The 111,022-nt window shown below is 42.0% G+C and overlaps 1 protein-coding gene and 2 long non-coding RNA genes across 4 annotated transcripts in view; 1 reads left to right on the top strand and 2 right to left on the bottom strand.

The window, feature by feature from the left end:
• Positions 1 to 29,285: 29,285 nt before the first annotated feature.
• Positions 29,286 to 31,849, bottom strand: zgc:162730 (mRNA decay activator protein ZFP36). Its single transcript, XM_021581976.3, has 2 exons — positions 31,740 to 31,849; positions 29,286 to 31,463 (listed from the first exon to the last, which is right to left on the bottom strand). Exons 1-2 carry the CDS (start codon positions 31,770 to 31,772, stop codon positions 30,402 to 30,404), a joined length of 1,095 nt encoding a protein of 364 aa, XP_021437651.1. The 5' UTR covers positions 31,773 to 31,849; the 3' UTR covers positions 29,286 to 30,401.
• A 7,787-nt stretch (positions 31,850 to 39,636) lies between these two features.
• Positions 39,637 to 96,389, bottom strand: LOC118944106 (uncharacterized). Of its 2 annotated transcripts, XR_016491293.1 has the most exons (4): positions 95,897 to 96,389; positions 95,467 to 95,528; positions 40,124 to 40,192; positions 39,637 to 39,961 (listed from the first exon to the last, which is right to left on the bottom strand). It is a non-coding gene; the product is annotated as an uncharacterized LOC118944106 (long non-coding RNA). The 2 variants fall into 2 exon arrangements; XR_005039423.2 differs by lacking the exons at positions 95,467 to 95,528; positions 95,897 to 96,389 and adding an exon at positions 56,071 to 56,334.
• Positions 96,390 to 108,971: 12,582 nt separating this feature from the next.
• LOC149972348 (uncharacterized) overlaps positions 108,972 to 111,022 on the top strand; it is a 9,616-nt gene continuing 7,565 nt past the window's right edge. The window contains exon 1 of the long non-coding RNA XR_016491468.1: positions 108,972 to 109,700. This is a non-coding gene — a long non-coding RNA (uncharacterized LOC149972348). The remainder of the gene's footprint in view (positions 109,701 to 111,022) is intronic.

The following is a 111,022-nucleotide window of genomic DNA, read 5'->3' as shown; positions in this document are numbered from 1 at the left end:
TTTGGGTAACAATTAAATAGCTTACTGTGATTGGTTTCAATTAAAGTGGTAAAAAAAAAGAGCTTCTTAGCAAAGAGCATTTCTCAAGCAAGAATTTTGCCAGGACTTTCTAGGAGTGTCTGAGTGGGGAGGGGAAACTGAAAACTAGGTGTTATTGACAGAGGTTTGAAACTTTCTTTCTTATTGGTCTAATGACTAATTTACGTCCTGGTGATGTCACCAGGCAGGCCAAAACTCCACCCCATCAAAACAGGAAGAAATTTCCGGCGGCCTTTTCAAACAGCTCTTACACTAAAAAGGCATTATCATGATCTTTTAAATTTCGCAGTATTATTCCAACCTCATAGTGTGGAAATATATATAAAACACAGGAAATCACGTTTTGGACTGCGCTGGGCCTTTAAAGGGAAACTCCAGTCAAAACCACATTTTCAGATTTTTTTTCCTTAGTCAACTCTTGATACAGTCCTAAAATGTTTTGCTGTCAATTTTTAACGATATTGAACTTTCAAGAAGCAAAAGTGTCAATGACCACATCACCTTGTCGTGTATTTAAATTGCTATATCATTTACTGTTTATGTTTAAAATGGAGTGGCTAACTGGGTTCTCTCTTCTTTCATCAGAACTTGTCACTGTATTTGGTAACCCAAAGGAAACCTGGTGAACAACTGTGGAGATGAGATGAAGGGCAGTGGCCTGTCATGGAAAAACATCCCAAAAAAGTCAAAATATCAGCAGCAGTGGCGCTTTCTTGTGAAAGCCTTATGTTCCGAATAGGAACGAAGAGGATTAAGGATCTCTACAGATCGGTGTCCCGTCCGCGGGACGGTTGAGCTAACGTAGGCTAATATGATTAGCATGAGGTTATAAGAAACAAACAAAAATCCCAGTACATAGATGTGTGTAGAAAGCTTAAAATTCTTGTTAATCTAACTGCACTGTCCAATTTACTGTAGCTATTACAGTGAAAGAATACCATGCTATTGTTTGAGGAGAGAGCACAATTATGAACTTGAAAATGTATGAATAAACCAATTAGGCACATTTGAGCAGTCTTGATACAACATTTTGAATAGATGTGCAAGAGTTCACTGGATCACTCTAAAACTTTGCACATACGGTGCTGCCATCTAGAGGCCAAAGTCTAAATTGCGCCTGGGCTAGAATAATTCATTATGACCATTCTCTTGCATTTCAAAGGTGATGGTACAAAAAAAATACAAAAAAAAAAGTTATTTTTTTCTTTGTGTTATCTATTACCAGATCTAATGTGTTTTATTCTCCAACATTTGTTTCACATTTCCACAAACGTCAAAGTGTTTCCTTTCAAATGGTATCAATAATAAGCATATCCTTGCTTCAGGGCCTGAGCTACAGGCAGTTAGATTTGGCTATGTCATTTCAGGCGGAAACATTTTTTTTTTTAAAGGGGCGGATCCTTAAGAGGTAAGTATGTTTCTCGTAATGTTCTCGGGCCTGAAAAAAATGGAATGTTGAATCTTTCATTGCAAATCCATATTGCTGAATGATTCCCAAGACTAAGATTGTTACAATGAGTGTGTTCACTGTAACCAAGTAGAGAGAGCACAAATACTTAAGGAATATCATTTCCAAGGAATATCTTGTCAGTATTCTCAGTTATCTGGTTGACATGGTCATTTATCAATATCAGCTGAAGGATCTGGAAAACGGGCCTGTTGATACAGAGAGAAAACGGAAATGTTTTTTCCACAGGACTCGACGATGCTCCACTTTAATAGATAAGTGAGTGAAGCTTCCTGGGTGACGCAAACCTTTTTTTTTTTGCAAACATTTGCAGTTCTGAGAATTTAATGGGACGAAGGGGGTACATGTTGTTGTCAGCAATTACCACTGGGGATACATTAAGTCGTAGTGAATTGAGATCAACCAAATAATGCATTTTTGAGTTAACTTTCCATGTTGTGTTAGTCACGCTCATGTCACTCTCCAATTATTTTAGACAGCCACTTTAGCCAGTGTGTGCAAGCACCGCCGGAAATGGCAGCAAACTCACAGCGAGTGAATTAGATTGACTTAGAACAGCCTCAATTCGTCGGGCCTTGGACTCTACAAGGTGTCAAGTGTTCCAGAGGGACACTGGTCCATGTTGACTCCAATGCATCCCACAGTTGTATCAAGTTGGCGGGATGTCCTTTGGGTGGTGAACCATTCCTGATACACACGGGAAACTGTTGAGCGTGGAAAACTCAGCAGCGTTGAAGTTCTTGACACAAACCGGTGTACCTGGCACCTCCTCATCCCCCGTTCAAAGGCACTTAAATCTTTTGTCTTGCACATTCCCCCTCTGAATGGCCCACATACACAATCCATGTCTCAATTGTGTCAAGGCCTCAAAATCCTTCTTTAACCTGTCTCCTCCTCTTCATCTACGCTGATTAAAGTGGATCCTAGCTTTCACCTGGATTCACCTGGTCAGTCGATGTCAAGGAAAGAGCAGGTGTTCCTAATGTTTTGTACACTCAGTGTAGCGTTCTATTATTGAATGATGTGTATAGCCAAAGGGGGTAGATAGGGTTCAGTGGCTAACCTCTGCTTCAGAGGAGGGTGTTTACTGTAAGATGCAGATTAGGGATAACCAGATCCCTCAGATCCATTCAACGTGGCCGGGAATGGTGTGTGAGCCATTCGTCTTGGGTAACAAATTCATGATTTGAAATATCCTCACATTAGGGTCAACTTTTTCAACCCATGACCTGTGCTGTACTTGAAAACATTCCCAGAACTTACAGGAGTTTACTTTCACCTTGCCCACGTAGTTTGCCCTAAGAGATGCAGCTAGGGATAGGCTTGTGTGTGTGTGTGTGTGTGTGTGTGTGCGTGCGGGTATTCTTGCATGAAAGTGTGTGTGTGTGAGGAGATTACGAGAGCGGGGGCTCACAGGGCAGCTCTGTTCTGAATGGCCACCTTTGTGGTTCTCTCATGCTAGCTCCATTTCCCACAGGCCTCTTAGAGTTTACATCTCTCTGGTGATGGTGGGGTTGGAGCGGGAGCAGTGGGGAAAGCTCAGCTTTTCTTTCTGTTTTTGTGGCTCTGACTCTTCTTACTACATGTGTGGATTTGTCCCATTTCTGCAGGCACTCTGACAAGAGAAAAAAACAAACACATTTTTGTTCCCTAAATGCTTCTAAAAACACGTGTGGGTTTTGCAACACACGTTGTTGTCAGTTAGATTTATCCCTGAGTCAGTTCGAACTCTCCCATACTGCTTTTTCCCAGTTGTGTAAGATATGTCTGTACACAGTAACCTGGATGTATGTGAGGATTTTGTCAACATGCCCGTTTGTAAAAGGGGTGAATTTCTTATTTGGGAGGATGGTACATTTTGTGCCACACTGTTTATATATGAAAAGAGGATAAACCGTTTTGTGAACCTTATCCTCTAGTGTAATTTGTTAGCGTTTACTATAGAGGTGGCCAATGTATTTTGTAAAGCAAGTGGCTGATAGCACAAACTCTGGAAGTTTCCCACTGGGCCCAGACGTCAGTTCAACATCTAGATTTGATTTGAATTTGGTTGAGTTGTCAACTAATGTCAATTCAACGTGAAATCAACCAAACATTTCAGGTGAAAAAAAATTGTAAATTCCCTTACGTTGATGAATTTTTGCAAATCCAGTTTTCCACGTTAATCCGGCGTCATCACAGTACATTTTTTGATTTAAATGATGTGGAAACAACATTGATTCAACCAGTTTTTACCCAGTGGGTTGTTTGGTTAGAATGTGGCTGTTCATTTTTTCAACTCCAATGATAACAAAAGTTAGGGTGGTTCAAGCCTGAGAACATCTGTGAAATCTTGAAGACATTGCCCAGATACTAGACTTAAACTCTTTTCAAATGTTTCATCCTAGTTTACGCACTGCAGCAAATATTTTTATGAATCGACCAAACTCCTTTATCGGGCAATGTTTGTTACCTTGGAGAAATAAAGTGGCAGCAGTTGGATGTGTGGAAGGGTGAATGTGTGTGTGTGTGGACAAATGTGGCTTTAATATTTCAACGTGTAGCCCTTATTTAGAGATGGCAGACCTTTAAAATGGGCTCCTGGGCTTACGGTCCTTACATGGCAATCGGAATGACTTGGACGATGATACATTTATGAACTAATAGATAACAAATGTATATCCATTTGGCAGCAACCTTTCATGGTCATGACAGTATGTGATGATGTATTGTGTCAAAAACAATTGTATCTTTGAGACTTCTCCAGCACAGGGAAACCACCTAGTTCATTGCGAAGCTAGCCTGGGTTGTGTAAGCCAGTGATGTAAGTCTAACACTGCCTAGCAAAGGCAATTATGCTTGGCTGGGCAGACGTATTGTTTGGACAGGAGTGTGTCACTGTATAAACTGAAACATGTCAAAGAGTCATTTAGCACTGAGCGCTCTTGCTGATCCGTCTCCTTAGTAGCAGTCTGGGTCATGATGTTTAGTGAGAAAACAGTGATTTTCCAAAACAGGAGGGGCACTATCGGTGAGGCTCAGTTGTCTACTGCTGCCATTGCAAACCTGACAACAAGTCATGGTTTTAGCTAACCCTACTGTAAAATAACAGACCTACAGTGCCTTCGGGAAGTATTCAGACCCCTTGACTTTTCCCCCCACATTTTGTTACGTTACAGCCTTATTTTAAAATGGATGATATATATATACAGTGCCTTGCGAAAGTATTCGGGCCCCTTGAACTTTGCAACCTTTTGCCACATTTCAGGCTTCAAACATAAAGATATAAAACTGTATTTTTTTGTGAAGAATCAACAAGTGGGACACAATCATGAAGTGGAACGACATTTATTGGATATTTCAAACTTTTTTAACAAATCAAAAACTGAAAAATTGGGCGTGCAAAATTATTCAGCCCCCTTAAGTTAATACTTTGTAACGCCACCTTTTGCTGCGATTACAGCTGTAAGTCGCTTGGGGTATGTCTCTATCAGTTTTGCACATCGAGAGACTGAATTTTTTTCCCCATTCCTCCTTGCAAAACAGCTCGAGCTCAGTGAGGTTGGATGGAGAGCATTTGTGAACAGCAGTTTTCAGTTCTTTCCACAGATTCTCGATTGGATTCAGGTCTGGACTTTGACTTGGCCATTCTAACACCTGGATATGTTTATTTTTGAACCATTCCATTGTAGATTTTGCTTTATGTTTTGGATCATTGTCTTGTTGGAAGACAAATCTCCGTCCCAGTCCCAGGTCTTTTGCAGACTCCATCAGGTTTTCTTCCAGAATGGTCCTGTATTTGGCTCCATCCATCTTCCCATCAATTTTAACCATCTTCCCTGTCCCTGCTGAAGAAAAGCAGGCCCAAACCATGATGCTGCCACCACCATGTTTGACAGTGGGGATGGTGTGTTCAGCTGTGTTGCTTTTACGCCAAACATAACATTTTGCATTGTTGCCAAAAAGTTCAATTTTGGTTTCATCTGACCAGAGCACCTTCTTCCACATGTTTGGTGTGTCTCCCAGGTGGCTTGTGGCAAACTTTAAACAACACTTTTTATGGATATCTTTAAGAAATGGCTTTCTTCTTGCCACTCTTCCATAAAGGCCAGATTTGTGCAATATACGACTGATTGTTGTCCTATGGACAGAGTCTCCCACCTCAGCTGTAGATCTCTGCAGTTCATCCAGAGTGATCATGGGCCTCTTGGCTGCATCTCTGATCAGTCTTCTCCTTGTATGAGCTGAAAGTTTAGAGGGACGGCCAGGTTTTGGTAGATTTGCAGTGGTCTGATACTCCTTCCATTTCAATATTATCGCTTGCACAGTGCTCCTTGGGATGTTTAAAGCTTGGGAAATCTTTTTGTATCCAAATCCGGCTTTAAACTTCTTCACAACAGTATCTCGGACCTGCCTGGTGTGTTCCTTGTTATTCGTGATGCTCTCTGCGCTTTTAACGGACCTCTGAGACTATCACAGTGCAGGTGCATTTATACGGAGACTTGATTACACACAGGTGGATTGTATTTATCATCATTAGTCATTTAGGTCAACATTGGATCATTCAGAGATCCTCACTGAACTTCTGGAGAGAGTTTGCTGCACTGAAAGTAAAGGGGCTGAATAATTTTGCACGCCCAATTTTTCAGTTTTTGATTTGTTAAAAAAGTTTGAAATATCCAATAAATGTCGTTCCACTTCATGATTGTGTCCCACTTGTTGATTCTTCACAAAAAAATACAGTTTTATATCTTTATGTTTGAAGCCTGAAATGTGGCAAAAGGTCGCAAAGTTCAATGGGGCCGAATACTTTCGCAAGGCACTGTATATATATTTTTAATCCAGCCATACACCATAATGACAAAGCGAAAACATGTAAAAAAATAAAAAATAAAAAAAATCTATGGGACTTTAAATTAAGCTCAGGTGCATCCTGTTTCCATTGATCATCCTTGAGATTCAATTGATTGGACATGATTTGGAAAGACACACACCTGTCTATATAAGGTCTCACAGTTGACAGTGCATGTCAGAGCAAAAACCAAGCCATGAGATTGAAAGAATTGTCCGTAGAGCTCAGAGACAGGATTGTGTCGAGGCACAGATCTGGTGATGGGTACCAAAATAATATCTGCAGCATTGAATGTCCCCAAGAACACAGTGGCCTCCAACATTCTTAAATGGAAGAAGTTTGGAACCACCAATACTTTTCCTACAGCCGGCCGCCTGGCCAAACTGAGAAATTGAGGGAGAAGGGCCTTTGTCAGGGAGGTGACCAAGAATATAATGGTCACTCTGACAGAGCTCTAGAGTTCCTCTGTGGAGATGGGAGAACCTTCCAGAAGGACAACCTCCGCAGCACTCCACCAATCAGGCCTTTACGGTAGAGTGGCCAGACGGAAGCCACTCCTCAGTAAAAGACACATGACAGCCCTCTTGGAGTTTGCCAAAAGGCACGTAAAAGACTCTCAGACAATGAGAAACATAATTCTCTGGTCTGATGAAACCAAATATGAACTATTTGGCCTGAATGCCAAGAGTCACGTCTGGAGGAAACCTGGCACCATCCCTACGGGTAAAGCATGGTGGTGGCAGCATCATGCTGTGGGGATGTTTTTCAGCGGCAGGGACTGGGAGACTAGTCAGGATCGAGGCAAAGGTGAACAGAGAAAAGTACAGAGAGATCCTTGATGAACCTGCTCCAGAGTGCTCAAGGCCTCAGACTGGGTCGAAGGTTCACCTTCCAGCAGGACAACGACCTAAAGTACACAGCCAAGACAATGCAGGAGTGGCTTCAGGACAAACCTTTGAATGTCTCCGAGTGGCCCAACCAGTGCCCGGACTCGAATCCGATTGAACATATTTGGAGAGACCTGAAAATAGCCGTGCAGCAACGCTCCCCATCCAACCTGACAGAGCTTGATAGGATCTGCAGAGAAGAATGGTAGAAACTCTCCAAATACAGGTGTGCCAAGCCTGTAGCGTCATACCCAAGAAGACTCAATGCTGTAATCGCTGCCAAAGGTGCTTCAACCAAGTACTGAGTAAAGGGTCTGAATACTTATGTCAATGGGATGTTTAAGATACTTTTTAATACATTTACAAACAATCTAAAAAACAGTTTTTGCTTTGTAATTATGGGGTATTGTGTGTAGTTTGATGAGGAACAAAAACAATTGAATTTCTTTTATGTGTAAAAAGTCAAGAGGTCTGAATACTTTCCGAATGCTCTGTATGTCACAGGTTGTGACAGCGCTTGTGCGTGCGCAACCAGTCTACTATTTACTTTGCAATGTGTTCAATGGGTGTATGCAATGCTGGGTATCCAGGCAACTGTACAAAATATTGAGCGTGATCATGGATATTGATATACTATCATGTCGGTTAACATCTTTCTCTGTTTGTTTGTCCTCCGAAAGAGGATTTACTATCTTTGTCTCGAGTCCCTCACTAAGTATTGCCATTAACCATGTATTCTCATGTATTATTGAACCAGAATGGACAATTCCAATGGAACATCTTTGTAGAGGGAACAGCCTTCAGACATGTGATCATTGTCTCCCCGTACCTAATATAGGACTGTCTGCCCCATGGGACAAACATCTTAATTTAACAAGATCTTTAGTAACTCTTGGAAAAAAGGGAGCCAATAGCTAATTCAATTAGTATTGAGGGATGTCGTCGTGTCGTGGCAAATTTGCCGTGTGACACGCAAGTAGGCCAATACTTAAACTGAGTAATTATGTGTTCGCTAACGATAGACATTTGATAAATATCACATAATCACAGTGCAAGAGGTACAAAGCAGGAGTGCTGAATAACAAGCTGGAAGCTTAACTTGACTGTCCCACATTTTGAACAATAACCTACAATACACAAAACAGCCAGTGATTATCTTTAATAGTTTATGATGTGTACGGTCTATACTAACAATGGTTTTGTCCTGGTGATTTCTGCACTGAGAACCGAGATACCCAAGTCTATTAATTCCAGGTAAATCCCCCTAACACTCCAACCCCTGTGTGTGTGTCGGGAACATTGTTTTTGGGCTACACTGTTTCCTGTAATCACTTCCTTCAAAAGGTTCCCCTCTCACTGCCAGCTAACAGTTCTCTGGCCTCTAAAGTAACCTTGTGCCCATCGGAACACCACTTTGTCCGATGAATATCTGAATCAGAGATGGATAGTCTCATTGACAGTTGGTGGGATTGAGGGGTTTTGAGCAATATCCTGTCCTCTGGCTTGAGCAGCTTAGTAAAGAATATATTCCCACTTAACCATTTGAGTGATTACCCGAAGGGTTATCTTAAAATAATATTTTGTCAGAATAAAGAAGTTGCTACAAGAACGCTCTGCAACATCGTCTCGTGTTGAGGTGACTCATTTGTGAAAAGTGCGTTGCACATCTGTTTCTGTTAGTTTCTATAGAATTACAAATCATATTGTGAAATGGGTAAACCATCCATCGAAGCAAGCCCGTCCTTCGCCCCTTTTCACTCCTTCCTCTGATTATTTTCCTTGTTCCTGCTGGTTCAAAAGGAGGAGCTTGTCTCCCCAGCAGACCAAAGCATGTCTGTTCCCCTGCTGCACCCTACAGCTCTCCCTCCGTCACCCCCGGGCTGTAGAATGCGTCATTCAGCTTCACACCCAACACAACTCCCATCCTCGCCCCCTGCAAGCTCTACTAGACTGCACTTGATTCCCAGAATGGGTATGAGACTGAGAATATGAAAACCCCCAAAAACATGAGGATGCATGTATTGTGGTGTAACAGTGTTATTACACTGAGTGTACAAAGCATTAGGAACACCTGCTCTTTCCATGACATAGACTGACCAGATGAATCCAGGCGAAAGCTAGGATCCATTATTCATGTCATTAGTTAAATCCACTTCAATCAGTGTAGATGAAGAGGATGAAACAGGTTAAAGAAGGATTTTTAAACCTTGAGACACTTGAGACATGGATTGTGTATGTGTGTCATTCAGAGGGTGAACGGTCAGGACAAAACGTTTAAGTGCCTTTGAACGGGATATAGTAGTAGATGCCAGGCGCACATGTTTGTGTCAAGAACTGCAGCGCTCCTGGGTTTTCCACACTCAAAGGTTTACCGTGTGTATCAAAAAATGGTCCACCACCCCAAAGGACATCCAGCCAACTTGACGCAGGTGTGGGAAGCATTGGAGTCAACATGGGCCAGCATCCCTGTGTATAATGCTTTTCGACACCTTGTAGAGCCCAGTGAATTCCCCGACATATTGAGGCTGTTCTGGGGGCAAAAGTGGATGCAACTCAATACTAGGAAGGCGCTCTTAGTTGTTTGTCGACTTTTCTTAAGGTTCTAGGCATCTTGACTGGATGAGGGCAACAACAAAAAAAATAATATCTGTTCAACTCTCTTCACAAACGAGCATCATTGGTCATGTCAGTCTTCTACCTGGCAATAATAGATTTTTCTCACATCTATTGCCCTATGTGTTGCCCAGTCATGTCCTCCAGTATTACCATAGAAAATGAAACGCTTTCACAAAAACAGCTCAATCGTTGTCCCCTGTACTCAGTTCGGCCCACATCAGCAGAGTAACCAAACTCTTCCGTGGACACACAACGGGTAGTAGCAGTTCGACTCGCAATGTCTGGGAGAGGTTGACGTACTGCCAGAACCAATGTTGACGCTGAAAGTGGATCTTGTACTTATCAACACTTGGCAACCCTCACGGTCTCCATGTAAACTTGTTTTACTTTCCTAAGGCTAATGTGGAAGATTGTATCTGTCTGTCTGAATGGCCGCAGGGCAATAGCATTCCAAAATGTGTTACCGTTGTCTTTCTGTTATTTTAACAGGTTGAAACATCGAAACCGTTTCTTTGCAGACACTTTTTTGCCTGAAACTATTTCCCAATATTTTTTTTATTTTATATAACCTTTATTTAACGAGGCAAGTCAGTTTAGAACAAATTCAATGACGGCCTACCCCGACCAAACCCTAACGACACTGGGCCAACCGTGCGCCGCCCTATGGGACTCCCAATCATGTCCGGTTGTGATACAGCCCAGGATCGAACCAGGGTCTTTAGTGACGCCTCTAGCACTAAGATGCAGACCTCTGCGCCACCCGGTGGCCCAAGATTTCCCAAGATTTAATGCCTTGAACCGAGAAGCTCAGGGGCAAAAAGCGCTAACTCAAGAGGAAATCCCATAAAGTTGTCAGAGACTCCAGTCACCCAAGTCATAGACTGTTTTCTCGGCTACCGCACGGCAAGTGGTACCGGAGCGCCAAGTCTAGGACCAAAAGGCTCCTCAACAGCTTCTACCCCCAAGCTATAAGACTGCTGAACATTTAATTAAATGGCCACTGGACTATTTACATGAACCCCCCCCCCATTTGTTTTGTACACTGCTGCTACTCTCTGTTTATTATCTATGCATAGTCACGTCACCCCTAACTACATGTACATATTACCTCAACTAACCTGTCCCCCTGCACACTGACTAGGTACCGGTACCCAATAGCCTCGTTATTGTGTTACTTTTTATTATTTTAAATTTTTTACTTTAGTTTATTTGGTCAATATTTTCTTAACTCTTCATGAACTGCACTGTTGGTTAAGGGCTTGCAAGTAAGCATTTCACGGTAAGGTCTACACTCATTGTATTCATCGCATGTGACAAATAAAGTTTGATTTGATTTGAAGTAAAAAGCCCAGACTTGATTATTACATTATACTGAGAATAAGCTATATCTTAGTTCAACATTTACGACAAAAACCACAGCTTATTGAGCAAATCATAAACAGCACGTCAGCATGAGTATCAGTTCCCCTTTTATGGTCGTCAGTAACTACCAGCCGTAGGTTAATCAAGTCTGAAGTTGTCAACAAACACTCACTAAGCTCCGAAGGCTGCATATTTTGGACCCTATTCCAGTCTGACCGGCAGCTCTGCCAATAAGGTAATATGTAGACCTTCAGCGACTATGAATGGTCCTAATAGGCTTTTCAGTAGACTCTATCATAAAGCCCAACTGAGGGAGAAAAGTGGGGGTTACGTTGTGAGTGCACAGGTGTCCCATTCCCCAGGAGGATAAGAGTTGCTGGGAGTTGGTGCTCAACTTTTGAAGTGGCCGCTGATACTCTGAGACTAGGCTAGGCAAATAATAAGCCTTGAAGACGGCAATTTAGTCTCAGGCCACTTTCAAAACACACAAGGGCAGTTATTCTTCCACGGAACAGTTCCAATGTTTCACTGGGTCCTTGACAATCTGTTTAATCAACCAGAGAAATGTAAATTGATACATTCTTGAAGTCCAGAGAGATGTTAGGAAATGGTGGATGGAGAGGAAGTTTACTGGAAACAGATGTCTAACATTCCATTGTTCTTCCATCCTTTTTTTTTTCTAGCTTCATTTTCCCATGATGGATTATTTTCACTGAGAGAGGAAATAATTTTGCTGTCCTCTGCAGTCGAGTTACCACAGTATTCCTGGGGAGGTCTGCCAGTAATATACCATTCAAAGTGCACTATACATCCCACCCTAACAGAATTCACACACCTGTTCAAATACCCAGCCTGTCCACAAAAGGAGAATTGTCCGCTATCAGTGGTGGATAAAGTACCCAATTGTCATACTTGAGTAAAAGTATAGATACCTTTTAATAGAACGTTTACTCAAGTAAAAGTGGAAGTCACCCAGTAAAATACTACTTGAGTAAAAGTCTAAAAGTATTTGGTTCTAAAGATACTTCAGTATCAAAAGTAAAAGTATAAATCATTTCAAATTACTTATATTAAAGCAGACGGAACCGTTTTCTTGTTTTAAAAATGTACGGATAGCCAGGGGGACACCTCAACACTCAGACATAATTTACAAAAGATGCATTTGTGTTTAGTGAGTCAGCCAGATCAGAGGCAGCAGGGATGACCAGAAGATGTTCTCTTGATAAGTGTGTGAATAGGACAATTTACCTGTCCTGTTAAGCATTCAAAATGTAACAAGTACTTTTGGATGTCATGGAAAATGTAGGGAGTAAAAGTATGTCATTTTCTTTAGGAATGTAGTGAAGTAAAAGTGTCCCAAAAAAGGGGAAGTACAGATACCCCCCCCCCCCCCAAAAAAAAAAAAACTGCTTAAGTAGTACGCACTTTAAAGTGTTTTTACTCAAGTACTTTACACCACTGTCAGCTACCATGTAATTGCAATGTCATGTGCTGTATTTCCAAGCACTAACCAGTGCTTATTTTATACCTAACAAATACACATAATTGTAATGACCTATTTGAAGTATGACCATCTGTGCTATGCTAAGACAGTTCCTGTCTTGGGGGGGGGCTATATGTATTTTGGGGGGAATCGTCACGAACAAGAATGAATGGTTGCCAGTTTCGTTAAATTGACATGACAATAGAAACATCATAAAGCTGCAATGAAAGCTTCAGACGCACATTACTATTGAGTCTATGCCATCTGATTGTCAAGCTTCAACAGAGGTCCATTCCCACCCACAGGATTCCCATAGTCCATAATAAGGTAAACCTATTTGCTGTTGTTATGCGTGACTATCATTGTGCAACCAACACCTGCAAACGTGCATGGCTTTGTCAAGGCATTTCTTAACTGACTGTGTGGAGTCAAATTCCCTCAGGACACCATTGTGTACGTGCTATTTCAGTGGATGCTTATTGTGCGAGTGGAAAGAACTCTGGGACAGTACTTGAAGGGTTCACGGTGCAAGATATCTGAGGTCAAGTTGAAAATGGAGCCAGAAATGTGATTTTATTGTGTTTGCCTTTTTTGATATGCATGTGGTAATGACCACCCAGGGCTAGGGTTTCACAAAGGAACATCAAACAGGAACGTCGGTCTGAACTTCTGCAGGTTTTAAACACACGGTTTGTGAAAGATGTCTTTTTTTTTTTTTTTTTTTAAACTGGAGATGTGAAACAGGCTGACAGGGTATTTATTTTGCAGAAGAGAGTGACACAAGGTGTGTGCAGATCATCAGCCAATGGCAGGGTTCAAAAGGAGATGGCCTCACTATGTGAGAGCATTGCTTTGGGGTTGATGTCTGTTTCCCTTTTTTGTGTCCATTTAGACCCTTGTTTCACTTCATATTACATGCTCAATAGTAAAAGCACAAGGCAAAGAAACATAGTTTGGGATATGATATGTCACAGTGGTGAATCATTCAAATATATTTTTACTCCCGTACGATACGTATATATTTTTCTAGGGTTAACCATCATTTGATTTCCGGTGACCAAGGGCGTCCTCCAAAGAGCACTACTCATTTCCACCCTAGAAAGCTAAAGTGTGTTTTATTGAAAGGCATGCCAGAGACTGTGAGGACAAAAATGGCAAACTTCTAAACTGGTTTAGAGTCGTCGCATTGAATGTAGCTGCAGAGCAGAGAATGAGCTGCTTTAGTTTTGCTTGTACTAAAGTGAGTAGAGTAGAGGGAAATAACTGTCCTCTGACGTCAACGCCCATGAGTGGAAGTGATCTCCTTTTATAGCCACGTTTTCGCTCTCTCTCTGCATTCCGTACAGGAGCAGTGGAGAGGGCCGTGACGCACACATAGGGAGAAAGAGAGAAGTTGGCACATGCCGGTCCGTGAGGGATGAAAAAAATCCCCCCTCCCAAAGCTTTTACTTTCACTCGACAGGCTCAATCAACTCAAAGCTCCTTATCTTTGAGGAAATGTAAGACACGTTTTTACTTTAGAAGGGACTGAGGTCACACTAAGACTTGGCAAGGAAGACGCCTTCGGACTACTACTGAATCTGTTCAGCATTGTCAAAACGTGACGTATTGCACTCACACCGTGAAGAAGATGGTTCTTATTTAGTAGAAAGCACAGAATGTTAAATACAGAAATACATATTCTGTTTTCTTCTGATTTAACATTTTCTTCCCTTCCCCCCCTTGGCACAGAATGACGCCAAATCACATGCCCCGGTATTAAATTGTTAGGGACAGGTCGACATTTTTTGAAGGGGAGGGTTGTCCAAAATAAGGGAGGGTTGTCAAACTTCTTTTTTTTTTTTTGCTTTGGGGAGGGTTGTGTGCTTTTTTTTATTTGGCACAGGGGAGGGTAGTGTGTTTTTTCCCTGGTTTACATTCACTCATCTGCTGGTATTTTCCCCATAAACAATGGCTTGACTTATCTTTGATGTTACCCTAATACATTTCGAAAAGAATGTGAAGGTTTGGTATGGTATGGCTATTATTACGTTTTCGCTACTGTAGGCCTTTGATATGAAGGAAGCTCTCCAACTTACTCCAACAGCTGAAGTGGAGTTGAGGAAGACTGTTACTCCTATAATCAAACAATATAATCTTTATAAAAAAAATGTTCTGGTCACCTATATCTGCATAGCAGATGCAGTAGCCATCTGACATAAAGAAATGCATATCGGTGTCGTTGCATGCCACTGGCATATCTCTCGCTCTCTCGCTCTCTCTGGGGTTAGGCCTTAAGCTTCTCTTCCTTTTATATAGACTATATATTTTATTAAAAAATTAAGTGGACACCTAAGGCTATAGGCCTATGCATGCAGTGCCTTGATGCATTTAGTGCTCAAATATCTGACAGCTGAACTGAGAGGTGGACAATTATTGTTTAAAGAAAGTTGCCTGAAAAGCAATAAAATAATAAAGTTTTGTATAACCTACACATCGAAACACAAGGAATGGTGTTTTTCAGTTGATTTATTCTTGCTCACAGATACAACTGAAGAAATGTAGAATTTACATAAATAAGAATGGCAAAACACTAATTAAAAACACACAAAATGTGATATACAGCGCATTCGGAAAGTATTCAGACACCTTCCCTTTTTCCACATTTTGTTACGTTACAGCCTTTTTTCCTACAATATATTTACTAATTATAAAAACAAAAGTATTCAGACCCTTTGCTGTGAGACTCGAAATTAAGGTTTCCTTTGATCATTTTTGAGATGGTTCTATAATTTGATTGGAGTCCACCTGTGTTAAATTCAATTTATTGGACATGATTTGGAGAGGCACACACCTGTCTATATACAGTGCCTTGCGAAAGTATTCGGCCCCCTTGAACTTTGCGACCTTTTGCCACATTTCAGGCTTCAAACATAAAGATATAAAACTGTATTTTTTTGTGAAGAATCAACAACAAGTGGGACACAATCATGAAGTGGAACGACATTTATTGGATATTTCAAACTTTTTTAACAAATCAAAAACTGAAAAATTGGGCGTGCAAAATTATTCAGCCCCCTTAAGTTAATACTTTGTAGCGCCACCTTTTGCTGTGATTACAGCTGTAAGTCGCTTGGGGTATGTCTCTATCAGTTTTGCACATCGAGAGACTGACAGTTTTTCCCATTCCTCCTTGCAAAACAGCTCGAGCTCAGTGAGGTTGGATGGAGAGCATTTGTGAACAGCAGTTTTCAGTTCTTTCCACAGATTCTCGATTGGATTCAGGTCTGGACTTTGACTTGGCCATTCTAACACCTGGATATGTTTATTTTTTAACCATTCCATTGTAGATTTTGCTTTATGTTTTGGATCATTGTCTTGTTGGAAGACAAATCTCTGTCCCAGTCTCAGGTCTTTTGCAGACTCCATCAGGTTTTCTTCCAGAATGGTCCTGTATTTGGCTCCATCCATCTTCCCATCAATTTTAACCATCTTCCCTGTCCCTGCTGAAGAAAAGCAGGCCCAAACCATGATGCTGCCACCACCATGTTTGACAGTGGGGATGGTGTGTTCAGGGTGATGAGCTGTGTTGCTTTTACGCCAAACATAACGTTTTAAATTGTTGCCAAAAAGTTCAATTTTGGTTTCATCTGACCATAGCACCTTCTTCCACATGTTTGGTGTGTCTCCCAGGTGGCTTGTGGCAAACTTTAAACAACACTTTTTATGGATATCTTTAAGAAATGGCTTTCTTCTTGCCACACTTCCATAAAGGCCAGATTTGTGCAATATAGGACTGATTGTTGTCCTATGGACAGAGTCTCCCACCTCAGCTGTAGATCTCTGCAGTTCATCCAGAGTGATCATGGGCCTCTTGGCTGCATCTCTGATCAGTCTTCTCCTTGTATGAGCTGAAAGTTTAGAGGGACGGCCAGGTTTTGGTAGATTTGCAGTGGTCTGATACTCCTTCCATTTCAATATTATCGCTTGCACAGTGCTCCTTGGGATGTTTAAAGCTTGGGAAATCTTTTTGTATCCAAATCCGGCTTTAAACTTCTTCACAACAGTATCTCGGACCTGCCTGGTGTGTTCCTTGTTCTTCATGATGCTCTCTGCGCTTTTAACGGACCTCTGAGACTATCACAGTGCAGGTGCATTTATACGGAGACTTGATTACACACAGGCGGATTGTATTTATCATCATTAGTCATTTAGGTCAACATTGGATCATTCAGAGATCCTCACTGAACTTCTGGAGAGAGTTTGCTGCACTGAAAGTAAAGGGGCTGAATAATTTTGCACGCCCAATTTTTCAGTTTTTGATTTGTTAAAAAAGTTTGAAATATCCAATAAATGTCGTTCCACTTCATGATTGTGTCCCACTTGTTGTTGATTCTTCACAAAAAAATACAGTTTTATATCTTTATGTTTGAAGCCTGAAATGTGGCAAAAGGTCGCAAAGTTCAAGGGGGCCGAATACTTTCGCAAGGCACTGTAATTCCCACAGTTGACAGTGCATGTCAGAGCAAAACCCAAGCCATGTTGTCAAAGGAATTGTCCAAAAGGCACTTAAAGGACACTCAGACCATGAGAAACAAGATTCTCTGGTCTGATGAAACAAAGAATGAACTCTTTGCCCTGAATGCCAAACATCACGTCTGGAGGAAACCGGGCACCATCCCTACAGGGAAGCATGGTGGTGGCAGCATCATGCTGTGGGGATGTTTTTCAGTGGCAGGGACTGGGAGACTAGTCAGGATCGAGGGACAGATGAACAGAGCAAAGTACAGAGAGATCCTTGATGAAAACCTGCTCCAGAGTGCTCCGGACCTCAGACTGAGGAGAAGGTTCAACTACCAACAGAACAACAACCCTAAGCACACAGCCAAGACAACGCAGGAGTGGCTTCGGAACAAGTCTCTGAATGTCCTTGAGTGGCCCAGTCAGAGCCCGGACTTGAATCCGATCAAACATCTCTAGAGAGACCTTAAAATAGCTGTACAGCGACGCTCCCCATCCAACCTGACAGTGCTTGAGAGGATCTGCAGAGAAGAATGGGAGAAACTCCCCAAATACAGGTGTGCCATGCTTGTAGTGTCATACGCAAGAAGGGTTGAGGCTGTAATTAGATCAAATCAAATTGTATGTCACATGCGCTGAGTACAACAGGTGAAGACCTTACCGTGAAATGCTTACTTTCAAGCCCTAAACCAACAATGCAGTTAAAGAAAATATTTACTAAATAAACTGAAGTAAAAAATAAATGAACAACAACGAGGCTATATACAAGGGTTACCGGTACCGAGTCATTGACCGGAGGTACAGGTTTGTAGAGGTAATTTGTACATGTAGGTATGGGTAAAGTGACTATGTATAGATAACAAACAGCGAGTGGGGGGGGGGGGGGGGGGGTCAATGTAAATAGTCTGGGTTGCCATTTGATTAATTGTTCAGCAGTCTTATGGCTTGGGGGTTGAAGCTGTTATAGGGAGCCTTTTGGACCTAGATTTGGCGCTCCGGTACTGCTTGCCGTGCGGTAGCATAGAGAGCAGTCTGTGACTTGGGTGACTGGAGTGTTTGACAGTCACCAAGTATATAGGTCCTGGATGGCAGGAAGCTTGGCCCCGTGATGTACTGGGCCGTACGCACTCCCCTCTGTAGCGCCTTACGGTCGGATGCCAAGCTGTTGCTCTACAGAGGATAGTGCCAAAGACCTGAATACTTTCCGAATGGACTTTAAATAGAATACAGAAACATTACAGGATATTTTTCATGGTGGAAATTGAAATGTTAAAATGTGATTGTAAAAAATTAAATGTTTGCAAAAACCATTTAAGAGCTAGAGTTATTATACAGTGTCACACCCTGACCTTAGAGAGCCTGTTTATTTCTCTATTTGGTTAGGTCAGGGTGTGATTTGGGTGGGCATTCTAGTTTTCTATTTCTTTGTTGGCCGGGTATGGTTCCCAATCAGAGGCAGCTAGCTGTCTATCGTTGTCTCTGATTGGGAATCATACTCACCATCAGTACGACCAAGAATATGACTTTCGTGAAGTGGATCCTGTGTTCTGCCTTTCACCCAGGACAACGGAATGGATCCCAGCCGGCGACCCAAAAGAACGACTTCGTAAAAGGGGGAAACGGAGCGGTCTTCTGGTCAGACTCCGGAGACGGGCACATCGTGCACCACTCCCTAGCATTCTTCTCTTGACAAGAAGGTTGATGAAATCCGAGCAAGGGTAGCATTCCAGAGGGACATCAGAGACTGTAACGTTCTTTGCTTCACGGAAACATGGCTCACTGGAGAGACGCTATCGGAGTCGGTGCAGCCAACTGGTTTCTCCACGCATCGCGCAGACAGAAACAAACATCTTTCTGGTAAGAAGAGGGGCGGGGGGCGTATGCTTTATGGTTAACGTGACGTGGTGTGATCATAACAACATACAGGTACTCAAGTCCTTCTGTTCACCTGATTTAGAATTCCTCACAATCAAATGTCGACCGCATTATCTACCAAGGGAATTCTCTTCGATTATAATCACAGCCGTATATATTCCCCCCCCAAGCAAACACATCGATGGCTCTGAACGAACTTTATTTGACTCTTTGCAAACTGGAATCCATTTATCCGGAGGCTGCATTCATTGTAGCTGGGGATTTTAACAAGGCTAATCTGAAAACAAGACTCCCTAAATTTTATCAGCATATCGATTGCGCAACCAGGGCTGGAAAAACCTTGGATCACTGCTATTCTAACTTCCGCGACGCATATAAGGCCATGCCCCGCCCTCCTTTCGGAAAAGCTGACCACGACTCCATTTTGTTGATCCCTGCCTAGAGACAGAAACTAAAACAAGAAGCTCCCGCGCTGAGGTCTGTTCAACGCTGGTCCGACCAATCTGATTCCACACTCCAAGACTGCTGCCATCACGTGGACTGGGATATGTTTCGTATTGCGTCAGACAACAACATTGACGAATACGCTGATTCGGTGAGCGAGTTCATTAGAACGTGCGTTGAAGATGTCGTTCCCATAGCAACGATTAAAACATTCCCAAACCAGAAACCGTGGATTGATGGCAGCATTCGCGTGAAACTGAAAGCCCGAACCACTGCTTTTAATCAGGGCAAGGTGACCGGAAACATGACCGAATACAAACAGTGCAGCTATTCCCTCCGCAAGGCAATCAAACAAGCTAAGCGTCAGTATAGAGACAAAGTAGAATCTCAATTCAACGGCTCAGACACAAGAGGTATGTGGCAGGGTCTACAGTCAATCACGGATTACAAAAAGAAAACCAGCCCTGTCACGGACCAGGATGTCTTGCTCCCAGGCAGACTAAATAACTTTTTTGCCCGCTTTGAGGACAATAGAGTGCCACTGACACGGCCCACAACTAAAACATGCGGACTCTCCTTCACTGCAGTCGACGTGAGGAAAACATTTAAACGTGTCAACCCTCGCAAGGCTGCAGGCCCAGACGGCATCCCCAGCCGCGCCCTCAGAGCATGCGCAGACCAGCTGGCTGGTGTGTTTACAGACATATTCAATCAATCCCTATCCCAGTCTGTTGTTCCCACATGCTTCAAGAGGGCCACCATTGTTCCTGTTCCCAAGAAAGCTAAGGTAACTGAGCTAAACGACTACCGCCCCGTAGCACTCACTTCCGTCATCATGAAGTGCTTTGAGAGACTAGTCAAGGACCATATCACCTCCACCCTACCTGACACCCTAGACCCACTCCAATTTGCTTACCACCCAAATAGGTACACAGACGATGCAATCTCAACCACACTGCACACTGCCCTAACCCATCTGGACAAGAGGAATACCTATGTGAGAATGCTGTTCATCGACTACAGCTCGGCATTTAACACCATAGTGCCCTCCAAGCTCGTCATCAAGCTCGAGACCCTGGGTCTCGACCCCGCCCTGTGCAACTGGGTACTGGACTTCCTGACGGGCCGTCCCAGGTGGTGAGGGTAGGCAACAACATTTCCACCCCGCTGATCCTCGACACTGGGGCCCCACAAGGTTGCGTTCTGAGCCCTCTCCTGTACTCCCTGTTCACCCACGACTGCGTGGCCACGCACGCCTCCAACTCAATCATCAAGTTTGCGGACGACACAACAGTGGTAGGCTTGATTACCAACAACGAAGAGACGGCCTACAGGGAGGAGGTGAGGGCCCTCGGAGTGTGGTGTCAAGAAAATAACCTCACACTCAACGTCAACAAAACTAAGGAGATGATTGTGGACTTCAGGAAACAGCAGAGGGAACACCCCCCTATCCACATCGATGGAACAGTAGTGGAGAGGGTAGTAAGTTTTAAGTTCCTCGGCGTACACATCACAGACAAACTGAATTGGTCCACCCACACAGACAGCATCGTGAAGAAGGCGCAGCAGCGCCTCTTCAACCTCAGGAGGCTGAAGAAATTTGGCTTGTCACCAAAAGCACTCACAAACTTCTACAGATGCACAATCGAGAGCATCCTGTCGGGCTGTATCACCGCCTGGTACGGCAAGTGCTCCGCCCACAACCGTAAGGCTCTCCAGAGGGTAGTGAGGTCTGCACAACGCATCACCGGGGGCAAACTACCTGCCCTCCAGGACACCTACACCACCCGATGTCACAGGAAGGCCATAAAGATCATCAAGGACAACAACCACCCGAGCCACTGCCTGTTCACCCCGCTATCATCCAGAAGGCGAGGTCAGTACAGGTGCATCAAAGCTGGGACCGAGAGACTGAAAAACAGCTTCTATCTCAAGGCCATCAAACTGTTAAACAGCCACCACTAACATTGAGTGGCTGCTGCCAACACACTGACTCAACTCCAGCCACTTTAATAATGGGAATTGATGGGAAATGATGTGAAATATATCACTAGACACTTTAAACAATGCTACCTAATATAATGTTTACATACCCTACATTATTCATCTCATATGTATATGTATATACTGTACTCTATATCATCTACTGCATCTTTATGTAATACATGTATCACTAGCCACTTTAACTATGCCACTTTGTTTACATACTCATCTCATATGTATATACTGCACTCAATACCATCTACTGTATCTTGCCTATGCCGCTCTGTACCATCACTCATTCATATATCTTTATGTACATATTCTTTATCCCCTTACACTTGTGTCTATAAGGTAGTCATTTTGGAATTGTTAGCTAGATTACTTGTTGGTTATTACTGCATTGTCGGAACTAGAAGCACAAGCATTTCGCTACACTCGCATTAACATCTGCTAACCATGTGTATGTGACAAATAACATTTGATTTGATTTGATTTACTTAGGCAGCCTATTTTCCACCTGAGTTTGTGGGATCCTGTTTTTGCATAGTTGCTGTATTAGCCCCGCAGAACTTTATGTTCGTTGATCTTTTGTTGTTTTTTGGTGTTCATCTAAAATAAAGAAAGATGTACACTTTCCACGCCGCGCTTTGGTCTCATTCCGACGACGAACGTAACATACAGTCTGACAGCAGCGGGTAGATTGGCATTTCGCAGGCAGTTCGTACGGGCGGTTATACAGGACAGGTCGTGGGTGTTTCTCAGGAGCCTGGTGGTGCAGTTACCTCTTTTTGGAGGGAGCTGGTCTCTCAGTGGATGGTCAAGGGTGTGCATGTCCTTCACCGGGCGCACCGCAGACTGCTCTCGCCTGCTCTGCAGTGGCGGGGACCATGGTTGGGCTGCTCCACCTCTGGGGATGAGCCTCAAGGCCCTCTTCTGTGCCCTGTCTAGTCGGGCCTGCTGCTTTTTACTGCATCCAACCTTTTATCATTTGTTACAGGCTGTTTTTAAGGACATGTAAATGGGGCTCATTTGGCCAACATCCCTCTTTTATTGATTTGTGCTGGCTGTGCCTGGCCGCATCTGAATGCATATGGACGTCTGTAAAATGTCTTAAATGTCTGGTCAATTAAAATCTTCCCTGTCATGTTTTCCGGCACCAATGAAATATGGGTTTTTATTAAGATTTTAGAATATTTGCATGAAAATCTGTCTCCAATTGGATGGGAACCTAGCTATAGACACCCTAAATGCTCTGGCAAGTTCGTATGCCTGCACATCATGGTTCACCAACAGCCCCAAACATCTAAAGAATAAGCTACCAGCCAAACAAGCTTGGAAGAATTGTACCTAAAGTCCCCCCTCACACTCATCTCGAGATTGAGATTTTTTTTTTACCTCGATCTCTGTAATGTGTCTTGTATCTATGTAATTGTTTATGTGTTCATGCAAAACATAGGGACCACAATGTAAGGGATCTCGTCCTCCTCTGAGGAGGAGGAGAAGCGAGAAGGATCGGAGGACCAAAACGCAGCGTGGTAAGTGTCCATACTGTTTATTTTAAAACATAAACTGAACTCTACGAAATACAAAACAATAAACGTGAAATGAATGAAACAGTCCAGTGTGGCGACAAACACTGACACGGAAGACAAACACCCACAACCCAAAACTGAAACCCAGGCTACCTAAGTATGATTCTCAATCAGGGACAACAATTGACAGCTGTCTCTGATTGAGAACCATACTAGGCCGAACTCAAAAACCAACATAGAAAAACAAACAGACTGCTCACCCCAACTCATGCCCTGACCATACTAAGCCAAAGACAAAAACAAAGGAACTAAGGTCAGAACGTGACACGCAATGAAAATAAGTCCCTGAATTTATTGCTCAATCTCGGTCACTGAAGAAAATCTTTATGTATTTATGTATTTGTTTTTACTGACAAATAAAATCAATCAATCAATCAATTCAAACGGTGCAATTTATGAACGGAAAGAGACGTCCGTCACAAAAGGCCAAAAAGTTGAATGACATTCGGAGATTGTCAAGCCAAGCCTTCGATACTGGGGAAGCCTACAAGGTAGGGAGGGATGTCACGATCGTCGTATGAAGCGGACCAAAGTGCAGCGTGGTATGAATGCATTATTTTATTGAATGACGAAAAACACGACGTAAACAAACAAAACAACAAACCAACGTGACTGCTAATGAAACATAGTGCTAACATGCAACTAGACGTGAGCCAACCCAGCTCACGTCCTGACCAATACCTAAACAAGGAAAACACAAAAGAACTATGGTCAGAACGTGACAAGGGATGTGTTTTCTGTTTGTCAAAATTGACATAGTCTTTTTTTTTTATTGTGGTTGTTGAAAATGCAAACCATGATTTTGAAGTGCCTGAAGGCGGTATTCTTTGTTTATTGGTTGTGTTGGTGCATTGGCATGGAAACCTGTTGGTGGAAAATTCCTTTCATATATTTTATACAATTATAAATATGGCATCAAAATGTTGAAAGTCTGATTTCCCCCCTAGCTGATCATTGTCTGCCAGCTGGCTTTGATCATAGTGTAATGAGACAGGCAGGGAGAGTGAGCTCATCGGTGGTGGTCGGCGAACCTTCTGGCCCATACCCCTGCATGGTATCAACACTGCCACAATGGCATGTTGAAGTGGCAAAGTCGATATCCATATTTATAAAACACAGGGTTGCTACAGTTGTTGTTTTTGGTCGTAAAAAATATTTTTAGTTAATTCTATGATGGGGGAGGGTGTTCAATTTATTTTACAGACAAAGGGAGGGTCATGCAGATTTTTTAATATATTTTTTTTACGTTGGTGACACCTTGAGTTGGACCCCCCCCCCCCCCCTCCCCCACCACTACATTTCAATCTGTCCCATACAATAGCCTGTATCCCATGGCCTGACTTCCCGCATAACACCCAGTGAATGAAGTCAACACACCACAAAGTCCAAAGACTTCAATGGAGCTCCCTCAGATTAACTTGATTCATAAAGCCAAACACATTTAAAGCCTATTTCCTAACTCTCTGGTTCTTTAGTCAATTTCCCCCATTGTTCAGGTATTTGTTTAGCTTAAACACTTGGCTCAAAGATGTGCCAACTGCCTATACACACACCTGCCAAAATACACGTTCATATAAAGTACCTTTGATTTGACTTGGGTGAAGTTTTATAGACAGCCCTGAATGATTATAATAGCATAGGGAGTGCACCGTTCAACCTTGAACGTGCCTGACTCCAAATACAAAACTGTAGCAGTGCTTAATAAATGTGACTGTTGCAATAACTTCTCCATAGCTCATATTGCTGTGCCCACATGCTCCACATTAGATATGTAAGAATTCTCCCTCTGTGTTGTTCTTGGCCGGAGGAGTCTTGATAGGATTTGACACTGACTTGCATCGGCAGAATAGAAACCAGACTTGTTTCCATGACGCTGAGCACGCCTGTTTCAAGAGGCTTTTGCAATTAATCTTGTCTTGCCTCAGTAACTTGTGCAAATAGACCAGTTCTACCTTTGAACTGCTGCTCTAGCAACCACCTCTCAGCAAACGTTGATAGAGAGTGGTTCAAACTGACTGCTCTCAAACGGTTCACATTGCGGTGCTCCTGAATGAACTTTCCTAGTGTCGCTCATGTTTGTAAAGAAAGTTTGCCTGTTCGTGTTTGTTACTGTACGTAGAAGGATGTGTTTTAGGGATGTCTTTTTTTTAAATGGAAAAACAGTAGATACCTTGTTCAAAACATTGCTTTTAGTCATACTTTAGTCATACGTGTTTTTCGATGCCCTGTCTGCCAAACAAAACAATGTCCACACTAGCAAATGTATTATTCAAATGATTTTTTGGTTTTGTAAGGCTTCACTGTTTGCTAATAGTAGACTGTCTATTAGGCCTACTATTTCCTGTTTGCTTGTGGGGGTGGGTCTTGACGGTCCACAATGACGCTGATGGAGTAATGTATTTTGTTTATATTTTATCTCTTTCTAGCGGTTAAACATTGATGTTGGGAGGGGTTTTGGCCTCTGATTATGGATCTGCTTGTCTGCACTGAGACAACCTTGCCAGGGCACAGGTAAAACCCACTCTGCCAGAGGAAACCTTATGCTTAAAATAAGACTTTTCTGATCCCGTTGTCCTTCCTCTGTCCACATTACGAGGTTCTGTTAGAACAGTTATTCTTTTGGGTTTAGGCCACAAGGCAAAGTGAGTTATTGCAGACCCCTAGAGGTTTCTAAAGGCATTGCAAGAAGGAATGGGGGTTGGATCAGTTTGCCATGCTAATAAATCATCATACTGTCAGTCCAGAATAGATAGCCCCAGAGCTTGCCAGCTTGTAGTCCATAAAAAATGAAATGAGTCACGACTGGTTCGTTCAGCCATTCCTATGGGGAAAGAATAGGGTTTTGTCATAAACCCTGAAAATGAGGTCTGAGGTAAACACAGGCTTAGGATCCCATCTTCTAAGTTTGTTCTATCAGATAATATCAGTCAGTTAACATGGCCTTTATAAATTATGAAGCCTTTATGTGCTTTAGATGCTTGTTTTGAATACAGAAATGCTTCAAAGTTCACCAAAAGTTAAGTTCGCTGATGAAGATTATCTCATAAAACAAAATGTAATAAATCTCCTAGGCCTGTGTGAACTACAGACCTTATTTTTGGTGTTTATCCACCCAAAAAACATTAATTTCCCCATAGGCTTTGGCCAACAAGCCATGTTGGAGTTAGTGCCTACAAAAAGACAGCATTAGTAACGCTCACTATAATATTACTTTATCAGTTATTCTGGATACAAAAAAAAATAAATCTGTACTAAGGTATAACTGTTGAGACTTGGAATCAGATCGGAGTAGAGCATTTGGGATTCATTTGTGACTCAACATGTGACCATTTCTACAGAACTGGGTCCATTACACAAGGTGTGATGGAGTTTATCATAGACAGTAAATATATCCTCCTTGGCAGGAATCTACAAAACATATATAAACTAGCATGATGCTCACATTAACAATTCCTCAAAATGCCAACTAAAGATAGGGATTTCACTATCCATTCCAATAGATAAAAGGCAAAAATAAACTAAAGAAACACACTATATGCGGCATTACACTGTTGCGGTCCAAACCGCAATGCATGGTCCACCAGCTGTCTATGTTTGCAGTGTGAGGCCATGCCAAACCTAGAGAAAACACACTGCCCGTTTTGTGCTCTGTGTTGGTCATTTGATTTTACTGGACGGCGTCTGTTGTTATGGCAACGCATCCTGTATCTGTACTGACTTAAAGGACAAGAGAAACTAAATGGACTGTGAATTGATTTCTTTATTGATGTGACTGATGGCCTGCAATCACAGTTCCCCTATGGTAGGTGTTTTTGTGTAACGGCATGGTCTTCCTAGGAGTGTTGTGAGGGGTCCTCTGGTCCTGCATTCTGAAGTCTTGGTTGAAATACAGAGAAAATGTAATGGCAAGATCATCTGTATTGACAGAAAGATGTTCTGTTCTTCAGATCAAACATGAACTTCCTCATTGTCAACTGACACCTCGACTACCCATCTTGAGGAAGAACAGAAGAGGAAAGGGGAAGTGGGAAAGGCAACAAATGAATAGATGGTGTGAATTTGTCATATCCTTTACCTCACTTGTAGCTGTCACAATTAGATACGCTGCGGTTTCAACAACGCTGTTTATCTCGTGCATCAACCACTGAGTGGGGGTCACTTTCCTTAAGCTAGAAGTGAAAACCACTCTAGCAGCACCATGCACGATTACATTACCTTATCAAATAACAATAGCTTTTGCTCTCATTCTATAGTATGCGGGCAATGTATGTCTATGTGGACAAATTGTTGCAGCTATTGATCTGTCTGTATTGGTGACCTGTTCAAAGGTTGTGTTTTCCCTACAGATGGATTAGGGCTATGTACGTACATGCATAGATAACTGATCTCAGGACAGGTTTATCTGGAAGTGTTAGCCTTTAGCACTGTTTCTTCACTGCCGATTGCATTGACAGTGAGAAGATAGCATATCCAATCCATAGGCGTAGCCTGATTTGTATTAGTAGGCTATTCCCAGCCACCTATCATTTAGAGTAAATGGCAAACTGAAAAGCATATGAACTTGGTAGCATATAGGGTTACAAAGCTACTGGTAATTTACCAAAGTTACCTTAATATTCAGTCATTTTAGTAATTAACAGAAAATGATGGCAATCCAGCATAACTGTATTATATCTGTGTGTACATATTGTCCATGAGTTTCTAGTTGATAGACCATATGGTTCAAGCGAAAATAGCCTAAATAATGGAAAAATAATCTAATTAACAAGGGCTTCGTTTTCAATTAACTCTGCAACTCTGTCAACTATTGACTTTTTTCACAACTGCCACCAGTTTGACGCCAAAGCATTGACAACTACATATTGACATAGTAAAATAAATGTTTGTAAACATTTTTTATTTAGAATTAAAAAGGGCATTTCATGCTGAAACTCTCATATGAATCACCAATGGTATTCAAGTTGATTGCTTCGATTTAGCATAATGTTTTACAGCTTTTCCATTCTTTTTTTACATTTTAAAATCATCTCATTTAATTATTTCACATATTTTACATGCAATAAGGCCGACACAGAGGGCCAGAGATTATTACAGACACGTGGAAATCTGAAAAACTCAAAAGGGCCACTAGATGTCTTTTGATAGAGTACATAAAATCCTTGAAAGATACAGAAATTCTAAAGTTTCCAGTAATATACCCAACCTTTTTAACGTTAGTAGCACGTCTGCGTTCAGGTTTGCTTTTTGACCCCTTCCTTATTCTTGGAGAAGGAATTTCAGATGATCCCATCAGAAATGTGCAGCGTATAGACTTTTGAAGGCCTTACTGGATTGAGGAAAAGTAGGCTATTGAAGTAGTGAGGTTGACTTAACACTATAAACCTCACATTTCAAATACACGGTTTAAGGAAGTGTTTGCATTGCTCTTTGTGTTCATCCTGTGTCCATATATTAAAAACTTCTCCATAAAACCTCGTCAGCTATCCTTACATGAAGGGACAAATTGCAAAAGGAGATTTCTGGAGTTCACTTGTAATACAAGGCCTTTCTGATGCAATCGAGTCACATCTGACATCATAAAAATGGATACCCATTTGGGGATAAGAATGGCAAGTATTGGTGCACACTCAAGTGTATACAGAGCAGAGGAAAGACAGGTAACCATGGCAACCTTGCCAGTGAGTAAACACAAGGGTGAGCACAGGGCGTCCTAAGAGAGGAATGTCAAATATGCACAGGCACTTGACCACACAGCTAGGTTACAGCTCAGCTCCCTATCTAATGGTCAACACACCAACTTCAGTATATCCACATGGCTAGTTATGAAACTGAGCTCAATGCATGCAGGATAAGGACTAAGTTGTTGTTTTGGGTCAAATGCCTTCAGTGACTGACAGTATTTGGGGCCAAATACAATATCACCCATTTGTGTTGACATAGCAGCCATCTATAGATAGATATAGACTGGTTTCTCACAGCGAGAAAACGAGGGTATATGCTGTTTCTATTTTTGTATTATTTAAGCACAAAATACAGTTTGATAATATCATAAGTTGTGTGTTGTGTGTATCTTTGCATAAACCATGTATTCTGCCCTCATATAGCCTCGGTTTGTGTTGTCATCAAGTAGTAAGGAATGTTTGCCTTATTGAATCAAACTTGAAGCAAGCTGAAAACGGACAAAAAGACCATTCAATGCAAGGAATTACATTTCTTTATCATTTTCATTTATTTCTCCTGTTCAGGCGATCAAAAAAATAAATTCATACTTTTTTTCTTAATAATTCACACATCGTTTTCACAGACCCTGACATGTTCTTGATAAATAAGTACAAAATGCATTGGTATTAACACAATAAATATCATAATAAATATATTAGTTAAGTCTATACAATTACAAAAAGGCAAATAAGTCAACCGATCGTCTATGGAAATACTGTGATGTTACAGTCCCTGATGAAATAGAAGTCACCTACTACAGTTGAGTAAAGACCCAACCAGGGTTGTCAAAACATTATGGAACAAAACAGGTCTCTCAATAAATGGCAAAGGCTACACAAATACCCCCTCCTAGATCTGTGACATACACAGACGGCGTACTAGCACCTTCTCACTTTTGTCACAGATGTGTTAAAATATGATGGACGCCCCCCAAAAAATTACAAATAAATGGAAAAACTGCTCTTACACAAAGAATGTAGCAAGTGTAAAAAAGTAAGTATAAAGCTTTGGTTAAATGCTACATAGAGAGACTAGTCTCCCAATACCTATTTTAAAGTGCATATCACAGTGAGAGAATGTCTTGTCATTTTTCAAGTCACATTGATGGTTTGAATATTTTCAACAGTTTTTTTGGTATACACATGAATACCAACAGTATGAACAGATCTGACAAATAGTTCTGGCAGCTTACTAAATGGAGGGGAGTCTTTTGTTTCATATGATCATATATTTGAAGGACTAATCGAAGTAATCCAGCTAAAGTAAGGCTACTAGGCCCTTCTCATATTGATTGAGACAGGTAAAGGCACTTAAAACGTCTGTTACTGTCATAACCATCAAGGTCATTTTTAAAGAAAGTAATTAATGGAAGACAAGATGAAAAGTTAAATGAAAATATACATAAGTATAAAAAAATATACAGATTTTGATAAGTTTGAGTACCAAATAAATTTCACTGAGCAAGTAATCTACTAATAAATAAACAACAGTATAAAGTGTTGATGCGCATCATATTGATAGGATTTCTGATTTCTGTAAGCAGAACCTTCACAATTGATCGAGGTTCGTGATTTGGATTGTCTCTGTGTGGTTTGGGTGCCTAGTCAGAGAGTGACAGTCGCGCAAAGACGGTGAGGCGCTTGTTGCCAGCCCCATCAAAGGTGGGGGACTCTGACCCGCTGGTGCTGCCTGTGCTGGTGTAACTATCCCGATCTGAGAGGGAATCTTCAGAAGAGAAGCGCTGGAGGTTTGGCTGGGTGATGTAGACATTGTTGCGGTCCTCCATAGCGTAAGATTTGTTCAGAGTGTTTGGGAAGTTATTTCCGTGGCCACAAACGCAGCGTGAGGGCTTCTGTGGCTCAACTATCATAGGGATGTTGTGGATGTCACCAACACTGGGTCGGCTCTGACAAAACTGAAATGTGCTGCGTTGGGTGTCATTGAACACTGGGGAGAGAATGTCCGCAGGGGGTGGTGACACCGAGGGCGCACGGGTGAAGCCAAGGGGGTCGTGGAGCGCAGGGGGAGGAGAGCTGCGTGATCCCATGAAACCTGCGAAACTGACGCTCTGACGGAGCTGACGTGGGTTCTGATCAGCAAGTGCTTGGTTGTGGAACTTTTGGGTCAAGGGGGTGAGTTTCTCTTCGTGAATGAAGTGACAGCGGGCTCCATATGGGCAGTAGCCAAAGTTGTAAAAGGTGCGACAGGCCTCCGTTTTGTATTTTGGGTGCCTGTACAAACCGCGCAGCTCAGGCTCTCCATGGGCAAACTGACACTTGCTCCCATATTTACAGCTTCCGTTCTCCTGGAAGCTACGGCACAGTTCGGTTTTGTAACGGTTGGAAGGGAGAGGTGTAGGGTTGTTCAGGGGAGGAAATCCAGGCGGTGGAGGCACTTCATCCAGGGTCTTCATTTTACCGAAGGAGAGGATATTGGATTCGGTTAGACTCATGGAGCGGTCAGGTCTGAAGGAAACTTGTTGTTTACTTGGAGCCATCTTGCTCCAAATGTCAAGTGGCCAGGGGGTATCATCGTTCAGTTGCTCAGAGCTTAGACTATGTCTCTTTGGTGAGAAGAACGAAGTTGAACTGTTGAGACGAGGTGCCATTGGTTGAATTTGTTGCTGGATGAATGGTTCATCTAAACCAAGATTGATCAGATTCTGTGGAGAGAAATATGACTGTCAATAAATGATCACGTTATGCCCATCCTATAGACTACCCAGGATGCAGAATTGTAGCCTATGCCCAGTTCCCCATTAAGCTTTTAATTATGTTAAATATGTTTTGTGAATATTTCAACATGTAATCAAAGTTGAAAGTAGCCTACAACTTATACAATAGTTGTAGTTGTAGTTTTTTTTAAGGAACCAAAAGCATAACCTAAGCTTATGTAACTGAACAAAAACATACATATAACCACAGTGAATAAACCTTACCCTCGTGATAATATCGTCGATCATATCGGACATGCTTCTACGTGTTCTTGTCCTTTGAAACGTTTCAGTTCGCCTGTCACTTTCAGCTGCAAGACACGGGCGATTGCGCTGCGCTGTTAATGCAGTGCCAGCCTTTTTATAGTGTGTCTGGGCTGCAGGCAGGCGGGGTTTCCTGTGCTATTTTCCCGGACACCACTCCCATAAAGTTTCATACACAACTCAACCAACCAAGGTTGCTTTGTTTTTGTATTTTTAGTCAGCTGTGAAATGTTTCAGTTTCACCAACATTCGAACATAAACGCGTCGTACTGACTAGGCTTCGTAGGTCAACAACATAATACGCCCACAAATATTGACACACTTGTACATAATTTGCCTATGTTCATTAGATTTTCAATCACGATGACGACTAGTTTTGTGGTAGTAGGCTATGATTAACTACTTCGTCGCCGGACACATTTTCCCCAAGGCTGTTACCAGAATCACCCCAGACTTTTTCCTCGTTGGTTTCTATGCGTGACACCCGCTCTCTGTTTTTTTTGTAGAACATCTGTCTTTAATATAATTTCCAGTCTTTACATTCATTTTCCAACAGTTATAGGCTGTCTCTCTAAGGGGGGAGAATACATTTATTTATATATATTTCCTTAGGCTGTAGACGCAAATATGCTCATGTGCGTTATGACAACGTAAAAACACTTGATATGAATCCAGGTAGGTAAAATACTTTAGTACGATCTTACTGCAACAAACAACATTATCCAGTAATCAGTCTAGACTTCAAACGCAGGGTTTTTCAGGATATGGTTTAGTTTCTATTTGTGATATCATGTAGGCTGAATTAGGTTATGTGACTTCTTCCATCTGTGTTACCGGTAGCCCAAGTATAAACAGGCAATGTGATTACTCGTCCCTCAATAGCAGGAAACTCTTGGATAACGAAAATATGTTTCTGTTTCTGCTATTTAACCAATAATGAAACCCTTGGGTCTATCTCTTGCCTGACATAGCAATTTTCACACACGTGAGAAACGCATCTGAATTTGTGTGGCTAAATACTGAAGTCACGAGGCATTAACTCAGCAGCTATCCACCTTCCAACAACAATAAAGCAAGAATGTGCAAGAATGGCCAGATTTCAAAGGGAGGAGTAACCAACTCTTTGTCTTGATTAGTGGACTATATTCAGAGAGTATTTTGTACATTAGTTGTGCTATATTTGCTTATGTAAATAGTGTCAAGTTGAAGTAGTGGAGAGGGTTTAAAATCTATCCAGTCAAAATCGATCCAGTGACAGTGTCCCATGGATCGACTGGGCCATGTTGATTTGATCTACAGTTCTTAGAGGTATCTCTATTTGTCCTTTGGGTTTGTCATCACACAGTTCATAAGTCTGACAAGGCAGTGTGACAGAAAGTCATATATTTACTTTGAAATGATTACACTTGGATGGGCTTTGAGCTCTGTCAGTTGAGTCAATTGATTGCAAAACTACCTAATGGCAGAAGGGGCACTATTTCAGTGTTCGAGGAAACTGCTCATTTTACTTGAACCCTGTCACACCCTAAAATGCTTACATAATGACTTCAGCACCGCTTTTGCTGGATAAGGATCCACACTTAGGAGTGTTTTTGCATTATCTGGTTGTGTCCTAAGCTTTAACGCCTCTATTTATCTCACTATTAAGGTCGTATTATGGAGACAACGTGAGGGGAAATGGGTGCAGAGACTGGCCTTACATGATGTGTAGTAACTGCTGTATACATATTGCAGTAAGCCAACTCCTCATGGTCTATATAGCCAAGGGTTGGATGTGAAACGGGAACACAAACTTGTCCCTCCCTCCCTCCCAAGACATATTGTGTCAGTTTCCCACCATAGTGGTCACAGTGTACCTTTTCACTTTATGCCATTATCCCAACAGCAGTGGGACTCGTCCACCAGGGGCCCTGAAAAGCTCAGGTTTCATCAGTCGCAGGCAGCGTAATAACTCCCGGGCCACAGGAGCATGCAAGGCAGGCATGCCTACTCATGTCCAGTTAAAAATAACCCCAGGCTTCCACTACCTTGTCAAATTTGGTTGGAAATTCTATTTTAAAAATGCTTAATGAGAAAAGGAAAATATTTCACCCCTTCCTCTCTCCCTTTCCTTTTTATTTCTATTTTGTTTCCCAATCCACCGGTTTGGTTTCTCAAGCTGTGCAGTTGGTGTGCATTTTCTCCAAGTTTCTTTTCTGGCACCGGTCCTGAGAGTATGGAAAGTCGCTCCTAGTGAGTTGTGGAGGGGCGCGGCATACTTGCTCATACACACGTGCTCACACAAATATACATACTAGCTAAGCCCTAAGGGATATTCTATGGTGAGCAACGATGTGCAATACGCCAAGCTTTCCATTCGAGCTTTCCTGTCTTGGCAAAGGTGCCGTTTGTAGACTTACAGGCATACCAATAGGCATGTTTAGGCAGGAACCCCCTTATGAACACTCATGCTGACATATGTGCATGGGGTGGGGTGGCTGTTGTATGAATTAGGGACATTTTCACAAAAACTTATGGTGAAAAATCTGACAGTGCCTTCATAAAGTATACACACTCCTTGACATTTTCCACATTTTGTTGTGTTACAGCCTGAATTTAAAATGGATTCAATTGAGATTTTGTGTCCCTGGCCTACAAAAGCCGTTAATGTCCAAGTGGAATTATGTTTTTAGAAATGTTTACAAATAATAATAAAAAACTATTATCAATAAATATTCAAACTCTTTGTTATGGCAAGCCTAAATATGTTCAGGAGAAAAAAAATGTGATTAACAAGTCACATAATTAATTGCATGGACTCACTCTGTGTGCAATAATAGTGTTTAACATGATTTTTGAATGACTCTCTGTACTGCACACAGAATTATCTGTCGAGCAGTGAATTTCAAACACAGATTCAACCTCCAAGACCAGTGAGGTTTTCCAATGATTCGCAAAGAAGGGCACCTATGGGTAGATGGGTAAAAAAAGCAGATGTTGAATATCCCTTTGAGAATTGGTAAAGTAATTCATTTTTACTTTGGATAGTGTATCAATTCACCCAGTCACTACAAAGATACAGGCGTCTTTCCTAACTCAGTTGCCGGAGAGGAAGGAAACCATGCGGCCAAAGGTGACTTTAAAACAGTTAGAGTTTAATGGCAGTGACAGGAGAAAACTGCTGATGGATCAACAACATTCTAGTTACTCCACAATTACTAACCTAAATGAAAGAGTGAAAAGAAGGAAGCGTGTGCAGACTACAAATATTCCAAAACATGAATCCTATTTGCAATAAGAAGGCACTATCCAACACAACACATCACTGAGTACCACTCTTCATAATTTCAAGCATGGTGCGTGTATTCCGTTTATTTTTATCCCCCCAAACAGCAAGCATCGGCAATTACTAAGGATTTTTTTTTTTTGGGGGGGGGGGGGGGGGTGAAAAATAAACGGAATAGAGCTAAGCACAGGCAAAATCCTAGAGGAAAACCTGGTTCAGTCTCCTTTCCAACAAACACTGGGAGACAAATTCACCTTTCAGCAGGACAATAACCTAAAACACAAGGACAAATATACACTGGAGTTGCTTACCAAGACGACATTGAATGTTCCTAGTTGTGGCCTAGTTACTAGTGGCCTAGTTACTGTTTTAACTTAAATCGTCTTGAAAATGGGGGGGAATAGGTGGGGGGGGGGGGGGGGGGGGGACATCTAACCCTCTTTCTTTCTACATGTCCTTGTTTTGTATGTCGTGTTTTGTATTATTTGTTTTGCACCCAGAACTCTGGGTCTTGTTGTTCCTGTATGCTCTTTTATGTTTAGATAAGAATTGACACACCTGTCTTGTGTGTGTTTAATAAAAAATATTTGAAACAGAAATACAGGGGCTCTTATTTCTTCAAGAGTTGTTTCTGTGTTCTTATCCTTTGTTTGTAATCAGTGCGTCTTTGTGAAATAGGTGTACTGCATATGAGCACTTGTGCTGTATAGTAGGCCTAAGTTCTTTACAGTAGCTACATATTGCTCTGCATTGATTGTAATGTTTGTGTGATAGACATTTTCCTCTATTGCCTTTTGTTTTACCAATATTATTATTTTTCTGTCAAACTCACCTTTGAACCTTTGGTACACAGACTTTTCCAGGTACTGTATGTCTGATTTTGTAGAATGACCTCAGCAAGTCAAGGCGGTAGTTTATTGTTGAGGTCCTCAGAGAGATTGCATTTGTGCCACTTTGTTTTCACTTGGGTGGTGTAGTTTTTACACTTCCCTCCGAAACACATTTTGGCAGTGTGAAATATTCCCAGAAGAACAAACGTGGTCTTATATATGGAATACCACCCCTCGTCTTTCACACACTGGCTCTGTGAGTTGATGCTGTACTCCCCTCTATTTACCCAACCCCACTTAAACACAGCACTGTCTACTGTACCTGGAAAACCTGACTGGATGCCAGTATACATAGGCTACCGTACCCTGTTTCCCTGTAACAGAAAATGGGCTATCAATGAACATCAAAACCGAGACACGTAACCCACTTGCTTTGTGCCAGTTGAAACGTGGACGCTTGTTTGTCAATCCAAGCGTGAAACCGTATTCCTTAATGTTTGCATGCACCGGTCACTGAATATCGTGGCCAAGCGCACAGTGACAACACCCCGCAGTGCCAGTGACGCTGGGCTTCATTGTCCATCTTTATCTAGGTCAAATTTCTGATGCATTATTTTCACACTGAGCAGAGGTTGGAGATAAGATCAGTAGCCTGTCGGGGAATGAATGCAGTGGAATATTTTTCCCAGGGAATGTACACAAGGTTCAAGAATGCGTGGAGAACCTGATAGTCTTGGAAGAATCCAGCATGTGAATTACAGATTTTGTTATGTATTACTTGTAACTCAGTGCGGCATTTCCCTTCTCAATACAGTCCATACACATATCACTGCTTTACAGGTGCGATATCATCACACAACATGTAGCTACATTTTGACTACATGTGTGATATCCCATGTAGTGACATTCTATGATAATATTCACAATTGGTGGATGGTGCCATCTCAGATTTGACCATTTGTGGTGGAGGGGGTAATAAAAAAGAATACTGGAAACTGTCTTGTGAGGTGGGTAGGTGTTGCTAAACGCAGTGCTAGCCTATTCTTGTTAATAATATGGCTGATCCTAGGTCCGAATGGCCAGCCGCCGTGGGAATGATTGAACCAACCCCTCACAGGCACTCTTGATATGGCAGTCAAAGCTGAGTGCAGAATCTGCCAGTCCTGAGCTAGATATGAAGTACTACTCACTCTGCAGAAGCACAGCTCTCATAGTCTCTCTCTCTCTCGCGCTCTCTCTCTCTTGTGCTCTCTCTCTCTCTCTCTTTCTCTCGCTCTCTCGCTCTCTCTCTCTCGCTCTCTCTCGCTCTCTCTCTCGCTCTCTCTCGCTCTCTCTCGCTCTCTCTCGCTCTCTCTCTCTCTCGCGCGCGCGCTCTCTCTCTCTTGTGCTCTCTCTCTCATGCTCTCTCTCTCTCAGTTAAAAGTAGGGAACAGTGTTGTCAGTGAACCATTTAGCTCTGTCCAGGGTGGGGACGCCTTGTGACAAAAGGGTCAGACACTGCCAGAAGACAGTTTTTTTTTTGTCCATGTGAAATAGTTACCGTATGTTCTGCAAAGCTTTTGTATTTTTGACATGTATCTATTCATAATATGCATTAGGCTTTCAAGTCTAATACTGTATATGTGAGATCTCGTTAGGCTATGGCCAAGCGCACACACTCCCTTTTCTGAATTTTCACTCATAGCGGTGTTCAAGGTCAGGTGCCGTACCGCTAGATGACGACTGTGCAGTTGTGGACCGACTGTTCAGTAAAACTATGACTCAGCCTCACACCCTTTTTGAGGTGTTTTCCCACCAGCTTCGGGACCTCACAGTTGACAGGAACGACCCCTGAACTTTTTGACACTGTCTACCTGTTACGTGACTGTCATGTGATTTTCTCTCTCTGTCTGGCTTGCCAGTAATGAGGGGTCATACACAACCTCTCGTCCTTTACTGTAGTGGACTGTACGGCATATTAGGTTGGGGAGTCTTCAGTTGATTCTGTCTGACTACTGATGACTTCTTTATACGGACGCAGTAAAACCGATGCGTTGTCAGTGGCAAAGAACAAAATCAATGCAAAGAATAGCAATAGTAAGACCTCTATGTCATCCATGGTCACACCTGTGGAAATAATACATTTCCTCAAGATGAGGTTTCAAACGTCATGACCAGTATTGTTCAGTTTCAGTAATATCAATGGAGTTCCAGTGTTGGATTGGTTTTCATGTGGATATTTTACAGGCTTGAAGTCCTGAGTACTTTGTGGATTACCACATACTGTATAGCAGATACTAATCCCTATGGGCCGTGCTTATTTGAACGCCCCTCTGTAATTTAGCGGCATGTCAACACCCCTCCTGGTCTCTGTATTACTTTCCCTCTTTCTCTCTCTCTCTCTCATTGGCGCTCTCTTTTCAAACCTTCTGAAAGTCTCTCCCTGGTTCCTCAGTAATATGAGAATCTGAAGTTGTAATATGCTTTCTCATTTTTTCCCCCTTCCCCATCCCCCCTATTTGCCTCTCCCTCGCTCCCTATCATATTTCTACATTCTTCCCCCACTCAAGGATGTGGGGCCAGCGTAGCCTAGCAGGAGGTTGAGGGGCGGGAGAGACGGGAAGCAGAAGTAGGAAAATGAAACAAAACGTCCTGTGCTCTCTGACAGTGGTTCCGCAACAGCAGACTTTTTTCTTTCGCTGGTCTAGTGGAGATAAAAGAAAGCACATAAGAGCGATTGGGAAACCAAGGGAGGCAGCTTCCCCTAAATGTTTCATAACACCATCAGTGCCTGTAAATACTGTAGAGGGAAACACAGGCATGTGAACTCAAATGAGACCGGCAATATAATAAGGGGAATGGAGTGTGTTCCAAAACCTTTGATTGCTATGGGAGGATAGCATTATTTTATGAAAGATGGAAGAGGTAATGAAACATTGTCAGACTGGAAGGGAAGGAAAGTTTTTTAAAAAAGGGCAAGAAATGGTTAGAAGGAGAGGGGGATGGAGGGAGGGAGGGAGTGGGCGTGGGAGTCTGCCGTGCGTCACGCCAGGGCTGATGTGCAGGCGCTATCTCTGCACCATACCGCCTATCAACATTCCCCACTCCACTGATAACAGGCCCTACTTCTCTCTCTCCTCCCTCTCTCTCTCTCCAAACTCTATTGAAAACAGCCTCTCTCTCTCTCTCTCTCTCTCTCTCTCTCTGTCCAAACTCTATTGAAAACAGCCTCTCTCTCTCTCTCTCTCTCTCTCTGTCCAAACTCTATTGAAAACAGTCTCTCTCTCTCTCTCTCTCTCTCTCCCTCTCTATGTCTCTCTCTCTCTCTCTCTCTCTCTCTCCTTCTCTATGTCTCTCTCTCTCTATATGTCTCTCTCTCTCTCTCTCTCTCCCAACTCCATTGAAAACAGACTCTCTCTCTCTCTCTCTCTCATTTTTATATTTTTATATTTCAGTCAGTTAAGATCAAATTCTTATTTACAATAACGGCCTACCCCGGCCAAGCCTGGACGACGCTGGGCCAATTGTGCGCCGCCCTGTGGGACTCCCAATCACGGCCAGATGTGATACGGCCTGGATTCAAACCAGAGACTGTAGCGATACCTCTTGCACTGAGACGCAGTGCCTTAGACCACTGGCAAAAGTATTTCCCTCTAGGGTAGGCAAAATTCGCAGCGTAAAGTTTGACGTATGAGGAGAGAGTTTCAGTGATTTGTGCTGCCGTCCTGTGGGTGTCATGTTGAATAATAACTGACACTCTAGTGCCTGACTCAGGCCATTCAAATCAAATCAAATCCAGATTTATTTATACAGCACATTTAAGACATGGGATGCAATGCAATGTGCTTTGCAGGGGGAAAAAAGCACAAAAAAACAAGGAAAATAAACGCTGAAATATTTACGACACAACAAACACAAGATAAAAAAACGAAACAATGACAAACAGCAGCCAAAGGAAAAGTATGTTTTATATACTTTTAGTAGAAAAGTATGTTTTAGTAAAAATATGTTTTAATATCTTTTTTTTATATTTGGCCACAGTTTCGGCCCCCCTCAGGTTCTTTGGCAGGCTATTCCAGATGCTGGGGGCATAATCTCTTGGTCCAAGGCTTTGGGATAAAGGGAAAGATGGTTAAAAGGTCAGTGCCAGAGGACCTGAGAGACCTACTTGGTACATAAATTCAAAGCATGTCTGACATGTATTGGGGTGCACAATCGTGGATTGATTTAAGAACCAATAGCATAAACTTAAAATGAATTCTAAAACTCACAGTCAGCCGGTGCAGAGACCTTAAAACAGGTGCAATGTGTGCTCTCCGTCTGGTCTTGGTCAGCCATGTCTAATTGGAGAAATGTGGAAATATAATAAATGATCATAACAACAATAATCAGAACAGCAGTAGTACATACAAATGGTGGTGTGGACACGTTGTGTGGACACGTTCCATGCCATACAGTGCATTTGGAAAGTATTCAGACCCTTTGACTTTTTCCACATTTTGTTACGTTACAGCCTTATTCTAAAATGGATTAAATTGTTTTTTTTCCACTCTACCATAAAGGTCTAATTGGTGGAGTGATGCAGAGATGGTTGTCCTACTGGAAGGTTCTCCCATCTCCACAGAATAACTCTGGAGCTCTGTCAGAGTGACCATGAAGATCTTGGTCTCCTCTCTGACCAAGGCCCTTCTCCCCCGATTCACCAGTTTGGCCGGGCGGCCAGCTATAGGAAGAGTATTGGTGGTTCCAGACTTTTTCCATTTAAGAATGACTGTATTCTTGGGGACCTTCAATGCTGCAGAATTTTTTTGGTACCCTTCCCCAGATCTGTTCCTTCACACAATCCTGTATCAAAACTCTACGTACAATTCCTTCAACCTCCTGGGTTGGTTTTTGCTCTGACATGCACTGTCAACTGTGGGACTGTCAGATCTCCCCAAGGAGATGTGGGTGTGGAGTCAGGCACAGGAGAAACGAGTTCAAAAGAAAAGGGCGTTTCATTTAACTAGCTCAAAAAAACAAACAGGAAGACCGGACTACAGCAATAGCCACGAACACCCCCACTCAGACACAGTCTAGGGAAAAACACCTGTAAAACATGAGCTAATAAAAACGAAACCCAAACTCACTGACAGTTCAAACGAAAACAATCCCGCACAAAACCCCAAAGGAAATGTCGAATTAAATACCCCCCCCCCCCTAATTAACCAAAAGGAAACCAGGTGAAACACAAAACAGACATAACCAAAAGAAAAGGAAAAAGGATCGGTGGCAGCTAGTAGACCGGCGACGACGACCGCCGAGCGCCGCCCGAACAGGGCGAGGAGCAACCTGCGGTGGAAGTCGTGACAGGGACCTTGTCAAATAGACAGGTGTGTGCGTTTCCAAATCATGTCCAAACAATTGAATTTACCACAGGTTGACTCCAATCAAGTTGAAGAAACATCTCAAGGATGATCAATGGAAACAAAGAGCTGAATTTCGAGTCTCATAGAAAATGGTCAGAATACTTATTTTTATTTATGTTTTATACATTTTCTATACATATTCTAAAAACCTGTTTTCACTGTTTTCATTATGAGGTATTGTGTGTCAATTGATTTTTTTTTAATAAGGCTGTAAAATAACACAATGTGGAAAAAGTCAAGGGTTCTGAATACTTTCCGAATGTACTGTAACTTCCCCATACTTTTCTGAAAGGTCATGTCTGCTGAACATTTCTCTGTAGTCACATTTCAATCCGCAAATAGTTTAGATAATACCTTCAAATTTAAGTACAGGGGAAACGCAAACCTTGTTGGTGTATCCCTTTCACCAATCAGATCTTTAGCCAATGTGTCTCCCTATGAATGTTCTCTCATATAAAAGTAGGCCAAAGGTACCGTGCAACACCTTTCTGATATCTCACACACCGCTTTGTATGTCTCCTAGGAGCGTATGTGTGTTACCCCTATTCCTGCCTGTGTAGTTCCTCTGTCTGCTGAAGGAGGCTTCTCCATTCTGCCGTGCTCTCACGTATGCTCTGTATTTGCCACCATGGCACTATTGACACTCAAAGCAGAAAGAAGTGCAAGGCTAAGCAATAACAGCAAATGAGTGCACATGTACGTGCACACATGCACCCATGGACACACACACACACACACACACACACACACACACACACACACAGTCCCTCAGACTTTCAAAGGGAACCTTGTGAGGAGGGTGAAAACATTTAGGTCATGTTCATGCTTTGCAAATCACCAAATAATTGTTTAAAACAAACTGTTTTGCAAAATTGGTCTACAGTAGTCTCAACAGCAATCTCTGGGGTAGCACCATTGTGTTGCTGGAGGACAGTTAGTTTCTGACCTCCTCTGGGTATATTGGTTTTCACCCTCTTCCATAGACTTACACAGTAATTATGACAACTTCCGGAGGACATCCTCCAACCTATCATAGCTCTTGCAGTGTGAACTGAAATGTTGTCCACCCAATCAAAGAATCAGATAATTAATCAAGTACTGAATGCTTAAGCTACAGATAGCTAGCACTGCGGTGCATGAAATGTGGCGAGTCGTTGACTCAAAGTGAGAGAAAGACAATAGTTGAACAGTTCTGAAGAAATGTATTTCTTAAAAAATTAAGAAGCCCGAGAGAGAGTGAGAGTGAGAGTGAGAGAGTGAGAGTGAGAGAGAGAGAGAGCTATCTATATCTCTCTATAAATATACAGTGCCTTCGGAAAGTGTTTTTTAAACTCAGCAATCTACACACAATACCCCATAATGACAAAGCAAAAAAGCGTTTTTTAAAACATTTCTTTTGCAAAAAAAAACAAAAAACAACGGAAATACCTTATTTACATAAGTAATCAAAACCTTTGCTATGAGACTCGAAATTGAGCTCAGATGCATCCTGTTTCCATTGATCATCCTTGATGTTAACTTGAATTAAATCCATTGGACATGATTTGGCTAGGCACACACGTCTATTTAAGGTCTCAATGTTGACAGTGCATGCCAGAGCAAAAAACAAGCCATGAGGTCGAAGGAATTGTCCATAGAGCTCCATGACAGGATTGTGTCGAGGCACAGATCAGGGGAAGGGTACCAAAAATTTCTGCAACATTGAAGGTCCCCAAGAACACAGTGGCCTCCATTCTTAAATGGAAGAAGTTTGGAAACACCAAGACTCTTCCTAGAGCTGGCCGCTTGGCCAAACTGAGAAATTGGGGGAGAAGGGCCTTGGTCAGGGAGGTGACCAAGAACCTGATGGTCACTCTAACAGAGTTCTAGAATTCCTCTGTGGAGATGGGAGAATCTTACAGAAGGACAACCATCTCTGAAGCACTACGTCAATCAGGCCTTTATGGTAGAGTGGCCAGACGGAAGCCACTCCTCAGTAAGAGGCACATGACAGCCCGCTTGGAGTTTGCCAAAAGGCACCCATGGACTCTCAGACCATGAGAAACAAGATTCTCTCGTCTGATGAAACCAAGATTGAACTATTTTGCCTGAATACCATACATCACGTCTGGAGGAAACCTGGCACCATCCCTACTGTGAAGCATGGTGGAGGCAGCATCATGCTGTGGGGATGTTTTCAGTGGCAGGGACCTGGAGACTAGTCAGGATTGAGGTAAAGATACCAGAGCAAAGTATAGAGAGATCTTTGATGAAAACCTGTTACAGAGCGCTCAGGACCTCAGACTGGGGCGAAGGTTCAACATTCCAACAGGACAATGGCCCAAAGCACACAGCCAAGACAACGCAGGAGTGGCTTCAGGACAAGTCTCTGAATGTCCTTGAGTGGCCCAGCCAGAGCTAGAACTTGAACCCAATGGAGCATCTCTGGAGACACCTGAAACTAGTTTTCCCCATCCAACCTGACAGAGCTTGAGAGGATCTGCAGAGAAGAATGGGAGAAACTCCCCAAATACAGGTGTGCCAAGCTTGTAGAATCATACCCAAGAAGAGGTATAATCGCTTCCATAGGTGCTTCAACAAAGTACTTAGTAAAGGGTCTGCTTATGTGAATGTCATATTTCCGTGAATTAGTCTCCATAGGTGCTTCAACAAAGTACTTAGTAAAGGGTCTGAATACTTATGTGAATGTCATATTTTCTAAACCTGTTTCTGAATTGTCATTATGGGGTATTGTGTGTGGATTGATGAGGGAAAGAAATCTATTTAATCAGTTTTAGAAGAAGGCTGTAACCTAACAACATTTAGAAAGTCAAGGGGTCTAAGTACTTTCTGAAGGCACTGTGTGTATATATATATATATATATATATATATATATATATATATATATATATATATATATATATATATATATATATATATATATATATATATATATATATATATATATATATATATTTACCTAGCTAGTGAATGCAGCTAGCTAGTTTAGCCTACTCAAACACCTGGCTCAAACAGAGAAGGATGCTATGTTAGCTAGCTGGCTATGACTATCCAACACTGGAACTCTTCAAAGTCAAGGTAAGCTTTTGGTTTTATATATTAGTTGATAGCCACTGGGGCCCTCTGGTGTAACTGCTAAACTGCATGCTGTTCACTGTACTGCATTGATTGTAGCTGGTTTATTAACTTGTTAGTTCTAGTAGATAGCTATGTTGACTATGACATTAGCTGACATTGAGGTATGCTGTGTGTAGTGGTTAACGGTTATGTTATGAAGGTTTGGCTTGGAAAGGTTTTGTCACCTGGTCACAGACAGTGCTTGTATTGTGCACTGAAGTCCACAAGCAACAAAGGGAAAAGGGGAGAGGAGGAGAGCACCAGTGGTGTAAAGTACTTAAGTAAACATACTTTAAAGTACTACTTAAGTAGTTTTATGGGTATCTGTAGTTTACTATTTCTATTTTTGACTAGTTTTACTTCACTATATTCATACAGATTTTTTAAAACCTTTTACTCCATACATTTTCCTTGACACTCAAAAGTACTCATTACATTTTGATTGTTTAGCAGGACTGTAAAATCCTCCAATTCATTCACTTATCAATAAAACATGCCTGGTCATCCCTACTGCCTCAGATCTGGTGGAGTGTGCCCATGGCTATCCATAAATAAAAATAAAACATATAAAAGGGTGCCTTCCGTTTTGCTTAATATAAGGAATTTGAAAGGATTTATATACTTTGATACTAAAGAATATTTTAGCAATTACATTTACTTTTGATACTTAAGTACATTTAAGACTTATATAATATATATTTTACTGGGTGACTTTCACTTTCTATTAAGCCATCTTTACTTTTACTCAAGTATGACAATTGAATACTTTTTCTACCACTGGAAAGCGTGTAGATGCGAGAAGGAATCATACAACGAGCAAATGATCATACTGTTTGTATGTGGCTGCTATGAAAGTGAACTGTGATTGCGGTGATCAGGGGTACATTCATTCCGCCAATTCTGTTGAAAAACTTTTCTTAAAACGGAAGAAGACGGAATTAAATGGGGATAAGCATACCTGAATTTGTCCAATAAAAACTCTTGTTTGCAACTGTTGGACTAATGATTACACCCTAGATCAGCAAGATGCAGGCAACAGTGTGCAAGGCGTTATTGAATGTATTACTGTCTGGATAACATTTTCTCTCGACCAGTATAGCAACCTCATGATGGGTATAGGGAAATTTGAGCGTCATGTAGTAAACTAAACCTATTGATGTTACATTGATCTGGGTGAATGGAATATGAATGACAGTCATCCAATATGCTGTAATAGAAATAAGGCCATGCTCATTTAAAAAATACTGTCCTCCATCTTAAACGGCGCTGACCGCCTCTGGTATGTACTGATAGAAAAACTCAAATCTGACACAATTACTTTTATAACTGAGACATTTACATTCAGCTGACATTGTCCCTCTCTTGCAATTCCCTAATTTAAGAACAGGTTATTTTTCAGGGGCAGCAATCAATTCAGAATCTAAACCTATCCGATTCCATGCATAAACATTTCCCTTCTTCGAAACTTGGATACAGTCCACTCCTCTTATCCATCTACCAATGACTTCTACTCCCAGTGCCCATGGACACTAGAGTTTATCCATGATTGTGAAGTGCAAATATTGCTCTGTAAAATACACTCTACCCTCAAAGGTCATAGCCTTGGGTTTATGTCAGGCCTGGTGTGAGTTCAGATTCAAGGGCTTCTACATCAAAGCAGGGCACCGGTGTGTTTTCAGCACTACATCAAACCCCTTACTGAATATGCCTCTTTTTTTTAAAAGGGGAGGGTTAATCTGAGCAATAATCCACACATCAAACGTCCCGGGCCACGTGAGAGAGACCCAAAATCCTGGGATTATTTCTGATGAAATCCTCCTTAAGAAGGTAAACCTCACAAGTCAGCCCGATTGTTTTGGCTGTGCTTGGGTTGTACGTAGTTCTGTGAGAGTGACATCTCCTGAACCCAAACCAAAACTCAGGCCTGCCGGAGTCCAAACCTTGGCAAGCCAAGCCATCCGAGTAGAACGCTATAGAGAGGTCCGGAAAAGGGACATATGTAATCAACTCTATCTGGGATAAGATTGTATTACACTTGAGTCAGTTCTACGTTATCAGAGAAGTTAATGTCATGGCACGCATGGAAGAAATGCGTCGGACCGCTCTGGAGGCTTTAGTTTTGAGCTGCTCTTAAAGTTTGTGAGGATTTAAAAGGGGAGTTATCAGGGTCAGGAAGGGTAATAAGCAAGAAGCCAAAGAGCATCGGAGTAATGCTGTGACGCAGGCTGCGGTTGTGTTAATGGGTGATATCTGCACAGTTAATCCATGTGTTTGAACAGGCCAATCTCTGTTGTTTTGGATGGCAAACAACAGTACTAGAATTGAGTAGCTCTGACAACCTGTTCACATCAGTTCTTCTCAATGTGAGTACATCTGACTTTTTCAGATAGGGTACTGGAAAATGTCTGTTTGGCCCTTTGATGTGGTGTAAATGATCTTCCACCTACGCATATTTTCTGAATTGTTACAAAGTCTAAAACTTTCTTTGTCTTGGTATGTAGGTCATATCTTTCAACAGTGAGCTTAAAAATGCCCAGGTTGAAATGTGTGGATCACAGACTTTTTCAACTCGCCCTTCACACCACACGGCATTGTACCATCTGACATACAAAGGAATCTCTTTTTTTAAGTGACAACTTCATGAGGTGTAATTATTTCAATTAGATGAGCAATGCATTTCATCTTTTGATCAAAACCTTACTTGACTTTCAATATAGCATGATTATGTAATCTGCGTGTGAGGTTTTATGTCTTTGTATCCGTCGTTGAAAACGGGAGTATGGAAACATCTAGAAGGAATATTGAGGTGTGTCGTCCATTGAGCAAAAACCACATGCCAACATTATTACATTTTCCATTTGAATCATTTAACCGACTCTCTTATCCAGAACGACTTACAGTTCATCTTAAGATAGCCAGATGGGACAACCACATATCACAGTCATAGTAAGTACATTTTTCCTCAAATGAGCAAATTAGCAAAGTCGATGGTGATACGGGGAAACAAATCCCCTAAGAAAAGTTAGGGTTTCATGTTTTCGGTAAGATTGGCAGGAACTCTGCTGTCCTAGCTTCAGGGGGAAGTTGGTTCCACCATTGAGGTGGGCAAAGAGACCAGAGGTGACAGAACGGAGTACTTGGGTTGGGGTGTAGGGTTTGAGCATAGCTTTAAGGTAAGTTGTAGATGCGAGCTTCGGCTGGAAGCCAGTGGAGTGTGTGGAGGAGCGGGGTGACATGGGAAAACTTGGGAAGGTTGAACAACAGGTGGGCTGCAGCGTTCTGGATACATTGCATGGGATTGAAGGCACAAGTGGGGAGCCCAGCCAATAGTGAGTCGCAGTAGTCCAGATGGGAGATGACAAGTGCCTGGATTAGGACCTGCACCTCTTCCTGTGTGAGGTAGGGTCGAGTCACTGCTTTTATATTTGCAGAGAATGACAGGGTGTTGCCACGGTTCTTTGCACTCTGGGAGGGGGACTCCGTGGAGTTGTCATCCGTGATAGAGAGGTCATGGAGCGGGCTGGCTTTCCCCGGGAGGAAGAGCAGCTCTGTCTTGTCGAGGTTGAGCTTGAGGTGGTGGGCCAACATCCAAGCTGAGATATTTGCCAGGCACGCAGAGATGCGTGTCGCAACCTGGGTGTCAGAAGGAGGGAAGGAGAAAAGTAGTTGAGTGTCATCTGAATAACAATGATAGGAGAGACCATGTAAGGATATGATGGAGGAAATATATTTTATGATGTCACATAGCAGGTGCAACCTGTTTCTGTTGGCAGCAAGCAGGAAGTCACACAGTTGGCAGAGAGAGGGAGAGAGAGAGAGAGAGGGGGAGAGAGAGAGAGAGAGAAAGAAAAAGAGTATGGATGTTTCTTGCTGTTTGGCTGTCTTCACTCTTCTTTAACCAGTTTTAGAGAAAACAGATGAGCCTCTAATATCCCTAGCTAGATGAGTCGAGCCGTGAGGTTACATGTCACGTTGTCTATTTTGTACATTTAATGAGCTGTAAGAAAAGTGAAAAGGTCTGATAATTCAAATCATGATGCATTGAAAGTGGTATGTGTGCTGAGTTAGCTAATTTGCAGGGTAATTTAGGTTAGAAATGGTTTCTGACATCTTCTCAGTTTTATACTGGTCTGGTACAAATTCTTTGGGAATTATTGAGAGAAAATATATACTAAACAATCTTAGCAATGACGTGTCACTATAAACATTTGTATACTGAAGACTTGGGCCAACTAGGGAAGTGACTCATGATATACTTTGAGGTCAACCAAAAACCATTTTTTTGGGCAAGTGAGAATTTCCTTTGAAAAGAAATGCCTTGCATTTTGTCCACTTATCAGGTCTCCTTGGTTTTGGCTGGCAAGAGAGATAGATAGAGGCTTCTCCTTTCCTTTCCTCTCTCCTCGTCTCTCAGTGGGGCCCGTTCGGGGGCTTAGTCACTTGGGTGTGAATCAGAGGCCACATTTGCACCGAACAAAGTGACTCACCCTGCTGCCTTAAGTCATAGGAATGCACGCAATGCAGGCTGCAAGATGGCCGCCTCTGGGCTGGCTGCATATGGACTCTAGCTGAGAGAGAGGTTTAGGTTTGACTCCCTCACTGCCAGAGAATTCCCCCCCTCTGCCCTTCTCTTTATCCCCCTTCAGTCACACTGATTTGGTACACCGTTTTAAACAGGTTGATTAATGTCTTCAGAACCAGATAGCTTTGACTGATGCTTATGTTTAACCCAGAATTCCCTGCATAGTTTTGAGGTTGATAATAACCTGCATATGAACAAATGACAAATGTTTGGCTTTTTTTAGTCACCCATGTCATGCTTTTTTAACAACCTATTTACCTCTTAATGTTATGACAGTAAAACCCTATTTGTATGCCCATATACACTACCATTCAACATTTTGGGGTAACTTAGAATTGTCCTTGTTTTTGAAAGAAAAGCACAACGCTGTGTACTACTCCCTTCACAGAACAGCCCAAACTGGCTCTAACCAGAAGAGAAAGAGGACTGGGAGGCCCCGGTGTACATCTGAACAAGAGGACAAGTACATTAGAGTGTCTAGTTTGAGAAACAGACTTCTCACAAGTCCTCAACTGGCAGCTTCATTTAATAGTACCAGCAAAGCACCAGTCTCAACATCAGCAGTGAAGAGGTGACTCCGGGATGCTGGCCTTCTAGGCAGAATTCCTCTGTCCAGTGTCTGTGTTCTTTTGCCCATATTCATCTTTTCTTTTCATTGTCCAGTCTGAGATATGGCTTTTTCTTTGCAACTCTGCCTAGATGGCCAGCATCCCGGAGTCCCCTTAGGTGTAATTATGTACCTTCAGTCATCAGGCGAATGCTTAACAATATTTTATCACTTTCTGTTAAGATCATCAAGCCTTTCATACTGAGAGAGCTTTCATGAGAGGTTCAAGCCCCTCTTAAAAGGGAGGAAGGGGTCTGGGGAATGTTCAGACTTTTCTTGGAGTATCCTTTTCCGTATGAAATGCAGTCCAGGCTTTCCCACATGTTTTTCATTTCCTTCCTTGTTTTTTCTTCTCTGCCCGTCATCTGGAAGCCCTTCTCATTTGTTAGTGAAATATAGCTGAGCGGTGTTAGTCACAGGCCCAGTTGGAGCAACTGGAGACTCTGGGAGACGTCGCGCAGTGGGTCCTGTCAAACAATCGCCAGATGTTGGGAGAGGAGGCGGACCAAGACCCTAGGCTTGGGCCTACCATATGGAGGGGTGTGGTAGTGGACTAAATGTTGTGCGTTTAGCCTACTGGGGGTGTATGATAATGGGCTTGGGCCTGGGCCTATAAAGGCTTGGGCCTGGGCCTATGGAGGGGTGAGGTAGTAATGGAGGGAATGATTCAGTCTTACTCTGCTCCAATTTATGTAATTAGTCATTAGGGTTACGGAAGTGAAATAAAATGGTGTATTATTACATTCTTAGCTAATTTTAACAAAGTGGTTTCAACAAGGGGCACTCTACTGTCAGACTGTCACAAAGTTTAGTCACACCTAATGTATGTCTGCTGAATGAAATAATCTGCTGAACAAATTGTGTGGTTACCGACTTTGCATACATGATTTATATTTTAAATGTGTATTTATACATTTCTATTAGAAATGTGCTGTCTTTGAAACCTTCCCACATGTAACAGAACATTCCTGGTTTCTATTATGTTTGTAAAGTCAGCATTTGTAGTCAGCAAAAAAAAACAATGAAAGTTTTCCATCCCCCAGAGACCATATCACAATTCCTTCAGCTCATTCCTCTGGCTGAAAGCTCAGGGCATGTGTTGAAAACGTCTCCAGGGAGATGCCTTTCAAACGATGCTGTTCGGCTCCGCACCCACGCTATCCTCAGCTCTTATCATGAAGAACTATGAAGAGCCTAGGACTAAAGCAAAACATCTGTAGTCCTAGATCGGTGAGGAGGAAGGTGAGAGCTGCATTCTTGCCCTGTGGAGGTGACGTCCATTGGAGGAGAGATCTGCTGCTTGATTGGTTGCTTTTCTTTTCAATCAAGCTGCCAAGAGCATAAAACAGCCAGCGTGGCCAAGAGTACCTCCACAGGTTTCTAAGAATTCTGACAATTCCAAGAAAGAGTGATTAACACACTTGCTGTAACACCGCTCACTAATTACCCTCTTAACGAGAAATATTTTGTGATTCTAAACCTTAGGTTCCCACAGTCTAAAAAATGACTGGCAGCTTAAAATCAAGGGGGCGGGTGATCTCTTTTCAACCTGACCTTGTTTCTTCACAAGTTCACCACTTTGTTTCCACTGGATGTACATTAGAAGCTTTACTGGCAAAAACATCCAGAAACATACCACTGCTAACGCTAACTCAGTCTGCCAATGTTCTGGCATTGACGGGTGTGACTGTAATGTTTGATTTGAACCGGTAAATGTGAAACTTTTGACATCTTTTGATTTATTACGTCATTTACAAGTGGACTTTTCAGCCTGTGTTCTTTTTATGCTCATATTGTGGAAGAACCCAAAGCTTGCATGACCAGTGTTTGTGACAAAACTTAACCCCCCCACCCCCCCTCCCCCCCTCCTATAACTACTTGTTGTTGCTATCTACTGACTCACTGCTGTAAATCAGGTTGTCTGCCATTCCTTCGCTGTGTTGTCACGGTATTGCTTATTCTGCCTATCAACAGTGCTTCTTTGTCAAATGGGCACTTGAGACAGAAGGAAGTTATTTAAAAGAATAACACCCCACAAAGCGTGCTCTCATTCACAGCATCTGAGCATTTTCATTGTTTTGATTGTCTGCCATGTTGTCACTAACATTAAGTCAATCCGTGTGTCTTCTTTTGTTCCCTCACAGATGAATCCATCTGCAGCACCTAAACCACAGTGAAACAGAGTCACATGAGGTGGAATGAGCAACGAGTGAACACGGAGGCCTAGTCATAAGCTACAATGACTCAGGCCTAGAGGACCCAATTTACCCACCCGCTAGCTCTGAGACAAATACTCATTCTTCTCTACATTCACAACTATTTCTGCACATAACTTCACATTCTGAGAACTTGGTTTACCACTTCTCGAAAGTGCCATGAGTTGTGTCGTGGAGTATAAGAATATGGACCAAGAACGAATCTTGATTTTGATTAGGATACAGGTTCATACCGTTCCCACACGTGAAAAGTGAGAACAAGGCCTAGAGTAAGATTATGAGTAAGATTTTGGTACAGAGCCAATATTGGGCCCTTTTCAGCTCTTAAAGGGAAAAAAATAACCCTTGTGGTCAACCAAACTACAAATATTTGCCCGGCGCGGTTTGCTGTAGTCATCACAATTCTTTGGTGGCAAATGTAGTTGATTTTTCCTTTAAGGTTCTAGATTAAAAAACATTTGAAAGAGTGCACCACATATCATGTCATCACAAAGCTGATTAGTGGAACAAGGGCCAGTGTGACAGAAGTTTGCTGTAGTCATCACAATTCTTTGGTGGGAAATTAAGCCTTGTTTTTTCCATTTGCTATTGACGATAAGACACACATCTTTATCTCATCCTCAAATATGATAGATAACATTTCCATAACACAATGAAATAGGACCAACCTGAGTAAACCTGAGGAGCAATTGGTTAATACAACACAGAGCAGGCACCTGATTGGTAGATTTATAAGTAGCGTCATAAATAATGACATCATACGATATCATCTGATTGGTGGAACAATGGCCCGTGTGAGTCCCTGGTTTACAGCCTTACCCCTAGGCGTGTGTTGTGCCATGAGACAGTACTGATTTATGGAGCTGTCTTTGATTGGGCAAGTCTCTGAGCTGGTGAAACAGGTTATACTGTCCCACAGCAGGGACAGAACACATCACAGTTTTACCTGGAAGTCCGGGTGGGGCACTGGTAGGGACGAGGCCCCACATGACACAAAATCCACAGGACAACAATGAATTGCCTGTCAAAATGTGATATACAATCTAGAGTACTCAACCTAAGAATGATGAAACCTTGCAGATTACTACATTGTTCCAATGGAAAAGTTCACAAATTTGCGGAATGTCGTTTTTTATGTCATGTGTCACAATTCACTGTCCCTCAACAATAGTGGGAGAAGCATTCCTTGTCATACTATTTTCAAATATTGAACTCTGTGACTGAGTTAAAATAGCCGTCAAGACCTAGCACACTCTTTTGAACCACTCACACATTTCAGGTCAGGATAGTGAATGGTGGGGTTGAAGCAGAGGCTTCATGCAGGTAATAACACACAGACACAGACACACACAGACAAACACGCACGAGCACAAACAACTGACCTTTACGCCGGCAATGTTTTCTCTCAGTAACAAAAAAAAATATGAATCCATTAAATAATTATGTCAGCATTACTACCATTCCTGGAAAGAATGAATCTACGTATACTCCAGTGACTTGCATTTTGAAGCCAACCTGTTCACATGAATTCTTGCCTCAAGGCCCCTTTACATAAGGCAACAAATGATTACATGGAAATGTTGAATAGTAAGGTCAAGTGGACTAAGTGACTAAAGTTCTGCCTTTTTGCTGGGTGACCGTGGTTTATTCCATGTCTCTGTCTGTTGTCTATTCAGAGAACCCGCACCCTATTTTAAATAGATTGTCCCATCCAGTCACTGATATTTAGAAAACTGGAAAGACAAGCTTAGCTTACTGTAAATCTTGCATTCCCAGCCCGAAATACGGTGTATATAAATAATGGTAAAATATTTGTAAGGTATATACACTGAGTATACAAAACACGCTCTTTCCATGACATAGACTGACCAGATGAATCCAGGAGGAAGCTATTGATGTCACTTGTTCAATTCACTTTAATCAGAGTAGGTGAAAGAGAGGAAACAGGTTAAAGAAGGATTTTTAAGCCTTGAGACAAATAAGACATGGATTGCGTATGTGTGCCATTCAGGGGGTGAATGGGCAACACAAAAGATTGCCTTTGAAAAAGAGTGCCTTTGAACGATTTATGGTAGTAGGTGCCAGGCACACCGATTTGTGTCAAGAACTTCCACGCTGCTGGGTTTTCCACGCTCAACAGTTTCCCGTGTGTATCAAAAAATGGTCCACACCACCCAATGGACATCCAGCCAACTTGACGCAACTGTGGGAACCATTGGAGTCAACATGGGCCAGCATCCCTGTGTAATGCTTTCGACACCTTGTAAGGTCCATGCCCCGACATATTGAGGCTGTTCTGAGGGCAAAATGGGGGGGGGGGGGTGCAACTCAATATTAGGAAGGTGTTCCTAACGTTTGGTATACTCAGTATATGTCAGACACAATACAAAAGGGGACGTACTAAACATTTGAGTGTGCACTAGCTAGTGCTAGGTTACAATGTTGACTGCCATTAGAAAGTTTCAGTCGACTTGTTTCACTTAACCTGCTCTGCGGGCCACATGTCTTAACTACGTGTCCGACTCTCTGTCTCTCGCTTTCCCTCTGCCTCTCACCCATACACACACGTACAACCTCACACATACTCATAGACGACCGTTCATACTTTGTAGCTTTAAAGATTGAGCCGTTACCTCATGAAAAGCCTTCTCTGTGAAGTGTTTGTTTGCAACGTAATGTAGGTGAGGGAAGAGCAGAGGCGGCTCTGCAGGTTGTTCAAGGAGTGGTTTGTGGTGTAAGTCTCCCACAGCTGTGAGCTACTAGGGTGTTGTTCACCATTCACCAACCAAACCTCCTCACAAGCCTTATTTCCCACCCTTCGGGGACAAACATTGTCCAACATTTCTTCTGACTCTGTTTTCCCAGGCCTTTGGCCAAGTGTTTGCAGAGTGAGTTTGTGTTTCTGCCTGTTAGTAATAACAGCCCTCAGATTTCTAAATGTGGCCAGTATCACAGCTGGCTGAAAGGAGAGAGCTGTGGGCAGAGATTGTTGTAAGGGGGTGGGGATGGGGAGGTTTCTATACATGTAAGGTTGTGTCAGAGCCCTGGATGTTGTGCTTGTGTATGCTAAATACATACTACACAAGCAGGAGTAGATCTATAGTAGAAAGAAGAATAACACAGGAAAAGGTTCTCAGTGCAGTACCTGTTATAATAACACAACATAGCCAAAGGGGAAGCCATGCTAGTAATGATGCCGTACAGATTAACAAAGAGCAGACAAAGGAACTCAGTTAAATATCAATTGATCCTTATCAATGGTCATTTTTAGCTCATGCGTCGTATCAGTGAAGGAGATTTGCAGACTTTACCCTTCAACCATAAAACAATCTTAGGACCAGAGTAATGTTTTACCACAGAAGGAGGGAAAGACACTTCCTGAATGAAAGTTCTGTCTCAAAAAGGCGACATGGTTCTTTAGGCGTTTCCACCGACAAAATAATGTATAGATTGACGTAATTCAGAGACAATCAATATAGGCATTGCTAACGCTCACCTGATTTGACAATGTGCAGGTGGCTAGGTGTAAGCTTGCCAATGTTAACAAAAAAACCTATGGGACAAGTGACAGCTCATCGAAATACATTGTTTTACACCTCTGTAGTTCTAGGCCAGTTGCTGTGTGGGCAAGCTTATCTGCCATGTGTGCATATGAAGATACTACTCCTTCTACCAATAGGTCTGTGTCTTTTATGGCTTAAGCTGGTAGTGCAATTGATTTGTAACCCAAGTCAGTGGTTAATGTTTAGTAGCCCAGACAACCTCAGGCTGCCCTCATTCTAATGGACGTAGGACTCAATTTCTCACTTTATTGTACCTTTTATTAGGTCTGTACACTCTGCCCGCTGTACTGTAAAGGCTCTCTGACGTCAATGTCTGTGCTTGGCCTGAATACTGTTAGGCAAACAGCCTTTGGACTGTGTAGAGGAGGAACTGCACACTTCCTCTGTATTCTTGCGTTGTGGTTAGCCTGTGGTACTCCGTATTGTATTATAGTATAACGGCACTAAAACCTTTTTATGGCAGACTGAAATAATTCAGTGTTGATCGATCAGTCTTTTCTTTCATCCTAGACGCGGGGACCATCTAAAAATGGGAAATGTTCTCATTCATAATTGTGACGAACGTGACTGCTTAAACTTCAACTGAGCTTTGATTAAAGACGTATGCTGGCTACACAGTATCTAGACATGGCCACTATTTACACTGCGCTGGTCAAAGCTGGCCTGGGCCCGGGTGGAAACAGCACACCCTCATAGCGGTGCCTTTGTTTTTTCTTCTTCTTACCTCTACGTCATGGTGTCTCCATTCTCGCCTGTCGGTGTGAAGTGCACGTTACCAGCACAACCACAACATCCTGTCCATGCAGACTGCTGTTGACTGCTCGCGGAGCTGTGCAGAGGGGCGGCTGCTGATTTTAGGCATGCTAATAAGACGCGTGGGAGTGTTAACTGCATGCGAAATGAGAACAGAAAATGAGAACAGAAAAGTCCTTACACGCAGCATGGGTTTGACTCTATTTTGATGGTTTGATTTGGATCTCTTTTAGTCCCCCTTAAACGATGGTAATACCGGTATGTGAGTTTAGTAAGTAAAGGTGGTCCCTTTTTAGTGTCATAATGGCTGGCTTTGGCGAGTCAGCAAGCACCATTTGGGTCAGTATGAACATGGTTCATCTTTGCACTGGTTGAGCAAATGTTTTTCATCTGTCTGATCACTTCTGAGAACATGACTGTATCAGGTGCAGGGTGAAGGTCACATAGTGTGGGAAGTAGAGCAGGTTGCGAAAGCCTGTACACATGCATTGTTCATGCCTGGGTGACTGTACCAACCACAGTCTAACAGACCGTGTGTCTTAGAAACGGGAAAGTCAAAGTGCTTTCCCGCTCAGCATGTTCACACAACACAAACGTATGATCATCTGACCCTCACACCTATTCTTCTAGACTGATCTATAGGCTACACAGCAACCAAATCATTTCCCATATAATACATGTTCATTATCAAAGCTTTATCAAGGAATCAAACTCACTATCTATTGGATAATTGTTGTAGTTAACTTCTAACTGGTGACTCATTCCACGCAATACCATTTATATTTTAATGTTCAGGTGATACACTTCCCTATCACTGCAATTATAGCCTATATATGATTGCTATTAAGTGTGTCCCCTTTTCTAGTACATAGAAAGCACGAGGAATTAGTGGCTTTGTGTACGTATAGTTGGTCACTTGTCTGGATTGGCTCCTTACCTTTTTCCATAGCAACAGTTCTCATGACCCAGCAACTAGCCGCACACGCCTCAGAGGGACACCCAGCATCTGTAGTCTGAGGGACGGAAACATGTTATTGTTAGGCAAAGTCGCGGTCAGCTCGTGGCATTATATCCTCATTCCCTCTGCCCCTTCTCAAGAAGCAGCTCCCTCGGTTCCAGAATGTCATGCAATAGAAGATGTTACACATGTTTAATCAGCAAATAGTGGATGGTTAGTGGCAATGAATGTGTTCCAGAGGGTTGAGATGGAGTGAGGGGTGGTGTGGGTTGGTGGTGTAGGTTGACTTGCTCACTCTCAATGTCATTGCTTATGAACACAGGGGCTGAGTGAAGGAATTGGGTGGGTTGTGATCTGACGCATAGGGGGAGCCCTTTAGTCCAGTTGGGGTTAGATACTGCAGGGGCTTTTTCTGGTGTCGGGGGTGGAGGGTCATGTTGACCTAATCTCCGAGGAATGTCTTTCCTTCAAGGTCCGATTGTGCAAACTCAAGGACAGTGGGTGGACTATTGGCCTGACTGAGTGAAGTTCACCCAAATATCTGACTGTTTAAGTCAAAGACGAGGGCTTCAACAGATGACTGCAAGCTGTATTTATTTTGGCATTGGCTTCTGCAACCAAATAATCTCATTATGTATCTTTGTCTCAGAGGTCAAATAGCCCATTATGTATCAGAAAGGACATACACTACATGACCAAAAGTATGTGGACAGGTGTTCGTCGAACATCTCATTCCAAAATCATGGGCGTTAATTTGGAGTTGGTCCCCCCTTTGCTGCTACAACAGCCTGCACTCTTCTGGGAAGGTTTTCCACTAGATGTTGGTAAATTGCTGCGGATACTTGCTTCCATTCAGCCACAGGAGCATTAGTGAGGTCGGGCATTGGTGTTAGGCGATTAGGCCTGGCTCGCAGTTGGTGTTCCAATTCATCCCAAAGGTGTTCGATGGAGTTGAGATCAGGGCTCTGCGCAGGCCAGTCAAATTTTTCCACACAGATCTCGACAAACCATTTCATTTCGACAAACCACTTCCCTTTGTGCATGGGGGTATTGTCAGTCTGAAATTGGAAACAGCCTTCCCCAAACTGTTGCTACAAAGTTGGAAGCACAGAATCGTTTAGAATGTCATTGTACGCTGTAGCGTTAAGATTTCCCTTCACTGGAACTAAGGGGCCTAGACCAAACCATGAAAAACAGCCCCAGACCAGTATTCCTCCTCCACCAAACTGTACAGTTGGCACTATGCATTGGGGCAGGTAGCGTATTCCTGGCATCCACCAAACCCAGATTTGTCCATTGGACTGCAAGATGGTGAAGCGTGATTCATCACTCCAGAGAACGCGTTTCCACTGCTCCAGAGTCCAATGGGGGTGAGCTTTACACCACTCCAGCCGACGCTTGGCACTGCGCATGGTGATCTTAGGCTTGTGTGCGGCTGCTTTGCCATGGACACCCATTTCATGAAGCTCCCGACTAACAGTTATTGTGCTGATGTTGCTTCCAGAGGCAGTTTGGAACTCAGCAGTGAGTGTTGCAACCGAGGACAGACAATTCAGCACTTGGCGGTCCCGTTCTGTGGGCTTGTGTGGCCTACAACTTTGCGGCTGAGCCGTTGTTGCTCATAGATGTTCCCACTTCACAATAACAGAACTTACAGTTGACCGGGGCAGCTATAGCAGGGCAGAAATTTGATGAACTGACTTGTTGGAAAGGTGGCATCCTATGACGATGCCACGTTGAAAATCACTGAGCTCGTGCTTGATTGTATACACCTGTCAGCAATGGGTGGGGCTGAAATAGCCAAATTTACTAATTTGAAGAGGTGTCCACATACTTATATAGTGTATGTGTAAAGATATACCAGGTTCTTGTAGTTCAGTTTGGAGCGTTTGAGCAAACAAAGGAAACCAGAGAATAAAAATATATTACAATACAGGTTTTATTTACAGTTAACTTTAATAAAAAGTTCAACAGTATGTACAAGTTGCTTGACAGCTCAAAAATGCAAAAAACACTCCCCCAACTGAGTTTTTTCAAGAGAGCTTCGCAACACACGTTGTATTAGCAGTTCTCTTGAACAATGAATATGAGGCAAAGGTTATGTAGGCCTAAACAGGTCAAATAGACATAGGCCTACCAAAATAAATAGACACACATTTAAACAACAGACAACATCAATGATGATACTGCAGTCACTGACGATAGCAGGTGTTCATATTTTCAGTAGCCTATTACAATTTATTTTTTACTTATTTAACCTTTAATTAAGTAGGCAAGTCAGTTAAGAACAAATTCTGATTTACAATGACGGCCTACCCTGGGCCAAACCCGGACGACTCTAAGCCAATTGTGCGCCGCTCTATGGGACTCCCGATCATGGCCGGTTGTGTTACAGCCCAGGATCGAACCAGAGTCGAACCTCTAGCACTGTAATTCAATGCCTTAGACCGCTGCACCACTCGGGAGCCACAATAGCCTACTTATCCAAAACGGAATAAACCAAATAAATTCTTGGAGTCCCCGACACAATGTAATGAGGAAGTGAAGCGAGTGCGCACCATAGAGATTGTTAGAGTACTCATCTTTGTATATGTGACTTTATAGTGTCTGTGGCAGCATGGGCAGCGCCATTGAAGCTATCTCCATATTAAAATAGTCAATTGTCTTCTATATTGGCTGATTGCTCCCAAATCATAGGAATCCCCACCCAGTTGACTACTTTAAATTGGTGGAAGCCCTCATTGACAATGTTAAAATGGGTAAAAATGGGTTATATTCATGACGAGTCCTCTATCTATCTCTATGGTGTGCACCAAGAGGAGAAGGCGAACACAAACACGGTTTGAAAATTAAATGTAGGCTCCTAACTTTGTTTAGAAGATACAATCAATTCTCACAATGATTTAACACGAAGTTGTTCATGAAGTCTTTACGTATTAGTCATTAGTAGCACAAACAAATATGTGTGCGGCAAAGTGCACTCTGTAAGCCTCCATTTGTCAGAGTTCAAATTGCATATGGTGCCCTATGGAGAAAGAGAGTGGACGCACTCGTTTCGATGTGGCTGTAGAGCAGCTAAGTTCACGTCGCCATAAAACGTTTTTATGAAAAGCTGAAAATACAAGTGAATGTAATTCTAAATTACTTAGTTAGTTAACCAGGGTACAACTTTGGTGTTAGAAGTGGGGGGGTTATAATTATTATAATATATTTTTTTATCCAGTTGAATAAACACTCCAAACAGCCTACCCGACCACTCGGAGACGTCCGCGTGGTCCTAAAGCCCACGATGCCACATTTTGTATCACATTCCAAAGATAAAAGTGGGGGGGGCAAAAATTTCATTCAAAATGTGTGGACATGTCCCCCCCCCCCGTCCCCAGTGAAAGTTGCGCCCCTGTAGTTAACCCTTACAGAGAAATTTCAACCAAATTAGATATATTCACAACAGCTATGGGGGGGACCGGTACTAAATGTAACACGGGTTAGTTGTAAGAGGCTGAATAACTCCGCTTAGAAACCATTTCCAAAGCTCTTATTAAATGTGCCAAAGCTCGGAAAGTGTGTCTACATGCCTATGTTTTTTTTTAAATAATTATTGACCTGTAGAACACCTGTGGAACTCTCCATGTAACTAAACATATACTTTTTATTTGTAGGATGTGGTCTTTTGATTGGTATAGTTGATGACAATAATTATTGTTGTGTTTTCTCACAAGATTAGTAAAAGCCCCTATGCTCGGGGCTAGTTGGTAGACTGGTGATCAACTTGGCTACCTCCACAAAATGAACAAATGGGGTGGAGATAGCCTACCAGTCTACTAGAGAACTCTTGGGAGTCTTAAACCTATTCCTGTCCTCAGTAATTTCTTTCTAAAAAGTAATTATGTGTTTACATATGTTTTTTTCCCACTCTTTTAAGAGGAACGACCACCTTGTGTCGTTTTCTGCCACTGAGCCGCGTTAGCCAGCCGCTCTGACTTGCTGAGGAATTCAGCGGATGGACACGTGTCTTTGGCCGTGCTCCCACATTCCCACATGATCATCGTGTTCTTGGAGCATCTCTACTACTGTGAATTTGTTCTATACATTTTTTTTATTTTACCTTTATTTAACTAGGCTAACAGCGAATGATCTGAGCATTTCCTGAACGGCGGTCCACGCCAAGCTAGGAGGAGATCAGATCTGGAGGAGGGACCAGGACAGGAGGTAAAGGCCATAGGCTAGTGCTAGTGCCATATACAGGACTGGTGCCAGCACAAATCAGTTGGACGGGTCTTTTTGTGTTTTATTAGGGATTCCCATTAGTTGTTGCCAAGGTAGCAGCTACTCTTCCTGTGGTCCTAACGCATCAAGACACATTAAACAAAAGATAAAACCGTACATCATATAACATCACTACACCACTAGATATCCACCACACAAAATGCACGATACCACAATGCAACAATACCACAATGTACATGTGTGTAGAGTGCGTGTGCTAGCGCCTGTGTGCGTATGCGTGTGTCTGTGCCTGTGGTTGTGTGTCTCTTCACAGTCCACACTGTTCCATAAGTTGTATTTTATCAGTTTAAAAAAAAATCTGATTCTACTGCTTGCATCAGTTACCTAAAGTGGAATAGAGTTCCATTTAGTCGTGGCTCTATGTAGTTCTCTGCACCTCCCATAGTTCTGGACTTGGGATGTCTGGTGGCATGTCTTGTGGGGTATGCATGGGCATCCGAGCTGTATGCTATTAGTTTAAACAGACAGCTTGGTGCATTCAGCATGTCAACACTTCTTACAAAAACAAGCAGTGATGAACCTCCACTTTGACCCATGAGAAATTGACATGCATATCATTAATGTTATATCTCTGTGTGCATTGAAGGGCCAGCAGCGCTGATCAGTTCTGAGCCAATTATAATTTTCCAATTATAAAGTCCCTCTTTGTGACACCTGACCACACAAGTGAACAGTAGTCCAGGTGTGACAAAACTAGGGCCTTCTTTTTTGATGGTGTTGTTAAAAAGGCAGAGCAGCACTTTATTATGGACAGACTTCTCCCCATCTTAGCTATTATTGTTTCAACATGTTTTGACCATGACAGTTTACAATCCAGGGTTACTTCAAGCAATTTAGTCAACTCAACTTGCTCAATTTCCACATTATTCATTACACAATTTAGTTTATGGTTTAGTGAATGATTTGTCCCAAATACAGTGCTTTTAGTTTTGAAATATTTAGGACTGTTATTCCTTGCCACCCATTCTGAAACTAACTGCAGCTCTTAAGTGTTGGAGTCATTTCAGTTGCTGTAGTAATTGACGTGTATAGTGTTGAGTCATCTGCAAACATTGACAAACTGGCTTTACTCAAAGCCAGAGGCATGTCATTAGTAAAGATTGAAAAATATAAGGTGCCTAGACAGCAGCCCTGGGGAATTCCTGATTCTACCTGGATTATGTTGGAGAGGCTTCCATTAAAGAACATGCCTAGGTTTGCTAATCTTGCCAATGAAAACATTTATTTTACTAGGCAAGTCAGTTAAGAACAAATTCTTATTTTCAATGATGGCCTAGGAACAGTGGGTTAACTGCCTGTTCAGGGGCAGAACGACAGATTCGTACCTTGTCAGCTCAGGGGTTTTGAACTTGCAACCTTCCGGTTACTAGTCCAACGCTCTAACCAATAGGCTACCCCATCATTAAAGTAATTGGCAATATCAGTGGGTTTTGTGATGAATGAGCCATCTGATTCAATGAATGATGGAGCTGAGTTTTGGCCTTTTGCCCAAAATGTCATTTAAGGTGTCCCAGAGCTTTTTTACTGTCATTCTTTACATAATTTATCTTTGTTTCATGTTATAATTTATTCTTATTTTTATTCAGTATAGTCACATGGATTTAATTGTTTTTACGGTCATTTTCTCAATGGGAGCATGCTTATTAGTAACTGGAATAAGCAATTTCACAAATGTGTTATTTGAAGCATCTTGCTCCTCGATGCATCTTGCTCCTCATTACACACCACAGACTAACTGATATTCTTTACATCAACAACATAGGAATCACCACAAAACTTTTTGTATGACTTCATAGGCGGGCACGTTTCGTTTCACCAAACCTCCTATGTGTGCATGCGCTGGTGCGTTCACCATTTTTTTAAATGGGTGTTATAGTAAAGACCATAGGCAGCTCTTGAGTTTCAAGTTTGGGGAAGCTTACAATTTATACTACCATTTCTGTGTGACAAGTATGATTATTTTGACATGTGCATTTTCGTGGAACAGTTTCATTTCAGTAATAACGTTTGAGTTTGTCCAAATCATTGTCATGTGGTCAGTCATAAAAATCTGAAGTAAAATTCTACTAAGAAGAGAGCACCATGCTCTGCCATACGGGAACATTGCAACACTGTGGTATATTGGCGGCTAAAGAAATGAGCACATAGAACTCAGAGATAGCCTGTATGCCAATGAAGCAGTGGCCTGTAACTTCCATCAACAACTAAGTAAAAGACATAGTCCTAAAGTCAACAAATAAAAACAGTAGAAAATATCCTGATGAACATTCCGTTTTTTTCAATCACATTCATCTCTCTACTCAGCCTACTCAGCCTCCCTTTTTATCTGTCTTGAATTGAGCTATGACTAGTAAAGTCCATCCTTGTATTAAATCATTAAATTATTTATACTTGTACTTTTACTTTTGATACTTAAGTATATTTAAAACCAGGCACTTATAGACTTTTACTTAAGTAGTATTTCACTGGGTGACCTTCACTTTTCCTTGAGTCATTTTCTATTAACGTTTCTTTACTTTTACTCAGGTATGGCAACTGGGTTCTTTTTCCACCACTGGGATAAAATTGTACATTTTCCAGGCCTACTGGTGACATACAGTATGTAATGGGGAATTAATACAAAATAAACATTCAAAGGGCAAACAATTCACAGAATGAAACAATGAATGGTGCAAGAATTGACAGGAGACAGCTGATCACATTCCGGAGAGCTGAGTGCATGCATTCTGGAGAGAGACGAGCCATATCTTCGCTGCACACCCCTCCCCTTCTTCTTGTTGCAACATTTCAAGACACATTATTTTCCACACTTGATTTTAGATGCTTTTCACTGACGGGACGCAACTCAATCAGCTGCCCATAGGCCTACACACTTGTGATTTGAAAGAATCCATATATTTTTTTAAAGAAGTTAATGTTCCTCTGTGGCTACGTTGGTGAAGTATTTGGAAAGTTTAAATGTAAACAGACGTAATTATATAATTTTGGCAAAAAAAAAATCGACTTACAAACCAACTTTCCTTTCCAATTTGCAAGAGGCTGAAACCAGAGATCTGTATGCGATGACGAGATGCTCATGTTTCCACCCTAATAATGGGAGTCATTGTCCCAAAGGTCGGGAAGGCAGGCGTCAAGCTTAGGTCTGCATATTATGCCTATAGAAACGCATTGGGCTTATTATGGACAGATTTTGGCGAGAGTGAGCCCTCTCGCTTTTCGCCTCTTCCTCTCTGCTGAAAATCTCTCACCGGACAAAACATCAGAGTGAGCGAAACAGCATCCCTCTGTCTTACTATATGTAGCCCGTGTCTCTGATGCTGTCTGGCCAGAAATAGTATGACAAACCATACTCTTTTGGTCCAGACAGCATCAGGTACATGGTCTACGCATACTGAGACAGCTGTTTCGCTTACTCGGATGCTTTATCCGAGAATAATGTGTCTTTCTGTAGGCGCACGTCTCGGTCAAATAAATGATCAACATTTCAATATTTGATTTGGACGGGAAAGGAGGTATGGTAGTGCGGGACAGGGCCATAACGCCCATAACTCCGGCCCTGGCCATATATTAACCCGTATAGCAGCCACTTTATTAGTGGCATGGACATGCCCTTTGCTCTCTCCGCAACTGTCCTTACTAGACTGTATAACGACCACTCATAGTTCAGTTAGATATCTTCATCATGTCGTTTGCACAGATTCAGAAGCAGCCACGCTTTAGATTTCCTCACTGATTAGAAAGTGCAGAGGTGTATTGCTTTGCAGAGAGTCTTGAGTCTATCTGTTCTGAGAGCAGTACAGTGCTATCACAGTCATCTCTGTCTGTCTACAACAGCATGTTCAACTGTGCTGGTAGAGAAATGGCTTATCGCCTTTGTCCCCGGCTTCAAAAACACATAACCGCTTCTGAGAAGTCAAATGTCAAAAGGCAGTTATAAAACAAACTACGCTATCCACAATCTGAGCTTAGTAACATCACCACCCATCCCACAGCTAACGCCTGCCGACTGTAAAGGTGTGAGTTTTGTCTACGCCCCTGCCCTACTCTGAGGTTCTTATAACTGTATATGGGGGGTGTAGTAGGAAAACAGTGTCTGTCTGTCAATTTCATCCTCTGTGTCACTTTCTGAACTTAGTTCCTTTTTCATGTCTTTATTTTAGTTAGTCAGGGCGTGAGTTGGGATGGGCATTCTATGTTGTTTTTCTATGTTTTGTTCTGTTGTTATATTTCTATGTGTTTGGCCTAGTATGGTTCTCAATCAGAGGCAGGTGTCAGTCGTTGTCTCTGATTTGGAGCCATATTTATGTAGCCTGTTTTCTATTGTGTTTTGTGGGTGGTATTATCCTGTGTTAGTGTTTTCACCATACGGGACTGTTTCGGTTGTTTGTTAGTACTTTTGTTATTTTATTTTGTTCAGTGTTCTGTTGATTTATTAAATATATCATTATGGACACTTACCATGCTGCACATTGGTCTGATCCTTGCTACTCCTCCTCTGAAGAAGAGGAATTCTGTTACACTATGCCACCTCTACATGACTTGTACATCTCATTAAAGACTCACCTCAAATGGTTTATTCTGTAAGTTATGCTTTTGCATTTCTGGGAAAAAATGTGTTTCCCCCAAAAAAGAAGACGGAGCTGTTTTGAAAAGTTAACTCCTCAAAATGAGACAAGGGCTCATTAACAAATAACAAATGGTACTCAATATACAAAACAACATTTGAACGGGTATACACACACACACACACACACACACAGTAAAGACTAAATATAAAACAAATATTTTTAGATCAAAACATGAGCACTTCCTTTGACATTTTAGTAGATTTCCCTTACAAATGTCACCAGCTTAATGTTCTAGGCCTGTCAGTAGTATATCAAGAGAACTGTCACCACACTTCGATCAGTGACATTTGATTTCCCTCTTATCCACGAACACACCATTTTACAACATGTGAACTTTAACTCTACGTGGTAAAACCAAGCCCCTATTAACTTCTTCCTCTTTGACCTTTACGTAATGTACAGTAGAGTGTGATGGGGCTGATAAGTATTCTAGATGTAATCGTTCAACACCACAGAGCAGGGGTTCTGTTTCCATCGCCTCTGCTTTGTCTCTCCGTCTGGGGGCTTTCATGGCTAAAAATAACAGGTGGGGTTAACCGTTTCCACTCTCAAGCCTGGCTTCTTTTTTTTTACACCAACATTTTCATACAGATCAAAGTGTTTGATGGGGTTTATTTCTGACAGGCATGGCTCCAAAAAGAGATTTTATTCAAAAGATGGTCTGAATACGGAACAGTAGGTCTGAAAGTATTCCGTTGTGAAGTCTAGTCACACATGCAGTCCCACTTCTTTCTCCTCAAAGTATGCAATAGAAAGACAGTTGGTGTAAGACATGCTTCTGGGTAATCAAAAAATTGATCGATTGAACAACATAAGTCACCATTGGTGGTGCCTTTTGATTGTCTGCTATTTCCACTTCAGATGAACTGTTAACATAACGTACAACTTCTCAAGACCACATTTGCATGGCTGTGAAGTGATACTGAAAAGAATGTGATACTGTAACGCAACTCATATAGTTGTACTGATAGAGCTCACCGCACATTGTATTCTCAGTTTGAATATGACATTGCATCTGTAAGAGCCTCAAAATAACGTCAAACCAACCTCCTAATGAGGCCCTTCAACTGAACGAATCTATAAAGTCACAACAGGGCCACCATCATACTCTATCTACAATTTTGACTGTGTTTCAGTCACCAGTGAAGGGGATACTCCGGGATGCTGGCCATCTAGGCAGAGTTGCAAAGAAAAAGCCATGTCTCAGACTGGCCAATAAAAATAATAGATTAAGATGGGCAAAATAACAGACACTGGACAGAGGAACTCTGCCTAGAAGGCCAGCATCCCAGAGTCGCCTCTTCACTCTTTACGTTGAGACTGGTGTTTTGCGGGTACTATTTATTAATGAAGCTGCCAGTTGAGAACTTGTGAGGCATCTGTTTCTCTAACTAGACACTCTAATGTACTTGTCCTCTTGCTCGGTTGTGCACTGGGGCTTCCCACTCCTATTTCTATTCTGGTTAGAGCTAGTATGGGCTGTGCTGTGAAGGGAGTAGTACACAGCGTTGTACGAGATCTTCAGTTTCTTGGCAATTTCTCACATGGAATAGCCCTAATTTCTTAGAACAAGAATAGACTGACGAGTTTCAGAAGAAAGTTCTTTGTTTCTGGCCATTTTGAGCCTGTAATCGAACCCACAAATGCTGATGTTCCAGATACTCAACTAGTCTAAAGAAGGCCAGTTTTATTGCTTCTTTAATCAGAACAACAGTTTTCAGCTGTGCTAACATAATAGCAAAAGGGTTTTCTAATGATCAATTAGCCTTTTCAAATGATAAACTTTGATTAGCTAACACAACGTGCCATTGGAACACAGGAGTGATGGTTGCTGATAATGGGCCTCCGTGCGCCTATATAGATATTCCTTTACAAATCTGACATTTCCAGTTACAATAGTCATTTACAACATTAACAACGTATACACTGTATTTCTGATCAATTTGATGTTATTTAATGGACCAAAAAATTATATTTTCTTTAAGAAACAAAGGACATTTCTATGTGGCCCCAACCTTTGAACAGTCGTGTATATGGTTTACTTGTGTTAATAGTCACCTTATTGCTATTCTAGTCATTCCTTAAGGTTTATTGAGAATCAAGAGGCAGTCATTTCACCTCTGCTACTTCAGGATCACCTGTCCTTGCGATGTGTCTCAGACACCCCACATACATAAGCATTTCAAACATAGAGAGCCAGTGTTTATTTTCTGTTTCAAAGAAATAGATGTCAGCTAATGTGACAGGCTTTCTAGCCAGGCCTAGGAACTTCTAAATGCCTTTGGTCATCCAATCCAAACACTGTTTAGATTGCCTTGAGGGTTAAAGTGCAGCGACAGCGCGAGAAATACGAATAACTCACCCAAGCAGTCAAAGCAAAAGGTTTTCATGAGACCCCTCTGAGTAGCCCCACCGCCCCTCTCAGTTCAGAGGCTGTTGGTGTTGGATCAGGTTTTGTCATTTCAGGTGGTGTGGCGCATTGTTTCCTGCGACGACTGCCAATGGAGCGGTAGACATGTGGTATTTTTAGCACCTGAGCTTCCTGAGGCCGGCCCATGGAGAGATGATCATGGGAAAACACACATGTAAGACTCCTGACTACACAAATTCCAGGGACTTGGTTAATTATTTTGCCCCCAGTGAAATACCTCATTAGCTGAGCTCAAAAAGAGCCTGAGTGAAAAGAAGAGAGAGAGATGTCAGAGAGTAGGTCTGAGCAGTGTGATGTATTAAGTAGGCCTGTTGGAACATCACAATGTCCAAACTTTCACACCAATATACAGCGGGACAACATGAGATGAGAGGAGTCACCAACAATTATAGTGACAATGTTGATGATTTTAATGGCAGATGTCTCTACCACGCAACCACAGGATATGGAAACCACACTCCTGAACATGAAAAAAAAATGTAAAGGGTGCTTGCTACAGGGGGGTCTGGCACGTTCCACTTGCGGAAGTGCTTTCATGTAACCTTAGCAGGCATAGTGAAAAGCATATAATATCAGTTGTCAACAAACATCCAGTAGTCTTTAGTCACGTGGGGTCGTCAACACATTTTATACATCTCAGGCCGACATTCGAAGCTATTTGACCTATTCTAACCAACACAGGTTTGTCGGGAATACTGCAACTGAATAAATAGTCTGCATGCCATAAATGTACAGCATATCACATTTACTTGAATGCCATAAATGTATAATATGACATTTACTTGACTTTGGGTTTAGATTATATAAAATATCCTGCATTTTTGGAGCATTTTACCTGCCCAGTAATGCAACCCTAAAAACCGACACACAATCAAAGCTTATTGTAAAATAGACACAAATAACTTAATCGGAATTACACAAATTTCATTTTGTGTGCATTACACGATTTTATTTATTTATTCTTTCTTTGTTTCTTTCACTTTTATTTAACCAGGTCGGCTAGTTGAGAACAAGTTCTCATATACAACTGCGACCTGGCCAAGATAAAGCAAAGCAGTTTGACACGTACAACAACACAGTTACACATGGAATAAACAAACATACAATCAATAATAGAGTAGAAAAAGTCTATATACAGTGTGTGCAAAGGTAAGATAAGGGAGGTAAGGCAATAAATTGGCCATTGTTGGTGAAATAATTACAATATAGCAATTATACACTGGAGTGATAGATGTGCAGAAGATGAATGTGCAAGTAGAGATACTGGGGTGCAAAGGAGCAGGATAAATAAATAAATACAGTATGGGGATGAGGTAGTTGGATGGGGTAATTACAGATGGACTATGTACAGGTGCAGTGATATGTGAGCTGCTCTGACAGCTGGTGCTTCAAGTTAGTGAGGGAGATATGAGTCTACAGCTTCAGTGATTTTTGCAGTTCGTTCCAGTCATAGACAGCAGATAAGTGGAAGGAAAGGCGGCCAAAGGGGGAATTGGCTTTGGGGGTGTCCAGTGAAATGTACCTGCTGGAGCGCGTGCTATACGACCTCACGTGACTAAAGACTACTGGATGTTTGTTGACAACTGATATTATATGCTTTTCACTATGCCTGCTAAGGTTACATGAAAGCACTTCCGCAAGTGGAACGTGCCAGATAAAGCAGGGCTTTACCTAGCAAAGACTTGTAGATGACCTGGAGCCTGTGGGTTTGGCGACAAGTATGAAGCGAGGGCCAGCCAATGAGAGCGTACAGGTTGCAGTGGTGGGTTGTATATAGGGCTTTGGTGACAAAACGGATGGCACTGTGATAGACTGCATCCAATTTGTTGAGTAGAGTGTTGGAGGCTATTCTGTAAATGACATCGCTGAAATCGAGGATGGGTAGGATGGTCAGTTTTACGAGGGTATGTTTGGCAGCATGAGTGAAGGATGCTTTGTTGCGAAATAGGAAGCCGATTCTAGATTTAATTTTGGATTTGAGATGCTTAATGTGAGTCTGGAAGGAGAGTTTACAGTCTAACCAGACACCTAGGTATTTGTAGTTGTCCAACGCATTCGTGTACATTACACAAATTCCAATTTGTTTTGGCTAACGTTAGCTAGGCTAACTAGGTGGCTAATGTTAGGGGTTAGGGTTAGGTAACATGCTACAATAGCTAAGTAGTTAAGGGGTTAAGGTTATCGTTTCTGTCTTAATTAACCTACTGTCTTCATCTGTGATTGAAATTTACTATATACAGAATCATGTACTGCACACGAAAATACACTTCAGTTTGCATTCAGACTGTTTAATATGGCAAGTGGTAGGAACCTGCCTGTTGTACAAAACCTGTGCAGTTGTACAAGAGGAAGACACATAATATGTCTCTGCTGAGCCACACAAACATGAGGCTCCAACCTCTTAACTGAGGGGATACTCTGAGTGGTGCAAACATAAAAACGTTTCAGATACTCTCGGTTTCACTGATGAAATCCTTGCGTGTGTGCCCATTTTGCAGTTAGTGTATAGGTTACTGCCAAGTCAAGCCTGTATTTAAGTCCCCTGTGTTCATCATTATCCTGGGGGGGAGAGTGAATCTACATAATTCTCACAGCTTGAGTCACACTCGCGTCACACTACTTTTTGACTGCTTCCCGGCAGGGCAGTGGGAGTGTGGGGAGGAGTGTGGTTATCCCGAAGATGACTTCAGATGATTCAGGTTCAGACATCTGTAGACATCCTTGATTTCTGGAAAACAAACTTTGGTTGTGTTTCAGATCATTCTATCTACAGTGCTGGTGGACAGACCCAAAACAACGACATTTGTCACTGTCACAATAACTATGGAGGTCAATGTAAGCGCAACAAATCCGTAAGCTTTAATGATCGATTGGCTTGATGAGTTATGATCCTCTGTGATCTTCATGTTTGTAGAATGCCGTTCAGTGACATGATGCCATGTCTGTAAGGGCGGTCATGGCCTTTACAGTCTTGCCCAATCTTGTAATTTCTGTCAAGGGTAGCCTATTTATCAAATCAAGCAACTTCAACTGAACATAATGTATAGGATCAGTTTACGCTCCCTAAATCCTAACATTGCATGTAGCCCCTAACACAGTGTTTAGGGTAAAATTGTTCTATACCAACATGCTTCAAATCCATTCTAATAGAGATACATTGAGAAGAGGAAGTGCAAAGGGTCTCTTCTGTTGTGATGCCACCTGGTGGAGAACGCAGTCAAAGTCCAACACTGGTCTGTGAATCAGCATGCTGGTGATGTGCATTTCGCTAAATAATTTGTTCTTTTTACTGACTCGAGAGTCGTTATTTGTTTTTCGGAGTGACTCGTTCACTTTTGTCATTCATTTGACCTTCTAGTGCAGGCCACAATGAGTACTACAGCAGGAAAATAGGTCACGGGCATAGAGAAGAAGTCATGTAATAATTGATCTCATGGTGCAAGAATGACTGCAATTAATTGATTGTTGAATGGACACAGCTTTGTAGAATCAAAACATATGTACAGCCTCTGCTTACCAAACAAATTGTTTGGGGGGGGTAAATCAGCTTTAATATTGCAGATAGATTGTGGCTTCCATCACTGTAATTGTCGGCATTATTTTTAATTCCCCATATATAAAAATATGTATATATAAATATATTTTAATATATTTGTCTTTATTATTTTCGCCTAACCCTACCATTCCTCCCCTAATTGGAGTAAACTAATGGACAAAAACACTTTTACTTTTTTTTTATTTTTACGCTTTTACTTCCAGTTTACACATAATATATACATTTTATGGACACTATCTTTTACAATAGTTATCTTTTGTTTGTTTTTAGTCCCATCCTTCAGCTCCACTCAACCCCTCCCATCTATCTCTGAACAGCTTCTGGAGTTACCGCAAGTCGCAAAGAACACAGGAGGTGCCTCCACTATTCCAGCACGATTTCAACTTCAACTTTTAAACTTGATCAGATCACATATGCTTAGTCTAACACAGTGACAACAGAAAGGTAGCAAAAACATTTGAATCCAATCAACTAAAAATATAGTCCAATCAACATAATCTATAATGTGGCTGTCAATGGTTCTGATTTGTGTGTGTGTGTTTGCGTGCGTTCGTACAAGTAGAAAAAAAACATGTAGACTCACAATACTTGTAGAGAAACGCCAATGCCATCCTCCTCTCTTTCATGTTGACCAAATGGTCTATGACTTTATTTTTTGTTTTCGTATGCTACCTGGCTAAAAAGCTTGCTCCCTAGCCTAACTTCCTTTCATGGGCAACGTTAGCTAGATAACGTTTGCCTCCTACATCTAGCTCCGTATTGAACTCCCATCACCTCAGTTCAGAGGCATAATGTATGAATTTATGGTAGGATCAGAATCGCTGTTATATTCATTGGTCAGTATGGAGAACTAAGTAAAACCAAATCCCGATTTCCATTCATGGCTAATTTAGGAAAAGGCCAATTTTAGCTAGCTAGCCACCAGAGGACAACAACGCAACGAGATGCAACAGAAAGTTCTTTCTGTCAATGACATTATTCTCTCGATGCGATGTGATAGGAGTGAAGCCAAATCCATACTGGCTTCCCTTGACACTTTAGTTGTCGTGCGTCAGGACCATTCACAGTTGAGCTATCTCAGTTTAGCGCAACAATAATTTGGCTATTATTTTATTCTTTTTTTTATCAAGGGAGGCCAAAGGCTCGCTGGCTTCACTACTGGCGGCAACAATGTCATACTCTTTTTGACCAGACAGAGTCAGATAGATGGCCTACTCATACAGAGACAGAGGGCAGGGGGTTTCACTTGCTTCGATGCTTTCTCGGTGAGATACATTCAGCCTCTTGCGAATTGAAGGAAAATTATGAAAATACAGAGAGACAAGATAAATTATTGTATTTGTTTTTTTTCTTATACAAGTTTATGTTTACAAGTCTAAATCACAAATGACGGCTCCAACATTCTCCTATAATGAACGAGAGGCTCATATAGACCAGACTCATTTGAGTTCTCAGTTCATTGTTTGCCGGTAGGAAGACCTGCCTGCTCTGGGCATTGCTGACTCAAATGAACAACATTTTTCAAACGATTCAATCTTTGGACTGAACGAGTCGAAAAGAGCAGAGTCAGTAAAAAGAGCCAAACTTCCGTCACTACATACATGGTAAATCCAACGGTAAATCTTGTTCCCACTCCAGTCAGTACAGGTTTTGTCTTCATCCTAATTATCATAACACTTCAAATGTGATTCTTATATAGAAAGAAACCATCAGAATGTGTTGCCCACCAACTCACTTGCACCATCATTGTGTGTGATGACTTGGCTTTTTGTGAGATATTCTAGTTATTTCTGTAAGACCACATGTAGCATAAAGGAACTAATGGAAAGTTTTCTAGCATATGAGGAAACACAACCAGACGAACCAGTACCTGATAATTCCACTTCATGTAAAAAAACAGAATGAGGTCCCCTGGTTACCTAATAACTCAGTGTATCACAGTATACATCACTTCCCCTGCCCACAGAGATGTTCTCTGAGAGCCAAATTACATTTTGAATATAATGCGCACTCCTCCAGGAACCTCGGTTTCCCTGTAAACCAGAGATATTGGGCTGGGAAGTATTGTGCCACCTCTGCAATATTGTGTAATCCCCTTCCATTATCAGATGTGGATTCTTGTTTTTTCAGTATACTTTTTGATCACACATTTCACGTAAACAAGCACTTGGGAAGTGTGTCACTATTGCACCGACGTGCTGTAGGTTTTACACAGATGCAATGTTTTGGGGAGTGGGGTTGTGGGTGGAGAAAGAGGTAGAGCTGTTAACCAGTGTATCATTAGGAAGCATCACAGTCTTCCTCCCAGAACATATTATATAGCTTTATGAATCTCCCAGAGCAAAGTTGAGATTTTATTTGTGTGCCAATATTAGGTTGTGCACAGTTTTACATGTTTTCCCAAGAAACCTTAATATCTCTTTTGAGGATGTCATTGCAATGAGACAGCCACAGGACACAGCATGTATGGCAAAACCTCCACTGGTTATTCCCTTTTGTTGCAGTGGATGGCCCGCAATAACCTCTGTGGTGACTGATGGCCTGGGTGTAACAGCATTCATTAGGTGAAGGTGAAGACCAAGGTGCAGTGTGGTACGTGTTCATATTATTTAGTCTGACTGAACACTGAATACAAAATTACAAAAAGAATAGCCGAAACAGTTCTGACAGGTGCAACAAACACTAAACAGAAAATTACCACCGACAACTTACAGTGGGAAAACAGGCTACCCAAGTATGGTTCTCAATCAGAGACAACGAAAGACAGCTGTCCATGATTGAGAACCATACCGGGCCAAAACATAGAAATACACAACCTAGACATACAAACATAGAATAGAATTCCCATCCACATCACACCCTGACCAAACAAAACAATAGAAACATACAAAGCAATCTAGGGTCAGGGCGTGACAGTCCCCCCCCCTACAGGAGCGGACTCCGGCCGCATCCTCCTGCACCCAGGATACCCTGGACCGAAATGGCGTACTGGTGACCAAACGCGCTGAGCTGGCACAATCCGCCCTGGCTGGATGCCCACTCTCGCATGGCATATAGCCCTCTGGGCTATGAGCGTGCACTGGCGACACCGTGCACTTCATCGCATAACACGGTGTCTGACCAGTACCACGCGGCTTCCGGTAAGCACGGGGAGTTGGCTCAGGTCTCTCGCCTGACTCCGCCAATCCCCCCGTGTGCCCCCCCCAAAATTATTTTGGGGGGCTGCCTCTCGTGCTTGTTGCACTGCCGTGCTAACTCCTCGTAGTGTTGCCGTTCAGCCTTAGCTGCCTGCAGTTCGTCCTGCGTACGGCGATACTCCCCAGCCTGTGCTTGGTCCTTTGGTGGTGGTGGTTCTGTAATGGCATTCATTAGAAGAAGGTGCAGTGTGGTACGTGTTCATATTATTTATTCTGACTGAACACTGAATACAAACTAACAAAAAGAATAGCCAAAACAGTTCTGACAGGTGCAACAAACACTAAACAGAAAACAGGCTACCTAAGTATTGTTCTCAATCAGAGACAACGAAAGACAGCTGTCCCTGATTGAGAACCATACCCGGCCAAAACATAGAAATACACAACCTAGACATAGAATGCCCACCCACATCACACCCTGACTAAACAAAAAATAGAAACACACAACGCAATCTACGGTCAGGGCGTAACACTGGGCTGATTTCCTCAAACCCTCCCTGGCTCCAGACAGTGTCTCTCTGATGTCACCCGGCAGACGGGCACAAGGAGGCGACAGGTTTTCTCTGCCTCTGCTTCTGTGATTCCTTAGTCACATGTTTTTCACAGGACTTCCCAACTCAGAAGCAGAGTCAGTAAGGGTTGCAAATGATGACTACAGAGTTTCCTGAATGTGTGTGAATGAGTGTAATGGTGTAGGTATATTTGCATGTGAGTATGTTGACAGAAATGTTCTGCTATGCCTTTATTTCCCACCAGTGAGTGACACCATTTACCATACATTGCTGCCCACATTTCCCACAACCTTAACATAAGTAAGTACATTGACTAGAGAGCTACATAGTTTCTTCATGTCTTTTGCCATTTACAACTTGCTTATTCCAGTCCTCAACCCCATGGAACAGTCTTTTTACAGTTTCCATATTGGAATACAGGATCATTTATTACACCGATTAAAATGTGGAATGGAGAGATGTAATTGATACACTGGGTATCATCATCTACCTCAGTAATATTGACATTAAAACCTATATGCTGAGGAAATTAGCAGCCGTGCCAGTAACTGTGCCGCCATGTAAACAGTTCTGCTTCGAATGGAAATGTTTTATCGTGTCACGTTACCTCCTCAAACACTATTGAAGACGTGAGAGGCGTGTTGTGAGAGGTGTGTGTCACAGTGGGAAACGTAGCTTCCAGGAAACACCACGTTCACAGATAGAAACCGTCACGTGTGTATCCAAATATATCATGTTTCACTGTGATTCACCACTTCGAGATGGTTTCGTTCTGGTCGGAAGCACACAGAGATACAGGCGCACATACACAATCAAAACAAAACATCCCAACGAGACATTCAGTAAGCAAAAGAGAAGTGAGAACAGTAACCGAGCCAAATCCTGTAACAGGCCAGATAATCATCTTGAAACTATAACGATACAATATTGTAAATTCTCTCCCATGAATCAAGTGTTACTAACCTACAGTGCAAGCAACTAATAAAATATAACTAAATTGAAATGTGTACAAACGTGTATTCATTTAACGCTGGCATTGGGGAGCGATTCTATATCGGAAAGTTAAACATTATTCAATGTTTTATTTGGATTGCAGAGTGTCTTTTCCCTCCAACTCCTATCCACTGAGACTTGTTTTGTCGTTCTTCCAGAAATTTACTGTGTGATGCAGGTACCATAACATAATTCTATGAGGCTGAGTCATGTTTTGGATTGTGAACTATAAAAATGGGGTTGGAATAACATTTAATCCACTTGAAACATTGTCCAAAGTAGTGCAATTATAATGTAACGTGATTCAAAATCAAATCAAAGTTTATTAGTTGTGTACACAGATTTGCACATTTTATCGCAGATGCAGTGAAATGTTTGTGTACCTAGCTCCAACAGTTCAGTAATATCTAGCAATACAAAACAATTCACACATAATCCAACATGTAAAATGGTAATACATTAATAAATATCAGAATGATCAATGTCATAGTCCGAAATATTTGTATATATATGGTACCAGTCAAAAGTTTGGACACACCTACTCATTCAAGGGTTTTTCTTTATTTTGGACTATTTTTACTATAATAGTGATATCATCAAAACTATGAAATAACACATATGGAACCATGTAGTAACCAAAACAGTGTTAAACAAATAAACATGTATGTTAGATTTTTGATTCTTCAATGTAGCCACCCTTTGCCTTGATGACAGCTTTGCACACTTGGCATTCTCTCAACCAGCTTCACCTGGAATGCTTTTTCAACAGCCTTGAAGGAATCCCAACATATGCTGAACACTTGATGACTGCTTTCCCTTCAATCTGCGATCCAACTCAAATCAAATCCAATTTAATTAGTCACATGCGCCGAATACAACAGGTAGACCTTACAGTGAAATGCTTACTTACAAACCAATGATGCAGTTAAGAAAATACCTATAAAAAAAGTTTAAAAAAAGAAAGAGATAAGAAAAACAAATAATTAAAGAGCAGCAGTAAATAACAATAGCTGGGCTATATACAAGGGGTACCGGTGCAGAGTCAATGTGTCAATGAGTGGGGGCACCGGTGGCGGGGAATTTGAGATAAATATGTATATGCAGGTAGGGTTGTTAAAGTGGCTATGCATAGGTAATAACAGAGAGTAGCAGCAGAGTAGGGGAGGGGGGGGGGTGTGCAAATAGTCTGGGCAGCCATTTGATTAGCTGTTCAGGAGTCAGAAGTTTATGGCTTGGGGGTAGAAGCTGTTTAGAAGCCTCTTGGCCCTGGTGATGTACTGAGCCGTACGCACTACCCTCTGTAGTGCCTTGTGGTTGGAGGCTGAGCAGTTGCCATACGTCAGGATGCTCTCGATGGTGCATCTGTAAAATATTTTCAGTCTCCTGAGGGGGACCATGTCAATTTGGTTGAGGTCGGGTGATTGTGGAGGCCTAGTCATCTGATGCAGCACTCCATCACGCTCCTTCTTGGTCAAATAACCCTTATACAGCCTGGAGGTGTGTTGGGTCATTGTCCTGTTGAAAAACAAATTATAGTTCCACTAAGCGCAAACCAGATGGGATGGCATATCATTGCAGAATGCTGTGGTAGCCATGCTGGTTAAGTTAGCCTTGACTTCTAAATAAATCACCGACAGTGTCACCAGCAAAGCACAAGCACACCGTCACACTTCCTTCTCCATGCTTCACGTTGGGAACCCCACATGCAGAGATCATCCAGTCACCTACTCTGCGACTCACAAAGACATGTCAGTTAGAACCAAAAATCTCAAATTTGGACTCCTCAGACCAATGGACAGATTTCCACTGGTCTAATGTTCATTGCTCGTGTTTCTTGGCCCATGCACGTCTCTTCTTATTATTGGTGTCCTTTAGTAGTGGTTTCTTTGCAGCAATTTGACCACGAAGGCCTGATTCACGCATTCTCCACTGAACAGCTGTGGTTGAGATGTGTCTTTTGCTTGAACTCTGTGAAGCATTTATTTGGCCTGAAATTTCTGAGGCTGGTAACTCTAATTAACTTACCTTCTGCAGCAGAGGTAACTCTGGGACTTCCTTTCCTGTGGCGGTCCTCATGAGAGCCAGTTTCATAATAGCGCTTGATGGTTTTTGCAACTGTATTGACTGACATTCATGTCTTGAAGTAATGATGGATTGTTGTTTCTCCTTGCTTATTTGAGCTGTTCTTGCCATAATATGGACTTGGTCTTTTATCAAATAGGACTATCTTCTGTATACCAACCCTTCCTTGCCACAACACAACTGATTGGCTCAAATGCATTAAGAAGGAAAGACATTCCACAAATGAACTTTTAACAAGGCACATCTGTTAATTGAAATGCATGAAGCTGGTTGAGAGAATGCCAACAGTGTGCAAAGCTGTCATCAAGGCAAAGGGTGGCTACTTTGAAGAACCTTAAATCTAAAATATATTTTGATACGTTTAACACTTTTTTTGACATGATTCCTTATGTGCTCTTAAATAGTTTTGATGTCTTCACTATTATTCTACAATTTAGAAAACAGTAAAAATGAAGAAAAACCGTTGAATGAGTAGGTGTGTCCGACTTTTGACTGGTACTGTATATCAATCAAATCTATTTATAAAGCCCTTCTTACATCAGCTGATTTCACAAAGTGCTGTACAGAAACCCAGCCTAAAACCCCAAACAGCAAGCAATGCAGGTGTAGAAGCACGGTGGCTTAGAAAAACTCCCTTGAAAGGCCAGAACCTAGGAAGAAACCAAGAGAGGAACCAGGCTGTGAGAGGTGGCCAGTCCTCTTCTGGCTGTGCCGGGTAGAGATTATAATAGAACATGGCCAAGATGTTCAAATGTTCATAGATGACCAGCAGGGTCAAATAATAATAATCATAGTGGTTGTCAAGGGTGCAACAGGTCAGCACCTCAGGAGGAAATGTCAGTTGGCTTTTGATAGCCGATCATTCAGAGTATCTCTACCGCTCCTGCAGTCTCCAGAGAGTTGAAAACAGCAGGTCTGGGACAGGTAGCACGTATATACAGTACATTCAGAAAGTAATCAGACCCCTTGACTTTTTCCACATTTTGTTACGTTACAGCCTTATTCAAAAATGTTCCTCATCAATCTACACACAATACCCCTAATGACTAAGTGAAAACAGAAATTTTTGCAAATGTATAAAAAAATAGAAATACATTATTTACATAAGTATTCAGCCCCTTTGCTATGAGACTAGATACAGGTCTCAGGTACAGTTGAAGTCGGAGGTTTACATTCACCTTAGCCAAATACATTTAAACTCAGTTTTCACAATTCCTGTCATTTAATGCAAGTAAAATGTCCCTGTTTTAGGTAAGTTAGAACTCCACTTTATTTTAAGAATGTGAAATGTCAGAATAATATTAGAGAGTCTGATTTATTTCAGCTTTTATTTCTTTCATCACATTCCCAGTGGGTTAGAAGTTTACATACGCTAAATTAGTATTTGGTAGCATTGTCTTTAAATTTATTAACTTGGGTCAAACGTTTTGGGTAGCCTTCCACAAGCTTCCCACAATAAGTTGGGTGATTATTGGCCCATTCCTCCTGATAGAGCTGGTGTAACTGAGTCAGGTTTGTAGGTCACTTTGCTCGCACACGCTTTTTCAGTTCTGCCCACACATTTTCGATAGGATTGAGGTCATGGCTTTGTGATGGCCACTCCAATACCTTGATTTTGTTGTCCTTAAGCCATTTTGCCACAACTTTGGTAGTATGCTTGGCGTCATTGTCCATTTGGAAGACCCATTTGCGACCAAGCTTTAACTTCCTGACTGATGTCTTGAGATGTTGCTTCAATATATCCACATAATTTTGCTCCTCATGATGCCATCTATTTTGTGAAGTGCACCAGTCCCTACAGCAGCAAAGCACCCCCACAACATGATGCTGCCACCCCCATGCTTCACGGTTGGGATGGTGTCCTTTGGCTTGCAAGCCTCCCCCTTTTTCCTCCAAACATAACACTGGTCATTATGGCCAAACAGTTCTATTTTTGTTTCATCAGACCAGAGGACATTTATCCAAAAAGTACAATCTTAGTCCCCATTGTGCAGTTGCAAACTTTTCTATGGCGGTTTTGGAGCAGTGGCTTCTTACTTTCTGAGCGACCTTTCAGGTTATGTTGACATAGGACTCGTTTTACTGTGGATATAGATACTTTTGTGCCTGTTTCCTCCAGCATCTTCACAAAGTCCTTTGCTGTTGTTCTGGGATTGATTTGCACTTTTCACACCAAAGTACGTTCATCTCTAGGAGACAGAACGCATCTCCTTCCTGAGCGGTATGACGGCTACATGGTCCCATGGTGTTTATACGTGGTACCTTCAGGCATTTGGAAATTGCTCCCAAGGATGAACCGGACTTGTGGAGGTCTACAATTTTTTTTCTGACGTCTTGACTGATTTCTTTTGATTTCCCCATGATGTCAAGCAAAGAGGCACTGAGTTTGAAGGTAGGCCTTGAAATACATCCACAGGTCCACCTCCAATTGACTCAAATGATGTCAATTAGCCAATCAGAAGCTTCTAAAGCCATGACATAATTTTCTGGAATTTTTTAAGCTGTTTAAAGGCACAACCAATTTAGTGTATGTAAACATTTGACCTACTGGAATTGTGATACAGTGAATTATAAGTGAAATAATCTGTCTGTAAACAATTGCTGGAAAAATTACTTGTCATTCACAAAGTAGATGTCCAAAACCGACTTGCCAAAACCATAGTTTGTAAACAAGAAATTTGTGGAGTGGTTGAAAAACGAGTTTTAATGACTCCAATCTAAACTACCGACTTCAACTGTATATCCTGTTTCCCTTGATCATCCTTTAAATGTTCCTACAACTTGATTGGAGTCCACCTGTCATTATTTCAATTGATTGGACATGATTTGAAAAGGCACACACCTGTCTGTATAAAGTCCCACAGTTGACAGTGCATGTCAGAGAAAAAACCACGCCGTGAGTTCGAAGGAATTGTCCGTAGAGCTCAAAGACAGGATTGTGTTGCGGCACAGATCTGGGGAAGGGTACCAAAACATTTCTGCAGCATTGAAGGTCCCAAAGAACACAGTGGACTCCATCATTCTTAAATGGAAGAAGTTTGAAACCACCAAGACTCTTCCTAGAGCTGGCTGCCCAGCCAAACTGAGAAATCGGGGGAGTTGACCAAGAATCTGATGGTCACTCTGACAGAGCTCCAGAGATCCTCTTTGGAGATGGGAGAACCTTCCAGGAGGACAACCTTCTCCGCAGCACTCCACTAATCAGGCTGTTTATGGAAGAGTGGCCAGAGGGAAGGCACTCCTCATCAAAGGCACATGAGTTTGGAGTTTACCAAAAGGCACCTAAAGGACTCTCAGACCTTGAGAAACAGGATTCTCTGGTCTGATTAAACCAGATTGAACTCTTTATCCTGAATGCCAAGTGTCACGTCTGGAGGAAACCTGGCACCATCCCTATGGTGAAGCATTGGTGTGGCAGCATCATGCAGTGGGGATGTTTTTCTGCGGCAGGGACTGGGAGACTAGTCAGGATCGAAGAAAATATGAATGGAGCAAAGTACAGAGAGATCCTTCATGAAAACCTGCTCCAGAGCGCTCAGGACCTCAGACTGGGGTTAAGGTTCACCTTCCGACAGGACAACAAACCTAAGAACACAGCCAAGACAACATAAGGCTTTGGGAGAAGTCTCTGAATGTCCTTGAGTGGCCCAGCCTGAAATTAGCTGTGCAGCGATGCTCCCCATCCAACCTGACAGAGCTTGAGAGGATCTGCAGAGAAGAATGGGAGAAACTCCTCAAATACAGGTGTGTCAAGCTTTTGGCGTCATAACCAAGAAGACTTGAGGCTGTAATCGCTGTCAAAGGTGCATCAAAAAAAGTACTGATTAAAGGGTCTGAATACTTATGTAAATGTCATATTTCAACTTTTTATATTTATAAATTTGCAAACATTTCTAAAAACAGTTTTTACTTTGTCAGTATGGGGTATTGTGTGTAAATTGATGAGTATTTAATACATTTTCGAATAAGGCTATAATGTAACTAAATGTGCAAAAAGTCATGGGGTCTGAATACTTTCCGAAGAAATTGTATACAGATGTGATTGTGTCTTTATCTCTTCTCTGTTTATCAAAGACCAAACAGTAGATGGCAGTAATGCACCTCAGAGAGAGAGAGGGAATGCGAGAGAGAAGAGAGGAAGAGGTGGATAGCTGGAGATAAGTTAGGTTAGGAGAGCATGTCATACTGTATGATTGAACAAGTTAACATATGGAGAGAGATGGAATGAAAGAGTGAGATTAGAGAGATGTATGGCTGTACAGTGTAGGGTATGGATATTGAGATGTGGGAAGCAGCTGAGACACTCATGGTGGTTATGTTTGAAGTTAAATTATTGTGGATGGATTCTATCTACTTCTCTATTCACTTTCAGCTGGGGCCTCTAGATAGATGGGCATTTACAAATACACTTAATGAGACAATAGCTAGTGCTTGACTTGGACTGAAATAAGTGCCGGTACTCATTTTGGGTGCCAGTACTGTTTTAACATTAGGTGCAGGAGCTCCACAAGACTTGTTTAGCTAATATTCTATAAGAGGAACAGGTGCTCCACAATACTTTTTAGCTAATATTCTATAAGAGGAACAGGAGCTCAAGCAGTAAAAAAATTAAAAGTGAGGTGCCGGTACTGCCCAAGTCAAGCACTGACAGTAGCAACTCTTATTTGCATTTGAGTAGGAATACAATAGCTTTTTTTTATTGCAATAATGAATAGAATATGTACAGTACCAGTCAAATGTTTGGACACACCTACTCATTCAAGGGTTTATTATTACTCTTTTCTACATTGTAAAAAAAGTCTTAAACAAATCAAAATGTGTTTTAGATTTTAGATTCTTCAAAGCAGCCACCCTTTTTTCCTTGATGACAGGTTTGCACACTCTTGGCATTCCCTCAATCAGCTTCACCTGGAACAGTCTTGAAGGAGTTGTCACATATGCTGAGCATTTGTTGGCTGCTTTTCCTTCACTCTGCGGTCCAACACATCCCAAACCATCTCAATTTGGTTGAGGTTGGGTGATTGTGGAGGCCATGTCATCTGATGCAGCAATCCATCACTCTCCTTCTTTGTCAAATAGCCCTCACAAATATCAAATTTGGACTCCTCAGACCAAAAGACAGATTTCCACTGGTCTAATGCCCATTGCATGTGTTTCTTGGCTCAAGGAAGTCTCTTCTTATTACTGGTGTCCATTAGTCGTGGTTTCTTTGCAGCAATTCGACCATGATTGCCTGATTCAGACAGTCTCTTCTGAACAGTTGATGTTGAGATGTGTCTGTTACTTGAATTCTGTGAAGCATTTATTTGAGGTGAATTTCTACGGCTGGTAACTCCAATGAACTTATCCTCTGCACTAGAGGTAACAGTGCATCTCACAAAGACAAGGCAGTTGAAACCAAAAATCACAAATTTGGACTCCTCAGACCAAACAACAGATTTCCACTGGTCTAATGTCCGTTGCTCGTGTTTCTTGGCCCAAGCAAGTCTCTTTATTATTGGTGTCTTTTAGTAATGGTTTCTTTGCGGCAATTTGACCATGATGGCCTGATTCACACAGTCTCCTCTGAACAGTTGATGTTGAGATGTCTTTTGCTTGAACTCTGTGAAGCATTTATTTGAGCTGACATTTCTGAGGCTGGTAACTCTAATGAACATCCTCTGCAGCAGAGGTAACTCTGGGTCTTCCTTTCCTGTGGTTGTCATCATGAGAGACAGTTTCATTATAGAGCTTGATGGTTTTTGAGACTGCACTTAAAGAAACATTCAGTTCTTGAAATTTTCCGTATTGACTGACATTCATGTCTTAAAGTAATGATGGGTTGTTGTTTCTCCTTGCTTATTTGAGGTGTTTTTGCCATAATATGGACTTTGTATTTGACCAAATAGGGCGTTGTTCATTATACCATCCCTACCTTGTCACAACAACTGATTGGCTCAAACGCATTAAGAAGGAAAGAAATTCCACAAATTATTAACTTGCAACAAGACACACCTGTTAATAATAGAAATGCATTCCAGGTGACTACCTCATGAAACTGGTTGAGAGAATGACAAGAGTGTGCAAAGCTGTCATCAAGGCAAAGGATGGCTACTTTGGAGAATCTCCTATATAAAATATATTTGTATTTGTTTAAAAAATGTTTGGTTACTACATGATTCCATATGTGTTATTTCATAGTTTTGGTGTCTTTACTATTATTCTACAAAGTACAAAATAGTTTAAAAAAAAGAAGACCCTTGAATGAGTATGTTTGTCCAAACTTTTGAATGGTACAGTACATGCATTCGTTAGACAATGGGAAAATAATTGAAGAATGCTTTGAACTGTCATACATCTCTCTAAATACATTATCATAGCCTACACACCACTGTCTTTTTTTAGTGTTTACGAAATTAAGCAATATGATATTAGCAGAGCCTGGAAAAGAACATGAAGGGCCGCCATGTTTTCAGTGCAGCCTCCTGCACCATGATTGACTCATTCTCTTCGAAATCATCACCATTAACTGCCTGTGTACTTATTTGAGTAAATGCACCATAAACACCACCATAAATGACTTTCAAAAACATCCTGTGCATATGAAGTGCGTACAACACATACTTTGCTGGTGGATAGTCTGTAGTGTTGAGAAGAACATGGTCATGTTTGAATTATCATTTACATAGGAAATGTATGCAACCACACCTTGACCTGACATATAGTGGTTAGTTGTAGCCGACATCTATGTCTGGATGGATACAATTGATGGCATCTTTAAAAAATGAACCATCCTATGTTAGATCTGTAAGGTGATTAATGATTGTGTAACTTTGAGTTATGAATGCATAACCATTGGCCATTGCCACAGAGTGTCAATGTCACGGACACCCATGACATTTCAGAGATACTGACGGCTGCTCCACGGTGAGACAATACAGCTGCCTACAGCTGGGTCATTTATGCTCGTGTGCTTATCTTCATATTGACATACTTAAAGGGACGGTTTGTGTGATCAAACCCACAATACATGTTTAAACCCACCTACAGACCTCGAAAGTTTGGGCTATTTTGGTCATCTGATGGTAGACTCATTTGCTCATGATTTTATTTTGAATTTATTTTATCAATACGGTATCATGTCTGCCTTTCCCATGAGTGAGAGACTCAGAACATCAGCAGCTCTTCCCTCATCAAACATGCAAAGCAACGGGAGATGCTCTTGAACAACAATGCAGCAATGTTGAGCAATGCAACAACAATACACACATAGTCCAAAAGCAACAAAAAATATAAAAATAACAGAAATATATCCGAACGAGCAATGTCAGAGTCCTGAATAGAAATATGTATCTAAATTGTGTGTGTATAGACAATATGGACAATGTATGAATAAAACAAGTTGTGTACAGCAGTACCTATACAGGATGAGCCATGACTAAAATACAGTATATACATATCTCCCCAGCCCCAGTGTGTTTGGCTTTCTATTCAGCCCTGGTAATGGGTGGGTGGAAGGAGAGCCTTCTGGCGTTTCCACTTTCCCCACATTAGCGCTGAGCCTCCCATCCTAATGACAGAGCAGGCATGATTGGAATCCTACAGGCTGTTATGATAGGAACGAGAGTATGTCCTCGCTGAATATTCTTGCTGGCGATGGCTGACTCTCCTTCACAAGGCCCCCCCTCTTCATCCCTAAAAGTCATTTCTGATATAGCGCCTGATATAGCTCACTCTCCTGTACTTTTCTATACAGAAAAATATTTGGGCTTGTAGGGAGGGAGGCTGAATACCCTCTCACGTACACGCACTCCAAAGACGAGCAAGAGCCATACAGGAGGAGATTAAGAGACAAAGCAAGGCGTGTGACACGACACCGAGGGGAGAGTAGAAGCGGTACACTGAATATAGCGCATTGTGTCGCCCATAGAGCGACCGTTGCGAGAAGATTAGCAGGAAGATGAGTCAGAAGCACACATATTCAGCTTCTCAATTCGTCATGAATTAGGCTGATGTGGCTCTGTTCAGTGGTCTGGTTCATGATGCAAATTAGTGCAAAAACAATGCAAATTAGTGCTGACGGATGTGTAATGTTCTCTGTGCTCATGTGCTGAGCTCCAAAAGCTTGCCAGTTCCCAACATGATACTCACATGAACCACTGCCTGTTCACCCCGCTACCGGCCGGAAGGCGAGGTCAGTACAGGTGCATCAAAGTTGGGACCGAGAGACTGAAGAATAGCTTCTATCTCAAGGCCATCAGACTGTTAAACAGCCGTCACTAACACAGAGAGGCTGCTGCCTACATGCAGACTTGAAATCATTGGTCACCTTAATAAATAGATCACTAGTCAGTTTAATAATGTCACTTTAATAAAGTTTTCACGTCTTGATTACTCTTCCCATACGTATATACTGTATTTTTATACCATCTTTTGCATCTTGCCTATGCTGCTCGGTCTTCGCTCATCCATATATTTTTATGTTTATGTTCTTGTTCCATCCCTTTACTTAGATTTGTATGTATTAGGCAGTTGTTGTGGGATTGTTAGATTACTTGTTAGATGTTACCGTACTGTCGGAACTAGAAGCACAAGCATTTTGCTACACTCGCGATAACATCTGCTAGCCATGTGTATGTGACCAATGCAATTTGATTTGATTTGACTTGGTACTTGCAGGAAGCTGAGAGAGAAAAAAACCTGTTGCTAAAAAAGCATGCCGCATCTGTCAACAGTCAGCATTACACAGCAGTGCTGGGACTCAATCACAGTGGGGAAGACAGGTCCGCAATGAAACGGCACAGATGCTCCGATGACCTTAGCCAACCTTGTTTGATACCCTGAGCAAAGATTTAATTAGCGCTAAAACAAACACTCCAAGGGACCAAACGGTCGGAATATATAAAGTGGCCTGTGCTGTAAATCGCATCCCAGCAGTTTGACATTGAACAGTTCAGGAGGCCCGTGGAGAAACTCACCCATCATGTCATGTTAGCACACAACTCCTGCTCAGACATGGCGTGGCGCTAGCATTTTACTCACTTCAACGGCGGAGTGCTAGCGCTCTGCTAATATTCAGCATGCAGCAGCTCACATAGCAGTCTGCTATCACACCCAGACACAACTTCTGCTGGTGCTGGATCTGCGTGTGGACTAGGTGAATTATAATATAACAGTTCTCAAGGAGGATTAGAGAGAGACCAAGTGAGGATCTATAAAGCCTTGGCTTCAGTCCTCCACATTTCTGAAATGAAATCGATATACCAATGATTGGATAGGTTCAAGATGTCTAGTCTGCTTTTCAAGAGATGAATCTCCCAGACACTCCATTGTTCTCCCATCTCCCTATTTAGAATCACTCCAGTGGTATGTAAGTGGCTAAATCTTAATGGTTGGGAAGTGTGTGTGGGTGACTTTGGGTAATGGCCATGGCCATCTGTGAAGGGGTACGATTGTGGGGGAGGTGGAAGAGCCGGACGGGAGTCCGACTGACTTGGCTAGTCTCTCTCTGGGTTTCCCCCAAGCAGATGGATCTGATGATGGGGATTTTGGACACCTTCAGGTGGGATCCATCTCCGTATCTCCCTGACAGAGTTGTGAATCAGTGGGATGTTTCCACTCACTCTGAACAGAACAATGTGTTAAAGCTGAAAGCCAAACAAACATCCCTGCCAACACCAACCCCCAGGTTCAACCGAACCCCTACTCCCCTAACACACGCCTGCCAACATGACAAACTCTTTCCGAGCTGGTCCCTCCCACGGCCCCAACACTAGAAACTTACAGTTGCAGAGCAGCAAACAAACATCACACAGGCTGGTTTAGTCATATATATATTTAAGTACAGAATATCTTCAAAAGGAAAATGTTAACAGTTTTACATGGTCGGTAAATGTGGCAGGGGAGAGTTAGCACTCATTTCATTATGTATGTGTAAAATAAAATCTGAAAATAATAAATTGACTTTTGTGCCAATGGAGTGCTTCAACCAAATCAATCAAATACAGAAAATTAAGTTAGTCTTCTAACAGGCTGACTACACCACTCGCGTCCCACATTGCTCATGCACGCCAAAGAGCATCTGCGTTGTCAAGGGCTAAAATAGAAGTCAGTTCTATTTGTGACGCAGATTGCGTTGCAAGTCCTGCCTCTCCCAACTCCTCATTGGTTTATAGAAGCAGGTACCCATGTGCCATCTCCTCATTGGTTATACCCACGTGGGTGACTGAAAGAAGAACAAGGTCAGTGGCGGCAATGCACCTAATCTATCTAAGTTGCCAATCGCGATATGAAGTCTAGAGAAGAAAAAGCCTAGAAGGAGGAGAGATGACTAGAAACGATTCGGTTGACCATTACATTTATGAATTAATTGTCGGAGTAGAGGACCTTGTGCATTTCAAGTAAAATAACAACTCAATGTTTATATCCGAGGACAAATTAGCTAGCAACAGCAAGCTAGCTAAATAGGAATAATTAGCTAGCAAGTGCAAGCTAGCTAGCTAAATTGCTATAAATGTTTAATGTTTTTTGACCTGTTCCCAAATTAATGTAATTGGTTCAGAGTTTGTTTTGTTATTTTAACCTGCGTGTCACGTTCACATTTGGTGTGGGGGGACAAAATAAATGTGTGCACGATGGCGCACGATGGCGCACGATGGTGCACGCGCCCAGATGGTTTGGGTTCTGTGTTAGAAACCTTTAATTTACACTGAGCCAACCGAGAGAGGAAAGACAAAAAGAGATGACTTCATTTACGTTAAAAAAAAATATATATTTGGCTCATAAATTACTTACCCACTAGGCACCGATGCTATTTCAACATCTAGTTTATTTACATTTGATTGAGTTGTCAACTAACTTGAATTCAAAGTATTACATTTAACCATCTTATTGGAGTTAGGGTAAAAAATAAACAAAATAAATACAACAAATCCAGAAATTCCTTTACGTTGATTACTTTTTGCTAATCTAAATCAGTTTCCACGTTGATTCAACATCATCACATTGGATTTTATTTGTTGAAATGACATGGAAACATAGTTGACTCAACCAGTTTATTGTGCAGTGGGTAATGTCCAGCATTAGTGACAGATCTAGCCAACTGCCATTGTCATTCATCCCAACTCAATGGTTTGAATATGGCACCTCCTGCTGGCCAATGGAGGGCATCACTAGTTACAATAATCTCGCTTGTGTAAGCTAAGCATAACTATTTCCGTCTTTCACAAAGATTTGTGGATATTCTTCCTTCCCCCTTCAAGTCCCTTGAACAGGTGCTTGAACATGAGAAGCTGACCATATTTTGTGTGGCCTGTCATGTTCTGTTGACAGTAGGACAGCGAAGAAGTGAAACCTCAGTGAGTAAGGCTACCACATCCCAATGATTCCCTACTGGTATTGATTGAGTCTTGTAGCCTTTTATCTGCCAGATTTAACCTGTTAATATTGAGTCTCCCAGTGGGTATTTCCCATATAGTCAATGCATACAGTCAACACACACACACACACACACGTCTGTGTGTGTGTGCGTGCGTGCACACGTTCAAATGTTATTTTTATGCCCAAAATAAACGTAGAAACGGGCAGCTGAAATGTCATCATACATTCAACTCAAACCACACAAAAGTAATGAATCCAAGAATGGTACTTTAGAAATCCGACTCACAATAACCTTGTTCTTTCAGGGCATTAAACTAATCTGGATACAAGGTTGAAGTGTTCACTGCTGTAGTCAAGGCCTGTGCTGGGAGAACAGAACATTGTATGGGGAAATGATCTGGGCCAGCTTAGTCTAAGACATTCAATTAATACTTCATGCCATTATAGAGAGGGCAAGGTGCCCCCTATTAAATGCCCACCCTTGCCACTCTATGAGCACTTCAGGATTACAGAGAGGGGCCAGCCACGGCCATAGTTTCTGCACTTGCATCTATGCATGTCTTCATAACCTCTGTGATGGCCCTGTTTGGCCCTGCGTGGACACGCAGTACAGACGGCCTACAGCAGGGCAGAGACCATTAGCCGCAAGGTCTCACACTCCAAATCCAGAAGGTCATTGGCAGGGAGACGCAGGCCGGATCTCGGCACGGATTATCCCAACCATTTTAATTAGAGGCAGGGGTTGAAGTAGGGCAGGGGCTAAATGCCTGTGAGTCTCTGGTTGGCCTGTGCAATGTGAAATATGGGCTCTCTCTGCCCAGCCTGTGATGGGTATTATTGTAGCATGTCAGATGAATAAGGATTCCATTTCTGGCCTGTAAATTGCAGTTTCACTATATCAGATAACAGTGGAGGAACATTAACTACACGCGATAAAGCGTCTGCATGAATAACATTGATGAGTAGTCTTGTATATCCTCTACGAGGTCTTTTCGGGTTGAAGAGGAATGAGGTGATAATGTATTGGATTGTACTTTCAGGTAATATATTGTTTTTCTTTCTGTCCTCAAAAAGTAAATGACTGTTTGGGAAACACAACTTGTCCTCTGTCAAGGCAATGTTATTGTTCTGAGACAAGCGCCTGAAGATGTTTGTGTTTACCTTCAGGATTTGGACATTGTGACGCTGGCGTTTGTTTGGTTTATTGTTGGACTTGTCACATCCCGAAACTTACTGGTGAGCTGCAGTGTCAAAGCCATGAAATCGTGTCATTGTCTCCTGCGAGGGAGAATTCCCTATCAATGTGTTGTTTGTTACTTTTTCTGTGAAAACACATCTTATTTTTGGTAGTACTTTGTACTGAAGTGTATATCAGGGTACCAGATACAACTGCAGGTAAATAGCAATTCTAGAAGATCTTTGGAAGAAGACTTATTTCAACAGAATTCCATCAGGTTTCAAATAACATATAGGGTAGGTGTAATTTTCTTTCTCTCTGTTGTTAGAAACGACCCCGGAATCATATTATGTTACGGTACATTGCTAAACCATATGCTTTACTTCCAAATGTTAATAAGCCAACAGTGCATTGCAAAATATTAACCGATACACTTGTGTGAGGTACCACCTCTTATCACACATGCTCCTTTTAACTCTGTCTTGCATGAGAGACTTGCGGAGTGGAAAGTGGTCACTCTGGCAGACTGTCATCATCTCTGTCCTCTTGAGCATTTGATATTAGTTGGCTACGCTGCCTCACAAATTCCTAATTCAAGGTTGACCGAAGCTAATTTAAGTCATCTCTGGCAGTGTCATTCCTTCTGATGCTTCATCTGTGGGAGCTGTGAGGAGTGGTGCGTGTCAGTACATTATGATAGCGTGAATTACAGCCACGATGCCACCAACAGTCTCCCAACTCCGGCTGTGCTCCACAGTGGCATTTTGCTGACATTGTCCTGGCAGGTGTGAGCAACAAAGAGTCCTAAAAGTAATGTGATAAGATAGCAGGGGCCATTGACATAACAACAGATTTATTCAGGGAATAAGGCTGCCTTTGCTGATTGACTTTGGGCAGGGGATGGGGATATCGCCAATACTGGTTTGGTTGGACACAAGACACTCTCCATTTCCTAATGCATTCTGGGATGTAATCTCAGCCATATACTAGGAGTGTTAGCAGCTGGCAGGAAAATGTTGATGAGATGTGATTGAATGGATTTAGTTAATGATGTGATTCATTATACATTCATTATTCCCTGATTGTGACTGTTTTTTATTTTATTGATAATCAATGCATATGATGGCACTATAGGGAAATAACTATGAGCATATAATTGTAACTGAAGTGGTTGATGGTAGTTTGTTGCCTTCTGGGCTCGGCAGAGTCCCAACCAAACAAGCCTTGGTAGACTACAAACAGAGGGACAGTAAACCACATACACTGTTCCCCCGTTTCACCAAAGGGGCCTATCATCAATGTTATGACCATTTACAACAGACACACAGCTACAACACGCCAAGACGTCTCTGTTTTTTGGCACCAAGAGAGAACTATAATCATCATCTGTATAGAGAGAGAGGGACAGACAGAAAGAGATACAGAGAGAGAGAGAGAGAGAGAGATGTGTGACGGGAGAGATTGACCACCACTACTCATTCCTTATGCCTGACTAAAAGCAAGAGTCGTGGGCTTTGAAAATAATCGATTCGAAACGCTCAGGCATAAAATGGAAGGCTGCAGGACAAAGGCGATTTTCGTAACATGGCCACAGAGAGAAAACGTTTGTTGCCTCTGCTGCTTGGGTGACCCCTTAGTGCCCATGGCAACTCATCCATAACTTCCAGCTGTCAACCATGAAATTGAGTAAAAGTAACAGAATTTTTAAATGCACCTTAGCATTTCTGCTTAGCCAGTCTTATTTACTGGTGTGCACACCTCAAATGCATTCTCCTACAGATCTTGAGCACAGCTGACAAGTCTCAGGGATGACCATATGATAATTATGTTGTCAGGCATGTGTTGTAAATCGATTTAGTCTCAATCAATCAATTTAAAATGATTTGAAGCACTGGACATCAAATGGCCTATCTGATTCCACGCTTCAAGATTGCTTCGATCACGTGGATTGGGATTGTGTTCCGCATTGCGTGAAACAACAACATTGACGAATACGCTGATTTGGTGAGCGAGTTTATTAGCAAGTGCATCGGCGATGTCGTACCCACAGCGACTATTAAAACATTCCCAAACCAGAAACCGTGGACTGATGGCAGCATTCGCACGAAACTGAAAGTGCACCAGGGCAAGGTGACCGGAAACATGACAGGATACAAACAGTGTAGCTATTCCCTTCGCAAGGCAATGAAACAAGCTAAGCATCAGTATAGAGAAAAAGTAGAGTCGTAATTCAACGGCTCAGGCACATGAGGTATGTGGCAGGGTCTACAGTCAATCACGAATTACAAAAGGAAAACCAGCCGAGTCGCGGACCAGGATGTCTTGCTCCCAGACAGACTAAACAACTTATTTGCTCGCTTTGAGGACAATACAGTGCCCCTGACACGGCCCGCTACCAAAATCTGCGTACTCTCCTTCACTGCAGCCGATATGAGTAAAACATTTAAACTTGTTAACCCTCGCAAGGCTGCAGGCCCAGATGGCATCCCCAGCCACGTCCTCAGAGCATGCGCAGTCCAGCTGGCTGGTGTGTTTATGGACATAGTCAATCAATCCTTATCCCAGTCTACTGTTCCCACATGCTTCAAGAGGGCCACCATTGTTCCTGTTCCCAAGAAAGCTAAGGTAACTGAGCTAAATGACTACCGCCCCGTAGCACTCACTTCCGTCATCATGAAGTGCTTTGAGAGACTAGTCAAGGACCATATCACCTCCACCCTACCTGACACCCTAGACCCACTCCAATTTGCTTACCGACCCAATAGGTCCACAGACGATGCAATCGCAACCGCATTGCATACTGCCCTAACCCATCTGGACAAGAGGAATACCTATGTGAGAATGCTGTTCATCGCCTACAGCTCAGCATTTAAAACCATAGTGCCCTCCAAACTCGTCAACAAGCTCGAGACCCCGGGTCTCGACCCCGCCCTGTGCAACTGGGTACTGGACTTCCTGACGGGCCGACCCCAGGTAGTGAGGGTAGGTAACAACATCTCCAACCCGCTGATCCTCAACACTGGGGCCTCACAAGGGTGCGTTCTGAGCCCTCTCCTGTACTCCCTGTTCACCCACGACTGCATGGCCATGCATGCCTCCAACTCAATCATCAAGTTTGCAGACGACACTACAGTGGTGGGCTTGATTACCAACAATGACGAGACGGCCTACAGGGAGGAGGTGAGGGCCCTCGGAGTGTGGTGTCAGGAAAATAACCTCACACTCAACGTTAACAAAACAAAGGAGATGATTGTGGACTTCAGGAAACAGCAGAGAGAGGACCCCCCTATCCACATCGATGGGACGGTAGTGGAGAGGGTAGTAAGTTTTAAGTTCCTCAGGGCACACATCACGGACAAACTGAATTGGTCCACCCACACAGACAGCGTGGTGAAGAAGGCGCAGCAGCGCCTCTTCAACCTCAGGAGGCTGAAGAAAATCGGCTTGTCACCAAAAGCACTCACACAGAGAGCATCCGGTCGGGCTGTATCACCACCTGGTACGGCAACTGCTCCGCCCACAACCATAAGGCTCTCCAGAGGGTAGTGAGGTCTGCACAACGCATCACTGAGGGCAAACTACCTGTCCTCCAGGACACCTAGACTGCCCGATGTCACAGGAAGGCCATAAAGATCATCAAGGACAACAACCACCCGAGCCACTGCCTGTTCACCCCGCTATCATCCAGAAGGTGAGGTCAGTACAGGTGCATCAATGCAGGGACCGAGAGACTGAAAAACATATTCTATCTCAAGGCCATCAGACTGTTAAACAGCCACCACTAACATTGAGTAGCTCCTGCCAACATACTGACTCAACTACAGCCACTTTAATATCGGAAAAATTGATGTAAAAAATGTATCACTAGCCACTTTAAACAATGCCACTTAACCTTTCTGATCTCCCCATCCCGGATCCGGGATCGTGAATACAGACTCAAGCTCATTACCATAACGCAACGTTAACTATTCATGAAAATCGCAAATGAAATGAAATAAATATGCTAGCTCTCAAGCTTAGCCTTTTGTTAACAACACTGTCATCTCAGATTTTCAAAATATGCTTCTCAACCATTGCAAAACAAGCATTTGTGTAACAGTATTGATGGCTAACGTAGCATTTAGCATTAGCATTCAGCTGGCAACATTTACACAAAAAAACAGAAAAGCATTCAAAAAAATCATTTACCTTTGAAGAACTTCAGATGTTTTCAATGAGGAGACTCTCAGATAGCAAATGTTCAGTTTTTCCTGAAAGATTATTTGTTTAGGACAAATCGCTCCGTTTTCTGCGTCACGTTTAGCTATGAAAAAACCCCTGTATCCAGGATTGTGTAAATCTATCAGCAAGCTCATTAGCATAACACAACGTTAACTATTTATGAAAATCGCAAATGAAATGAAATAAATATGCCATCTCTCAAGCTTAGCCTTTTGTAAACAACACTGTCATCTCAGATTTTCAAAATATGCTTCTCAACCATAGGAAAACAATCATTTGTGTAAAAGTAGCTAGCTAGAGTTAGCATTTCGCGTTAGCATTTAGCGTTAGCATTAGCGTTAGCATCCAGCACGCAACATTAACAAAAACATAAAAGCCTTCAAATAAAATCATTTACCTTTGAAGAACTTCTGATGTTTTCAATGAGGATACTCTCAGTTAGATAGCAGATGCTCAGTTTTTCCAAAAAGATTCCTTGTGTATTAGAAATAGCTCCGTTTTATACATCACATTTGGCTACCAAAAAAAATCCATAAATTCAGTCCTCAAAACGCAAACTTTTTTCCAAATTAACTCCATAATATCGACTGAAAACATGGCAAACGTTGTTTAGAATCAATCATCAAGGTGTTTTTCACATATCTCTTCATTGATACATCGTTCTTGGACACATGCTTTCTCCCCTGAATCAAATGGTAAAGTAGAAGCAGCTGGCAATTGCGCACCGAATTCGACGCAGGACACCAGGCGGACACTTGGAAAATGTAGTCTCTTATGGTCAATCTTCCAATGATATGCCTACAAATACGTCACAATGCTGCTAAGACCTTGGGCGAACGACAGAAAGTGTAGGCTCATTCGTTGCGCAATCACAGCCATATAAGGAGAGAATGGAAAACAGAGCTTCAGAAATTCTGCTAATTCCTGGGTGATGCATCATCTTGGTTTCGCCTGTAGAATGAGTTCTGGGGCACTTACAGACAAAATCTTTGCAGATTCTGAAACTTCAGAGTGTTTTCTTTCCAAAACTGTCAAGAATATGCATAGTCGAGCATCTTTTCGTGACAAAATATCGCGCTTAAAACGGGAACGTTTTTTATCCAAAAATTAAATAGCGCCGCTAGAGCTCTATTAACATAATGTTTACATACCCTACATTACTCATCTCATATGTATATACTGTACTCGACACCATCTACTGCATCTTGCCTATGACATTCTGTACCATCACTCATTCATATATTTTTACGTACATATTCTTCATCCTTTTACACTTGTGTGTATACGGTAGTTGTTGTGAAATTGTTAGGTTAAATTACTCGTTGGTTATTTCTGCGTTGTCGGAATTAGAAGCACAAGCATTTCGCTACATTCGCATTACCATCTGCTAACCATGTGTATGTGACAAATAACGTTTGATATGAGTTTGCCAAATGATTTATCCAATTTTGAATTCAATGGATTTGGATTATGTTGCTTCCTGTGCTCCCTTGAAGTAATGGGTCTGACAAAAGCAGTGAACTATGCAAGACCACCCACACAATTGCACACACAATGACATGCATACACACACACACACACACACACACACTCCAATTCTTCCTAGAAAACTTGAGTGCAGAAAGATCTCCAGATTCAGTCTTTTTAATTCCAATCAAAACTGGTATTTTGTTATGAAAGATATGTACCTCTTTCCCTGTTCTATTTTCAGCTCTGTGGCAGAAATCTAGAGCTTAAAAAAACAAACATATTTTTCCCTTCCATTTCTTCCACTTTGTTTTCTCTCCGGTCAGCCACATCCAGTCAGTCTGTTGAAAGTTTTGAAAAGTGTAGAAAGTCATTTAGCTTCCTCTGCAGCAGTGTGCGAGGGAGAGGCAGATGGAGAGATGCAGGGGAGAGAGAAAAAAAAAGAAGTTAGTGGTCGATTCAAAGGTGTGGATCTTGACTTTCATCTAATATCTAACCAGACGGCCTTTGGCAAGAGATAAACACTGTTTTGTTGAAGCAGCCTGGAGTGCATATGCACCCCACAGGAGGCTGCTGAAGGGAGGACGGCTCATAATAATGGCTGGAAAAGAGCAAATGGAATGGCATCAAACACATACGGAAACCATGTGTTTGATGCATTTGATGCCATTCCACTAATTGCGCTCCAGGCATTACTACAAGCCCGTCTTCCCCAGTTAAGGTGCCACCAATCTCCTGTGATGCACACCTATGGCCTCCATGAGCAGACTCTGTCAGGGTAGCACCATCAGCAAAGTCAGTTTTTTATCAAAGGACATCAAACTCTGGACACAGACTGGGCGATGGTCTCAGGTGCTCTACCGTTCACAGTGGGGGAATATGGGCCCAGCGCTGATCTGTTATAGGCCCGTTTTTGATGTTCTACCCAGATCGAGAGAAATGAGAAATTCAGTAAGGTGTTGCTGCTCTTTCTCTGTGGTATGCTTGCACCAAATAGTAACATATCTCATTTTATTAAATAAGATATCCACACATACAATTCTGCCCTTGTTGACCATAATCTCCTGATCACTCATTCTAAAATAGTTCACTTCCCTCACATGGGTGGCAACCTGACCGTAGATAGAACCCTGCATGTATTGTCTATGAACCTGACCAATCACCCATCTCGCTCACTCAAGAGGATCAGTCTTGGTTCTTTAACGTCATGGAAATGCATTGCTCTGATCTGTAGGTGCACTCGTGGTACAAAATATGTTTCTTGCTTCTCTTCCCTTGTTCTGTGCATTAAATTGACCGCATACCAGGGCAACCTTATTCATGCACTTTTTTGTGTGTGAGAGCCTCCCAATGCATCAGTGCCTCTTTGTCTGACTGGGAACAGGCTACATGTTCTGTAACCTGCAGGCACTGTGTTCAATTGGCAAGAAGGGACGAGAGGAATGGGAACACTTCACATCTTGTGAAGAGAGAGTAATGGAGAGAGGCGAGGGGTAAAAACCCCTTGTGAACTTGCTTGTGTTACAGTAGTTTTGTCTGCCTCCTTTGGAATGGGGACTGGCAAGCTTTCGTCCTTCCCGAGACCGAAAATCTATCCCTTCTTGGAGGACTGCATGCTGTATGATAAAACTAGCATTGAAGAAGGACTAATTTGGTGTCAGCTAACAATCTGAGGGACTGGTCAGACAGATCAGAGATGGGATCTAGCTGTCCAAACAGGAAGTTAAGACACATGGTGAGAGGGGCGGGGTGAGGGCAGCCTTGTCCCTTGAATGGTCTGTGGAGCAGAACAGTGGAGTAGTGTTTGGATACGATGCCTGACTCGAGGCCTATTGAATGCAGGATCAGACAACATATGGATCGTCAGCCACTTGCACTTCCGTTGAACTTGAAAATGGCTTATACAAACTGAATAATTATCTAAATGTCTTTACGTTAAGGTGACTAAAGGAAACTGTTGGAAGAAAATGAAGGAGATACATGGTCCCGGTGTTTTGCCGTGTTGGTGTCTGTTGCTGTGTATATTGCTTATTTTTTCATTACTTAACAGCTTACACAAATTATTTGACCAATTACACATCCATTAAAGTGATATAATTTCCCAAATGCTCCTTGTGAAATGGTAAAACCCCCCAGTGCTGAAGCATTATGGGAAAATCTGCCCGGTGATGATATTACACCTCTTTATACTGAGTATACCTGCTATCTCCATGACATAGACTGACCAGGTGAATCTGTGTGAAAGCTATGATTCCTTCTTGATGTCACTTGTTAAATTTATTTAAAATCAGTGTAGATGGAAGGGAGGAGACAGGAAAAAATAAGGATTTTTAAGCCATGAGACAACTGAGACATGGATTGTGTATGTGTGCCATTCAGAGGGTGAAGGGGCAAGACAAAATATTGAAGTGCCTTTGAACATGTAGTAGATGCCAGGGGAAATGTTTTTTTGTCAAGAACTGCAATGCTGCTGCGCTGTAAAATATGTACTGGAGAAATTACAGTAAATTAATAGCAAAAAAAGATGGCAGTAAATGTACTGTAATTTTTTTTTTTACTGTAAATTAGAATTAGTACATGTTGCTGTAGATGTACTACAATAACTTACTGTTTATAGATAACAGCACCTGTACACCTTTCTAATTACAATATATTACTGTGCCTCTATTTTACATGAATTACTTGTATCTATGAAATTTACAGGATTTACTTGGCACCTCGAATTGCTGTTCAATTACTGTAATTTATTATACAGTATTTTTGCTGTAAAACTACAGTTATCTGTTGTATGTCCTTTTACAGTAATACATGACATTTACAGATAAAATATGCCCGTAGTACTGTAAACTTCTAAAACATTTCCATCACCAAAACAACACAATACAAATAATATGTTCTTAAGCATGGGTTTAATGATAAACAAGCACATTCAATAAGCTCCCAAAAGTACAACTTAACACTTGCTCGGTGGGAATTGCCAATAAACTGTAACGAAATGGGCTGCATCACAAATGCCTCAGTTACAAAACGTACAACTTTCCCCAAGCACCTGTGTAGATCTGAAAATTATTCATTGGGACAGAATACAATTGTTCATCTTAAAAGTATTGGTATGACATAACTTCACAAAAAATCAAGGGTTTCCATCATAGCATTAGTCAGGATTGGTGCAACCAACCCATTTTACAAAACTGTGAAGCATCTCCCTTTACGAATAAAAAAAATTAACACAAAATGATGTGTAATTATATTCTAGCTTGCATGTGACATAAAACATCATGCTAGATTGTCACAGGGCTATTCTGTCACTTTGTATGCTGGAACAGATATGAGCATACACCTTACTCAGGACGTTGATCAATTCTGAAGACCGATACATTTTAAACCTTTTTGTTTTTAAAAAAATTGCTGAATGCAGATGCAAAGACAGTTTTAATAACTGTTGCAGCATAGAAAGTGACAGAATTACAGATGAGAAAGGCACTGGTATACTGTTTGTATCTTAGTTTTTTAAATAAAAACAACCTTTCAGACACAGGTAACTCAAATTGTATTGCCTCGCTTTGAGCTCAAAAAAATAAAACATGTACTGTGTCTTGTTTCATAATAAGACGGGTAGTAGGGCCTACTCTCAACAGAGATTTGTGCAACATGTCTGCCTGGCCTTACCTTAGGAGGTTTGTCATTACCTTCGCTCCCAGATTAAAAGCAGAGTATCTCGTTTTGGTAAGGGTAATTTGACTTTTTAATTATGTGAGATTATGGTTATAAAATACCTCAATGGATATGTTGTCCTATTCCCATTTCTAATTATGCCCTTTCCAAAACGACATACTCAAGCTTTAATAAGGGTTGCCTATTCAAGTTTGGAGTAAATGCCAGACATTTCCAAACATCCAAAGTAGCATTACTTCCTCAACAATGTGCCAATTTCAGTGCATACTGGATCATTTTCTAACACCTAAGGTGTGAAACACAAAAGAGTCAAGCCCAGTGACAAACCAAACTTACTTGAGCAGGTCACAATTAACATAAATACATTTAATGTATGCCCAAGAGGAACTAGCCTATAGCTGTTCTAAGTCCATTATCTTCCTGAGCAGAGTACAAACATGTACAGTACATTAATTGTGTGTCTCTTCTTCTCCACTACCTTTCCGCTTTTCTCACTGACAACCTCGGCTGTGGCGGTCTTCGAGCCAGTTGGATGGACTGATTCCAGCAAAACATCTGTGAAAACAAAGAGCACATCCCGACAAAATTTGAGAAAGATTGTTAGTCCACTGATGTGTACGGATTTTTACCTCTCTACATTGTCCCCAGTTCAAATAATGGCTTCACATTATGTGTTTATCCTCAGACAAAGGAGCCTTTCAAACTTATCCACATATCTTGATTCAATTAACCTGCCAAACTAAGCTGTGATACAAAATGCCTCAGTTTAAACCCCCAATGGAGTTCTCCCAAGGAAAAAGCATATTTTTGTTTACCTTTGGATGAACTCCAGGGTGCGTGAAGCCTCCTCTTGGTACTGCTGACTGAAGTAGAATGAGATTTTTTTTAAAGCTGCCAGCGCTTCCACAAAGTTGGAGTGGACCGACATCACGACCTCCTCGATGCTTATCATCCATTTGGCAGCAGCCATTGTGTCACCTGAAATCAGATCACATTTATGTTTCGCAATTACCTCTGTGAAACATTGCTATTGTAAGGCCCCGTCTATAAAACAATTAATCACACAGAAAGTCTTATTGGACACATTAACTTGAACAATCAGTCTTGGTGAGTCCGGCAAGGGAATTGATCCCTCCACATCTGTGGCTGTGGCTGACACCTGAAAGATGTAAAACAACACATTCTATAACTTTCAATTCAAATATTTTGAACATTTGGCACATCTTAATTTTAAACTTCTAAAATACATAGGAATGTATTATTGTATGCATAAGATGCAGATGAATGTAAAACTCGTGTCGGCCTGTAGAAGGAGTGCATCTGTCCTTTCTATGAAATCAGCAGGAAGACAACACAAGGGCCAACATCAGTCGCTCCACCCTTTTCAAACCTTGACAGGATGTGCCGAACCTCTTAATTTGTTGGTTTGTAGCAAAAGTATTGTGTGAAAATCCTTCCATTTTCTGCCATCGTTGCATACATTTTTTTCCCAGGATTGAGACATCTGTCAGTAACTTGAAGTTCTTGTAGAGTGTCTTCTGTGTGAAAAGGTATGGCCACTTACTCTTCAGCTCTGCTATCTTAGGTGTTGGGCTAGCGTTGATGGCATAGCGCTGTAATTAAAATGTTGCTTGCATGATCTGCGAGAGATGTCCTCTGTCACATCCTGCCGGCCCTTTTCTGGAATAAAGCTGCTCCATTTCCTTACGCTTTGCCTACAAAGTTTCTTCCGTTTCTTCTGTGGGAAAGTCAGGCTGCCATCTTTGTCACTTGGCCCTCTTGCACTGGATACAGTTGATGAGCCTGAGAGTATTTCTCTTTCTTAGCCATACCAGAGGGTTATCACGATTCTTATGCTCAACGCGTGTTTTCATCTGATTTATTAAGAGGGATCCATAACCACTCCCAATTGTAGTGCCATCTTTCGTTGTATCAGCGAAGCTTTTCAGGTACTGTTGTACCATCCTCTTGGCTATTGCAATCTGCACTGGTCGGATTAGGCTTAATAACTCTCAAAGCATCTAGTGTAATGCTCACGATCTCTCTTCATTCTCCCGGGGTTGGCCGTCTGCCTCTGGCGATGGCTGATCTCAGGTTCATGGACATTTTCCCCAAGGGACAGTGATGTTCTCCGGCCAGAAATCCAGGTCTACAGTACTGGTTATACTGGTTGTTGACCAGGTTGTGCTGAATGTGGATGACTGTAAAGGGGAAGGGCTTGATGGCTCAAATGTTGATGTATCCTTGATGGATCCTTGTATGAACTGGTAGTAAAATAGTTGCTCAACTCAGAAATCTAAAATAGTAAAACTACAAACGTTTCCTCTCGACTGTACAGTACTAGTAAATATTTTAACAAAATGTAATACCTTCAAATCTCCATGCATTTAGCTGCTTCCGGCATTGTATTGGTCTGATGTGCTCTTGTAGGTCTTGTTCTTTAAGAAATTGAAGGTCTGGCTTTCCCTCTACTCCCACAATTGCTAGCTTGTCCAGGAGGGATGAAAGTGTCTCCTCAGGCAAATATGGTAGCACTGACAATACTGCCTCTCTTATCTCCTCTCGTAGCGCTGTCATGGCTCTACAACAAAGGACAAGGATGATGAAGGATCATTATTGATTTGCCAAATATCTTGTACTCTACGAAGGGGTAATAACCAAGAAGTTCTTCATGCTTAATGCAGATCAAGTTTAAATCCTGGACTACTCCTGTTAGGCTGTGAATACCTAAATCAACTAGCTGCACAGCCTGCTGCCTCTAAAACAAAATAAAGAAGAGTAGCAACGGACCAGGATCAACTTCATCTCACCCACTTGCAATCCATCCTCATCTTTCCCCATCACAACATACATACCCTATCTGTACTTTGTGCTTTTGACAGTGATATCCTTCGAAAAAACTGTGTTGTCAGATTTGAAGTGAAATTCAGCGACTGAATCCTCAATCTTGTTTTAATCACTGGCATAAAACTCAGTTCCATTTTCTACCTGCGAAAATAAACTGCCAGCACTTAAATAGGCTTGGAACAGTTGGTGTCTCTCTGCTAGAGTCCCACATAGATTCTTGAAGTTGTGCAATTTCCGTGTACACTGCCTGAAGTAAGTATGCTGACTTTCAGACCTCAATGTCCAGAGACGAATAAGTGTCCCTTACCTAACGACACGTTTGGGGAGATAATGGTGCTTTGACTTGAGGGGTTTGGCAGGAAAATAATCGGTTCTGAAATGGATGTATTCATCAATAAGGACTTGAAGATATGCCACCTGGTCAGCAGTAATTGCTGATGCTCTAATATATCCAACCGTCTTAGGAGCAAAATCAACAGCCGTACACCACTATCTGGTAGATTTTTGATCCAATCTCCTACTAAGAGGGGGAGTACTCTCAACAGACACCAGTTTTATACAGCATGTCCACTTAGCTTCTCATTGCCAGGTCTTATCTCAGGAGGTTTGTCATTACCATCACTCCCAAGGTATTTAAATCGGCTCATGCAGATAAATCGGCTCCATTCTAAATATGTAAAATGTTTCTCTTGATTGACCAAATGATTAATGAACAGTTCAAGGTCAAAAGAGACAATGCCCTCGAAGATGTCATGAACAAGGCAAGGAGGCAGTCCAGGCTGGCAAACATGGAAGTACCTAAGCTCATTAAGTGAGGGAGACTCATATCTCACTCACTAGCTTTAAGCACCAGCTGTCAGAGCAGCTCACAGATCACTGCACCCATACATGGCCCATCTGTAAAACAGCCCATCTATCTACCTCATCCCTATACTGTATTTATTTATTTATCTTGCTCCTTTGCACCCCAGTGTCTCTACTTGCTCATTCATATTCTGCACATCTACCATTCCAGTGTTTAATTGCTATATTTTAATTACTTCGCCACCATGGCCTATTTATTGCCAACCTGTTAGGGATAGGGGGCAGCATTTTCACTTTGCGTGCTCAAACTTAACTGCCTCCTACTCTGTTCCAGATGGGAATATATGCATAATATTATTACTGGTGGATAGACGCTCTGAAGTTTCTAAAACTGTTTGAATTATGTCTGTGAGTATAACAGAACTCATATGGCAGACAAAAACCTGAGAAGAAATCCAAACAGGAAGTGAGAAATCGATTTTCAAAACAGTGCCATTTGAAGTCCATGTTAGTTATGGATGTGCATGCACTTCCTAGGGCTTCCACAAGATGTCACCGTCTTTAGATTCTGGTTGTAATGATTCTAATATAAAGGATGGTCTCATAGGAGCTCTTTTACTGAGTGGTCTAGCAGAAAGCCTCAGTCTCATTGCTCGCAGTCACGAGAGAGCATCCTCCCGTTCCAATGCTTTTCTTCAGACAATGAAATTCTCCGGTTGGAACCTTATTGATGATTAATGTTTAAAACATCCTAAATATGGATTGCATACATAATTTGACTTGTTTCTACGACCTGTAACGAAACTTTGAGTTTTTATCTGGAGGTATTGCTCGTGCTTTTTGAAGATTGAATGCTGGGCTGAACAAGCTAACAACAAGTGGCTAAATGATGGGCTTTATGGAACTTTATGGAACAAATCAGTAATTTATTGTTGAACTGGGATTCCTGGGACTGCCTTCTGATGAAGATATTCAAAGTAAGTGAATATTTATAGTGTTTTTTGTAGCTTCTGTTGACGTCAAAATGGCTGCTATTTCTTTGGCTAATTTGGGTTCTGAGAGCCATTCTCAGATGATTATTTTTCCGGGAAGTTTTTTTGAAATCTGACACAGCGATTGCATAGAGGATACGTTTATCTTTAATTTTGTGAATATCACTTGCATCTTTTATCAATGTTTATTGTGAGTATTTCTGCAAAATCACCAGATGTTTTGGAATCAAAACATTACTGCACGTAACGTGCCAATGTAAACAGATTTTTTATATATATATATACTGTATATATGCACATTATCGAAGAAAACACACAATACATGTATAACATGATGTCCTATGAGTGTCATCTGATGGAAATAATCAAAGGATAGTGATTCATTTTATCTATATTTCTGCTTTTGTGATTATCTTTGGCTGTGAAAAATGGCTGTGTATTTTTGGATTTGGTGTTGATCTAACATAAATATATGTTGTGTTTTCGCTGTAAAACATTTTTAAAATCGGACACGATGGGTAGATGTTTATCTTTCATTTGCTGTTTTGGACTTGTTATTAATGTGTGAAAGTTGAATTTCCCGCGCCACCTTTTCAGCTGAATGGGGGGGGGGGGGGGGGGGGGGGGTGTTCCTTTGAGGGACTCCTAGCCATAACAAGTTTTAACATATGTATTCGATAATATATCCGTCAAGGCAATTTCTCATAAGAAGTGATTGGAAACATGGCTACCTCAGTAGCCGGGAGACAGCATGTGACCACTCGCCAAATATGGTCCCTTACAGGCATTCTCCAATGGAAATGCCTAAAAAGACGTCACAATGCTGTAGACAGCTTGGGGAATGCGTGGAAAACGTAAGCTGATTCGTAGCTCATTCACAGCCATATAAAGGAGTCATTGGCATGAGGCGGTTTAAAAAAATGCGGCACTTCCTGATTGGATTTTTATCTGGGTTTTGCCTGTAACATCAGTTCTGTGGCACTCACAGACAATATCTTTGCAGTTTTGGAAATGTCAGTGTTTTCTTTCCAAAGCTGTCAATTATATGCATAGTCGAGCATCTTTTCGTGACAAAATATCTTGTTTAAAACGAGAACGTTTTTCATCCAAAAATGTAAATAGCGCCCCCTATATTCAACTGAATCCAAGAATTTAAGCTTTCTAATCACATTAGCGCACGTTAGCTCAACCGTCCCAGTGACACACCGGTCCCTGCACAGAAGGACTAGTTGCATGTGATCAATATTTGACCTGTTATAACACAAAATGTCACCTATAGTAAGATTGAAAGCAGGCACCATTTGAGGATTTTCAACCTCAAATGCATCCTGATATAGTGTTAAGGCTAAAGATGATGGTTCTGTTTTAAATAAAGCATGGTCTGCAATATTCTGTCCATCCCAAATACCTTGAAATATTTCCTTATCTGAGATGTGAGCATGTCTTGAATGTCTCTGACTCAAAAAGGGCACCAAGTGTTTTATTTATAGGGACATACTGGGCAAAGCACTCTTCCCCAGATTCATTATTATGATTTATTTATTGATTTAATCTTTATTTAACTAGTTTGTCAAGAACGAATTCGTATTTATAATGACGGCCTGCCCCGGACGACACTGGGCCAATATTGCGCCGCCTTATGGTCTCCCAACCATGGCGAATGTGATACAGCCTGTGCCGAAATACAATGGCACAGGTTCAAACATAATTGAAAGTCTTTATGAAGATAGTCTTCCGACGCTGATCTGTCCGTAAAGAACAATTACAGGCCTTGAGAGGATCCTTCAATTACATTTTTATATCATTCTCAGGAACATCAAAACCTAAACAAATGAGCTGTCTCAGTTCAAGCTGGAGTAGCCTGTACTTATTTGAAAAAATATAAATTATTGTGGAAGGACCACCAGAGGGCAGGCTGCTCCCACAGACAGTAGCCCAGTGGAAACATACCGATATACATGGGAGTTGTTAAACGAGGACGAGGAGGACCGGAAGGACTCTGTCAAGCCCGTTCGCCGACTAACCCCGGCACGTCTGCCACCGAAACGACAAAACCCGCTCCGTACAGGGGAGAAGTCATCACCCATACAACAGGGATTGTGCTATAAATGCCAGTCTCGGGACAATTACAGCCCCAGAAAGGAAGAGTCCATGGCCACCGAGTCAGCGCTGGTCGTGCCTGCACATCCCGGTCCGAGAGGGCAAGATTACCCCTGTTGGTTAGCAGAAATAGCCCCAGCCCCAGAGATTACAGTTCGAATAGAAGGATGAGATGTGGTAGCCATTCTCGACTCGGGAAGTATGGTTACGTTAGGGAAGGAGCAGATGGTGACCACAACAACACTGCTACCAGACAAAGTAGCTGTGTCCTGTATCCATGGAGACACCCACTATCACCCCACCATGAGTCTGTCCATTCCCAGCCCGAAAGGAAGGTGTAAAGTGAGGGCGGGGAAAGTACCCCAGCTGAAGGTGCCATTATTGATCAGGAAAGACCGTCCCTTATATAAGGAGCTTTGGCAGGTGACCTTACGCACCGGACAAAGAAGATCAGGTCTCCCTATCACATGCCAAGAGCCGGGCCACCGAAGGGGGACAGGAAAGCCGAGAAAGAACAAAACCAAGTCCAAGTCCGAGGATATAGTCCTACAAGGAAACCTAGCCTTGGCCTCGTCCTCTGGAGCAGAGGAAGAAATACAGATACAAACGCCTCCGACAGCTATTCCAGGAAACCTTAGATGAAGATACCTGCAAAGGGTTATACACGACGGAGGAAGGAAGGAGCCACCAGAGGCTAAGGGCTATATTTGAAGTCCCATCAGAGGAGGGACCATGGAAGGGATTCTCCTCAGGCACCCCAGATGGGGATGGGAAACAACCTCCACACCACTCTACAAAGGTTGACCTGCCCCAAGAATTAAAGGGACGGTTCGGTACCTCTCAGCATAGAGACCCGGACTTATGGGATGCCTTGAGGAAGGTGATCGACGGGAGGAATGTTGACAGATCATTTGACCCCTCTCTTCCCTACTATGCAAACAGGCGGGGCCTCTTGTACTGGGTCGTGCAACAAAGGGGGGGAAACAGAAATTACTAATAGTGCCTAGACCTTTCGTGGACACTGTCCTACAGCTAGCCCATTCCCACGTCCTAGGAAGACACCTGGCATGGGACAAAATGATCAAAAGAATCATGCAGAGGTTCTATTGGCCCCGTGTCACCCGAGAAGTGGCCAGGTATTGTAGGACGGGTGATCAATGTCAACATATGGCCACACGTGCGTAATCCTTTGATTCCTCTCACCATTATAGAGACTCCTTTCGAATGCATGGCTATGGACCTTGTGGGACACCTCCCCAAAATCCGCCAGATGACACGAGTACATCATGGTGGTCGTAGATTACGCTACCAAGTTCCCAGAGGCCAAACCCCTTCGCAAAATGTTGTCTAATGGAATCGCAAGGAATTCTTCATGCTGTTCTCCTGGGTGGGCTTCCCCAAGGTGATCCTAACTGACCAGGGAACCCTGTTCATGTCCCAGTTGATGAAGGACATGTGTCGGTTATACCATGTTCAACAGATACGCACAAGCATAATCCACCCGCAGACAAATGGTTTGTGTGAATGTCTGGTGTCCAGAGACAAGAAAAACTGGTACATGCTTCTGCCCCACTTAACCTGTTAGAGCTCTAGGGGCGCTATTTCATTTTTGGATAAAAAACGTTCCCGTTTTAAGCGCGATATTTTGTCACGAAAAGATGCTCGACTATGCATATTCTTGACAGTTTTGGAAAGAAAACACTCTGAAGTTTCAGAATCTGCAAAGATTTTGTCTGTAAGTGCCCCAGAACTCATTCTACAGGCGAAACCAAGATGATGCATCACCCAGGAATTAGCAGAATTTCTGAAGCTCTGTTTTCCATTCTCTCCTTATATGGCTGTGATTGCGCAACGAATGAGCCTACACTTTCTGTCGTTCGCCCAAGGTCTTAGCAGCATTGTGACGTATTTGTAGGCATATCATTGGAAGATTGACCATAAGAGACTACATTTTCCAAGTGTCCGCCTGGTGTCCTGCGTCGAATTCGGTGCGCAATTGCCAGCTGCTTCTACTTTACCATTTGATTCAGGGGAGAAAGCATGTGTCCAAGAACGATGTATCAATGAAGAGATATGTGAAAAACACCTTGATGATTGATTCTAAACAACGTTTGCCATGTTTTCAGTCGATATTATGGAGTTAATTTTGAAAAAAGTTCGCGTTTTGAGGACTGAATTTTCTGATTTTTTTTGGTAGCCAAATGTGATGTATAAAACGGAGCTATTTCTAATACACAAGGAATCTTTTTGGAAAAACTGAGCATCTGCTATCTAACTGAGAGTATCCTCATTGAAAACATCAGAAGTTCTTCAAAGGTAAATGATTTTATTTGAAGGCTTTTATGTTTTTGTTAATGTTGCGTGCTGGATGCTAACGCTAATGCTAACGCTAAATGCTAACGCGAAATGCTAACGCTAGCTAGCTACTTTTACACAAATGATTGTTTTCCTATGGTTGAGAAGCATATTTTGAAAATCTGAGATGACAGTGTTGTTTACAAAAGGCTAAGCTTGAGAGATGGCATATTTATTTCATTTCATTTGCGATTTTCATAAATAGTTGACGTTGTGTTATGCTAATGAGCTTGCTGATAGATTTACACAATCCTGGATACAGGGGTTTTTTCATAGCTAAACGTGACGCAGAAAACGGAGCGATTTGTCCTAAACAAATAATCTTTCAGGAAAAACTGAACATTTGCTATCTGAGAGTCTCCTCATTGAAAACATCTGAAGTTCTTCAAAGGTAAATGATTTTATTTGAATGCTTTTCTGTTTTTTTGTGTAAATGTTGCCAGCTGAATGCTAATGCTAAATGCTACGTTAGCCATCAATACTGTTACACAAATGCTTGTTTTGCAATGGTTGAGAAGCATATTTTGAAAATCTGAGATGACAGTGTTGTTAACAAAAGGCTAAGCTTGAGAGCTAGCATATTTATTTCATTTCATTTGCGATTTTCATGAATAGTTAACGTTGCGTTATGGTAATGAGCTTGAGTCTGTATTCACGATCCCGGATCCGGGATGGGGAGATCAGAAAGGTTAAAGTTTGCCCTGCATAGAAGTACCCCAGGCATTCACTGGGTTCTCCCCATTCAAACTGAGGGATCCTCGACAGAGCCAAGGAGATCTGGGAGGCACAACCATGCATGTTCCGGTTGACGATAGAACATGTTACCCTGATGAAGGACCGCCTGTCAGCAGTCTGGCCCATAGTAAATGAGTATATGGAGAAGGCGCAACGGACTCAAAGCCGGGCCTACGATAAGTCAGCGACACCCAGGGACTTCGCCATGGGAGAAGGGGAGGCCCTACGAGGTAACGGAAAGGGTCTCACTGGTCAGTTACCTCATCAAGCAACCGGACAGGAGAAAGAAGGTCCAACTCTATCACATCAACGTGTGAGAGATGCCCTGCTGCAGGCGCGCCGTGACCAAACTCTCCTGCCGGAGCAGTCGAGATAGCTAGACAAGCTGATTATGCAATTCAGCAGGGTATTCCCTTCCCAGGACAAACATCATATCCACACTGAACCAGGCAAGAAGGTGCATACCCGGCCTTACGGGATTCCCGAGACCTGCCGAGTCATCGCAAAGGATGAGAAAAGGGAGATGCTAAGGATGAAGGTGATCAAGC

The sequence above is a fragment of the Oncorhynchus mykiss genome, chromosome 24, assembly GCF_057628025.1.
Source record: "Oncorhynchus mykiss isolate SJ-2025 chromosome 24, ASM5762802v1, whole genome shotgun sequence".
Taxonomy (NCBI): domain Eukaryota; kingdom Metazoa; phylum Chordata; class Actinopteri; order Salmoniformes; family Salmonidae; genus Oncorhynchus; species Oncorhynchus mykiss.
This window is presented reverse-complemented; position numbering and strand designations above follow the sequence as displayed.

Coding starts and splice junctions, on each gene's coding strand:
- zgc:162730 (XM_021581976.3), bottom strand. CDS start 31,772: ATGTCCGATATGATCGACGATATTATCACGAGG. Junction 31,464..31,739: donor TCGACGATATTATCACGAGG/GTAAGGTTTATT, acceptor TTCTCTCCACAG/AATCTGATCAATCTTGGTTT.